Below are 144,179 nucleotides of genomic sequence, written 5' to 3'. Positions count from 1 at the left end.
AGAACTAAATGTTAACTTTCTTTTCAGATGATTTAAAAATTCCCGGAACAAGAAAATGAAATTATAATTAAATTTTATGTTTCTTTGTCTTGCTATTTTCGTACAGATTTATTAATTTTACGTATTAAAATAAAGTGTGTTTCATCTTCAAACTCAATTATATAACAATTTTCACTTTTTCTATATTATTTTTGAATCCTCTTATAGCTACCCCTTTCTTTTCCATAGCAATGGTCACTTACTCTCATTTTACATACAATTTTCGATTTTCAAAATTATTTTAAGAATGTACCATGTATTTGTATATTTCATATTTGACTTAATTTTACTGTTATAAGGTCATTTCACTTTATTATCATCTTCATAAGTTGATATTTAATTTGATTTTGAAGAAAATATATTTTATGGTATGTAACAATAAGAATTCGAATTATACATAAAATAAATGCGATTTTTTTTTTTTTTAATTTGAAATTTTAAAGTATTTTCATACATGACATTACTATTAAATTAATTTATTTCCGATTGAAGAAAGTATGTTAAAAGTGATTGACATTAAGCTGACATCTTTGTTGTTTACTAATTGAGAGCTTAAGAGAGAGAATTAATTAACATTGCTTAATTAATAAAATTAAGAAGATGTGGTATAATTGCCAAGGAAACTACTCTAGCGTATATATTGGAAAAAACAGCAAGATAATATTGAAAATTTACTAACTTCAAATAGTCAACAGTTTTGGAAAGAAATTGGCAAAATTGGTGTTGGTCAAGAAAGACGTAAACGCATTCCGATGGAAGTGGTCAGGGTGGATGGTACAACAAGTAATGATATGACATATATACTTCAAATCTGGCAAGATAGTTTTCTGATTTTATTAAATCCGACGGGTTATAATAGTATAAGTGAAACACAAAACGAAATAAACGAAAGCGATGGGTCATATTTAAATGAACACATTAGCCTAGAGGAACTTATTCAAGCTATCCGTTTTCTTAAAAACAACAAAGCGTCAGGATTCGACGATATACCTAGAGAAGTATTGAAAAATCCTAAATTAGTGAAGTTTTTATTTACTTTATTCAATAAATGTTTTGAGACTGGGATGGTGCCAAACATATGGAGTAAAACTATTATCAATCCGATTCCAAAGTCTTCTACTGCTGACAGGCGCGATCCATCGAATTACCGTGGTATAGCCCTTGGTACCAGTTATATACAAAATTTACTGCAACATTCTAAATAATCGACTAGTATTTTGGGAAGAAGAAAATAGCGTTTTGAATGACGAACAGAACGGTTTTCGTAAGGGCCGTTTTCGTAAGAGCCGAAGCACGATTGACCATATTTCAACAATGACTTCAATCATCGAGTGCAGAAAATTAAAACGAATGTCTACGTACGCCGCGTTTGTAGACTCTAGGAAAGCGTATGATTCTATCAACAGGCAACTTTTATTCACTAAATTAAAAGACCTTGGTATAAACGGGACTACATTGTATGTTAAACGCTCTACGATCTTTATACAGTGATGTTCGAAACTGAGTGCGTGTAAATGGATTTTCTACAGACTGGTTTTCAGTAAATTGCAGATTAAAACAATGATGTTTATTATCTCCCTTGATGTTCAATTTCTATATTAACGATTTCGTAAACTTAGTCAAAACTCTTGATGTTGGAGAAACAATAGGAATTATGTTATATGCAGATGATATGGTTCTTCTAGCTAGTTCCCCTCAGAACCTTCAGTTACTCTAAAACATTGAATTTCTTTCTTCTTGGTGTGCTAATAATCATATGATTGTAAACGCTGAAAACTCTTAAATACCTTTCAGGCCGTTATCCATTGAAAGAACTGAGTTTTGTTTCCGATGTGTATATGCACACTATTTTTTTGTTTTTGTTGTCAATGTTAGCAGTACTACACTTGGATGATAAGCAGCTGGTCGGTAAGAATTTTATAGATTCATATAAGATTCCTAAGATAAAAAAAATCATGGGTAATGTTAACCATTATATTGGTTCCATTTGTAACTGTCCTGTTATGTCAACCACATCAATAATGACCAGTTATGAGAATGAAAGGTAATTAAACATCGTAAGCGCTTTTAAACACTCATTTTTAACTCTACATTTATCTCCAACTCTGATACGAACTCAACGTTTGAAATGAAATGTGACTCGATCTCGAATTGTAACTTGAAACACAATCAAAAATCGAACTCCAACTTCAAAGCAATCTTGCTCAAACCATATGCTCCCTGTCCTGGTATTTGCTATTCGATGATAGTTTGATAACTGGTGATAGCTGAAAAATGACTTTAGTTGCTTACTTCCACATAATTTAGATAACTTTGATAACTGTTTCCACATAATTTGGAGGATATTTCTCTTATAGGAAATAATACTTTTATCTTCGGATTCTATTTCGATCGTTAACCCAAACTGTAACCCGGATTATAGCTCGGAATTTTACTCTTACGTTAACTCAAACATTGCCGAACTCTCATTCCCTGTTTAGCCAAACTGCAGCTGAGTAAAGTTGTCGCCATTTATTTCTAAGGTAAATAAAATATAAAAATATTTCCTTTGTAAACTATAAGAATTCTGGTGCAAATTATTGGAAATACTTACATGTACGCGCAAAATAGCACCATCTTACTTTCTATTTCATAAATACATTTGCATATGTATAGTGTCTCAGGTAAATAGTACTATTTTCTATTTCCTACATGTCCTATGGGGAAAAAAATGTATTATTTTGGGCTTTTTGACGATATTGATAAATGACCAGACATCCTATTTCATCTCCTTGTATGCATATTAAAATATTAAATGCTCTATAACAGTTTTTGGAAATCTTCTGCAAGCCATTGATTGAACGAACACTAAATATTGAAAAGAAAACCAAAATTTGCTGTACTGTGTTATTTAACACTTAATAACTTTCTTCTGACAATGTGTGGCTATTATTCCGGGTTAAAGATTGGCTCTTGTACTCAGAAAGAGTGCAACATTTGGAAATATGTTGGAAGGTACAATGTTTATGTTTAGAAGAATGGCCGAGTTTCACATGTGTAGCAAAGTAGACAAAGACGATGGATAGAGCTTACAAAGGTTGTTGTTCACGTGACATCTGATTAAGAGAGAGGTCAAATTTCCTGAGGTACTTGGTACATGTTGTTCTCTGGCCATTGGTCAGAATATGCGAAGAATATTGTTAAACAGGGTAATCGTCAGATGTTATTTAAATTTCCTTAAAACAAAGCATTTAACATCTTCTTTTAATAACACAGATCATTGTTGCAATATGCCAGTAATAAACTTTCACATTATTATTTTTTTTAATGATCGTGGATACTTGATACTGATGTTCACATGTCCTTAATGAAGACATTTATAACATGGATATACGTTTTTGTTGCTATCCTGATTATCCTAACTTTGATTATCACATGTAAAAAATGATTCGCTCGTTGGAAAATCAGGAAAATAAGTACTATTCTTTTTATATATATTAGACCGTTGTTTTTCCTGTTTAAATAATTTTACATTATTAATTGTTGGGGCCCTTTATAGCTTCCTCTTCGGGGTGAGCCTAAGCTCCGTGGTGAAGACCGTACCTTAACCTATAATGGTTTACCTTTATAATTGTGACTTGGATAGAGAGTTGTCTCATTGACACTCATACCACATTTTCCTATATATATTTTAGGAAATATTTTTATGTGTGTTGTTCATGTTGTTGTATAAAAAGATATATATAACAACCAATTGATTAATGATTGCTTATCTGCATCACTTAAAGATACATTTTAATATTGTTATATACTTTTATTCTACAAGGAAGAGAATCGTAATACAAAAGCACTGATATATATACAATTATTCGTAACATATACGATAAAAAAAAAACATCCAAATATATATACAAGACACATAAGTTAAAAATAAAAGATTGGGTGATTTTTTTAATCTTAAATGATTTTTTTTCACTTCATGTTCAAACTCTTGATTCATTTATATCTGACACATATGTGTTTGTAAGACATGTATCGGTTTGATCTTTAAGCCACATGTTGATTTTTATATTCTAAACATTTTACAAATTTGAATCTTTCACATACTTACATGACACATTATATTTAATCTTTTACTCACCCATGACACATATGATTTTCATATTTTACTCACATATGACACATATGATTTTGATATTTTACATACATATGACACATTTGAATTTCATATTTTACTCACATAGGACACATTTGATTTTAATATTTTATTCACATAAGACCCATTTGGTTGAAATCGTTTACAAAAAGGCCACTTGATTGCAATTCTTTGATGCTGCTAGCTTTTCATAGTACATGATTGAATGTCCTTTTGTACACATATTATCTGATATATCTATTTACTCTGTTATGAGTAATATATATGATTTCTGGTAGATTCACATTCCTATCTTTAAAGAATAAATGTGCATGATTAACGAAAAAAAGTGAATAATTCCATAATATTATTTATAATATGAACAATAAATTGATGAAGAATAGTGCTAAAATCTGCCACTTTTTTCTACATTGATATAGATAAAATCTGGCAAGTATCCGTAAAATGATAGTGCTATAATATATCAATTTTATTTTATTCAATACAATAATTATATATAATAGTGCTAACATCGGTATATGATCTGTCAAATAACAAATAAACAAATAGTGCTCACCTTTGCTAATTAAATATATAACAGGTACAGTGATAGTTCTTACTTTTGTAAGTGATAAATTTTATACAAATAGAATATAAACTATAATTATAATGATACCATTCGTTATCGATGGAAGCTTACATCATAATATATCTAAACAGTGAAGCCATGAACATATCACTGTATCACTTGGTACATGTGGTATGAACTAACTTATAAGATTTTTTTAGGGTAAAAATAAAACAAGTTTATTCAGCAAATACGACATGATTCTATTTCATGTTAATGATCCTTAATAGTGGAAATTTAAAAGAAAACCAAAACGTAGGAAATACATTCATTTATCTATCTTATGGTTATAACTCTTGGGAGAAGAAAGCTTATAGCATAATAAATCCATTTTCACAGGAATATGACTTGCATGTATGTAATTTTGATAGTACAATTAAAATGTGGAAAATTAAATGACAATACTGTAGCAGTTAAAGTATTCAAAACATTCAAAGTCAACGAACCTTGACAGAAAGTTCAGGACCCAATGATCTCCATGAAAAACAGACGTGCAACTTGATACAAAATAGCTATGACGTACGATTAGTGATACATCTTAAAATGGCCTAACCGAAATTTTAACACATACATTTGCAAAGATTTAGTAAAAAAACATGACCGACAGGACGAGGCTAAATAATTCCGATGTACATGAGATGTGTCAATGCAAAAAGACTGCATACCAAATATCTGTATCATCAGTCTACCAATAATATCGTTTTTCCAAATTTGTCCAGTCTAGTCACAAAATAAAAGATAACAATTCATTTGATGGCAGTTCAAAACAAAACCATACAATATGACCTTGTAAGAAAATATTCTCTTTATGTTTTTCAGAAACCAAAGTTTATATTTGAACTATCCAATTGCTGTAAAGTTATGCATACATCATCGAAAATCATCAAATATTGATCAACCCTTTACGGCAAACCACTCTGATCACCAAGATTTAAAAAAAAATACATATGGGTGTCATATTTATCAGCACATACAATAGTGTATGTCTACAACAACCCTTTCAATATTAATAGTACTCAGTGTGATTCTCTGACTATACTTAGCATATCTTGGTTTTTAGAAATGCGTGTGATAACATACTTTATAGTTATATCTCTCTTAATTCAGGCGGCTAGTTTTACAAGCTATTTAAATGACAACCTATCACCATAGACATTTTTTAACAGAATGGTTTCATTTAATTAGTTATAGAATCAAGTTGAACAGATAAAAGGTATTTTAGGTACCACTATGTTTAATCATTTAGTTTTGGTTTTTTTTCCTTTGCAATGTCCGAAAAAATAATACATGTTCTAAAAAAAAAATATCTATTCAACTAACTAACATAAAGCCTTCAATTCTGAAAAGTATATATAGTTTTTAGGATACAGGCCATAAAGGGATTGATTGTCATTTCCATCCCAAATAGTGCTAATGTACATTACAAGAAGCATTTCTTTGTTAATGCAGACTTCATCTTTGATGTCAATGTTGCTTTTGGAAAATATTCTAATGCACGTGTATATCTTGAACGTGTATCTAAATTTCTTATCACATCACTCAATATATCTTCGATATGCTCATCTCTGTATTTATGTTTGGCTACAGATACAAATTCTCTTATGAACGGTGACGCGCCAACTGATTTTAACTTGTATATTTCTGTAATAAATAAATAGTTGTAAATTGTATCAATACCAATATTTTTCGAGATGCTGTAATTTTTTTTTTTTTTTTTTTTAGATAGATACCATTCCTTTTGACTCGTTCGACCATAACAGTCTAATGTTATCAAGATTATAGAAGTAAGCATGTGTTACTTCATGTGAAAAAGTATTTTCTACAGGGATAAAACTTTATATTGCATTACAAATCTGCAAACTGAATCAACAACCACTTCCTATACCATTTGTCACTCGAAACTACATTAATCTTCGAGACATGCAGTCGTATTGTATATAATACATTGAGACCAGGAGACGGAAAATAAGATACTCGGAATCATCTGTTAGGGTACGACCATTTAATTTTGGGATAGGGGCCTGACATATCTGATGAGGATAGAATATTTATTTTCTACTTAAAGCCTGTCAGATTACTCATTTTCATTCAGAGCTACATGTGTGTAGTATAGCTGAAGTACCTTAGCTCTAATGTCCACTATTTAGATCAGGGCCAGACTAGTGTTGTGACACACTAATTGTCCCCGTCAGAATCAAATGGTCCTAGAAAAAGGGGTTGTTATTGTCCAAAATGTAAAACAGACCTATTTTCACAATCAGAATGAGAGGAGGTATTAATTGATAAGGGTAAGATATTTAGTGTAATCATTAGTTTAGTATAGATTTATATGGATTACGAATGTGAGAGACGGCCAAAAACAGTTGGACGAGTTGAACTATGCCATTTTTTGTCTTCATGATTCGAGACGTGTGCATATAAGACAACAGATGATATTTCTCCAGTCAAAAGGTGTTGATAATACTTATATTTATAAAATAAGGAGATACGGAAGAATTGCCAATGATTTAACTGTATACAAGAGTTCAAATGAAGTAGATGTTAGCCATTATAGGCAATCGTACGCCCTTTAAAAGTGAAAAACCCCATATCCGTATAGTCAGGCACAAACAAAAAGGTGGTGGAGTTTAGCATTGATGTAAATGCTCAACCCTAATCCTTACTGAAACATTGGTGTAACAGTATAACATAAAAACAAACCTTAAAGATCAGGAACAATTGACTTTATTTTAAGTTCATATGCGGAATTAAACAGCTAACATAAAACAAAAGACAAAAAGCACCAACATAAGACTACCCGAAATTGCTGAAAGCTAGATCATAGGGAAGCTATAAAAAAAAGAGTTCCAAATGGTGAAGTTGAAATCATCCCTTCATAAATTTTACGGACGCTTTCACGATTTGGTTGACCGTTATGGAATAACTGTTTCACAGATGATATAGAACTACAAGCCCGGTCCCTTTCATGAATTTGACCTACCGAATAAGACTGTTTACCGGGTTTGTACTCAATTTAGCAACTTAGTTTTCAGCTGTTTTCTATGTTGTGGCATGTGTACTTTTTTTTTTGTTTGTTGTCTTTTTCTTTTTTATTCATGGCGTTGTCAGTTTATTTTCGATCTATGTGCCTCTGATATCTTTTGCCGCTCTTGCAAAGTCCATGATTGAATTACAGTATCTACGCCTAATGTTTTGCTTTGAATTTTAGCACTCGTATTGTCAACTGATAAATTCTTGCTGAATATAATGTCCACATTTTTTTCTGCTGTCAAACTCTTACAGATTAAACCCGTCCTGGTTTTGTTAACTTGTTTTTAAACACAATTTAGCATTTTATATATTTTTAGGATAAGCGAATCAGGTGATTGCATGGTCGTATGTTCAATAGTATTGTACTTATTGTTTTTGGGGAAGGGTAACATCAGGTAAAAAGACAAGTCATGGTCAGGCTGGGAAACTGGTTAGTCAAATGTTCACATTAAATCTGTACCGATACAGTGTGTTAAATGTCCTCTTCAACCCTATACCCAATTAAGGCGGTGCTCATATCAAAGGTGGAAAATACATAAAATACATACATATGACAACCGGAAACTGCATGTGACATATACTATTGGTATATGTATCGAATTCAACCCGGAACTTGTTAATTATTGGTAATACTAATTATGTGGGAAACGAAAGAGTCTGGAATGATGTAATTGTTAATCTACACTATTTTCCTATATTACTTATAAATGAAGTTGAATTATTATCTATCTATCTATCTATCTATCTATCTATCTATCTATCTATCTATCTATCTATCTATCTATCTATCTATCTATCTATCTATCTATCTATCTATCTATCTATCTATCTATCTATCTATCTATCTATCTATCTATCTATCTATCTATCTATCTATCTATCTATCTATCTATCTATCTATCTATCTATCTATCTATCTATCTATCTATCTATCTATCTATCTATCTATCTATCTATCTATCTATCTATCTATCTATCTATCTATCTATCTATCTATCTATCTATCTATCTATCTATCTATCTATCTATCTATCTATCTAATCTATTCAGGGTATGCATGTGCATACCTCAATAAATGAATAAAAAGATGCATGTAATAAACGGTAACGCTGGTTGCAGCAACGTCTGATGTTCTTTTTTTATAGTTTCTTTTGACATTTTTACGTTTTATTCTACTATGTACCCTTTATTAAGCCTCTAAACTAAACATTTTCAATCTTGTTATTTTGTCCTATTTAGGCTTTTCATCATCATTATCAATTGTCGCAATGTTCTTTTAGGAATAAGTTGACCTCGGTTTTTTTAGAAGATGCTGACAGAATATTCTTTTGACTGCACTTTACACGCACATTCACCAAGTACCTTATTTCCAACGCAAACAAAATTCATTATTTACATACATTACATTTCTTTAAAGATATTGTTGGTCAAGAATCCGTTAAGTTATAGTTAAGTTAAGTTATAGTTAATTAATGATTTCTAAAAACAAATATCCACCCATTCGAAATGTTGAACCAAGTTATAGAAAAAAACATATTTTTGCAGACTATAACAGGACATGATTAATTCTTATATATACACATCGTATACATTATACCAACGATCTTCGCCAAATGATACGATTTATGCTTAGTTCGTTTCTGTGTGTGCTATATTTTAATGTTGTGTCGTCATTCTCCTCTTATATTTAATGCGTTTCCCACGGTTTTGGTTTGTGACCCGGATTTGTTTTTTTCTATCGATTTCTGAGTTTTGAACATCGATATACTACTGTTGCCTTAATTTACGATACGATGTACGTTAAGCAAAACAATGCGAAATACGCTGAACGAACTTTTATGGTATCGTTTATCGTACTGTTTATGGAATATGGTTTTCTTCGTACATCATTCGTTCTGCGTTTCTACGACGTTCGGGAAGCGTTTCATTTTCATTCGTACAGCGTTTGTGAAGCGAACATACGTCATTCTGACATCGTTCGTACGTGATTTGGTTATCAGGTGCAAAGATTTACGTTATACATGTTATAGATACTTTATCTGTTCTCGTACACATTTTTTCCTGTTTCACTATAATCGTATATTTGTATCTTAGCGATAGAGAATAATTTTATATCCCAATTCATCAAAAGCAGAATATATATAACGAAGAAAAGAAAATATAAAACATAAATCATAAACGTAAGATGAATCTTATTTACCTGGTTTTGATGACCATGCTACTAAACTGTCAGTATCTATTTCTGAAGAAAAACTTAGCACATCAGAGTTATCTTTTGATGCGCCTAATGCATTAAATATATGTGGGCTTCTTGTTTGGCCAAAAGGATATTTTGGTCCGAACATGTTTTGAATAAGAAATAATTTTGGTTTACCTGAAATTAAATTGAAAAGTCATCAATATTTAACCAATTATGTTGACATGGAAATACGGAGAACTGCAAATACAAGAAAGATTTAACAGATAGAAAGGGACAGAAAAAGACGTTTACAAATAACAAGCACGTATGACTTAAGTTTTTACAATACAACATCCAACATGACACAATGTAAACATTTGTTAAAAGACATTTATTAAGGAGAGTTGCATCTGGTGTAGTAAATCGGATGCGTTCTTTTTATCTTATTGCATTGAATGGAAAGTTGGTTTACATACAACCATCCCCATAAGACCAATTTAATGAATAAAACAGCTCATCTCAATAACGTTCATCTACATTGTTCATGATTAAGTACATTGATATAACGGAAATTATTCATATTTGATCTAATACTTTCTAGCACTTCTAACTAAATGCTCACTAGGTTGTATTTGTGTGATTTTTTAATCGTAACTATGCGGTGAACGTTCATATGTTGTCAGTATGTCTTTCCATCTAGTTTGACTAATATACTATTAAAAGCATCTATAACGACTAATAATATGAATATGATTTTTAAAAAGCACACTCAGGTAAAATAAGATGTGTGTGTATTATTTTTTTTACCGTGTTTGATATTAATTGATATGCCACACACCTTTTTTTTTAGGAAAGGTATGTTAATCCACATAATTTTCATAATAGCCTTAATCACCGGTAATGGCAAAATGTGTTGTAAGAACCAGTTATGTTAGTACATGTAAAACCACAGATATTATCACTGTATACTAACTATATATATTACTTTAAGTTATTAACATGAAGCAAATAATAATAGAAATTTCGTCAAATTATCTGAAATATAATGGGAGTATATCCTAACAGGTTCATATTTCACAAGCTCAAAAAACGCGAAAAACTCAAAATGGGAAAACACTCAGTATATCATGGACTGTAGAGGGTGTGAGACTATTTTCACTATGAAATGTAAGCGGAAATCATTTCCAAGAGCAAGTGAGATAATACTGTACAAGGAATGATGTCAGGTTCTTATTTAAAAAAAACGTACATTACATGTACGTTTCATTAAAATACGTTATTTTGATGGGCCAACAGCAATTTCACGTCAGTATGAAATTAACCTTCATTTCAAAATATTTAACATACATGATGACACATTCATACATCGAAATGTAACATTCATGATGACACGCGTTTCAACAACAAAGTGCACAGGTAAATAAAAAAAACCAATTGATATAAATCGTGTTTTCATGATCCTAGTAAAAAATGAGATTATAAGTATTAAATGCTTCTATTAGTAATTTTGTAGGGTTGTAAACGCGTTGACCGTGCACACATTTTTAGAATGAAGCGCATCCGCGTTTCATACAAAATGTACTTCGGTGAACGCTTTTACAACCCAATAATATACAAAAAGAAACATTCAATACTGAATGAAAATATAAAAACAAGTATAAACTAGCCATTGAATTTTCCTCCAGGCTTGCTTTTGAATATTTGGTGTATTTCTTCAATAGTGATGGGTATATCTGTTGTCTGAATTCCGCCCTGAAATAATAATGACATGTTTTTACTAGAATGTTCAAATTTGTATATATATATAATCTAAGTAGACTGATATATGATTCATTAACCATACCGATGAAGGATATCTGTTATCCGAAATATTTGTTAATAATTAAATTTTATAGTTTCCTTTTTTGTTATTGGTGTTGTTGTATACACGTTTAGGCGCTTATATATATATATATAAATACATGTTCATAAACTTACGCAAAAGGTATTACAAATATAATAAAGTTTCCATTGAGCCTTTAAACAAATAACATGTATACAGTTCACATTTATACATAAAAATTCAACGCAAACATATAGATATATAAATCATTCGTTCATCAAAATGGCGACACTTAATAAAGCTTCTAATTCTAACTATACACGAGAAATTATTCAATTTCCATAGAATTTCCAAGAAAAATTATTGTAACAATTAATGTTTCTTGGATATCTATACATTATGATAATTTGTTATTGTGAATGGTTAGTCATTCCATATCTTGGTTGCAGAATAATGAAAAGATAAGTCTTTGGTCTTATACACATCGATCTTTATAAGAGACAGATCGTAAGTTGTATTTATGAAATACATGTATGATCGATAAGTAATCAAGAATTAGTACATTCACAATTTTATACTTAAGAATTGATTGTTAGTATTTTACTCTTTCTGTAAAGATGAAAATTTGGAAGAAGACACCTTTGATGGAACATAAACATCACATACAAATATACTTCTAACCACTTTTGTTTTTTTAGGTTTAACGATTATATCTGAATCTTTTTGTGATAAATGTTCCCAAACTGAAATACAATAGTCTTGAATAGTAGAATTTATGCATTATAACATACATTGAAGTTGTCGTATGTGTTTAGGCAAACATATTATTCAAGTTTATACCAAAGAGATGTTTGTGATGAAATCCTCGTACAACTACGACTAACATTTTCTTCCCAGCTTAAATGTTCATCAATGTCACGTCTATGAAATTTAAAAAAATTGACATTATCAATAGAAATTGAGCTAATGGAAAAACATATTTCAGATAGTTGTGTAAGTTTATTTGTTATCATGAATGTCATACACTTTATTTGCTGTGCATTAATTTTCATACTGTTATTAGTACACCAGAATTATACATCATTTCAATATTTTTTTAATATGTCGTTTACTTTCTCGGTTGTCTTCAAATGCAATGTTGAATTATCAGTATATGTACCTATGTTTAATAGTTTTAATCATTGGTATTAATTTAAAGAAATAGAGTACATAACATAAAAGATTGAGGCACATCGCATTTTACAAACGTTTTATTAAAACTGAAATTTGCGTTCTGAACTTCTTGTTGTCATTTAGACACATATGTTGTTATCTAATTTAACGTATGTTCACCGATATTATAACATTTAGCCTTTCTTGTATTATGGCATAGTTAATGCGACCAAAAGTCTTATTGAATAAAAAAAAACGCAGTACCACCTATTACCCTTCTAGTATTTAAATATTTTAACCATTCGTCAATTAGATTAGTCAGGATGGTGTGACATGTATGCCTTGTCTAAAACTTTACGGAACTATTTGTAATATTTTCTTAACTGTTCAAGATCTAAAGTTCATAAAAGCGTGTAAATGTACATACATGTCTTTCGAATATTCTTTTGTACAATATCATAGTTTAACCATTTACATATATAGAGTAAATATATATTTTTTTAATGAATATCCGCGTCAGGATGGAGGAAATCATTATCTTATGCATACTAATGTTGTTGTAAGCATGGCAAAATATCTGATGATTACACCTCAAAACACTCGCGAACATGAAATAGAAAGACTTTTGTAAGAAAACCATGCCAAGAAAAAATGAAGCAAATGATTCAATCTTTCGTAAGAAAATATGGATAATGCACACCATATGAAAAGTTGCATACACCTGTCCATTACTCTAAGACAATTTTAAAAAAGGAAGGAAAACAACACTCCGCATAACATTACACAGAAACAAAAAGCTAGAATAAAAGGAACATTACAAGAAGATCATGGAATTTTGAATGTGTAAGTGTGATTATGTTTTTCTTTCAATCTTTCGAAAAGATTACTGACTTGAAAGATAGTATCATCAATACAATTTTCCTCATAAAAAGTACTCTTCACTAGAATGAATGATTGCATCATTTGGGAGGCACAAGGTACTAGAATTATATAGGCAGGTGCAATTAGAATAATAATATACAAACATCGAAAGTTAAACCGTTGGAAAATTGAAACAATGTGCATACCATAACAACTACTTGTACAGTTACATTTCCTGTTTTAGGTTTTAGTATATAAACCATATCAATTAATACAATAAAACAGAACAAACTGTTTTGTAGTAGAATCGATTATGCCTATATCATAAATAAAAAAATGCCTGATAGCTATGGGGATAAGTATTTGTTTATAAAATAAAGTACCTCATATTCAAAACCTATGATAACACAGACAAAGGAATGATAATCCTGTGAGTTCTCTACCAAGTATGTTCTGTCAAATTCCATGAAATAGTTCTGTAGCTCAGTCTTTGTCATGGGGTATCCCGCAATGTTCACCTGATATTTAAGTTCTTCGTTGAAGAAATTTAAAAGATTCCGCAGATCCTCGTCAGAAACTGTATAAACTAGAAATAACAAAACAATTACAAATCATGATAAAAAATAAAGCAAACGACAATGATATCATTCTTGATGTAAAAACACAAAACGATGAGCACCAGAACCATTTGGGTTCCACATAACAACCAAAAACACAACATATATCATCTCGTCATTCAATCAAGAATATGAGATCAAGTTCAGAAAAATCATATAAGAAAACCATGCTCATCATGTATACAATTATTCTAAAAAACCAAAAAATTCCATCTACTACTTGATCATACATAATTGAACATCTGTAAATGTTGATTACTGAACTAAAAAAACATATCAAGATTACATGACTCTTAACAAACCAACATGATAGTTGATATTTAACTTGCATAATACTTTCAGCACATTTTTATATGAAAAAAGAATCTGACAAAAATTCCAGAAGCTAATTTTTATCCCTGAAGTTTCGCTTCATTTTGGTCATCCATAGTTGTTTTACTTTACGTTGATTTTATTTCTGACAGGACACAGACTTGTGCTTCTAATGATCCTCTGTCATTTTTGAAATTTCGTCTTCCAGGAAGGTCTTTATACCTATTTTTCTGATGACGGTTAATCAAGAAAAGTACCTGACACTCCAAATTCATAAAGTGTAATTTCCATCATCATTTTATACTACCATTTGCGATATATTCATATTAAAGTTATAAAAACTAATCACCCTAGCTGTGTACTTGACAATCATTTTTGGAAATGTTGCATATATTTGGCCCTTAAATTTACATTTCGATATCATGTTGTCAAACATTCATCGCAAACTGTAGACTTTGTAGATTGTACGTTGGTATATAGTGATGAGTGATACACATTAACGGGATCGTGGGTTTCAAAAATGTTGATATTGAAGAAAAAAACACCAAATGTTTGGGTAAAGAATGTCATGGGCCATGTGTTATCAGGTAAGATATAGGAATTACAATGATCTGGTCGACGATAAAATGTATTCGGGTGTGACACCAAATGTATTGAAAACAGTGGACTGTTGTCCAATTTGCCAAAGGGGAGCCTATGAATAAAGAAGGAGCAATTGTGAGGAAATAGGCCATCTAAGATAGAATGTCCATAACTATATATATTGCGGTACACCTTCCTCAGATCAAACGGCCATAAGGTTACATGGGCTCTGCAATTTCATGTTCTGAACGGATGCTCCATTCTAATGAGAAGTGTTCAATTCTTTGCAAGTAGTATTTAAGTCTCAGAACTTTAAGCCTATCTCGAAGTCCTGTTTGCGTCATACGCATTCTGGCTCCCAAGGCATCCTGTTTAAGAACAAAAAGGGAAGCAGCTGTATCAGATACATACTTGTGTTAGTACAAAACAGCAAGAACCTAATCACTTATCAGGGAAGGGGGTTCCCCATAGCAGAAGATCACAATATATTCGTTTTTTTTGAAAGGCCCCTCTTAGCAATTTGGCATCTTTAGACCAAATATCTTTTTAACGGGAACAAACCAAAAAGACTACAAAGAGGTTACATCAACCACGGACAAGGAGGTTTCAGTCTATATTTGAATATATAGTTTGACATATGGCTCTTTCTAAACAAATCTAACTAGTTAGAATGTACAATAAAATAATATAACAATGTATCATTCAACTTTGTTATGCAATTGATAGGTTAACAAGATAAAAAAACTTTCGAAAATATGGGCAAACGATTTCCGATTAGATTGGTTAACCATAAGCTTCTAAAATTGGTAAAACAATGGTTCAAAAATGGTTTTACTTTTGTGCTAAAACGTAATATATAGCTTGCACAATTCACTACAATATCTTCCTGCAGGATTTATATTTTTATCACTTAAGCACATTATAATATACACTAATAATTTAATTCAATTGGTTTCAAACTGAACACTGTTTTCCCCTTAGAATCTTCCATTGATATATTTAGGATATGTTTACCCAAGATAGCTCATAAAATATAAATGCATGCCAGTAAAATTTTTGGTACGTGAATGTCCCTGTAAAAAACCCGCTGCATAGACAAACTATAGTCTTATTAGTCAAAAATTATTATAAATTACTAAGATACGGATTACTGAATACTAAGCTTGTCTATCATGATAATAATTTTCAAATTACACAGTACGGTTTGTTTTCTATCAAAGAATAACGCCAATTTCAATAGTGTGGTTCCTTAGAAGATCGATAACCAGATGATATATTTTTAATTTTATAATTTTATAGTAAATGTTAGATATTACCTTTTATTGGATTTCCTTTTGGAGCAAGGAACCGAAGGTTAACTATCAAGACCAGTCCTTTTTGGTCTGGTTTCTTGTAATACCTATCCTGAAAAATGTCATATTACCATTAGCGATGTGTTGACCAGAATCGACGTACAAAATGTACACATGTTCTTTGAATACATTTAGGTTGTCATATTTTCTGTCTCAGTACAACTGAAAGCCTGTGTTTCATGGCGAAATATGATCATCTTCTGTACAATTTAGATTTCGAGGTTTTTGTTATTTCAAAAAATACGACTGATTGAATATTTCCGATTTTCACTTTCATTGAATCAATTACAATTCGCACAATTGTTTTATTTTTCATTTTTGACTCATCAATCAGACTTCTACAGAATATTACAGATACATGATTTTTCTCTAATATACATTGGATGGTAATGATTATGACTACATTTTTTGTAAATTTTAACCTTGTTGCCCTTTTTTTACAGAGTAGTCATATAAAACTGTTTTCCAAGTCTCCGAAGAAGAAGCCAGGTAATTTAGGATGTAAAGGGGCTAGCGGGTCAAACTTTTGTCGCACCAGATCCACAACGTGTCTACTTTACTCTCAATTAGAATTAATTAAGTAACTGAAGCCATTATTTTTCTAAGTTCTTGCCTCCTCGATTAAGAAATCAGGAACAATATAAGAGGATAGGTATTTAAAACTAATAAGTCGCAACCCTTTTGTTGATTGCTGACTATAAAGATAGGTCATGTTGGAATCTTGGGAGAAATTTGCTGTTTATTTCTTTTACAAGTAACCAGCTTGTATATGTATACTTTAACATATGACAAAGACAAAATTTCTTTGTTCTCGCAATACTATAATCTAGATAATGTATATCTTTGTCCATCTGTATTAATTCATAAACATCCAAATAAATAGATTGTCAAGTATGTTAATCTTTTTTTTTAATCGATTTTAGATTAATGGTAGCCTTTTCTCTCCGAAGAATTTTGTCAGAGAAAGATAAATCAAACAGGGTTTTGACTTAAAATTTACATAACATTAATGTTCCCAGCTTATCAGCCACTCTCTTTTTACAATCAGAATGGGATGTTTAATTTCACATTCGCATATAAAACAATGGAAACATAATTTTGATTCTACAATGCATTTTACCGGCAGTAAACACAAGAAACCAGCAAAAATTGAAAAAAAGCTTAACAGATCAATTTCAGGTAAAAGATGTATAGGATTCAAATTAACATGATTACTTGATTGTGATTAGTTTTATGTATGATAAACAGGTTCACTGGATGTCATCTCAATATAATCGCGATATGTAAAGCGAACAGAGGAAACAAAGAACGAAGAAGACTAGTTACTTGGATGGAGAATTGTCTCATTGGCACTCATACCACATCTTCCTATATCTAGTTTCGTAACGGCATTACTCTTGCGGATAACATATGTCCGCCTCAATATATCACACCTTTAGTTTAAAGACAAAATCTTATTACGTGAACCTTCAATTTGAACTTCCATATTTTTGAAAGGTTAATAACTACTCTTCGAATTAGTTCTAGCGTCTTTTCACAGCAGTCAAAATAGTGTATCATAAAACAGTTTAGCTTTTATCTAGAACATTTTTACATTAGTACAATACTAAGTTAACTTAGTACGTTAATTATGTGCATAACTGTCGCAATAAGTCCTAGAGTAGAACTTTCGAAATCCGTTCTAGGGTAGAACTGTCCAAATCTGTATCAAGGTAGAACTGTATGATACTATTTTATAGTATAACCATGATAGCTGTCATTTCATTATCTAAGAACATGGCATTTAGTTTGATTTTCCATATTGAGTCATACTTTTGATTGCAAAATTACATGAAAGAAGAAATTACAGTTTTAGTTTTGATATTTATTCTTGTTTGATATTTATGTAAATAAAAAATGTGCTTTGTTGCATACGAAAATGGTTAAGGAGTGGGGAAATGAGAAAACATGCTAATTGTAATAATCTGTATCACCAATATAAATTTATCTCATTGCTGCGCTCACTTGACAAAAGGCTTCATATTTTGCAATATCAACATGCAGACAACCTGATACTGTGGATTCATCATTATTACTTGGATACTAATTTTCATGGATTTCGTGGGTACAGTTAAATCACGAAATTAAATGTTTAACGAATGATGAATTTTCTATAGGTTTGTATGCAGACTACCTTAAACCAACGAAATCAAATATCCACGAACATGCAAGTTTTCCTTAATTCACGAAAATTGGTACACACTAAAATAAATGAATCCACAATGATCGGTACGTAACAACTTCACAAATAATATACGATAGTATTGATGTATACATTCTTTGTAATTTCGTTATTCATAACCTAAACTACGTGTTATCTTTTGATGTTTAGTCTCTTTGTGTTATACATCCCGTCATTGTTTTATTCTGCTATGGTAATTTTCTGTATTCTAGTTTTTATTTTCATTTTGACATACATGACATGCAAATTTCTTTGTTTGTATCATAATTAAGATTATAACACAATGATGACTGAGGTAGTCCTATTTTTCAAATTTATTCTCCAATAAGTTTCCATGCGTTGTTGTCAATATAATGCATTTTTATGCGACACTCATTAAGCTAGTTATAAAACTAAGTATACTCAACCATTTTCTTCATAAGGAGTTTCCTCTAACAAGTTAGGTATATGACAGTTTTTTTCCATGCGTGTAACTTGTTTGAGCTGTTGGTTTTGACATTTTATAAGGAACTTTTGAATGTTCCTTATAGTCCGTTTTTTTTAAATTTTACTTGAAAATGAAGGCAGTAACTTGTATATTGTATAAGATTGCAACTGTAATGATTTCGATGTGTTTGTTCTTAATTCTTCATGAAAAGAGTACGACATACTTAATGACATACTTAATGAATTATTTATAGGAAATATACAGTCCTATTATTGACTTGTTCTCATTCTGTATTAACCGAAAGGATTGACTGAGGAGTAGACAAGTAAAAGCCTTCAATTTTTAACATCCTAGGGTTAAACTATTGTATTTGTCTGTATAGTTTTAGAAATTGATTGATCAAAATAAGTCAAAAGTATCTTCTTATCTTTAAAATTATACCCTTAATCGATTAATTAGACATACAATGAGAACAGCTGGTAAAAATAGAATGTCTTCTAACGCAGTAGGACCTGCCAAACAAATTAACATATAATGCATATCCATTTTTTGTGTATTGCAACCTGAGCCATTTAATATGTATAGGGGGATTCATCTGGTATTGATGAGACACAATATAGATTATTAAAATCAAATCTCTAAAAATTTGAAGATACTCACATGATGTTTAAACCAGCTATTTCTTATGTCATCCATGCTGTGTGGGATACAATGTTCATCACAAAAATATACCTCTCTGTCATTGACATCTTTTAGGGGGATTCTATCTTCACTTTTAGAGAAATCTCCGGTTCTACATTTTACTTTAATACTGTATGATATAGTATGCCTTAATTTTCCTTGTATAGTTTCAATGATATCACACAATTCATTCAAAACGGTCTGATATACATTATCCTCCAAAACATCCATATTTGCACGGATACAGCATTATGTGAAAAGCAGATGATAAATTTACTGAGTTCGTCTAAATAGAACACTGCTTTCCCTCGGTATAAAGCTTTTACTTTACAAACTTCATATTTTCTAATATAATAGAACAAAATGTGATTGAAATAGGCAAGAGGAAGAAATTCGAATTCAAAAACCAACCAAGGTGTAATTGAAACATCAGAACTCTTTGGAATAAATGTATCCAAAATAGATTTGTATGATGATGAATTTTCAATCATGCACGGCAAATAGTAAGTATCTGACTTCTGGCATTTGTCGGTGCTGGTATCTTTAAATTGAGGTTTTATTACAATGTCAAACTTTTCCATGACATTAAGCAAATGCGTTTTATGGTCTGCAAACTTCAATTCGGGTTCTTTTTGAAATAACTGATTGATTAATGTTTCTGGTAATTCCCCTGAAACCTTCAGTTGATTCCAAGTAGTTGGAGAAATCAAGTTATAATTCCTCTTCTCGATGTTGCAATCACATACAAGACATCTGAAACACTTTACTAGCCACTCTGGACGTAGAATGATATATTCTCTGATGTCGTCGAAAAATATTATGTTTCCAATTTTGTGTTGATAATTAAGGAAAGCAAGTAGTTCTCCCTCTTCTACCAGATTTTTATGAGATATTTTCAGCAGATTATCCCAAGAATAAACATGTATGGGTACATTTTTTAATACTTCAAGTAATTGTTCTAGTTGAATCCATTTTGTCGGAAGTTTTTCAGCAAAGTAATTCATCTCAAATGCAATGTTGGAAATGTGTTTTTTTAATCTATTGATTTCGTCAATATCATCTTTTTTAAAGTGTGTATTAGAAAGAAAGTAGATGCCTCTTCTGTGATTGAATTTTGTATGTTTGCCAACAGTGTCAAGAAATTTGTCTTCATATTTTGTTTGCCTATCTTTAACCTGTTAATATAGTGTTAAACATTTTCATTTGCGGACACAATGACCATTTGATAAGATACCTCAAATAAGCAGTCTTAAGATACTGTATTAGTAATTTGAAAAAATTAAAACCAGGATTAATTCATATAAACCATTTTTTATCCATTTTTGCTATGAAGTTGTCAGATATGGTATTCCTTGCAGATATTTGTAACAGAAATATCAATGCGTTATGTCTCAAATGAATGTAGTTTGTACTTGTTGAATATACATGTACAGTCCTTTGATGGTGTAAACTCCCCCCTAACACCATACACCATTACACCATACCCCATTACACCATACACCTTGTACCATTACACCATACACGTTACACGTTTTCTTGATAGAGGGTTGCTGCTTACAAGGAAGCTATTAAACCAAGAGTTCCAAATGGTGAAGTTGAAATCATCCCTTCGTAAATTTTATGGACGCCATCACGAGTTGGTTGACCGTTATGGAATAATCATTTCACAAATGATATCGGATATGTTCCTTACGTCGTAACTACAATCCCCTTCCCTTTCATGAATGTGACCTACCGAATTAGACTATTTACCGGATTCGTAATCACATAAGCAACACGACGGGTGCCACATGTGGAGCAGGATCTGCTTACCCTTCCGGAGCACCTGAGATCACCCCTAGTTTTTGGAGGGGTTCGTGTTGTATATTCTTTAGTTTTCTATGTTGTGTCATGTGTACTATTGTTTTTCTGTTTGTCTTTTTCATTTTTAGCCATGGCGTTGTCAGTTTGTTTTAGATTTATGAGTTTGACTATCCCTTTGGTATCTTCCGTCCCTCTTTTACACCTTTGCACTATACACCTTACACTTTACACCATACACCATTCCCCATTCTATCTAAACGATCCGAAATTACCCATAATGCAATTAAATTTTAAATATTAAGATTATTATTATTTTCACGTTTACAATCCGAAAAAATGAAATAAAAAAAAATTCGTTTGCAACCAATGAAATGTCCTACATCATCATTCACACCATTCCTGATCGCAAGTTACACAATCACACCATTCCTCATACACCATTCCCCTTACACCATACGCCATACATTGTAGCACCATACACCTTACACCATTGCACTATATGCCATACACCATTACACCATACACGTTTTTTTTGGAAGTTTACACCATCCAAGGGCGTATTAATTAAAACAACTGTATTAAAACGGATAAAATATTATGGATTATCTAGTAAAATGAAACAAAATGAAACAATATGTTTCCGAATTAAAGTTTTAAACAAAATTAGTACACCTTCACATTCACTACTGGATTAACATACCAACTATTTTAAATCCTGCGATATTCGTTGTCATCGAGACAACATAGTAGTGTCACTTCTTGAAGGGAAACCACTCAGTAATATCAGTTTAATACATAGTTGTGTCAAAAATATTTACATATTATGTTATTTTTCATTAAATTTACCTTTTCAAACTTGTCAGTACCAGTACAAACCATTATAACAGGTGGACTCAATTTTTCTGCTGAATGATCTTTACAAAAACAATGAACACTGTCAAACCAAAAGTCAACGTAATCTGAAAGGAAATACAATATATTTGATGTTTTCTCTTTAAAAGTGAGGTTGTGGAGTGACACTTGCGCAATACACTATAACGACAATTAGAAATGATCTTCAAAGCGTTAGCAAACACCTTTCAAACGCCGTATATATACATGTTATCAAAAATAAAAAACTGTGATTAAGGTTAATACTCTTCGTTTTATGTAGGTAACTTGTGACCGTGATGGATTGATTTCGTTTAAATCCATTCGAATATTTGTCATTCAAATCAACAATGCAACTTGTTAATTAAAATTTGGGGGACACAGATAATCAAAATGTCCTTACTTAATATGATTATATCGAAAATTGGTTAGATTTACATTACTGACCAGTTAAGATGTTGATAGGTTCTAACATTCTGTATCTATAAGAATGTATCATACAAGTATTAAGTTAGGAAGGATAGTCGTAATAATAAAAAATAATGTTTCCATACACTTCCATCAACTTCATATAAACAGTTATGTATTTTGGTCCATTATAAATTACAAATTAAATTTTATACAACTTTTTGACATTTTTCAACAAGACACACAGGAAGATATTTCTGTACGCGTTACTGGTACCCTGTATATTCATGTACCATTGTATTTAATCTTTTGACATAGCTTGCAATACGTCATACCAGTTTTTAACAGTTTTGAAAAAAATATATACCAGCTAGTTATATTTGAAAAGAAATTCATGTTTTACAACTGTATTGTTTGTTGTTTTTGTGAATATGCAACGAAAAAAACAATTTCTGTGTATCTTATTTAATTTTATTTGTTAAAAATAACAGACAATAGTTAAGGAGGCTACATAAAATGCTTATTAACTTCTTAGTCATGCTATAAGTATGCCTATTACTTATGCCTTGCATGCGGCAACTGTGAATGCTATTCATCGTCTGTAAAGTAAGAATTGTTAATTCTTATGGACTGCTTAAGAACTGCTGTCTTCACTCAAATATGTTTTTTTTTGCCAAATAGCAGCTGGAACCATATAGAAAATTCAATCTCCATACGATACACAAACTGGAACATTACACCATGAAGCATTGAGTTGATCTGTCCATTTATTGTTTAGTATGTACTTAAACAAATAATGTTGACCACGTTCATATTTTCTTAAAGATCATTGATTTTTTTATATGAATATTTTCTTTTAAACATACGACAAGCTTACCTCCAATGCAAGTACAATCATCTTCATCATGTGTGATTGGTTTAATATCGTCTTCAATATCTACAACTAGAAGATATATTGCATATGGTGTAAAGAATGTCTGGTGTGTGGCATAGTAGTCTTTTTGGCCAGCAAAATCCCAAATACCACATTCTACTAAATCTCCGGATTCCTTTTTTTCTTTATCCATCTTGGAACTCGATATAATTTCATCCATTTTTTTAATCATCAAGTCCGTTATTTGGTCAGCAGTAATGCCATGATTATCAGTTGATTCTGGATTTTTTAAATCAATATGTGTTTGTGACATCATTTTGTCATATTTGCTTAATTCATTTTCATCTTCGTTGTTGGTTGTTACAGCTGGGGTATTACCTGCATATGTTGTATCATCATATATTGTAGGTACAATATTTAGCGTTTCTGTTTCCATGTTCTTTTGTCTGGATAGAAGCGGTTCTTGGTCAGTCAGTTTATTTTCTGTTTCCTGAAAAATGTCCTTTGTAGATGCAATTTCTCTGTTTATCTGTTTATTTTGGGTCGTTTCCGTATCTTCTACAAGATGAGTAACTGTTTTTGCTTGTTTGCTATCAACAGCCAGTCCTATCCGTCTCATCATTTCTTTTTTCTGTGTGTCAACTACAGTGTATTAATATGAAGACTTAAACAGTATGATAAGTAAATGCCTAACAGCATTTTGTTTTAAAAAGATTGACGATACATATTTAAATAGAATGTTGATAATTCTAAAATAAGCATACACTTCTTTGATACCCTTATATTTAAACATTTATATATAGTATTGCTAAACTCTAATCAAAATAACAACAATAAATCTTGAAGCATGTCAACAAATATTGTTAGCTACACTTATATGGTAAACACATGTTTTTGATTAATCTGATTTAAAAAAGTTAATACAACAGCGACACCAACACATTCGCATACGACATCTATATATTAAACAACGTTAGAACCTCGAATCTATACTTCAACACCATCATGTATTATTTGTTAAGTTGATGCATAATATCTATTAACAAGGTCTCTCGAAAAAGGACGAAAGTTCTTTGCCAAAACCCTGGTCCGTCAACTTACTGTTCAGGCACCGGTGATGTTTAACAGGTCTGAGTAGCAGATGTGAGATCTTTAACACAGAATACGTTTGGAAATGTATATCCCATATGCAGGTACAATAGGTATATTACTATTAAGGTGGGTGATATTCATAATTTCAAAACTGATAATGAAAACAATATCCTCAATTTATCAAAAAATAAAATTAAATGAATAAAATCTTTTTGATTCTTCTCTTTTGAAGTGTCTGACTGGTAAATAAGAAGAGTCGGAGAAGGAAAGACGCACATTTCGTTACCATAACTATGCAGACAATATTTTTTTTTTAATCTACCCCCAAGTACAACACATATGTTGTCAATAAGAAACTGCAGCATACTGATCAATTGTTCTCAGTGTGTCATGCAATACCTTTACACTATGAACACAACATGCTGTGTGGTATCACAAAGTAATAAATTTACAGTGTATAAGACAACACATATTTGTTTATATTAAATAGCGTTCGGGAGTATTTCTTTTCGACGATTTTTTAATTTCACATGGGGGATGATGGTATTCAGGGTTGTAAACTCACAAGTTTTGAAAGAATTCAATTCAGAGAAAGTCTGAGATATAAAATTCCAGAATTTCCTTTAATTTAAAAAAATCCATCAATGTTTAATACCACTACGGGAGTAAACAGTTTCACAGTATTTCTGGATAGTTTCTATTATTACGGACATATTGTTTTGTCAATCTAATGGACAATTCTTATGATGAACATTCATGTGATGAAATAATTCCGGAAAATTTAAGATATAAAAACAAAGACAAGAATTTTTTTAACAAAGATCTGTATGTGTATTCACAATATTTATTTAATATATTTGTGAAATCAATTATACTATAGATACTAATATTATGAATAAGTTATATCTTACCAAATAGTGTTTCCCTAAACTATTAGGTACACTAACATGAGGGATACTAAGTTACAAGCTGTAAACTTGGTAAATTGTAACAGCAAATTTGAAATAAAGATATTTATTACGTTTAAAAAAACAAAACATTCATGTGATCCGTCAATGAACAGTTGTGTGTACGGACTTTTGGGGAGCTTCGGTACTAAATACAAAATTTCAGGATTGCTGTACAAGAAAATGTTCATTGGAGCTATGAAAAACTTACGATTTGCTAAAATCTCCTTCTTGTTGAATAGTATATTTCGTATATGAGATTACCTTAGTGCTTATTGATTTCTCATTACGATACATGATACTCATTGTAGTACAATTTCCATTAAACAGACAACTTATTTGATTCTTTGACCGCAACTACAACAACATCAGATTTGTGTGAAGAGATTGCAGATATTTCACAGTTTGTTCGTCTCTGAAAACTAATTTTGGTCGATCGTTCACGCAGTTTTATAATTTATGAATTCGACATTTCACAGCTTTTCGTCACCTATGTTTTGACTTTTTTTTTAAAGTTTGGTCATATATTTGGTATACAAAAAGTACACATATGTTGAAAGTTTATAACTTTTGGTCTTAGTCATAAATTATTTGTATTATGTGTTAAAAGGGAAAAGATTTTTTGAGAACATCAAATAGGCCAAGGTAGAATACTAATTTGTACAAGTTATTACCTTATAAGCTTACAATCGCAATTTATCAAGACTAAAAGTGTTGTTATTGTTGACATTATTACCTTTTATTTTCGTATATTTTGGGTACAAGTCGCTGTCAATATAAGTGAATGTTAAGCGGCTGTCATACAAATGATTGGATAGTCTAGCTAGAAAACCAAGTTTAGTCAACCATTTAGTAAATAAGAAAATTCCCTTACCAAGTCAGGAATATGACAGTTGCTGTCAATTTGATTGATATGTTTGAGCTTTTGATTTTGCCATTTGATTACATGGACTTTCCGTTTAGAATTTTTCTTAGAGTTCGTTATTTTTGCTAATTTACTTCTTACCTTCACCAACAAACCAAGCTCCATCATATTTTCTAATCTGACATTTTCTATTAATTTCAATTCCATCCGTGCTTTTTCCATCATATTTGCCGTCTTCTAGATAAAGTAGTCTACGCACAAGACTTGTCTTTCCAACACGATCTTTGCCAATGACCTGAACTCTTACATATTGTCTGATCTCTATTCCGGATTCTATTGCCTCCATATAAGTGTTTCTTTCGTCCTTGCTTATCTCCATTTGAAGTTCTATAGTCAAAAAGGTAACCAATAAACAAACAAGCATACCAACTGAGGGTTCAGGTAGAGATAAGTTGTTTTTGTCAACGCAAATAAATAAACAATGACAAATCAAAGTATTTTTTTAGCAACTAAATGTGTATACGCTGATAGTTATTGACCTAATCAAACATAAGCATAAAACATTGAAACCTAATTTACTAATGACCCTATTTGGTTTCATATACATCGACTCTGAATGTAATTTATTTGTCAAATATTTTTCAAGTCAATTACTTATGCTTTTATATTATTCAATGGCAGAAACATTGTCAATATAAAAAAAAATCAACAAAAATTTGTTTTTCTAAATTTTCAAAGTCCTTATCTCCACTGCAAGTCAGATTGAGGTTTATAAGTTATTTTGAATTGATCAACAATAATACTATAATCGGATACACTGAAATTATCTATATATGCAAGGTGTCATTTATGGATAATACAACATGTGGGCAATACATTGATTGAAACAGCTTTACTTCCATTTGGTAGATCTTGTATAAATGTGTTTGTTATAATACTGTTATTCGTTGATTTTTTGACAGTTTCGAATGGTTGTCGATCATAGGTAAACCGTTGAAAATGTGAAATGGTAAGTCATCAATTAGTTGCAGCAGATAAACTCTATGAAGTTATCTGGTAACTTAGGTTAACATAGATAACTTGTCGAGTTTGACACACTTTACAATTTGACCAGGTAGTTTCTTTCGATCAATAATGGTTTTCATGGTATAATTTATTGGCTTTTTCCTTAAAGTTTACCTTAAGATACATCCGTTAATTGACATGAAGAGATACATCAAAGAGCAGCTACACCAAGAAAACATGATATGTCCTTATTATATATTTTGGAAAGGTTGCTAGCATTTAAAAGGGATACTTATGCATCCGAATCATTTATCTGATAATATATGATTTTGTTATATACTTTCATTTTATGACCACTGTATTCAATTGAATATTAGTATGATGAACGTATAAATTCACATAAACAAGCACTCATTGATAGGTAATTGTCTACTAAGCCATCATTTGGTCAGCTTATAAAAAAAGAAGATGCAGTATGATTGCTAATGAGACAACTCTCCACAAGAGACCATATGACATAGAAATTAAGAACTATAGGTCACCGTACGGCCTTCAACAATAATCAAAGCCCATACCACATTGTCATCTATAAAAGGCCCCGAAATGACAAATGTGAAACAATTCAAACGAGAAAACTAACGGCCTATTTCATATACAAAAAAATAATGAAAAACAAATTTTTAAACACATTAAAAACGACAATCACCGAATTACATGTTCCTGACTGGGGACAAGCACATACATACAGATTGCTGTGGGGTTTAACGTGTTAACCTGGGACAGTTGTGTAACAGTGCAACATAAGAACGTACTATGCAAATCAGTTAAAAAAGGCTAATGTGATGTTTGTCTTCTGTGCATTTTATGTATTATCTCAAAATCGTTCCTTCTGATCATATCTAAATTGATATTGAATTATGTTTTTTAGCTGAATATAACTGTTGCCTAGGGCATACGAATCTTTTGTGCTACAAGAACTGCAAGTCTTTCAGTATTGCAAAGAATAAAAATATTTAAACAGTGTTCTGGACTCTTATTGTAAAAAAAACAAACTATGTTATTGATATATCATGGATATGAAAAAGATTTATTTAATCTAGATACTTTAATATGGAAAAGTCACAGAAGATGTTTCTATTTGATGTGTGACAACATATACATGTTAAAACTGATAATATGATTAAGACTTACCATTTTATGAAAATATTTTGGAGAAAAAAAGATGAACCAAAGGTAAAACCCAAAATTATATCTTAAAATTATCACACATCTTTTTTTTAGATTTTCAATTTTTTTATTGTATTTCCATTTATTAATTATGTTCTCAGAACACTACATTAAAAACGAAAGACTAAAATAATTGAATGGTTTAACTTGATTGCTCAAATATGTTTGAATTAAATGCTTCGCATCAATCAATCTTAATTTTCATCAATCAAATAGTGCTCTAAAATTGCTAACAGATATTTATTAAATGTATATTTTTAATAGTTGTCAACTTGTCTCTTAATATGAGTTGTTTCTAGCAATTATCAAATATCTTCTTTTTGAGAGGTCACATTTTCATATTTTATGTGCATCTATCAATAATGATTCTTTTAAGTATTAAACCTACAGATGCAATTTCTGCAGGCAAAAAAAAGGAATATAATAAAGTATTACAGAAAGAACATGCATAAGTTGAAAAGAAAAACACAAATGAAAAAAGTAGTAGAGACGACAAAATATTCAATCATGTTCTCAAAACACTACATTGATAAACTAAAGACTGAACTAATTGAACGCTTTAACTTGATCGCTGAAATATGTTTGAATTAAATGCTTCGCATCAATCTATCTTAATTTTCATCAATCAAATAGTGTTCTAAAATTGCTAACAGATATTTATAAAATGTATACTTTTTAATAATATATAGTTGCGGGTCATGATCTCAGCAGAAAAAAAACCCAACTATAGGTTATTTTCACTTTTGAGTTAGATATTTATATTAGTGGTCCTCAGATGACGCTAACGCTGAGGGTAAAATTATCGAATATAAATGCCCAACCCATGAAGAAATGAAAACAAATCTACTGCTACCATGCATTATTTCTTTATGGTCTTACTTTCTTTGTTCATGGTTAAGATGATCAGTCTAATTTATTTTAATTCTGTCGTGCATTTTATGTATTATTTCGAAATGGTTTTAATCATATCTGATGCAATGAACTCTAATTCTATATTGAATAATGTCAATGTGCTATTTGATGAGTACTGTTGCCCTGGTGATAATAGTCTTTTACCCACACAAATCGTACGATTTTCAGTATTGTCATGATAAAATTTTAAATAACGTCTTGATATTTATAAAAAAATGTTATTGATGTGTCATGTGATTCACAAAAGTTATATAAAATTGATATGTTACCAACAATTGAAGTTTTACATAATCGATTGAGTAGTAAAATATCTGCTTTGCTTTGCTAAACCTTGTTTTAACTCTTTATCTATATTAAAAGATCGAGATCTCTAATTTTTGCAGTTTTGCACTACATTCAAAAATTCTTTAACAGAAATGCTATTTTGTTAAGCAAAATGTAAATTTAAAACTATCAATGTTGCTGTGTGTCAAAAACACAATGATCAATAACTTCAGTATATTAAGATCATTTCATTTCAGTTGCCAGCGCAACTATTGCGGAATTGAGTTAAAACTCAAATCTTAGTTTTATAAATAGTTTATTTACCTGTAATATTGAGTTGTATTTTTTTGGAAAATTTTCCAACTTGCACATAATAGTCTCCACTGTCACTTTCTGTGGTGTTCTTTATTGTAAGTGTGTGTTGTGTATCGACCGTTGACATAAAACACCTTTCAATCTGAGATATTTCTTTGCCATTTCTCAACCATTTAAGTGTTGGCATGTTCGGCCGAAGTTTGCATGTTAAAATTGCATCTTCACCTTCTATGCATTGACTATCAATGGGTTCTTCCAGAAAAGGATCTATAACAAAATTGTTTAAAAACTATAACATACATGGAAAGAACGAAAGTAAAAAGCATAACAAATTTACAGCTGTTTAGTTTAAATGGTTCTATATTTTTCATAGCGGGCCCTTTTATAGCTGATTAAGAGGTATGGGCTTTGGTGATTGTTCAAGGCCGTTTGATTCATTGTAGCTGTTTATTTCTTTGTCATTTTGTATCTTGTTAAGAGTTGTTTCTTGCAATTATCAAATATCTTCTTTTTGAGATATCACATTTTCATATTTTATGTGCATCTATCAATAATGATTCTTTTAAGTATTAAACCTACAGATGCAATTTCTTCAGGCAAAAAAAAAGAATATAATAAAGTATTACAGAAAGAACATGCATAAGTTGAAAAGAAAAACACAAATGAAAAAAGAAGTAGAGACGACAAAATATTCAATCATGTTCTCAAAACACTACATTGAGAAACTAAAGACTGAACTAATTGAACGCTTTAACTTGATCGCTGAAATATGTTTGAATTAAGTGCTTCGCATCAATCTATCTTAATTTTCATCAATCAAATAGTGTTCTAAAATTGCTAACAGATATTTATAAAATGTATACTTTTTAATAATATATAGTTGCGGGTCATGATCTCAGCAGAAAAAAAACCCAACTATAGGTTATTTTCACTTTTGAGTTAGATATTTATATTAGTGGTCCTCAGATGACGCTAACGCTGAGGGTAAAATTATCGAATATAAATGCCCAACCCATGAAGAAATGAAAACAGATCTACTGCTACCATGCATTATTTCTTTATGGTCTTACTTTCTTTGTTCATGGTTAAGATGATCAGTCTAATTTATTTTAATTCTGTCGTGCATTTTATGTATTATTTCGAAATGGTTTTAATCATATCTGATGCAATGAACTCTAATTCTATATTGAATAATGTCAATGTGCTATTTGATGAGTACTGTTGCCCTGGTGATAATAGTCTTTTACCCACACAAATCGTACGATTTTCAGTATTGTCATGATAAAATTTTAAATAACGTCTTGATATTTATAAAAAAATGTTATTGATGTGTCATGTGATTCACAAAAGTTATATAAAATTGATATGTTACCAACAATTGAAGTTTTACATAATCGATTGAGTAGTAAAATATCTGCTTTGCTTTGCTAAACCTTGTTTTAACTCTTTATCTATATTAAAAGATCGAGATCTCTAATTTTTGCAGTTTTGCACTACATTCAAAAATTCTTTAACAGAAATGCTATTTTGTTAAGCAAAATGTAAATTTAAAACTATCAATGTTGCTGTGTGTCAAAAACACAATGATCAATAACTTCAGTATATTAAGATCATTTCATTTCAGTTGCCAGCGCAACTATTGCGGAATTGAGTTAAAACTCAAATCTTAGTTTTATAAATAGTTTATTTACCTGTAATATTGAGTTGTATTTTTTTGGAAAATTTTCCAACTTGCACATAATAGTCTCCACTGTCACTTTCTGTGGTGTTCTTTATTGTAAGTGTGTGTTGTGTATCGACCGTTGACATAAAACACCTTTCAATCTGAGATATTTCTTTGCCATTTCTCAACCATTTAAGTGTTGGCATGTTCGGCCGAAGTTTGCATGTTAAAATTGCATCTTCACCTTCTATGCATTGACTATCAATGGGTTCTTCCAGAAAAGGATCTATAACAAAATTGTTTAAAAACTATAACATACATGGAAAGAACGAAAGTAAAAAGCATAACAAATTTACAGCTGTTTAGTTTAAATGGTTCTATATTTTTCATAGCGGGCCCTTTTATAGCTGATTAAGAGGTATGGGCTTTGGTGATTGTTCAAGGCCGTTTGATTCATTGTAGCTGTTTATTTCTTTGTCATTTTGTATCTTGTTAAGAGTTGTTTCTTGCAATTATCAAATATCTTCTTTTTGAGATATCACATTTTCATATTTTATGTGCATCTATCAATAATGATTCTTTTAAGTATTAAACCTACAGATGCAATTTCTTCAGGCAAAAAAAAAGAATATAATAAAGTATTACAGAAAGAACATGCATAAGTTGAAAAGAAAAACACAAATGAAAAAAGAAGTAGAGACGACAAAATATTCAATCATGTTCTCAAAACACTACATTGAGAAACTAAAGACTGAACTAATTGAACGCTTTAACTTGATCGCTGAAATATGTTTGAATTAAGTGCTTCGCATCAATCTATCTTAATTTTCATCAATCAAATAGTGTTCTAAAATTGCTAACAGATATTTATAAAATGTATACTTTTTAATAATATATAGTTGCGGGTCATGATCTCAGCAGAAAAAAAACCCAACTATAGGTTATTTTCACTTTTGAGTTAGATATTTATATTAGTGGTCCTCAGATGACGCTAACGCTGAGGGTAAAATTATCGAATATAAATGCCCAACCCATGAAGAAATGAAAACAAATCTACTGCTACCATGCATTATTTCTTTATGGTCTTACTTTCTTTGTTCATGGTTAAGATGATCAGTCTAATTTATTTTAATTCTGTCGTGCATTTTATGTATTATTTCGAAATGGTTTTAATCATATCTGATGCAATGAACTCTAATTCTATATTGAATAATGTCAATGTGCTATTTGATGAGTACTGTTGCCCTGGTGATAATAGTCTTTTACCCACACAAATCGTACGATTTTCAGTATTGTCATGATAAAATTTTAAATAACGTCTTGATATTTATAAAAAAATGTTATTGATGTGTCATGTGATTCACAAAAGTTATATAAAATTGATATGTTACCAACAATTGAAGTTTTACATAATCGATTGAGTAGTAAAATATCTGCTTTGCTTTGCTAAACCTTGTTTTAACTCTTTATCTATATTAAAAGATCGAGATCTCTAATTTTTGCAGTTTTGCACTACATTCAAAAATTCTTTAACAGAAATGCTATTTTGTTAAGCAAAATGTAAATTTAAAACTATCAATGTTGCTGTGTGTCAAAAACACAATGATCAATAACTTCAGTATATTAAGATCATTTCATTTCAGTTGCCAGCGCAACTATTGCGGAATTGAGTTAAAACTCAAATCTTAGTTTTATAAATAGTTTATTTACCTGTAATATTGAGTTGTATTTTTTTGGAAAATTTTCCAACTTGCACATAATAGTCTCCACTGTCACTTTCTGTGGTGTTCTTTATTGTAAGTGTGTGTTGTGTATCGACCGTTGACATAAAACACCTTTCAATCTGAGATATTTCTTTGCCATTTCTCAACCATTTAAGTGTTGGCATGTTCGGCCGAAGTTTGCATGTTAAAATTGCATCTTCACCTTCTATGCATTGACTATCAATGGGTTCTTCCAGAAAAGGATCTATAACAAAATTGTTTAAAAACTATAACATACATGGAAAGAACGAAAGTAAAAAGCATAACAAATTTACAGCTGTTTAGTTTAAATGGTTCTATATTTTTCATAGCGGGCCCTTTTATAGCTGATTAAGAGGTATGGGCTTTGGTGATTGTTCAAGGCCGTTTGATTCATTGTAGCTGTTTATTTCTTTGTCATTTTGTATCTTGTTAAGAGTTGTTTCTTGCAATTATCAAATATCTTCTTTTTGAGATATCACATTTTCATATTTTATGTGCATCTATCAATAATGATTCTTTTAAGTATTAAACCTACAGATGCAATTTCTTCAGGCAAAAAAAAAGAATATAATAAAGTATTACAGAAAGAACATGCATAAGTTGAAAAGAAAAACACAAATGAAAAAAGAAGTAGAGACGACAAAATATTCAATCATGTTCTCAAAACACTACATTGAGAAACTAAAGACTGAACTAATTGAACGCTTTAACTTGATCGCTGAAATATGTTTGAATTAAGTGCTTCGCATCAATCTATCTTAATTTTCATCAATCAAATAGTGTTCTAAAATTGCTAACAGATATTTATAAAATGTATACTTTTTAATAATATATAGTTGCGGGTCATGATCTCAGCAGAAAAAAAACCCAACTATAGGTTATTTTCACTTTTGAGTTAGATATTTATATTAGTGGTCCTCAGATGACGCTAACGCTGAGGGTAAAATTATCGAATATAAATGCCCAACCCATGAAGAAATGAAAACAAATCTACTGCTACCATGCATTATTTCTTTATGGTCTTACTTTCTTTGTTCATGGTTAAGATGATCAGTCTAATTTATTTTAATTCTGTCGTGCATTTTATGTATTATTTCGAAATGGTTTTAATCATATCTGATGCAATGAACTCTAATTCTATATTGAATAATGTCAATGTGCTATTTGATGAGTACTGTTGCCCTGGTGATAATAGTCTTTTACCCACACAAATCGTACGATTTTCAGTATTGTCATGATAAAATTTTAAATAACGTCTTGATATTTATAAAAAAATGTTATGGATGTGTCATGTGATTCACAAAAGTTATATAAAATTGATATGTTACCAACAATTGAAGTTTTACATAATCGATTGAGTAGTAAAATATCTGCTTTGCTTTGCTAAACCTTGTTTTAACTCTTTATCTATATTAAAAGATCGAGATCTCTAATTTTTGCAGTTTTGCACTACATTCAAAAATTCTTTAACAGAAATGCTATTTTGTTAAGCAAAATGTAAATTTAAAACTATCAATGTTGCTGTGTGTCAAAAACACAATGATCAATAACTTCAGTATATTAAGATCATTTCATTTCAGTTGCCAGCGCAACTATTGCGGAATTGAGTTAAAACTCAAATCTTAGTTTTATAAATAGTTTATTTACCTGTAATATTGAGTTGTATTTTTTTGGAAAATTTTCCAACTTGCACATAATAGTCTCCACTGTCACTTTCTGTGGTGTTCTTTATTGTAAGTGTGTGTTGTGTATCGACCGTTGACATAAAACACCTTTCAATCTGAGATATTTCTTTGCCATTTCTCAACCATTTAAGTGTTGGCATGTTCGGCCGAAGTTTGCATGTTAAAATTGCATCTTCACCTTCTATGCATTGACTATCAATGGGTTCTTCCAGAAAAGGATCTATAACAAAATTGTTTAAAAACTATAACATACATGGAAAGAACGAAAGTAAAAAGCATAACAAATTTACAGCTGTTTAGTTTAAATGGTTCTATATTTTTCATAGCGGGCCCTTTTATAGCTGATTAAGAGGTATGGGCTTTGGTGATTGTTCAAGGCCGTTTGATTCATTGTAGCTGTTTATTTCTTTGTCATTTTGTATCTTGTTAAGAGTTGTTTCTTGCAATTATCAAATATCTTCTTTTTGAGATATCACATTTTCATATTTTATGTGCATCTATCAATAATGATTCTTTTAAGTATTAAACCTACAGATGCAATTTCTTCAGGCAAAAAAAAAGGAATATAATAAAGTATTACAGAAAGAACATGCATAAGTTGAAAAGAAAAACACAAATGAAAAAAGTAGTAGAGACGACAAAATATTCAATCATGTTCTCAAAACACTACATTGAGAAACTAAAGACTGAACTAATTGAACGCTTTAACTTGATCGCTGAAATATGTTTGAATTAAGTGCTTCGCATCAATCTATCTTAATTTTCATCAATCAAATAGTGTTCTAAAATTGCTAACAGATATTTATAAAATGTATACTTTTTAATAATATATAGTTGCGGGTCATGATCTCAGCAGAAAAAAAACCCAACTATAGGTTATTTTCACTTTTGAGTTAGATATTTATATTAGTGGTCCTCAGATGACGCTAACGCTGAGGGTAAAATTATCGAATATAAATGCCCAACTCATGAAGAAATGAAAACAAATCTACTGCTACCATGCATTATTTCTTTATGGTCTTACTTTCTTTGTTCATGGTTAAGATGATCAGTCTTTATTTTAATTCTGTCGTGCATTTTATGTATTATTTCGAAATGGTTTTAATCATATCTGATGCAATGAACTCTAATTCTATATTGAATAATGTCAATGTGCTATTTGATGAGTACTGTTGCCCTGGTGATAATAGTCTTTTACCCACACAAATCGTACGATTTTCAGTATTGTCATGATAAAATTTTAAATAACGTCTTGATATTTATAAAAAAATGTTATTGATGTGTCATGTGATTCACAAAAGTTATATAAAATTGATATGTTACCAACAATTGAAGTTTACATAATCGATTGAGTAGTAAAATATCTGCTTTGCTTTGCTAAACCTTGTTTTAACTCTTTATCTATATTAAAAGATCGAGATCTCTAATTTTTGCAGTTTTGCACTACATTCAAAAATTCTTTAACAGAAATGCTATTTTGTTAAGCAAAATGTAAATTTAAAACTATCAATGTTGCTGTGTGTCAAAAACACAATGATCAATAACTTCAGTATATTAAGATCATTTCATTTCAGTTGCCAGCGCAACTATTGCGGAATTGAGTTAAAACTCAAATCTTAGTTTTATAAATAGTTTATTTACCTGTAATATTGAGTTGTATTTTTTTGGAAAATTTTCCAACTTGCACATAATAGTCTCCACTGTCACTTTCTGTGGTGTTCTTTATTGTAAGTGTGTGTTGTGTATCGACCGTTGACATAAAACACCTTTCAATCTGAGATATTTCTTTGCCATTTCTCAACCATTTAAGTGTTGGCATGTTCGGCCGAAGTTTGCATGTTAAAATTGCATCTTCACCTTCTATGCATTGACTATCAATGGGTTCTTCCAGAAAAGGATCTATAACAAAATTGTTTAAAAACTATAACATACATGGAAAGAACGAAAGTAAAAAGCATAACAAATTTACAGCTGTTTAGTTTAAATGGTTCTATATTTTTCATAGCGGGCCCTTTTATAGCTGATTAAGAGGTATGGGCTTTGGTGATTGTTCAAGGCCGTTTGATTCATTGTAGCTGTTTATTTCTTTGTCATTTTGTATCTTGTTAAGAGTTGTTTCTTGCAATTATCAAATATCTTCTTTTTGAGATATCACATTTTCATATTTTATGTGCATCTATCAATAATGATTCTTTTAAGTATTAAACCTACAGATGCAATTTCTTCAGGCAAAAAAAAAGAATATAATAAAGTATTACAGAAAGAACATGCATAAGTTGAAAAGAAAAACACAAATGAAAAAAGAAGTAGAGACGACAAAATATTCAATCATGTTCTCAAAACACTACATTGAGAAACTAAAGACTGAACTAATTGAACGCTTTAACTTGATCGCTGAAATATGTTTGAATTAAGTGCTTCGCATCAATCTATCTTAATTTTCATCAATCAAATAGTGTTCTAAAATTGCTAACAGATATTTATAAAATGTATACTTTTTAATAATATATAGTTGCGGGTCATGATCTCAGCAGAAAAAAAACCCAACTATAGGTTATTTTCACTTTTGAGTTAGATATTTATATTAGTGGTCCTCAGATGACGCTAACGCTGAGGGTAAAATTATCGAATATAAATGCCCAACCCATGAAGAAATGAAAACAAATCTACTGCTACCATGCATTATTTCTTTATGGTCTTACTTTCTTTGTTCATGGTTAAGATGATCAGTCTAATTTATTTTAATTCTGTCGTGCATTTTATGTATTATTTCGAAATGGTTTTAATCATATCTGATGCAATGAACTCTAATTCTATATTGAATAATGTCAATGTGCTATTTGATGAGTACTGTTGCCCTGGTGATAATAGTCTTTTACCCACACAAATCGTACGATTTTCAGTATTGTCATGATAAAATTTTAAATAACGTCTTGATATTTATAAAAAAATGTTATGGATGTGTCATGTGATTCACAAAAGTTATATAAAATTGATATGTTACCAACAATTGAAGTTTTACATAATCGATTGAGTAGTAAAATATCTGCTTTGCTTTGCTAAACCTTGTTTTAACTCTTTATCTATATTAAAAGATCGAGATCTCTAATTTTTGCAGTTTTGCACTACATTCAAAAATTCTTTAACAGAAATGCTATTTTGTTAAGCAAAATGTAAATTTAAAACTATCAATGTTGCTGTGTGTCAAAAACACAATGATCAATAACTTCAGTATATTAAGATCATTTCATTTCAGTTGCCAGCGCAACTATTGCGGAATTGAGTTAAAACTCAAATCTTAGTTTTATAAATAGTTTATTTACCTGTAATATTGAGTTGTATTTTTTTGGAAAATTTTCCAACTTGCACATAATAGTCTCCACTGTCACTTTCTGTGGTGTTCTTTATTGTAAGTGTGTGTTGTGTATCGACCGTTGACATAAAACACCTTTCAATCTGAGATATTTCTTTGCCATTTCTCAACCATTTAAGTGTTGGCATGTTCGGCCGAAGTTTGCATGTTAAAATTGCATCTTCACCTTCTATGCATTGACTATCAATGGGTTCTTCCAGAAAAGGATCTATAACAAAATTGTTTAAAAACTATAACATACATGGAAAGAACGAAAGTAAAAAGCATAACAAATTTACAGCTGTTTAGTTTAAATGGTTCTATATTTTTCATAGCGGGCCCTTTTATAGCTGATTAAGAGGTATGGGCTTTGGTGATTGTTCAAGGCCGTTTGATTCATTGTAGCTGTTTATTTCTTTGTCATTTTGTATCTTGTTAAGAGTTGTTTCTTGCAATTATCAAATATCTTCTTTTTGAGATATCACATTTTCATATTTTATGTGCATCTATCAATAATGATTCTTTTAAGTATTAAACCTACAGATGCAATTTCTTCAGGCAAAAAAAAAGAATATAATAAAGTATTACAGAAAGAACATGCATAAGTTGAAAAGAAAAACACAAATGAAAAAAGAAGTAGAGACGACAAAATATTCAATCATGTTCTCAAAACACTACATTGAGAAACTAAAGACTGAACTAATTGAACGCTTTAACTTGATCGCTGAAATATGTTTGAATTAAGTGCTTCGCATCAATCTATCTTAATTTTCATCAATCAAATAGTGTTCTAAAATTGCTAACAGATATTTATAAAATGTATACTTTTTAATAATATATAGTTGCGGGTCATGATCTCAGCAGAAAAAAAACCCAACTATAGGTTATTTTCACTTTTGAGTTAGATATTTATATTAGTGGTCCTCAGATGACGCTAACGCTGAGGGTAAAATTATCGAATATAAATGCCCAACCCATGAAGAAATGAAAACAAATCTACTGCTACCATGCATTATTTCTTTATGGTCTTACTTTCTTTGTTCATGGTTAAGATGATCAGTCTAATTTATTTTAATTCTGTCGTGCATTTTATGTATTATTTCGAAATGGTTTTAATCATATCTGATGCAATGAACTCTAATTCTATATTGAATAATGTCAATGTGCTATTTGATGAGTACTGTTGCCCTGGTGATAATAGTCTTTTACCCACACAAATCGTACGATTTTCAGTATTGTCATGATAAAATTTTAAATAACGTCTTGATATTTATAAAAAAATGTTATTGATGTGTCATGTGATTCACAAAAGTTATATAAAATTGATATGTTACCAACAATTGAAGTTTTACATAATCGATTGAGTAGTAAAATATCTGCTTTGCTTTGCTAAACCTTGTTTTAACTCTTTATCTATATTAAAAGATCGAGATCTCTAATTTTTGCAGTTTTGCACTACATTCAAAAATTCTTTAACAGAAATGCTATTTTGTTAAGCAAAATGTAAATTTAAAACTATCAATGTTGCTGTGTGTCAAAAACGCAATGATCAATAACTTCAGTATATTAAGATCATTTCATTTCAGTTGCCAGCGCAACTATTGCGGAATTGAGTTAAAACTCAAATCTTAGTTTTATAAATAGTTTATTTACCTGTAATATTGAGTTGTATTTTTTTGGAAAATTTTCCAACTTGCACATAATAGTCTCCACTGTCACTTTCTGTGGTGTTCTTTATTGTAAGTGTGTGTTGTGTATCGACCGTTGACATAAAACACCTTTCAATCTGAGATATTTCTTTGCCATTTCTCAACCATTTAAGTGTTGGCATGTTCGGCCGAAGTTTGCATGTTAAAATTGCATCTTCACCTTCTATGCATTGAATATCAATGGGTTCTTCCAGAAAAGGATCTATAACAAAATTGTTTAAAAACTATAACATACATGGAAAGAACGAAAGTAAAAAGCATAACAAATTTACAGCTGTTTAGTTTAAATGGTTCTATATTTTTCATAGCGGGCCCTTTTATAGCTGATTAAGAGGTATGGGCTTTGGTGATTGTTCAAGGCCGTTTGATTCATTGTAGCTGTTTATTTCTTTGTCATTTTGTATCTTGTTAAGAGTTGTTTCTTGCAATTATCAAATATCTTCTTTTTGAGATATCACATTTTCATATTTTATGTGCATCTATCAATAATGATTCTTTTAAGTATTAAACCTACAGATGCAATTTCTTCAGGCAAAAAAAAAGAATATAATAAAGTATTACAGAAAGAACATGCATAAGTTGAAAAGAAAAACACAAATGAAAAAAGTAGTAGAGACGACAAAATATTCAATCATGTTCTCAAAACACTACATTGATAAACTAAAGACTGAACTAATTGAACGCTTTAACTTGATCGCTGAAATATGTTTGAATTAAGTGCTTCGCATCAATCTATCTTAATTTTCATCAATCAAATAGTGTTCTAAAATTGCTAACAGATATTTATAAAATGTATAGTTTTTAATAATATATAGTTGCGGGTCATGATCTCAGCAGAAAAAAACCCAACTATAGGTTATTTTCACTTTTGAGTTAGATATTTATATTAGTGGTCCTCAGATGACGCTAACGCTGAGGGTAAAATTATCGAATATAAATGCCCAACCCATGAAGAAATGAAAACAAATCTACTGCTACCATGCATTATTTCGTTGTGGTCTTACTTTCTTTGTTCATGGTTAAGATGATCAGTCTAATTTATTTTAATTCTGTCGTGCATTTTATGTATTATTTCGAAATGGTTTTAATCATATCTGATGCAATGAACTCTAATTCTATATTGAATAATGTCAATGTGCTATTTGATGAGTACTGTTGCCCTGGTGATAATAGTCTTTTACCCACACAAATCGTACGATTTTCAGTATTGTCATGATAAAATTTTAAATAACGTCTTGATATTTATAAAAAAATGTTATTGATGTGTCATGTGATTCACAAAAGTTATATAAAATTGATATGTTACCAACAATTGAAGTTTTACATAATCGATTGAGTAGTAAAATATCTGCTTTGCTTTGCTAAACCTTGTTTTAACTCTTTATCTATATTAAAAGATCGAGATCTCTAATTTTTGCAGTTTTGCACTACATTCAAAAATTCTTTAACAGAAATGCTATTTTGTTAAGCAAATTGTAAATTTAAAACTATCAATGTTGCTGTGTGTCAAAAACACAATGATCAATAACTTCAGTATATAAAGATCATTTCATTTCAGTTGCCAGCGCAACTATTGCGGAATTGAGTTAAAACTCAAATCTTAGTTTTATAAATAGTTTATTTACCTGTAATATTGAGTTGTATTTTTTTGGAAAATTTTCCAACTTGCACATAATAGTCTCCACTGTCACTTTCTGTGGTGTTCTTTATTGTAAGTGTGTGTTGTGTATCGACCGTTGACATAAAACACCTTTCAATCTGAGATATTTCTTTGCCATTTCTCAACCATTTAAGTGTTGGCATGTTCGGCCGAAGTTTGCATGTTAAAATTGCATCTTCACCTTCTATGCATTGAATATCAATGGGTTCTTCCAGAAAAGGATCTATAACAAAATTGTTTAAAAACTATAACATACATGGAAAGAACGAAAGTAAAAAGCATAACAAATTTACAGCTGTTTAGTTTAAATGGTTCTATATTTTTCATAGCGGGCCCTTTTATAGCTGATTAAGAGGTATGGGCTTTGGTGATTGTTCAAGGCCGTTTGATTCATTGTAGCTGTTTATTTCTTTGTCATTTTGTATCTTGTTAAGAGTTGTTTCTTGCAATTATCAAATATCTTCTTTTTGAGATATCACATTTTCATATTTTATGTGCATCTATCAATAATGATTCTTTTAAGTATTAAACCTACAGATGCAATTTCTTCAGGCAAAAAAAAAGAATATAATAAAGTATTACAGAAAGAACATGCATAAGTTGAAAAGAAAAACACAAATGAAAAAAGTAGTAGAGACGACAAAATATTCAATCATGTTCTCAAAACACTACATTGATAAACTAAAGACTGAACTAATTGAACGCTTTAACTTGATCGCTGAAATATGTTTGAATTAAGTGCTTCGCATCAATCTATCTTAATTTTCATCAATCAAATAGTGTTCTAAAATTGCTAACAGATATTTATAAAATGTATAGTTTTTAATAATATATAGTTGCGGGTCATGATCTCAGCAGAAAAAAACCCAACTATAGGTTATTTTCACTTTTGAGTTAGATATTTATATTAGTGGTCCTCAGATGACGCTAACGCTGAGGGTAAAATTATCGAATATAAATGCCCAACCCATGAAGAAATGAAAACAAATCTACTGCTACCATGCATTATTTCTTTGTGGTCTTACTTTCTTTGTTCATGGTTAAGATGATCAGTCTAATTTATTTTAATTCTGTCGTGCATTTTATGTATAATTTCGAAATGGTTTTAATCATATCTGATGCAATGAACTCTAATTCTATATTGAATAATGTCAATGTGCTATTTGATGAGTACTGTTGCCCTGGTGATAATAGTCTTTTACCCACACAAATCGTACGATTTTCAGTATTGTCATGATAAAATTTTAAATAACGTCTTGATATTTATAAAAAAATGTTATTGATGTGTCATGTGATTCACAAAAGTTATATAAAATTGATATGTTACCAACAATTGAAGTTTTACATAATCGATTGAGTAGTAAAATATCTGCTTTGCTTTGCTAAACCTTGTTTTAACTCTTTATCTATATTAAAAGATCGAGATCTCTAATTTTTGCAGTTTTGCACTACATTCAAAAATTCTTTAACAGAAATGCTATTTTGTTAAGCAAATTGTAAATTTAAAACTATCAATGTTGCTGTGTGTCAAAAACACAATGATCAATAACTTCAGTATATAAAGATCATTTCATTTCAGTTGCCAGCGCAACTATTGCGGAATTGAGTTAAAACTCAAATCTTAGTTTTATAAATAGTTTATTTACCTGTAATATTGAGTTGTATTTTTTTGGAAAATTTTCCAACTTGCACATAATAGTCTCCACTGTCACTTTCTGTGGTGTTCTTTATTGTAAGTGTGTGTTGTGTATCGACCGTTGACATAAAACACCTTTCAATCTGAGATATTTCTTTGCCATTTCTCAACCATTTAAGTGTTGGCATGTTCGGCCGAAGTTTGCATGTTAAAATTGCATCTTCACCTTCTATGCATTTAATATCAATGGGTTCTTCCAGAAAAGGATCTATAACAAAATTGTTTAAAAACTATAACATACATGGAAAGAACGAAAGTAAAAAGCATAACAAATTTACAGCTGTTTAGTTCAAATGGTTCTATATTTTTCATAGCGGGCCCTTTTATAGCTGATTAAGAGGTATGGGCTTTGGTGATTGTTCAAGGCCGTTTGATTCATTGTAGCTGTTTATTTCTTTGTCATTTTGTATCTTGTTCAGAGTTGTTTCTTGCAATTATCAAATATCTTCTTTTTAAGAGGGCATTTTTGATATTTTATGTGCATTTATCAATAATGTCTCTGTAAAGTATCGAACCTACAGATGCAATTTCTTCAGGCAAAAAAAAAAGAATATAAAGTATTACAGAAAGAACATGCATAAGTTGAAAAGAAAAACACAAATGAAAAAAGTAGTAGAGACGACAAAATATTCAATCATGTTTTCAAAACACTACATTGATAAATAAAGACTGAACTAATTGAATGGTTAAACTTGATTGCTAAAATACGTTTGAATTAAATGCTTCGCATCAATCTATCTTAATTTTCATCAATCAAATAGTGTTCTAAAACTGCTAACAGATATTTATAAAATGTATATTTTTTAATAATATATAGTAGCGGGTCATGATCTCAGCAGAAAAAAACCCAACTATAGGTTATTTTCACTTTTGAGTTAGATATTTATATTGGTCATCCTGAGATGACACTAACGCTCAGGGTAAAATTATCAAATATAAATGCCCAACCCATGATGAAATGAAAACAAATATACTGCTACCTTGCATTAATTCTTTATGGTCTTACTTTTTTTGTTCATGGTTTAGACGATCAGTATAATTTATTTCCATTATGTCGTGCATTTTATGTATTATTTCGAAATAGTTGGTTTTAATCATATCTGACAATTTCTGATGCAATGGATTCCAATTCTATATTGATTAATGTCAATGTGCTATTTGATGAGTACTGTTGCCCTGGTGATACTAGTCTTTTATCCACACGAACCGTAAGATTTTGAGTATTGTCATGAAACAAATTATATTAACATCTGGACTTTTATAAACAAAAATGTTATTGATGTGTCATGTGATTCACAAAAGTTATATAAAATTGATATGTTACCAACAATTGAAGTTTTACAGAATCGATTGAGTAGTAAAATATCTGCATTGCTTTGCTTAGTCTTGTTTTAACTCTTAATATATATTAGAAAATCTGGATCTGCATTTTTTGTAGATTTGCCCTATATTTAGGTGTCTCAAATCGACATGTTATTTTAATAGGTAAAATGTAAATTCAAAAATATTAATGTTGGTGTGTGTCAAAAACACAATGATCAATAACTTCAGTTAAATTGTTATACGATGATGACTGATGTTCCCATATTTTGACTATTTTATTGATTGTGACTGTTTATTTAACGCATCATGTAAATGTAACGGAATTTGATGAGACTGTTATTAAAGTGAGAGGGTTAGCGCTATAGAACCAGGTTTAATCCACCATTTTCTACATTTGAAAATGCCTGTACCAAGTCAGGAATATGACAGTTCTTGTCCATTCGTTTTTGATGCGTTTTGTTTTTTGATTTTGCCGTGTGATTATGGACTTTCCAAATTGATTTTCCTCTGAGTTCAGTATTTTTGTGATTTTTATTTTTTTTCAGTATATTAAGATCATTTCATTTCAGTTGCCAGCGCAACTATTGTGGAATTGAGTTAAAGCTCAAATCTTAGTTTTAGAAATAGTTTATCTACCTGTAATATTGAGTTGTATTTTTTTGGAAAATTTTCCAACTTGCACATAATAGTCTCCACTGTCACTTTCTGTGGTGTTCTGTATTGTAAGTGTGTGTTGTGTATCGACCGTTGACATTATACACCTTTCAATTTGAGTTATTTCTTTGCCATTTTTCAACCATTTAAGTGTTGGAATGTTCTGCCGAAGTTTGCATGTTAAAATTGCATCTTCACCTTCTATGCAGTGAATATCATTAGGTTCTTCCAGAAAAGGAGCTGTTAAAGAAATGACAAGTTAAAAAAAAAAACACTACATTGAAAATGTTTTAACAACTTGAATGCTTCTATTTGTTTTGTTATGCTCGTTTACATTAAATCCTTAGCATCATATTATATAGTTGACATGGCAATTCAAACCTTATTAGTCGCATACACATATTTATGAAATGCATATTATCAAATACATTTTAATCATAATAAGTTACAATGTATAGTTCTGGCTCAAGATATTCACTAGAAAGATCAAAATGCTTCTTTTATCTTAAAAGTACGCTATTATAGCATTCATTATGATATATACAGATTCAAAGATTTATAAAGCTGATAGCAGTCTATTAATAGCTATTGTGACATGAGTCACAACGACCGTACATGTATGTATTTATTTTCATACCAAGCATTAGCAAACAATATTCAGAACACATTTAATTCATGGTTTATTTGTTTATCAATATATAGTTTCTTCTGAAGTAAAATAAAACAATGATTAAAGAATAATCGAAGCAATAGAAGTATAACATAGTAATTCACCATAGATATAGGAAGATGTGGTGTGAGTGCCAATGAGACAACTCTCCATCCAAATAACAATTTAAAAATTAAACCATTATAGGTTAAAGTACGGCCTTCAACACGGAGCCTTGGCTCACACCGAACAACAAGCTATAAAGGGCCCCAAAATTACTAGTGTAAAACCATTCAAACGGGAAAACCAACGGTCTAATCTATATAAACAAAACGAGAAACGAGAAACCATGTATATTTGCAAAGGAAATTACTTACTTATTAATGGCACCTCTTCATCTGAATCTGAAAATTTAGATGAAAACTTCTGTATTTTATGATAACACTACCATACACTAGTACGAGACATCTACCAAAAATGTCTGGAACTCAAAACCTGGGCTTATACGCATCTATTGATTCAACTTACATATCTTGAGTGATTTCTTAATTTAAATCACAAAACCTAGGAAGGTGAAACTGTCAACATATAATCGTTCTATTTTTTCAATAACATTTTCATTTTAGTAGATCTATCATTACCGATAACCGTTTGATGTTGTGTTTCCAAAACAAATACAATTATAATCTTGTTATTCTTTTTGTTCCATAAAATTTCATCTTACTTGTATGATTTTAACGCTATTTGAGACTAATACTGTTTCAGTCTGTATAATTATCTTATGCCGATGATTTGCAGGATTTTATTATGACTGTTTTTCGTTGTTTGACCCTTATATATTTAAAACTATATAACGGTTTTAAACATAACTGAACAATCGTACCAGAAAGAATAACATTATGAATTAATAATTTAATTTTGGATGTTACGCGTCTTTTGATTGGCTGACAGTTTTTTGTCTATCAGGTCATATACATAATTCTGTCATGTGAACGTGACGTCAATAAAGTTATTTCATGATTAACCCAAGCTTAATTGAAATTTAGAATTAAATTATAAAGAACAACTGTTATATGTTTTATGTCTCTTCGAAATGACACACAAATGTGGTGCACACTAAAACAAAATCAGCTACACTGGGCATTCAGGGTGCACCACATTGTTGATGTTATCTCTTCATAGACAAAAAAAATATTACAGTCATTTCTTAATTATTTTTTTTACTGAAATGATAAAGTGAGCCAAAACCTTTTGAAACCCAGATTGTATTGAATATCAAAATACCTTTTATGCTGATTCTGAAGTTTTTGGGTCTTTTTTTCCTACGTTTCCAAAAACAAACAATGACAATACCAAATAATACTAATGCAGAAACTCCAAGTATGATACCAGCACTGAAATCAGTAAAACATACAATAACAATACATTATGAGTCGACAATGCTTAAAAATTGAATAACGTGTATAGTTAATCGATTTTGCTGGTAGTACTCAATATTTAATAGAGAAAGTTGACAGTTATTGTCTAAACTTTTAATTCTACAAATTGATGCATGGTTCTTGACTAACTTATTTATATCAAAAAAGAAAAAAAGTTAGTCAAGAACAAAAAATCATAGTTATATATAAACGAAACTATTCAATTCGTTTTAGATCAATCGTACACTTATATTGACACACTCCTAAGTCACGTTTTATATTGTTCTGATGGACACACACCAATACTAAGTTCCTAAAAGCTGACCATTACCAAATGGAATAGAAAGCTCATTCATACCAACGTATTGTAAAAAAAAATGACAAGGAATACTATTTTGCCAAAAAAGATCTCTTGCTGTTATAATACATGTATTTAATTGTGACGAGTGAATCAACAAAACGTGTTTGTTTAGCAGAATACTTTTGAGACAAAATCGGATGTCTTGTCAATAACTCGTAGCAAAATGATTAATAATTCTTATTGTTTGTCATTAATTTCATAAACATGTTGGTCTTATAGATTTGTTTGAAATTGTTGTCTTATATTTGACCGTCCAAGCTACAATGAAGTATCACTATGAAATGTTTTCTGATTTTTCATGAGAACAATTATTTGTCGATTTATGTTTTTTTTACCAGCTACACTTTATTAGTGTTGTAAAGATTCTCAAACATTAGGTTCAGGTGATGTTCAAAAGAATTAATGACAGCGACGTCAAGGATTTGCTATTTTTGTTAAGCTGACATGTCCTTTCGTAATACAATGCGGCAACGTGAGGTAGAAGGTATAGATGAAAACAGTGGTTATTTGAATAATATAAAATCGATATAGGAACGGAAAAAAGTTAATGTAAAGATTACAGTATACAGACAGAAGTTACTTTAAGCTTTTGAATTTAAGTATATAAAAAAACTTACATTTTTCCAGCAGAAAAGGTTGTGTCATCAACTGGACTATTTTGTTGAGTAGTACTTATGTCTTAATAGAATAAATAATAACATGTAGAATGAATAAACATAAGTCGAAGTTTTAAAGACTACAAATTTTTCATTTGGTGTCAATATGCAACTTCAAAATGATATTTAACAGCATCAGCCATTTGTTATTTTTAATTTGAATTCATTGATGAAATCATTTTAATTAGATAAGGTATCTACCTCGTGTAAAGGTCTATGATCTTTTCCTGGTTTTTTTAGTACTTTCTCCTAAAATACGTAAAACTGAATTACAAAAGCCTAACAAATGGTAGACCATTATCGTTGTGTGGCAGAAACACCAATACGGAGTCAACTGATTAATTCTGATTTATTGTCTTATGTAAACATCGTGCTGCTCATTTGATGTTCAGTTTCTCACCTTCTAATATTAGTAAACATGATCATAAAAAGTAAAAGTAGAAATATGTAAAACAATACTTTAAGGATAATTAAACTAAAATGCATAGCCGTCGATTGATGATATGTTTCAAAATCTTGTCTCGCTGAATTTCTTTTACAGTACACATCCATTCTTAATGTTTTACTGTCCAAGAAACTGTGATGCATCCTTGTGAAATACTTTCTGATATCTCATATTGTAATTTTGCTAGTGAAGTTCTTGTTATCTTTTTAACCACATCACCGTCTATAAATAATCAATTTGTCCATGAAACATTTTTGATTCATCACGAATATGTCTTTTGAAATTGAAACACGCGTTTTGCGTACCAAATACACGATTTGTATAACCATATGCCGTGTATTATTAAGATGTAACGGGCGACTATTGTAAAACAACTGTTAAAGAAATAACTTACGAAAACTTCCATAACAGTTATTTCTCAATTCACGTATCAAATAAATCTAAAAAAAAGATGTGGTATGTTTGCCAATGAGACAACTCTCCACAGGAAACCAAATGATTAAACAAAACTAGAGGTCACTGTACAACTTTCAACAATGAGCAGAATACATACCAGTACCATATAGTTAGATAGAAAAGACCCGGAAATAACAAATGTAAAACAATATCAGCGTGTAAAACTAACGACCTGATTTATGTACAGAATAAAGAACGAAAAACAAATATGATATGCAGCAACGACCAACAACAACATTTAAATATTGGCTCATAACTTGGGATAGACAGTATATATGATATACAATGTGGCTGTTTGGGAAAGAAATATGAGGGGTAAAACACACCAATCAGACAGTTACTGTTGCTTTTACAAAAAAAAACATATCTACGTTTGTTCAATTCTATTTCAACCCAAACGACATTCTTATATATTGATATTACATTACGTTTATCAAATTACATGTACATATTCACTCAGTGGTAGCTAGTACTTACAATTAAAAACATTCTCTTCCAACAGAGTTCGTTGGTCGCCAAATATGGAGCCATACACACAAGCATATGACACATTCAAATCTTCATTTGTCAGATTTTGTATAACTAATGTGTATCCATCCTTTAAAACCTTTCCATCATATTTTTTAGAAGGTGTCCATGTTTTAACATCTATCAATATTATCGTTTCGTTTGGAGTGTACTTATTCCATCCTGCAAATTGTGGACAGCAGTTTGACACATTGCAAAATAATGTCACATTTTGTCCATAATCTGTTATTGTTTTAATAACTTTCCATTCTAAAATACCTACAATATATTTGTTTTCCTATCTTGAGAAAATCGCTACAATGTTGGGTATATGAAAGGTATTCAAACAATAATGACTTTAACAAACTACTTATCTTCAACAGCTTACGTAATGTAAACAAGACCAACAAACTTGTGTGTATGTCAAAACTAGAATCAATTTATTTATTTTCATGTGAAAATTCTGATTTATAATGTGTTCTGCAAACTATTCTACGCTTTTTTTTATTTCTGAAAGACTCCTATATATCATTTGCCTCATTTCAATGAAGAAACTAGTCAGGAAGTAAAGCATAACAATGCTTATTTTGCGTTAATAAACTCATCGTCAAAAAATCACTAGTATGTTCTTAATACAAACATGACGAACAAATCGAACTCCTCTTCGATGCTCTTTACGGCAATATGATATCATTGTATATGTATTGGCCTGAATAATTGATGTAAGCTAAAGACCTAACAAACCCTTCAGTCGCAGCAAACGTGTTATTGTTGTTCGTCTTGATTCGTATATTTTGCTCTTTGTAGGTTTCTTATCTCATTGTTATTCTCTTCTCTGCTTATTAACAATATTTTGTTTTGGTAATTTACTTTAAATCGGTATTCAATTGAGTTTACAATATGTAAATATTAGTTTCATGTACTCACCTTGTACTAGTAGAAATCTAGTTAGAATTATAAATGCCACCAGATACGTCATATCTGTAATGCTAAAAAATCCAAAAAAATAAATTATTGCTTCTACTATTATTAACCTACAAAAAATGAAATTATTTTGAGTGCTTCTTCTAAAATAAAAAGGATATAACAATACGGGATTAGTAGAAAACCAATGATGTGTATTTGTCATTCGATTGAAAGCAAATGAGTATTATATCCATCCTCGGTCATTACAGTTTTTCCTCTGACAAAATGAACAAATGAATATAAATGCATCACACATTTTCTATTGACACAACAATGTAAATAATTGTTGAGCAGTAAGTAAATATACAGACCGACTGCTGTTATACATTTGCAGTAGTGTCAAATCCCTTCCTGTTTCACATTCTTCTCAAATAAAACAAAGAATCATAATATTTGTAAGTAAAACTTTCATAGTTAAGTTTATAGTGTATTGTTTGAAGACATGCACATACAGAAAGCCCCTATGATTTGAAAAAAAAATGATTTACTATAATTTGCAAACATGGTGATGTAGAGGACTCTGGAACTGCTACATGTACATGCGTAAAATGAAATTCAATCATGATCCCATAAAGCTTAAGGTGGTACCTAACACTACAGGGAGATAACTCTATAAAATCAGCTAAACGTTTTAATTACGTTGCGTTGTGAAGGCAATATTAAGCTCCTCAAAATTAGTGTTTGTCAAACTGCTATATAACCAGTGTATTTTTTCTGACAAAATATTTGGTTCAAATTTTTTTGAATTATTTATATTTTAGTTAAAGGATCAAAGTAAATACTTTGTCAAAATTTTATGAAAATTAAACGAGCCAAATTAATATTTAAGTGAAAGTGTTGGGTACCACCTTAAAATCAATTTAGGAAATTAGCATGTAAATCAGGTAGTTGCTATTTCTTTTTATACAGTGATACAATAACTAGAGCTTTCATAATGCAGACGCATAGATAGTTGCCCTGTTTTCGTCCTGCAAGAGAACGTGTACTGAGTAGTCTGGTGTATCCGTGAATTTAAACTACACAACCGCTACAAAATGATATATATGTGCTTTTTATTTATCATACATTATTGGAGTTGTCTTTCCGTTATATTTTACAAAAGACACTCTATTAAATTATCGAATGACATTTTCCATATATACTCATCTATACTTGCTTTTATAATCACTTAATTGTTTTATCAAATGCAACATATTTTGATTATCATATATTGACGCCATGCTACTGATTTTGAAAACACGACTTGTACCTGTTAAAACGTCTTTTAAACGGTCCGCCTTTTATAGAAGTACACGCTTATAAGAATTATTTTCTGCAAAATACCTTAGACATTCAGTTTTTGCTACAAGCTCTTCTTTTGTCGGGAGGTACACATCATTTATTTATCATAACTTCATGCTTTACAAACACACTATCGCGGCCATTTTGGAAGGATTTTAAACCTCAATAACCAGGTAATATGTGTATGTATCCTGACCTTAATAACCAATTAAGTAAAACAGTAAAGAATACACATATTTATAAGATCAAATTTTAAACATGTTTTTGTTAGTTTGGTCATTTAAATGATTTTAGTTGACAAAGTATTTGACATCAAAATCTAATGTATCAAATGTCATGATATGCATTCAAATCAAAGAAAGAAAGAAACACATTTGAATTGTTTCAATTTTACTGTCGTTGACTAAGACTTTTATAATAATAGCCACTTTGTATGACATACTAACAAACAAAAGTTTAAATAAAGTAAGTCATACAAAAAAAAAAAAAATTGTGTTGTTATTTGTAAAAATAGACAGTAGAGAAAATGAGTTACCTTCCTTAAATTTAGAAAATATGTTATTTTAAATCTACTGTAAAGATAGTAACCCCTTTGTAACCACTGACAACTTAATCTTTCAATGTTTGTTTTTTTATTTAGCGAGGACTTCAATGTATTTTTAAACTGGCTGTTTAAGTTATGCATGGTATTTGTGTATATATGCAGCTAGATGAGATGTTCCAAAGGAATCGATTATTATGTAGCAAGAATTTGACAGCAAATTAAGGTACAAAAATAAATATAAATTATAAAAAATCGCATGCACTGTTCGTGAATTCAGTTATTTAAAGGAAAAGAATGTCAACATTTAAAGTTAAACAAAGGTCATCATTCGATTTGGAATTGGTCCAATCCACAAAAAAATCATTCTCATACAGGTAAAACGATAATTATCATTCTATAGTATGAAATTAAACAGACCAAGACAAATATCTAAATTTATTTGTTACCGCTTATAGGACCATTGGAGTTGAACGCGATAGTTAATAAGTTGTCATCTTAAATTAAATACACACGAAAAAAAACTACATATTAACAAGCATACGCTCTATAAATTGTTTGATTTATACTTTTTTTATAATTTGGATGAACGTTTTACATTGTAATAAAAATCAAATATGAGAGTTTGGGAAAAAAATCGGTGAACATGAATTTGACAGCTAGTGCCCCTTTAACAAACATTCTGGATGCAATATTAGTAATCATATTGTAGCGGGCAGGGGCTTGAAATGCTTGACCCAAATGCTTTACTCAAATTTTATGAGTAGTTTATAATTTGCAAAGTCAGTATGACAAGATTTGATCGGGTCAGTACAATATAGGCATTTGCTAAAAGTCACATAAATAAGTTTCTATATTTTATTCATTTCAAGAATCATATATTTTCATTTAGATTCAAGATAAACAACAACAATTTCAAATAGTAATATACTTGAATTATAGACTTTTATATTATATGACAAGAATCTATTCAGTATAATACATGTAATAATTTATCTCTACACTCAACAATGCTCAAGAGATATTTATTAATTTATCTCTACACTCAAGAGATGATTTTAATGATTGCAGGATAACTTTGTCCGTGCAATTCTATCAAAAATAACATTTGCTATTACCAATATAATTGTATGTTGGTGTGTCAGAAGATACATAAAAGGCTGAGTCCTGCTATCTTAATAAGAAAATAAATTACCTCAAGAGAAAATACTAATTTCAATTGAATTTAGTCAGAATACCTCTTTCTGACAGTTTTGTAAATAGTAATAACTGATACCTCACCAGTTACTTAAAAACATGTTTATTATTATTAGTTATATATTCAGAACCTTTCCTGAATAACTAACAATGAAATACAGTTTATACCTTACATAAACTGTTTTGTTTATTATAATTTACAGACCTTAAGGAAATCATCCCTTAATTGCCAAAGGTTTTCCTATATAATTCTATTTATTAGAGAAAAAAAAGGCAAGCGTTAACAGTAAACATGAACTACAATAAACAATTTCAATAATTCTTACTTTAAAAGATAGACCAGAAATAAAGCTTTGCAAGCAATAATACGATAATTAACCCAAAAGATATACTAAAACAATTTTAAGAACTTTACTGATTTTACCAAAAGAATAATTTAAAAACACTTTAAGCAAATGATCAAAATTATAGGAGACCGGCTCCAAAGAGTCCGCTAAAATTGAATAATCCTTTTTAACCTTGAAAACGCTAAAAAAAAAGTAAAATCACAAAAATACTGAACTGAAAAGAGGAAAATCAATTCGGAAAGTCCATAATCACATGGCAAAATCAAAAAACAAAACGCGTCAAAAACGAATGGACAACAACTGTCATATTCCTGACTTGGTACAGGCATTTTCAAATGTAGAAAATGGTGGATTAAACCAGGTTTTTTAGCGCTTACCCTCTCACTTTGATGACAGTCTCATCAAATCCCGTTATATTTACATTGATGCGATAAATTTACTATCTTCCTTTACATTTTAACCTTTAAAATAAAGTTTATAAGAAAAATTAACCATTTTGACTAAAATTAATAACGAGCAAACACAAATATTAACTGTAATAACCAAATGTTTTAGCAGAACTGACAAACAAGCGTCGAAATTACGTCAATGTTGGATTGCTGGCAAAGTTGGAAAATTGTAGGATCGCGCGCTTGCCGTCCAACTGAATATTTGAATTCTCAAATAAATTACAAAAATCATAATTTTGTATAATTTTAGTAACAGTTATATAATAAACACATTTTGCATGGTACATGTACTAAACAAATTTCTATGGTAGCTAAAAATACACCAATAAAACTTCACCGGATGTCACAATACGTAAACAACATTGCAAAAAGTTATGTGTGTCACCGGCGAAACAAAATGACAAATATCAAAGATAGTGAGCATTAACATCTACAAAACATTGGAGACGTTGACTACAAATACTAAAAGGAATTACAAGAAGTATGTGAAAACAGTTGCCACAATGTAAAAATAGTGTTTTTACTGAAAAATCTTCCCAAGTGACACATGGGAGTGCGCATGTCAATACATTTCATTCATTAAATTCAAGCAGAGGTGCGTGGATTTACTACGATTTACTACGGTGGTTAATATCGGATCTTCACAAAAATACAAGACATAGTTGTGGATTATTCAGTTGATTATTACTATGAACTGGTAAATTTTAAACATGAACTTCAGCTAGTTTATCAAATTTTCAAATGACAGTAATTCAATATTTCTAGAAAAATCATATTATTGTACTTGTTCTAACTTTACTCAATTAAATGTTAATTAAAACTTATTTGATTCAATTATGAATATGTTTCAGACTATAAGCATTACAAGTTGTATATAACAATTGATTTCACACAGTTGCTGATATCTACATAATAAAAAATACAGAATATTAAACAATATGCTTTATTATTACCAATTAAAACATGGCTAAAACATACATCAAAAATATCATATCCATGTATATGTAGACTTACATGTATATCACACATGTCACTATAAAATACATGTACCCTGTCTATGAACTCTACACATATGGCAAAATCTTTTTGGTTGTGTATTATTTATTATAAATTAACTCTTACTGTCACACAGTCCCACGACAAACCAGCAAAACAGTGCAAAATATGTTATCCAAACTAACATACAAATAAAAAGAAAGAATATTTTCACATTTCAGATTACTAAGTATGTGAGTTACATGACACTGTGTTAATCACTCTGCCTGACACATTTGTAAAAGAACAAAAGCGAAATCCGAAAGAGTTTAATAAATTGGTCAAGGCATTCACCAGAACTTATTTCCGTGTAAACTTTTTTTTCCGAACAATACATCACGTGACCATTACGACAGTTATCTTGGTTTCTGAGACAGTGAACTAAGTGTAACGGGCTTTCTGTATGTTCTAGTTTCATATTCTTTTTTAGACTTATAAACACAACAATATCAGATGTATTTCCGATTGAAATAGTCATGATACTAGTCCTAGTGTGTAATGTTTCCGGTGTATGCTTCCGTTCGTCTTTTAATGTACTTAGTCGTCGTCATATTCGTATAAACGTAACGTATTATAATATAAACTTTAAGTTTAGGGTTTACATTTCATTATAGTATTTAATTTTGTTTGTTTCTGTCTAAAGGACTGAGTGTTATTTGCTTAATTGACGTTACACACGATTTTAATATTATATTAAGCTTAACACGACGTTCCACATGATAACGCAACTTTGACAATTTTAAAGAACGTATCAATCATTCATGCAGATATTTGATGAGATCGATTAACTGTAATGAATTTGTTATCCAGATTTCGGTTTGTCGAAAATGCAGAGCTTTAAAATGTTATAAAAGTGGTCGTATATGTATTTATTTTTTTAAATAGATCGAAATTGTAAATCAATTATAGCATGTATAGGTTGTGCTTATACCACCCTGTCCGTCGGTAGATTTTGATTAAAGATATTACTGTAGATAAATCTAACTAGAGGCTCTAAAGAGCCTGTGTCGCTCACCTTGGTCTATGTGAATATTAAACAAAGGAAGCAGATGGATTCATGACAAAATTGGGTTTTGGTGATGGTGAAGTGTTTGTACATCTTACTTTACTTAAGTCTTGCTGCTTACAATTATCTCTATCTATAATGAACTTGGCCCAGTAGTTTCAGTGGAATATGTAAATAAAAATTTACAAATTTTATGAAAATTGTTAAAACTTAACTATAAAGGACAATAACTCCTTAGGGGGTCAATTGACCATTTCGGTCATGTTGACTTATTGTAAATTCTACTTTGCTGAACATTATTGCTGTTTACAGTTTATCTTTATCTATAATAATATTCAAAATAACCAAAAACAGCAAAATTTCCTTAAAATTACAAATTCAAGGGCAGCAACCCAACAACGGGTTGTTCGATTCGTCTGAAAATTTCAGGGCAGATAGATCTTGACCTTATGAACGATTTACCCAATGTCAAATTTGCTCTAAATGCTTTGGTTTTTGAGTCTAAGACAAAAACTGCATTTTACCCCTATGTTCTATTTTTAACCGTGGCGGCCATCTTGGTTGGTTGACGGGGTCACTTCACACATTTTTAAAACTAGATACCCAAATGATGATTGTGGCCAAGTTTGGTTAAATTTGGCCCAGTAGTTTCAGAGGAGAAGATTTTTCTAAAAGCTAACGACGACGGACGACGGACGACAGACGACGGACGCCAAGTGATGGGAAAAGCTCACTTTGCCCTTTGGGCCAGGTGAGCTAAAAAGTAAGAACCAAACGTGATTGACAACGCTGGTAAAATACACCTCATCACAATAATTATTTGATTGATTGGTTTTTTTTTATTGGTGTAGGAAGCCAGAGTACAAGGAGAAAACAACCAAGCTTCGATAGGAAAACTGACAATCCTTGTCAACTACGATGCACCGAGGCCCATTTCATCACAATACATGCGATAAATATGATGGCCAATTTTTACTTTCAAAATTGTAGAATTTGAAATATGAATTTACAATAAAAAAGAAATACCTGAATACGTAAGAAGTATGAAGATGAAAAGACTACAGGACACACATGACAGAATCAAGGTTATTAGAATTTGAGGTGTCCATTTGTAGCAAATTGAAAAATATTTCGAAATGGTTACCGGTACAACAACTAAAGATGACATTCTCGAAATGGCAAATGTAATTATAGCTTCAAATTAACACTTTGAAACTATGGTTCAGAAACTTCTTCTAGATGTATACAGCAACATTCTAGCAAAATAATGATGGTAAAATACGAAAGATGTTGAGAATCGTATTAACTAGGATATTTACATTCAAAATGCATCTTTCATCACAGCAAAAAAAAATTAAAAAAATAGAAGTCCAAAAAGTATTTCTCGTCTTAATGTTCTGTTCTTAACAGAACTGAAGTCGAAATGAAAACGAGGATCGAAAGATGCAAAGTTCTGCACTAAACGAAAGAAAAAGAAGAAAGAAGAAGAAAAAAACCGAAGTACAAGGAAATTAATGATTTGATTCGTATTTCACTACATCAAATAAAAAAACGGTTCCACTTTTGGCTTTGAATTGTCATGGCAAAATTTAATCATAATCAGAACTAATTTAAACTCTATCAACAACAGTACATAACTTTGTTTGTCAATCAAAAAAAATTTAGACGACTATTTAAAAAAAAAAATAATATGCCCCAGTTTGTCGATCCGTAGCTGCGGTACTGACATATGGTCCAGTCAGCATTGTTTCACAAGTAAAACATGTTTAAGCTAAGTTATACAAAGTATGCATTACATGAATTGTATGAAGATTGGAGCATCTGGGGAAATAATCTGAACATTAGTAGACAAAAGCCGATGTATTAGTGTGAGGGAGTATGGGTATTAAATTTTCAACGTCCTCTCTTTTCGTTTACAATGCATACTAAGTGAATTTAAAAAATGCACGGACTTTTACTGGCAAACTCAAATAAGCATACCAACCAGAGTAAAGGACGACTCGATTTGTCGAGTAGTTTCTGTTTTCGTATATGTTATGTGTTAATTCAATAAACAATTGTAATTTCAATTCAAATAATTTCCATTATTTCGGTTACACGCCTGTCTGCAGCAAAGATTATTGGAAAACTATATTAAACATGTCATTGAATTGGTATTTTAGGTTTCTCATTCAAACTCATCATGTACACAAACAAGATGTTTTCTTTATAAAATGCCATTTTTGTTTACAGACGTGCAATTCTGAAAAAAAGCTTTCAACTAAGAAAGGCATTTTCAATTATAACTCTATCTTGAAAGATAGAAAAAATGTGAATGTTTATAAACACTGTACATATTTATGCATGTTTTTCTTGTTTTGGTCGTTAATAATATATTTACTTAGAAAGTGTCACTTATTTTCCCTACCATCACTCAATTTCCTGCAATCGCTTGTTTCCATTGTTTCCTTTTACTCCGGCTTCCTTTACGAGGTTCTATTCATTTGGGACAAGACCCCTTAAGGACCTTGAGATGAGGAACACAGATGTTTGACTCTCATTAAGAAATTAGTCCGCCATGCATATGTGGGAGCTGTGATTTTAAAAATTGACATAAATGAACTAGGACTGGTGTTTTATAGAGCTGATGTGATATGAAAAAAAGTAAACTAAAATAAACCTGATCAAAAAATTACAAAGGACATATTTTTTAATGATTTTTATGATCAGAATTTTGGGATTATTTCCTGTGGAGAGTGACATTTTTCACTATCTTTCGGGGTTGGGCACTTGACGGGAAAACGAATCACACTTGCCACCCCGAAAATCGCACCACATATGTCCAAGTGTCTCAGCTTCAAAACGAGCTATCATGCATATCCAAGTTCACGATATGGCCTGTGCAACAGCAAAAACGTTAACATTATGTCCTATGGAGAATCTAATGCGCATATATTGACCCATCTTGTCACCTTTAATTTCAAAGGTGATGGAGTGTTTCATGGCTCAGTGACTACAATATTAGGATGAAAGCTGCTGAAATCAAGGTCAGTTACACTCTTTTAGTGCTAATTAATCAAAACAATACAAAATGGCTTCACAAACTTTAGATTTTTATCAAAAATATACCAATATTCTGTTGTTAAATTGCATAGATGGGTCGTGTAAAATCTGGACAGGGGCCATTCAGAGGAAAAGAAATTATATGTGAGGGATGCTAAATATGGCTTATCCAAATGGAAAAAGGACAAAAATGAATGTTGCACGCTTGTCAAAAATGTTACAGCTAAAAACAATTGATATTGATAGAAATTTAGATGCCTCCCATCTCTTTCATAATGCCTTGTGTGTTAATGCTGACCATATTATTTTTGGGCCCCATGATTTAAATAACCACCGTAAGGTCTGTGTAGTTTCACAAAAATGCACCACTCATGAACTGCATGGCACAACATATCCTAACTGCATGCTGCATCTTAAACTGTGGTTTGTTATATTTTTAATTCTAAAATTTAAGTCTCCCCGAGGTGACAACTGCAAATTTCATTATGCACGAATCATTTACTCAAATACAAGTTTCTTACACTGCTAAAAAAAAATGAAAATGGGATAAAAGCCCTCCCTTTTACCCTCCAAGACATTGAAACAAACATGCATATTTATTAACCTGAGGTAAAACATTTACGGCTGGTTTCACAAGTGTTTACATTTTACTGTACATAGAAGGGGGAGTAACTCTTGTTGTTTACAAATGTATTTTTAACTGTGTCAGGAAATTGGGACAATCAAACCACATGAACCAACTGAAGTAAGCACGAGTTAAAAGAAATCCTCAATATAAAAACCAAACAAATCAAACAAAAACTACAAAATTATAAAATTAGGATATCAAAAAGTAAAAGAAAAAGCCTACAGAACTAAAATAGTTGCAAAACAGAATGGAAGTAAATATGGACATGATTTTATTTTATTTTATTTTATTTTATTTCCTTGTATGTTCAGTTTCAACTAATATGTGCAGTATAGGAAACACACATGTTTATGCAATATATACATGTGTCTAAATTTGCCTTTGTTAGTCTTGTATTATTTAAATTTTAGTTTCTTGTGTACAATTTGGAAATTAGTATGGCGTTCATTATCACTGAACTAGTATATATTTGTTTAGGGGCCAGCTGAAGGACGCCTCCGGGTGCGGGAATTTCTCGCTACATTGAAGACCTGTTGGTGACCTTCTGCTGTTGTGTTTTTTTATTTTGGTCGGGTTGTTGTCTCTTTGACACATTCCCCATTTCCATTCTCAATTTTATGATGCTGTGTGTGGTATGTTTCAATGTCTCGGACCTTTATCCCATTTTCAAAACAGTTAAAATGAAACAAACTCTTTATTATAGAAATAAAAATAACTCAACTCAAAATAACATGCACATGCATATTACTGAAAAAGATTTTGATTTATCATCACAATAATTTATATAACATTTATTAGTCCCTGTTATCATAAAAAATAAATAAAAAGCTAAATAAATTAATACATTTGTACATGTACTATTTCCTGAAATAGCTGAAAGAGAAATGGGAATTATGACCTTGTTAATCTGGCCAAAAACTACAACCAGGCTGCGGAACAAACGCTTTGCAGTTAGTTAACTGAGTAAGCTTTAGTTCCAACTGATGTTTTTTGTACCCGTCATTTCGGTTACTTTTGTGAAGCAGAAAATTAATCGCCTGCCTTTTACGAGCCTGTAACCTTCGATATTTTACTTTTGAACTTTTTTGATATGCACTATCATATCTTTCAAGTTTACGTATTTTTTTCAGAGCTACTGCAGCACGAGACTTTTTACCCATTGTGCAGCCAACAGCTTTTAGAGTTTTAACCACGGCAACATCTCTAATATTATTTACTTTCAAGACTGCTGCAGAAGCACGACCTATGGCATTGCGGGAGAAATTCTTTTTTTTGGGTAGGTATGTGGAAATAGTCCTATTTACAGACTCACACTTGTTAGTGTTACTGAAAAATTTCATTTGATCTAACGCACTCTGCGAGAGTATTATCTCTAGCAATGATTCTATTAATAATTTGTCTCTGTCAGTTGGTATCAGAGACCCATTTTGTAAGCCATAGCTATTTAGGTTTATTGATTTATATCATCAGCTTGTTTTTTTACCACCATTACAAAGTGTTATGCTGTAGCAATTACCACTGTAGCAGTTTACCACAGACCGAACAATACCAGGCAATCATTTTTAAATTAGTTGTCGGTCACCATTGTACTTCATAAATAATGATTTCATTATACCATGAGACCTTAGTTTTATATCATTTGCAAAAGCTGTTTTTATATCATTTTTCTGAGCTTTTGTTACACCAGGGAACATACCGATTTTTATCAACAAAAAAAGATGATTTGTAGAAAGTCTGTATACATAAGGTAAAAGAGGCTTATGAATTGCAGTTATACCAAAAAAAGTTCATACAAATGTTTAAAATGAAAATTTATAACATATGCTTATTGTGTTTTTTTCTTTCTTAAAAATGATATTAAACAGTTATAAACATTGCTACCTAAAAGTAGTATTAAAATGACCTTATTTTATTTCAGATATGGCTAAAACTTCACAGAATTGTTCAGAAATGTGTACTGAAGGGATACAAACTGCAAAAAAGGTGTAATCTGACATTAGCTGATCTAATATGGGACAAGACCCCTTAAGAACCTTGAGATGAGGAACACAGATTTTTGACTCTCATTAAAAAATTAGTCAGTCATGCATATGTGGGAGCTGTGATTTTAAAAATTGACATAAATGAACTAGGACTGGTGTTTTATAGAGCTGATGTGATATGAAAAAAAGTAAACTAAAATAAACCTGATCAAAAAATTACAAAGGACATATTTTTTAATGATTTTTATGATCAGAATTTTGGGATTATTTCCTGTGGAGAGTGACATTTTTCACTATCTTTCGGGGTTGGGCACTTGACGGGAAAACGAATCACACTTGCCACCCCGAAAATCGCACCACATATGTCCAAGTGTCTCAGCTTCAAAACGAGCTATCATGCATATCCAAGTTCACGATATGGCCTGAGCAACAGCAAAAACGTTAACATTATGTCCTATGGAGAATCTAATGCGCATATATTGACCCATCTTGTCACCTTTAATTTCAAAGGTGATGGAGTGTTTCATGGCTCAGTGACTACAATATTAGGATGAAAGCTGCTGAAATCAAGGTCAGTTACACTCTTTTAGTGCTAATTAATCAAAACAATACAAAATGGCTTCACAAACTTTAGATTTTTATCAAAAATATACCAATATTCTGTTGTTAAATTGCATAGATGGGTCGTGTAAAATCTGGACAGGGGCCATTCAGAGGAAAAGAAATTATATGTGAGGGATGCTAAATATGGCTTATCCAAATGGAAAAAGGACAAAAATGAATGTTGCACGCTTGTCAAAAATGTTACAGCTAAAAACAATTGATATTGATAGAAATTTAGATGCCTCCCATCTCTTTCATAATGCCTTGTGTGTTAATGCTGACCATATTATTTTTGGGCCCCATGATTTAAATAACCACCGTAAGGTCTGTGTAGTTTCACAAAAATGCACCACTCATGAACTGCATGGCACAACATATCCTAACTGCATGCTGCATCTTAAACTGTGGTTTGTTATATTTTTAATTCTAAAATTTAAGTCTCCCCGAGGTGACAACTGCAAATTTCATTATGCACGAATCATTTACTCAAATACAAGTTTCTTACACTGCTAAAAAAAAATGAAAATGGGATAAAAGCCCTCCCTTTTACCCTCCAAGACATTGAAACAAACATGCATATTTATTAACCTGAGGTACCGTAAAACATTTACGGCTGGTTTCACAAGTGTTTACATTTTACTGTACATAGAAGGGGGAGTAACTCTTGTTGTTTACAAATGTATTTTTAACTGTGTCAGGAAATTGGGACAATCAAACCACATGAACCAACTGAAGTAAGCACGAGTTAAAAGAAATCCTCAATATAAAAACCAAACAAATCAAACAAAAACTACAAAATTATAAAATTAGGATATCAAAAAGTAAAAGAAAAAGCCTACAGAACTAAAATAGTTGCAAAACAGAATGGAAGTAAATATGGACATGATTTTATTTTATTTTATTTTATTTTATTTCCTTGTATGTTCAGTTTCAACTAATATGTGCAGTATAGGAAACACACATGTTTATGCAATATATACATGTGTCTAAATTTGCATGTATGATGCTGTGTGTGGTATGTTTCAATGTCTCGGACCTTTATCCCATTTTCAAAACAGTTAAAATGAAACAAACTCTTTATTATAGAAATAAAAATAACTCAACTCAAAATAACATGCACATGCATATTACTGAAAAAGATTTTGATTTATCATCACAATAATTTATATAACATTTATTAGTCCCTGTTATCATAAAAAATAAATAAAAAGCTAAATAAATTAATACATTTGTACATGTACTATTTCCTGAAATAGCTGAAAGAGAAATGGGAATTATGACCTTGTTAATCTGGCCAAAAACTACAACCAGGCTGCGGAACAAACGCTTTGCAGTTAGTTAACTGAGTAAGCTTTAGTTCCAACTGATGTTTTTTGTACCCGTCATTTCGGTTACTTTTGTGAAGCAGAAAATTAATCGCCTGCCTTTTACGAGCCTGTAACCTTCGATATTTTACTTTTGAACTTTTTTGATATGCACTATCATATCTTTCAAGTTTACGTATTTTTTTCAGAGCTACTGCAGCACGAGACTTTTTACCCATTGTGCAGCCAACAGCTTTTAGAGTTTTAACCACGGCAACATCTCTAATATTATTTACTTTCAAGACTGCTGCAGAAGCACGACCTATGGCATTGCGGGAGAAATTCTTTTTTTTTGGTAGGTATGTGGAAATAGTCCTATTTACAGACTCACACTTGTTAGTGTTACTGAAAAATTTCATTTGATCTAACGCACTCTGCGAGAGTATTATCTCTAGCAATGATTCTATTAATAATTTGTCTCTGTCAGTTGGTATCAGAGACCCATTTTGTAAGCCATAGCTATTTAGGTTTATTGATTTATATCATCAGCTTGTTTTTTTACCACCATTACAAAGTGTTATGCTGTAGCAATTACCACTGTAGCAGTTTACCACAGACCGAACAATACCAGGCAATCATTTTTAAATTAGTTGTCGGTCACCATTGTACTTCATAAATAATGATTTCATTATACCATGAGACCTTAGTTTTATATCATTTGCAAAAGCTGTTTTTATATCATTTTTCTGAGCTTTTGTTACACCAGGGAACATACCGATTTTTATCAACAAAAAAAGATGATTTGTAGAAAGTCTGTATACATAAGGTAAAAGAGGCTTATGAATTGCAGTTATACCAAAAAAAGTTCATACAAATGTTTAAAATGAAAATTTATAACATATGCTTATTGTGTTTTTTTCTTTCTTAAAAATGATATTAAACAGTTATAAACATTGCTACCTAAAAGTAGTATTAAAATGACCTTATTTTATTTCAGATATGGCTAAAACTTCACAGAATTGTTCAGAAATGTGTACTGAAGGGATACAAACTGCAAAAAAGGTGTAATCTGACATTAGCTGATCTAATATGGGACAAGACCCCTTAAGAACCTTGAGATGAGGAACACAGATTTTTGACTCTCATTAAAAAATTAGTCAGTCATGCATATGTGGGAGCTGTGATTTTAAAAATTGACATAAATGAACTAGGACTGGTGTTTTATAGAGCTGATGTGATATGAAAAAAAGTGAACTAAAATAAACCTGATCAAAAAATTACAAAGGACATATTTTTTAATGATTTTTATGATCAGAATTTTGGGATTATTTCCTGTGGAGAGTGACATTTTTCACTATCTTTCGGGGTTGGGCACTTGACGGGAAAACGAATCACACTTGCCACCCCGAAAATCGCACCACATATGTCCAAGTGTCTCAGCTTCAAAACGAGCTATCATGCATATCCAAGTTCACGATATGGCCTGAGCAACAGCAAAAACGTTAACATTATGTCCTATGGAGAATCTAATGCGCATATATTGACCCATCTTGTAACCTTTAATTTCAAAGGTGATGGAGTGTTTCATGGCTCAGTGACTACAATATTAGGATGAAAGCTGCTGAAATCAAGGTCAGTTACACTCTTTTAGTGCTAATTAATCAAAACAATACAAAATGGCTTCACAAACTTTAGATTTTTATCAAAAATATACCAATATTCTGTTGTTAAATTGCATAGATGGGTCGTGTAAAATCTGGACAGGGGCCATTCAGAGGAAAAGAAATTATATGTGAGGGATGCTAAATATGGCTTATCCAAATGGAAAAAGGACAAAAATGAATGTTGCACGCTTGTCAAAAATGTTACAGCTAAAAACAATTGATATTGATAGAAATTTAGATGCCTCCCATCTCTTTCATAATGCCTTGTGTGTTAATGCTGACCATATTATTTTTGGGCCCCATGATTTAAATAACCACCGTAAGGTCTGTGTAGTTTCACAAAAATGCACCACTCATGAACTGCATGGCACAACATATCCTAACTGCATGCTGCATCTTAAACTGTGGTTTGTTATATTTTTAATTCTAAAATTTAAGTCTCCCCGAGGTGACAACTGCAAATTTCATTATGCACGAATCATTTACTCAAATACAAGTTTCTTACACTGCTAAAAAAAAATGAAAATGGGATAAAAGCCCTCCCTTTTACCCTCCAAGACATTGAAACAAACATGCATATTTATTAACCTGAGGTAAAACATTTACGGCTGGTTTCACAAGTGTTTACATTTTACTGTACATAGAAGGGGGAGTAACTCTTGTTGTTTACAAATGTATTTTTAACTGTGTCAGGAAATTGGGACAATCAAACCACATGAACCAACTGAAGTAAGCACGAGTTAAAAGAAATCCTCAATATAAAAACCAAACAAATCAAACAAAAACTACAAAATTATAAAATTAGGATATCAAAAAGTAAAAGAAAAAGCCTACAGAACTAAAATAGTTGCAAAACAGAATGGAAGTAAATATGGACATGATTTTATTTTATTTTATTTTATTTTATTTCCTTGTATGTTCAGTTTCAACTAATATGTGCAGTATAGGAAACACACATGTTTATGCAATATATACATGTGTCTAAATTTGCATGTATGATGCTGTGTGTGGTATGTTTCAATGTCTCGGACCTTTATCCCATTTTCAAAACAGTTAAAATGAAACAAACTCTTTATTATAGAAATAAAAATAACTCAACTCAAAATAACATGCACATGCATATTACTGAAAAAGATTTTGATTTATCATCACAATAATTTATATAACATTTATTAGTCCCTGTTATCATAAAAAATAAATAAAAAGCTAAATAAATTAATACATTTGTACATGTACTATTTCCTGAAATAGCTGAAAGAGAAATGGGAATTATGACCTTGTTAATCTGGCCAAAAACTACAACCAGGCTGCGGAACAAACGCTTTGCAGTTAGTTAACTGAGTAAGCTTTGGTTCCAACTGATGTTTTTTGTACCCGTCATTTCGGTTACTTTTGTGAAGCAGAAAATTAATCGCCTGCCTTTTACGAGCCTGTAACCTTCGATATTTTACTTTTGAACTTTTTTGATATGCACTATCATATCTTTCAAGTTTACGTATTTTTTTCAGAGCTACTGCAGCACGAGACTTTTTACCCATTGTGCAGCCAACAGCTTTTAGAGTTTTAACCACGGCAACATCTCTAATATTATTTACTTTCAAGACTGCTGCAGAAGCACGACCTATGGCATTGCGGGAGAAATTCTTTTTTTTTGGTAGGTATGTGGAAATAGTCCTATTTACAGACTCACACTTGTTAGTGTTACTGAAAAATTTCATTTGATCTAACGCACTCTGCGAGAGTATTATCTCTAGCAATGATTCTATTAATAATTTGTCTCTGTCAGTTGGTATCAGAGACCCATTTTGTAAGCCATAGCTATTTAGGTTTATTGATTTATATCATCAGCTTGTTTTTTTACCACCATTACAAAGTGTTATGCTGTAGCAATTACCACTGTAGCAGTTTACCACAGACCGAACAATACCAGGCAATCATTTTTAAATTAGTTGTCGGTCACCATTGTACTTCATAAATAATGATTTCATTATACCATGAGACCTTAGTTTTATATCATTTGCAAAAGCTGTTTTTATATCATTTTTTCTGAGCTTTTGTTACACCAGGGAACATACCGATTTTTATCAACAAAAAAAGATGATTTGTAGAAAGTCTGTATACATAAGGTAAAAGAGGCTTATGAATTGCAGTTATACCAAAAAAAGTTCATACAAATGTTTAAAATGAAAATTTATAACATATGCTTATTGTGTTTTTTTCTTTCTTAAAAATGATATTAAACAGTTATAAACATTGCTACCTAAAAGTAGTATTAAAATGACCTTATTTTATTTCAGATATGGCTAAAACTTCACAGAATTGTTCAGAAATGTGTACTGAAGGGATACAAACTGCAAAAAAGGTGTAATCTGACATTAGCTGATCTAATATGGGACAAGACCCCTTAAGAACCTTGAGATGAGGAACACAGATTTTTGACTCTCATTAAAAAATTAGTCAGTCATGCATATGTGGGAGCTGTGATTTTAAAAATTGACATAAATGAACTAGGACTGGTGTTTTATAGAGCTGATGTGATATGAAAAAAAGTAAACTAAAATAAACCTGATCAAAAAATTACAAAGGACATATTTTTTAATGATTTTTATGATCAGAATTTTGGGATTATTTCCTGTGGAGAGTGACATTTTTCACTATCTTTCGGGGTTGGGCACTTGACGGGAAAACGAATCACACTTGCCACCCCGAAAATCGCACCACATATGTCCAAGTGTCTCAGCTTCAAAACGAGCTATCATGCATATCCAAGTTCACGATATGGCCTGAGCAACAGCAAAAACGTTAACATTATGTCCTATGGAGAATCTAATGCGCATATATTGACCCATCTTGTAACCTTTAATTTCAAAGGTGATGGAGTGTTTCATGGCTCAGTGACTACAATATTAGGATGAAAGCTGCTGAAATCAAGGTCAGTTACACTCTTTTAGTGCTAATTAATCAAAACAATACAAAATGGCTTCACAAACTTTAGATTTTTATCAAAAATATACCAATATTCTGTTGTTAAATTGCATAGATGGGTCGTGTAAAATCTGGACAGGGGCCATTCAGAGGAAAAGAAATTATATGTGAGGGATGCTAAATATGGCTTATCCAAATGGAAAAAGGACAAAAATGAATGTTGCACGCTTGTCAAAAATGTTACAGCTAAAAACAATTGATATTGATAGAAATTTAGATGCCTCCCATCTCTTTCATAATGCCTTGTGTGTTAATGCTGACCATATTATTTTTGGGCCCCATGATTTAAATAACCACCGTAAGGTCTGTGTAGTTTCACAAAAATGCACCACTCATGAACTGCATGGCACAACATATCCTAACTGCATGCTGCATCTTAAACTGTGGTTTGTTATATTTTTAATTCTAAAATTTAAGTCTCCCCGAGGTGACAACTGCAAATTTCATTATGCACGAATCATTTACTCAAATACAAGTTTCTTACACTGCTAAAAAAAAATGAAAATGGGATAAAAGCCCTCCCTTTTACCCTCCAAGACATTGAAACAAACATGCATATTTATTAACCTGAGGTAAAACATTTACGGCTGGTTTCACAAGTGTTTACATTTTACTGTACATAGAAGGGGGAGTAACTCTTGTTGTTTACAAATGTATTTTTAACTGTGTCAGGAAATTGGGACAATCAAACCACATGAACCAACTGAAGTAAGCACGAGTTAAAAGAAATCCTCAATATAAAAACCAAACAAATCAAACAAAAACTACAAAATTATAAAATTAGGATATCAAAAAGTAAAAGAAAAAGCCTACAGAACTAAAACAGTTGCAACACAGAATGGAAGTAAATATGGACATGATTTTATTTTATTTTATTTTATTTTATTTCCTTGTATGTTCAGTTTCAACTAATATGTGCAGTATAGGAAACACACATGTTTATGCAATATATACATGTGTCTAAATTTGCATGTATGATGCTGTGTGTGGTATGTTTCAATGTCTCGGACCTTTATCCCATTTTCAAAACAGTTAAAATGAAACAAACTCTTTATTATAGAAATAAAAATAACTCAACTCAAAATAACATGCACATGCATATTACTGAAAAAGATTTTGATTTATCATCACAATAATTTATATAACATTTATTAGTCCCTGTTATCATAAAAAATAAATAAAAAGCTAAATAAATTAATACATTTGTACATGTACTATTTCCTGAAATAGCTGAAAGAGAAATGGGAATTATGACCTTGTTAATCTGGCCAAAAACTACAACCAGGCTGCGGAACAAACGCTTTGCAGTTAGTTAACTGAGTAAGCTTTAGTTCCAACTGATGTTTTTTGTACCCGTCATTTCGGTTACTTTTGTGAAGCAGAAAATTAATCGCCTGCCTTTTACGAGCCTGTAACCTTCGATATTTTACTTTTGAACTTTTTTGATATGCACTATCATATCTTTCAAGTTTACGTATTTTTTTCAGAGCTACTGCAGCACGAGACTTTTTACCCATTGTGCAGCCAACAGCTTTTAGAGTTTTAACCACGGCAACATCTCTAATATTATTTACTTTCAAGACTGCTGCAGAAGCACGACCTATGGCATTGCGGGAGAAATTCTTTTTTTTTGGTAGGTATGTGGAAATAGTCCTATTTACAGACTCACACTTGTTAGTGTTACTGAAAAATTTCATTTGATCTAACGCACTCTGCGAGAGTATTATCTCTAGCAATGATTCTATTAATAATTTGTCTCTGTCAGTTGGTATCAGAGACCCATTTTGTAAGCCATAGCTATTTAGGTTTATTGATTTATATCATCAGCTTGTTTTTTTACCACCATTACAAAGTGTTATGCTGTAGCAATTACCACTGTAGCAGTTTACCACAGACCGAACAATACCAGGCAATCATTTTTAAATTAGTTGTCGGTCACCATTGTACTTCATAAATAATGATTTCATTATACCATGAGACCTTAGTTTTATATCATTTGCAAAAGCTGTTTTTATATCATTTTTTCTGAGCTTTTGTTACACCAGGGAACATACCGATTTTTATCAACAAAAAAAGATGATTTGTAGAAAGTCTGTATACATAAGGTAAAAGAGGCTTATGAATTGCAGTTATACCAAAAAAAGTTCATACAAATGTTTAAAATGAAAATTTATAACATATGCTTATTGTGTTTTTTTCTTTCTTAAAAATGATATTAAACAGTTATAAACATTGCTACCTAAAAGTAGTATTAAAATGACCTTATTTTATTTCAGATATGGCTAAAACTTCACAGAATTGTTCAGAAATGTGTACTGAAGGGATACAAACTGCAAAAAAGGTGTAATCTGACATTAGCTGATCTAATATGGGACAAGACCCCTTAAGAACCTTGAGATGAGGAACACAGATTTTTGACTCTCATTAAAAAATTAGTCAGTCATGCATATGTGGGAGCTGTGATTTTAAAAATTGACATAAATGAACTAGGACTGGTGTTTTATAGAGCTGATGTGATATGAAAAAAAGTAAACTAAAATAAACCTGATCAAAAAATTACAAAGGACATATTTTTTAATGATTTTTATGATCAGAATTTTGGGATTATTTCCTGTGGAGAGTGACATTTTTCACTATCTTTCGGGGTTGGGCACTTGACGGGAAAACGAATCACACTTGCCACCCCGAAAATCGCACCACATATGTCCAAGTGTCTCAGCTTCAAAACGAGCTATCATGCATATCCAAGTTCACGATATGGCCTGAGCAACAGCAAAAACGTTAACATTATGTCCTATGGAGAATCTAATGCGCATATATTGACCCATCTTGTAACCTTTAATTTCAAAGGTGATGGAGTGTTTCATGGCTCAGTGACTACAATATTAGGATGAAAGCTGCTGAAATCAAGGTCAGTTACACTCTTTTAGTGCTAATTAATCAAAACAATACAAAATGGCTTCACAAACTTTAGATTTTTATCAAAAATATACCAATATTCTGTTGTTAAATTGCATAGATGGGTCGTGTAAAATCTGGACAGGGGCCATTCAGAGGAAAAGAAATTATATGTGAGGGATGCTAAATATGGCTTATCCAAATGGAAAAAGGACAAAAATGAATGTTGCACGCTTGTCAAAAATGTTACAGCTAAAAACAATTGATATTGATAGAAATTTAGATGCCTCCCATCTCTTTCATAATGCCTTGTGTGTTAATGCTGACCATATTATTTTTGGGCTCCATGATTTAAATAACCACCGTAAGGTCTGTGTAGTTTCACAAAAATGCACCACTCATGAACTGCATGGCACAACATATCCTAACTGCATGCTGCATCTTAAACTGTGGTTTGTTATATTTTTAATTCTAAAATTTAAGTCTCCCCGAGGTGACAACTGCAAATTTCATTATGCACGAATCATTTACTCAAATACAAGTTTCTTACACTGCTAAAAAAAAATGAAAATGGGATAAAAGCCCTCCCTTTTACCCTCCAAGACATTGAAACAAACATGCATATTTATTAACCTGAGGTAAAACATTTACGGCTGGTTTCACAAGTGTTTACATTTTACTGTACATAGAAGGGGGAGTAACTCTTGTTGTTTACAAATGTATTTTTAACTGTGTCAGGAAATTGGGACAATCAAACCACATGAACCAACTGAAGTAAGCACGAGTTAAAAGAAATCCTCAATATAAAAACCAAACAAATCAAACAAAAACTACAAAATTATAAAATTAGGATATCAAAAAGTAAAAGAAAAAGCCTACAGAACTAAAATAGTTGCAAAACAGAATGGAAGTAAATATGGACATGATTTTATTTTATTTTATTTTATTTTATTTCCTTGTATGTTCAGTTTCAACTAATATGTGCAGTATAGGAAACACACATGTTTATGCAATATATACATGTGTCTAAATTTGCATGTATGATGCTGTGTGTGGTATGTTTCAATGTCTCGGACCTTTATCCCATTTTCAAAACAGTTAAAATGAAACAAACTCTTTATTATAGAAATAAAAATAACTCAACTCAAAATAACATGCACATGCATATTACTGAAAAAGATTTTGATTTATCATCACAATAATTTATATAACATTTATTAGTCCCTGTTATCATAAAAAATAAATAAAAAGCTAAATAAATTAATACATTTGTACATGTACTATTTCCTGAAATAGCTGAAAGAGAAATGGGAATTATGACCTTGTTAATCTGGCCAAAAACTACAACCAGGCTGCGGAACAAACGCTTTGCAGTTAGTTAACTGAGTAAGCTTTGGTTCCAACTGATGTTTTTTGTACCCGTCATTTCGGTTACTTTTGTGAAGCAGAAAATTAATCGCCTGCCTTTTACGAGCCTGTAACCTTCGATATTTTACTTTTGAACTTTTTTGATATGCACTATCATATCTTTCAAGTTTACGTATTTTTTTCAGAGCTACTGCAGCACGAGACTTTTTACCCATTGTGCAGCCAACAGCTTTTAGAGTTTTAACCACGGCAACATCTCTAATATTATTTACTTTCAAGACTGCTGCAGAAGCACGACCTATGGCATTGCGGGAGAAATTCTTTTTTTTTGGTAGGTATGTGGAAATAGTCCTATTTACAGACTCACACTTGTTAGTGTTACTGAAAAATTTCATTTGATCTAACGCACTCTGCGAGAGTATTATCTCTAGCAATGATTCTATTAATAATTTGTCTCTGTCAGTTGGTATCAGAGACCCATTTTGTAAGCCATAGCTATTTAGGTTTATTGATTTATATCATCAGCTTGTTTTTTTACCACCATTACAAAGTGTTATGCTGTAGCAATTACCACTGTAGCAGTTTACCACAGACCGAACAATACCAGGCAATCATTTTTAAATTAGTTGTCGGTCACCATTGTACTTCATAAATAATGATTTCATTATACCATGAGACCTTAGTTTTATATCATTTGCAAAAGCTGTTTTTATATCATTTTTTCTGAGCTTTTGTTACACCAGGGAACATACCGATTTTTATCAACAAAAAAAGATGATTTGTAGAAAGTCTGTATACATAAGGTAAAAGAGGCTTATGAATTGCAGTTATACCAAAAAAAGTTCATACAAATGTTTAAAATGAAAATTTATAACATATGCTTATTGTGTTTTTTTCTTTCTTAAAAATGATATTAAACAGTTATAAACATTGCTACCTAAAAGTAGTATTAAAATGACCTTATTTTATTTCAGATATGGCTAAAACTTCACAGAATTGTTCAGAAATGTGTACTGAAGGGATACAAACTGCAAAAAAGGTGTAATCTGACATTAGCTGATCTAATATGGGACAAGACCCCTTAAGAACCTTGAGATGAGGAACACAGATTTTTGACTCTCATTAAAAAATTAGTCAGTCATGCATATGTGGGAGCTGTGATTTTAAAAATTGACATAAATGAACTAGGACTGGTGTTTTATAGAGCTGATGTGATATGAAAAAAAGTAAACTAAAATAAACCTGATCAAAAAATTACAAAGGACATATTTTTTAATGATTTTTATGATCAGAATTTTGGGATTATTTCCTGTGGAGAGTGACATTTTTCACTATCTTTCGGGGTTGGGCACTTGACGGGAAAACGAATCACACTTGCCACCCCGAAAATCGCACCACATATGTCCAAGTGTCTCAGCTTCAAAACGAGCTATCATGCATATCCAAGTTCACGATATGGCCTGAGCAACAGCAAAAACGTTAACATTATGTCCTATGGAGAATCTAATGCGCATATATTGACCCATCTTGTAACCTTTAATTTCAAAGGTGATGGAGTGTTTCATGGCTCAGTGACTACAATATTAGGATGAAAGCTGCTGAAATCAAGGTCAGTTACACTCTTTTAGTGCTAATTAATCAAAACAATACAAAATGGCTTCACAAACTTTAGATTTTTATCAAAAATATACCAATATTCTGTTGTTAAATTGCATAGATGGGTCGTGTAAAATCTGGACAGGGGCCATTCAGAGGAAAAGAAATTATATGTGAGGGATGCTAAATATGGCTTATCCAAATGGAAAAAGGACAAAAATGAATGTTGCACGCTTGTCAAAAATGTTACAGCTAAAAACAATTGATATTGATAGAAATTTAGATGCCTCCCATCTCTTTCATAATGCCTTGTGTGTTAATGCTGACCATATTATTTTTGGGCCCCATGATTTAAATAACCACCGTAAGGTCTGTGTAGTTTCACAAAAATGCACCACTCATGAACTGCATGGCACAACATATCCTAACTGCATGCTGCATCTTAAACTGTGGTTTGTTATATTTTTAATTCTAAAATTTAAGTCTCCCCGAGGTGACAACTGCAAATTTCATTATGCACGAATCATTTACTCAAATACAAGTTTCTTACACTGCTAAAAAAAAATGAAAATGGGATAAAAGCCCTCCCTTTTACCCTCCAAGACATTGAAACAAACATGCATATTTATTAACCTGAGGTAAAACATTTACGGCTGGTTTCACAAGTGTTTACATTTTACTGTACATAGAAGGGGGAGTAACTCTTGTTGTTTACAAATGTATTTTTAACTGTGTCAGGAAATTGGGACAATCAAACCACATGAACCAACTGAAGTAAGCACGAGTTAAAAGAAATCCTCAATATAAAAACCAAACAAATCAAACAAAAACTACAAAATTATAAAATTAGGATATCAAAAAGTAAAAGAAAAAGCCTACAGAACTAAAATAGTTGCAAAACAGAATGGAAGTAAATATGGACATGATTTTATTTTATTTTATTTTATTTTATTTCCTTGTATGTTCAGTTTCAACTAATATGTGCAGTATAGGAAACACACATGTTTATGCAATATATACATGTGTCTAAATTTGCATGTATGATGCTGTGTGTGGTATGTTTCAATGTCTCGGACCTTTATCCCATTTTCAAAACAGTTAAAATGAAACAAACTCTTTATTATAGAAATAAAAATAACTCAACTCAAAATAACATGCACATGCATATTACTGAAAAAGATTTTGATTTATCATCACAATAATTTATATAACATTTATTAGTCCCTGTTATCATAAAAAATAAATAAAAAGCTAAATAAATTAATACATTTGTACATGTACTATTTCCTGAAATAGCTGAAAGAGAAATGGGAATTATGACCTTGTTAATCTGGCCAAAAACTACAACCAGGCTGCGGAACAAACGCTTTGCAGTTAGTTAACTGAGTAAGCTTTGGTTCCAACTGATGTTTTTTGTACCCGTCATTTCGGTTACTTTTGTGAAGCAGAAAATTAATCGCCTGCCTTTTACGAGCCTGTAACCTTCGATATTTTACTTTTGAACTTTTTTGATATGCACTATCATATCTTTCAAGTTTACGTATTTTTTTCAGAGCTACTGCAGCACGAGACTTTTTACCCATTGTGCAGCCAACAGCTTTTAGAGTTTTAACCACGGCAACATCTCTAATATTATTTACTTTCAAGACTGCTGCAGAAGCACGACCTATGGCATTGCGGGAGAAATTCTTTTTTTTTGGTAGGTATGTGGAAATAGTCCTATTTACAGACTCACACTTGTTAGTGTTACTGAAAAATTTCATTTGATCTAACGCACTCTGCGAGAGTATTATCTCTAGCAATGATTCTATTAATAATTTGTCTCTGTCAGTTGGTATCAGAGACCCATTTTGTAAGCCATAGCTATTTAGGTTTATTGATTTATATCATCAGCTTGTTTTTTTACCACCATTACAAAGTGTTATGCTGTAGCAATTACCACTGTAGCAGTTTACCACAGACCGAACAATACCAGGCAATCATTTTTAAATTAGTTGTCGGTCACCATTGTACTTCATAAATAATGATTTCATTATACCATGAGACCTTAGTTTTATATCATTTGCAAAAGCTGTTTTTATATCATTTTTTCTGAGCTTTTGTTACACCAGGGAACATACCGATTTTTATCAACAAAAAAAGATGATTTGTAGAAAGTCTGTATACATAAGGTAAAAGAGGCTTATGAATTGCAGTTATACCAAAAAAAGTTCATACAAATGTTTAAAATGAAAATTTATAACATATGCTTATTGTGTTTTTTTCTTTCTTAAAAATGATATTAAACAGTTATAAACATTGCTACCTAAAAGTAGTATTAAAATGACCTTATTTTATTTCAGATATGGCTAAAACTTCACAGAATTGTTCAGAAATGTGTACTGAAGGGATACAAACTGCAAAAAAGGTGTAATCTGACATTAGCTGATCTAATATGGGACAAGACCCCTTAAGAACCTTGAGATGAGGAACACAGATTTTTGACTCTCATTAAAAAATTAGTCAGTCATGCATATGTGGGAGCTGTGATTTTAAAAATTGACATAAATGAACTAGGACTGGTGTTTTATAGAGCTGATGTGATATGAAAAAAAGTAAACTAAAATAAACCTGATCAAAAAATTACAAAGGACATATTTTTTAATGATTTTTATGATCAGAATTTTGGGATTATTTCCTGTGGAGAGTGACATTTTTCACTATCTTTCGGGGTTGGGCACTTGACGGGAAAACGAATCACACTTGCCACCCCGAAAATCGCACCACATATGTCCAAGTGTCTCAGCTTCAAAACGAGCTATCATGCATATCCAAGTTCACGATATGGCCTGAGCAACAGCAAAAACGTTAACATTATGTCCTATGGAGAATCTAATGCGCATATATTGACCCATCTTGTAACCTTTAATTTCAAAGGTGATGGAGTGTTTCATGGCTCAGTGACTACAATATTAGGATGAAAGCTGCTGAAATCAAGGTCAGTTACACTCTTTTAGTGCTAATTAATCAAAACAATACAAAATGGCTTCACAAACTTTAGATTTTTATCAAAAATATACCAATATTCTGTTGTTAAATTGCATAGATGGGTCGTGTAAAATCTGGACAGGGGCCATTCAGAGGAAAAGAAATTATATGTGAGGGATGCTAAATATGGCTTATCCAAATGGAAAAAGGACAAAAATGAATGTTGCACGCTTGTCAAAAATGTTACAGCTAAAAACAATTGATATTGATAGAAATTTAGATGCCTCCCATCTCTTTCATAATGCCTTGTGTGTTAATGCTGACCATATTATTTTTGGGCCCCATGATTTAAATAACCACCGTAAGGTCTGTGTAGTTTCACAAAAATGCACCACTCATGAACTGCATGGCACAACATATCCTAACTGCATGCTGCATCTTAAACTGTGGTTTGTTATATTTTTAATTCTAAAATTTAAGTCTCCCCGAGGTGACAACTGCAAATTTCATTATGCACGAATCATTTACTCAAATACAAGTTTCTTACACTGCTAAAAAAAAAATGAAAATGGGATAAAAGCCCTCCCTTTTACCCTCCAAGACATTGAAACAAACATGCATATTTATTAACCTGAGGTAAAACATTTACGGCTGGTTTCACAAGTGTTTACATTTTACTGTACATAGAAGGGGGAGTAACTCTTGTTGTTTACAAATGTATTTTTAACTGTGTCAGGAAATTGGGACAATCAAACCACATGAACCAACTGAAGTAAGCACGAGTTAAAAGAAATCCTCAATATAAAAACCAAACAAATCAAACAAAAACTACAAAATTATAAAATTAGGATATCAAAAAGTAAAAGAAAAAGCCTACAGAACTAAAATAGTTGCAAAACAGAATGGAAGTAAATATGGACATGATTTTATTTTATTTTATTTTATTTTATTTCCTTGTATGTTCAGTTTCAACTAATATGTGCAGTATAGGAAACACACATGTTTATGCAATATATACATGTGTCTAAATTTGCATGTATGATGCTGTGTGTGGTATGTTTCAATGTCTCGGACCTTTATCCCATTTTCAAAACAGTTAAAATGAAACAAACTCTTTATTATAGAAATAAAAATAACTCAACTCAAAATAACATGCACATGCATATTACTGAAAAAGATTTTGATTTATCATCACAATAATTTATATAACATTTATTAGTCCCTGTTATCATAAAAAATAAATAAAAAGCTAAATAAATTAATACATTTGTACATGTACTATTTCCTGAAATAGCTGAAAGAGAAATGGGAATTATGACCTTGTTAATCTGGCCAAAAACTACAACCAGGCTGCGGAACAAACGCTTTGCAGTTAGTTAACTGAGTAAGCTTTGGTTCCAACTGATGTTTTTTGTACCCGTCATTTCGGTTACTTTTGTGAAGCAGAAAATTAATCGCCTGCCTTTTACGAGCCTGTAACCTTCGATATTTTACTTTTGAACTTTTTTGATATGCACTATCATATCTTTCAAGTTTACGTATTTTTTTCAGAGCTACTGCAGCACGAGACTTTTTACCCATTGTGCAGCCAACAGCTTTTAGAGTTTTAACCACGGCAACATCTCTAATATTATTTACTTTCAAGACTGCTGCAGAAGCACGACCTATGGCATTGCGGGAGAAATTCTTTTTTTTTGGTAGGTATGTGGAAATAGTCCTATTTACAGACTCACACTTGTTAGTGTTACTGAAAAATTTCATTTGATCTAACGCACTCTGCGAGAGTATTATCTCTAGCAATGATTCTATTAATAATTTGTCTCTGTCAGTTGGTATCAGAGACCCATTTTGTAAGCCATAGCTATTTAGGTTTATTGATTTATATCATCAGCTTGTTTTTTTACCACCATTACAAAGTGTTATGCTGTAGCAATTACCACTGTAGCAGTTTACCACAGACCGAACAATACCAGGCAATCATTTTTAAATTAGTTGTCGGTCACCATTGTACTTCATAAATAATGATTTCATTATACCATGAGACCTTAGTTTTATATCATTTGCAAAAGCTGTTTTTATATCATTTTTTCTGAGCTTTTGTTACACCAGGGAACATACCGATTTTTATCAACAAAAAAAGATGATTTGTAGAAAGTCTGTATACATAAGGTAAAAGAGGCTTATGAATTGCAGTTATACCAAAAAAAGTTCATACAAATGTTTAAAATGAAAATTTATAACATATGCTTATTGTGTTTTTTTCTTTCTTAAAAATGATATTAAACAGTTATAAACATTGCTACCTAAAAGTAGTATTAAAATGACCTTATTTTATTTCAGATATGGCTAAAACTTCACAGAATTGTTCAGAAATGTGTACTGAAGGGATACAAACTGCAAAAAAGGTGTAATCTGACATTAGCTGATCTAATATGGGACAAGACCCCTTAAGAACCTTGAGATGAGGAACACAGATTTTTGACTCTCATTAAAAAATTAGTCAGTCATGCATATGTGGGAGCTGTGATTTTAAAAATTGACATAAATGAACTAGGACTGGTGTTTTATAGAGCTGATGTGAAGTGAAAAAAGTATACAAAAATAAACCTTATCAAAAAATTACAAAGGACATATTTTTTAATGATTTTTATGGTCAGAATTTTGGGATTATTTCCTGTGGAGAGTGACATTTTTCACTATTCTTCGGGGTTGGGCACTTGACGGGAAAACGAATCACACTTGCCACACCGAAAATCGCACCACATATGTCCAAGTGTATCAGCTTCAAAACGAGCTATCATACATATCCAAGTTTACGATATGGCCTGAGCAACAGAAGAAAACGTTAACATTATGGCCTATGGAGAATCTAATGCGCATATTGACCCATTTGCTAGGAATGCACAAGTACACTGTCACGTTCATTTAGTGAACCTTTAATTTGTCAAAATTAAATATTACTTTTCTAATCATTATCAAACTGCTATTCGTTTTTGGATGTTTAAATACGTTGCATCTGTTTTAATTACTCTACACTTGTCAAAGTTATAATATTGACAAGCTTTGATCCATCAGTGCTATTTATTCGGAATGTTTTTTTCACGCAGTTGTTGTAACATCTCAAATGACGTCATCAAATTAAGATTTTAAGAGTCGTGCCAGTTTTTATCGCAAATTACTTTTTTTTATTTTCAGATATATCTTTGCTTCGTACTTTGGAAAATTTTAGGATTATCCTAGCTAAACTGATTTACCTTTTTTACTGTATAGAATTCAGGATTGTTGTATTTTTATATTCAGAATAGTTTGATATGATTTATTTAACATGGTGATCATGCTTAAAAAAATGTGTAATCCGAAATATTTATTTTTAAAAATGTTTAGTTTATTGTTATTTTTTGGTGATGTTGTACCCTTTTAGACTGGTTATATATATGTATATATATATATACAACTCGTCTAAACATCAACCCAACAATGTTAGATCTGTAAATTTGCTTTCGCAAATTTTTGGTTCATCCCTCGCCGGGATTCAAACCCATGCTACTGTGATATATATATATATGTATATAACTATTAATAACTATATTTTAGAAAACGCATTAGGTTGGTGGTGAGTGGTTATCGGTTTCCGTTTATAACCTTGACTATAATATCATATTTCCGAAACAATCGACAGGTTGGCATGCATGTTATTGTTTGTTATTTTTACGTTAATACAATCTTCATAAACTGCATACGTATAAATACCCATAAAGAAAGAACACAGCAACAACAACACAAAAAAACCAAAAAAAACCAATTATATAAAAGTAGTATTTAATCCAGCAATACTAAAATGAAATAATTATATTTTGTTAATTTAGAAATTATATTGGTATCATTTTTCGTAAAAATATTTGTTTTGTTATTTTAAATTAATCCGATTTAAATGGTTTGTGTTATACACGATGCGATATATGAAATTATTTGTTCATTTGGTTTCCTTGTACAGTTCCAAAAAGGTATTTACTTGCAAAATATGGTTAAAATTTAAAAAAAAAACAATCGTTACTCTTCCGGGAAGTAAAGAAATACGTAACTTAATATTATACAAAATATACTGATGCACATAAGTTCCATCTACAGCTAATTCAAACGCAATAAATATATGAACGGATAGTTATTTTGTCCAACTATACTTGACTGCAGTGGCAAATTAAGACATTTAAGACACAGTAAGTACTCACTGTTTTTTTAACATCAGGGACTATAATGGTACACTAACTTTAATTAACTGTTTTTGTTTTTGTTCTTATTTCTTATTTCATATCTTTAAGTGAAATACTTCAGCGTCGTCTATCGTCCCAAACGAACATATGCGCACGCGGCATTAGTAAAACGACAAATAATATTAATAATAAAAACAAAATAGCATAAAAAGCTTTTTTGACGGACGTTGCTGTTTTTTTTCAACTAAACTTTATTTGGAGGCACCAGTGTTAAATAAGTCAGACATATTGTCGGTTGAGGGCTGATTATCATACTACTTTATGTTGTTAGACATTTGATGTGTATTAAACATATTCTGTGTTATCTCTGATATGCTGTTTTGATTGGGGTTGGAGCGGGTTATCAGTCAGGTGTATTGCATAGACAAATATCCTTCTCTCCGTATTCACAATGTAAATACGATTTAACAGTTATGATGTATGTAGAACTTTTGTATGTTGACTACACATGGTGGAAATTCATAACACATGCACATCTATTTTTGTTTTTATATTAATTCATTTTCGACCATTTGAAATCATTTGAATTCGATATTGTATAGATGCCTTATACTTTGTACCTATACCTTTTCGAGGTTTGATTTATGTTTTAAAAAAAATCAGATATCGACAGCGGCCATTTTACTATATTGCATTTTGAATTCCTGACTGCAAATACATGTCTCCATAAAATTAGATGACAACATTGATAAAAGCAGTCATTTCAGGGTGGGGCTTTTTCTAAGTATCCGTTTTTGGCAGGATGCAAAACATATTAATTTGGCTTATACCATTTTACCAACAACTTTTACAAACAGTTGTTCATTATAAAACAAATGCAACGTAAAGCTGATATTTTTAAGTGAGTGCAGTTTTAATTTTACTTAAAATTCTCAGAAAATTCTTTTAAACTATAGGACAGATAATTTTATTGAATATGATAGGAAGTCATGTTTTTTTGTCTTTTTTCTCCCTTAAAAATGAGGCAATCGACTCCTTATTTTACGCATGATTGGTGTAATCAATTATAGGTCTGGTACCTTTAATAGCTATTTCCACCACTGAGTCGATGCCACTGCCTGTGGACGTTTCCATCCCGAGGGTATCACCAGCCCAGTTGTCAACACATGGATATCAATGATATGGTCATTTGTATAAATTTCATGTTTACAAAAGTATAAATTTATCGAAATATCAAGGGTTTTCTTATCTCAGGCATATATTACCTTAACTGTATTTGGCAAAACTTTCCTGGAATTTTGGGTCCTCAACGCTCTTCAACTTTGTACTTGCTTGACTTTATAAATGGTTAGATCTGAGCGTCACTGATGAGTCGTATGTAGACGAAACGCGCGTTTGACTTATTTTTTAATCATAATCCTAGAACCTGTGATAGCTATTTGAACGAATAGATCAATGCCATTGCTGATGGACGTATCTTTCCCGATTGTAACATCAGCTCCAAGAGTCAGCACTTCGTTATTGACATGAATATCAATTAGTTTGTCATTTTGATAATTTCCTGTTTACAAAAGAATAAATAATCGAAATATTAAGGATTTTCTTATCCCATAAATAACCTTATCTGTATTTGACTTACATTTTTGGAATTTGGGATCCTCAATGCTCTTCATTTTTGGACTTGTTTAACTTTATAACTACTTTGATCTGAGCGTCACTGATGAGTCTTATGTAGACGAAACGCCCGTCTGGCGTGTTAAATCATACGCCTGGTACCTTTAATAGCTATTAACACCACTAAGTCGATGCCAATGCTGGTGGACGTTTTGTCCCCGATGGTATCACCAGCCCAAGAGTCAGTACTTGTGTTGACATGAATATCAATTACTTGGTCATTTATATAATTTCCTGTTTACAAAAGTATAAATTATCAAAATATTAAGGATTTTCTTATCCCAGGCAAAAATAACCTAAGCTGTATTTGGCTTTTTTTTGGAATTTGGTGTCCTCAATGCTCTTCATTTTTGTACTTTTTTGTAACTATTTTGATCTGAGCGTCACTGATGGGTTTTATGTGAACGAAACGCGCGTCTGGTGTATTAAAGTATAAGACTGATTACTTTAATAGCTTTTTCAACAACGAGTTAAGCCTATACTATACATTAACATATATAATTACCTCAGTATGCAAAGACAAAATATAGTATAGGTTGCACTTTGTAAATACAGTTGTTCTTGAAAACCCGCCTCTTTTGGGGAGAAATTGAATATTCATAGAAAATTCATTTTGTTAACATACTGGTTCCCAGTTATGCTCTCTGTGTTCCATATCGCAGAGACAGAACTTGGGAATGTTACCAGTAAATAAACACGTGCATATTGTTTACATTGAAATAGGTGGTAACCCTTCATTCGAGGTAGGGGTAGTTAAGAAAATTAGTGTAAGTTTAAACTCTGAGAAGTTCAGGGCATATAAACGTTGACAACATGCTGCACAGCCCTATATTTTGACCTTTGAAAAAAATTGTGGTGCAAATGAACTTTTAATTCTAGGATAACATTTTTTTCAAAACTTCATAGTAAAAGTGGTACAGTTTTATCCGTAAAAGACGTTCCTATGGGAAATTGCATTGTCAATATTTACAGAAATGCAACCTAGATAGGGTGAAACAGAGGGACATTCAGAATTTCTGGCCCCACCCCCAAATTTCATTTAATTTGTCATGATGTAAGTCTATACCATAGACCTTCTGAAAATAATTGAATTTTGGGTCTAGCTTGTTTATTCTGTTGCCTAGCAACCAATATAATGGGGGAGTTAAACTCATCAAATATGATTATTATACAGCTTTAATATATCTATATTTGAAATTAAACCTGTTTTAAGCATGTAGTGAACTTTACACTTTTACACTATTTAAATATTACATAATTAAATGCACATTTTTGCCAAATTCACTGTTGTTTCTCCCTAGCAACACATCTGTGCCCATGGCAACTGCAATTGTTTTACTATTTTACCAGATTTAATTTCAAATATATTGCAACAGACAGGCAATTTAAGATGCAAATTGTAAAAGTCCAAAGTAAATGTTAAGGATAAATACAATATTGAAATATCAAAAAACAAAACAAAACACTGGGTATTGCTGATATATACAGATTGTGCATCTAGTGCCGGGTGGATATTCATTATCTTAAATAAATAGATACAGACACATGCATTAAAGGGTGTTTTTAAATGTCCATGTATTTCCATTACAGTAGTTATGTTTCAGGTAGGGGTTTGGGTTGAAAAGGTGGGGACTTTTATTTACAAGGTGATAGGACGTGCCTGTGGAATAGTTGACCTTTTAAAACTTGAAATAAGTAAAAAGTTTAGAAAACTATCAGATATATATGATAAGGACACTAAAGTTCCCATAACTTCTTTGACTGTCAACTTGTTTGGTGTTCCCGCTGTGTTTTTATCAACTAATATTTTTCTTTTGATACTGAAGTATTTCTCTTTTACATTAAACCACATGAAACCAAATTGTTATGGGAAAAGGATTTTTTTTCCTACGCAATATATGAAAAGGTACCGGTATATATTTTGAAAATGTAAAACAGGGCGATGTAACAAAACAGCGGCACCCCTATCAATTAAGTATTGAAGTAAATCCCAACCCCACACTTCTAGACATAGGCAGAGGATTGTTAGGGTTGACTTTTCGAAATTCATCTTATTTTTATTGTCTATTTCAGACGTCCAGATTTATAACCATATCATTCTATAGCATTAAAAAAACTGGTAAATGCTACTATCTCCAATAAATCTGTATTCTTAAAAAATTTCTATATTCATTATATATATTATTTGTTTTATGGTAGTTCTTTTCAAGTTTACTAGTTTACCTTTCGCCTTCACTAATCTTAGTGTCGTATGACTTGGTCTGTGATTAATATCATGACAATATCTATTTTATATACATCAAAATAGTTGAAAACAAGAATGTGTCTTTAGTACATGGATGCCCAAATCACAAGACTAACAAAGATAATCCTGAATTGGGACAGGCGCAAAAATCGGCGGCTTACACATGTTATTTTAAGATCTTAAACCCCCTCTCCCTTTACCTGTAGACAAAGAAGAAAAATCAAACACACAGCAATACACACAGTAAAACTTAGTTCAAAAGAAGTCTAAGTCTGATGTCAGATTAAACAACCTTGACCGAAAACTTAAACCTGAAGTGGGACACAAGGACTATCGGATAAACAGACAAATGGACCACAGACCAAAATTAAAACATAATGCCCACAAATTGGACGTAACAACAAAACTGGGTCCATTTTTAAAATTACACTTTATTTTTACACATGATTATAAAACTATTCAAAACATAACCTTTAAAAAGGTAACAGACATATCAGTTGCCTACCGACTTCAGGCACTTGTTTCTATGCATGGGAAGGTCAAATAACCATACATAAGTTACATGTATGCATGTATGTACGGATATATGGATAGTCTACAATGTCCCGTTTCTGTTCTCTTACCATCAAATTTTCTAGAACTTGTTCTCTATTCTCATTACCAACAAAGACACATGCAATTGGAATAAAGGTAATTTTATTTTCAAAATAAATTTCGTGTTTCTTGCCAATTATGTTAATTTAAGCAAAATAATCTTTTAAATTTGACCCCCCCCCCCCTTTTCCTAACATAATCATGGATCCGACCCTACTACCAGAGAGAGAAGATTGCCCCATTCAAACAACAGATTATGAATTGATAATAAGCAGAAACATAAGAAATATCAAAAATTTCACAAAAAAAAAATGTTCTCAAAGTTGTTATTGACTCCCTTACACATGTAGTTTATTGCTTTCAGAATGTTTAAAGACATTTACTGAGATATACTTATGGAAATAATATTAGGATGTTACATTCATAACCAAAAAAAAAGTTCCTACATGTATAGGCATAAGAATGTATAAACTAAACTTTGTCAGATGAATATGTCCAATTTGAACGACATATTTTAGCTTTTTATTGGTCCGATTGGCTTTGAAAAATATACAATAAACTATCGCACCAACCTTGCACCAAAAAAATATTTTATCCGAAGTTTGATATGTATGAACTTGTCAAAATGTTAAAATTTCTAATTGGTGCCAGCATGGTGCGGTGGTCAAAATTTAGAAAAAAACATCCAAATTTCTGTATTTTGCTTATTTTCCCAGTTATGACGTCATTTGCACCTACCATTGTGACGTCATTGAACATTTTTTTGTCAGATAAAAACATTTTTTTAAATCATTGACTCATATTCTAAAAATTAATGGAGAAAAATCTGCTCTAATCGAATTTTCATTATCTTGTAAATCTGGGGCCATTTGAGGCCATTATAGCCCCTACTCCTTTGCTTTATTTCACAGATTTTAAAGAAATTAACTCAAATATGAAGTTTTATAAATATCTAATGAAGATTGATAGAATCCTCGGCCTAAGATATGATGACTCAGCATAAATTCACAGTTTACAGTATGCATAGTTTACTTAAAGTCCTGGATACAAAATTAATTCATAACATTTGCATATTTGTAAGTTAAATTGTTAAGAAGTGCTTATATTTACTCTTCGCACACATTGAAACTCATAGATCCTTCCTGAATATTATTTAAGGAGTATGTGTGTCCTTTCGATAACCCAAAATTAATCCGCAACACCTAAATCTGCTATTTTGTCACCACGGCATAATAAATACAAGCTAGAAAAAAAAATATCTCAAGAAAACTTACATGAGGGTGTTCTTTCCTGAATATGTACTAAATATTCCAAATTGCTAGATACAACAGAATGATTTAGGAAATTTGAGGCCCCAGGGGCAAAAACATAGAAAATTGCCTACCCCCTGGGTCATAAAACAGAACTTGGAAATGTTACCAGTAAATAAACACGTGAATATTGTTTACATTGAAATCTGTGATAACCTTTCATTCGAGGTAGGGGTAGTTAAGAAAATTAGTGTAAGTTTAAACTGTAAGAAGTTCAGGGCATATAAACGTTGAAAATATGCCGCACAGCCCTATATTTTGACCTTTGAACAAAATTATGGTGCAAATGAACTTTTCAAAACTTCATAGTAAAAGTGGTACAGTAGTAGCCGTAAAAGGAGTTCCTATAGTCAATATTTACAGAAATGCAACCTAAAGGATCTTTACACTTATCAATTGATTATTAACCATCAACATGAAGACAAAACATGGAAGATGATGAGAACACAAACAAGTCTCCCTAAATCTATTAAACATAATAATAACTAAAACGCTTGGGGCGAATTCAGCTGTTGCTGAAGGGTAGGCAGGTCATGATCCACTAGTGGTACCCATCATTTTGTTCATTGGAGATACAAATTTATCGATAAATCTCATTTATTCAATGGTATATAGTAAAAAAAGACGATATAAGGGTACGACAACTTACACATATCAATTGGCATCTGTAATATATATATTCTGTAATGATCAATGACGTCCAATACACATTGAAGCAGATGACTTTCTATTTACTATTTTTTTTACCTTAGATTAAAATAGTCAATTTAAACGTTGTGGTCTGCATCCCTTTACAACGAAATGCATGATAGGGAAATAATTCATTTTACCAATTTAGAGGTATGTACTCCATACAAATGCACTGATCTATGATCTACCTAGGATTTTTTAAGTTCACAATAATTATTTGAAATTGCTTACACAGCGATGTTCGACATCAATCAAATGGGGTGTGATCATGTTTTTGAGCCCTCTTTGCTATCTTTAACCTGGAAAAATTGTGTAACATCATTGGAACATAGTAAAAGCAAAGTAACAAAAATATTTGATATTATCAGATCGTATTTATTTAGTACCAAAACCATTATCAACAAGGTTCAATAAACGAAACTCATGACCTTCTGCAACAACAAAATATATGTATCGACAAGATTCAGGACTCAAAGGCATGCACACATTTTATGTTGTAATTTATAAAAAAAAATCCGTATTCGTACCGATTAAGAAATTTAAAAACAAGAATGTGTCCAAAGTACACGGATGCCCCACTCGCACTATTCTTTTGCATGTTCCATGGACTGTAAAATTGGGTAATAATCTAATTTGGCATTAAAATTAGAAAGATTATACTATAGGGAACATATGTACTAAGTTTCAAGTTGATTGGACTTCAATTTCATCAAAAACTACAATGACCAAAAACTTTAACCTGAACGAACAGATTCACAGATGAACGGACGCACAGACGAACGAACGGAGCCACAGACCAGAAAACATAATGCCCCTCTACTATCGTAGGTAAAATAGGTCTCTGCCAGTAAAATACTCATTACAACAAAATCATGAATGGCCAATGACCACATGTGGCCAGTTCCAAGGCAACATTTCTGTGTGTATCCAGCACACGCTCTTATAGGGGCTGTTGTAGTAGACGTCCAAATAGTTATCTTTATCCTAACATTCATTTCATTACTTTTATAATATTATATCGATTTAAATACACATAACTGTGAAATAACATGTGACAATCTAACAACCAGTAGCGTCCTACATTTTCGTTTAAATATTTTTTATTATTTTTTTGTTTGCGGTTAGCAGCAGATTTATGGTAAAGTTTACTCTTTTGGCTTAACATTACAAGCAAGAAGATCGTTAACATGCATACACTGATAATAGTTTAATTCCCAAGTCAACCCTTTGTGGTTTTGTACGAATGAGACTCCCTCCATTATATTATAGCTATAGCGTTATATGTTCGGCTTATGTGTTTGAATGTCCTCTGTTATATTTCGCCTGTATTTTAAAATGTATTTACATAAATATAAATATTGTCATTTGTTTGCAGTGTTTTATTGTTTAAACGATTACTCGTTCTCATCTTAAAAATTATTGAACTGTGTGCCACTAGATATTAAGCAAATAATTATGTTATGATAATCACTTTGCTCCGGAAAGTAGATGTGTTAATTTTTCCCACTGATTAGAATATCAATAAATCAGAAAACAGTTACCATAAGTCTACATGTAGCCTAATATTAAGCGATGTGATGTTTTTCCTAATTTTATTTAGATCGGGAACTAAAAGTTTTCTTGAATGAAAATAAAATATAGCTCTGTGATACCGATGCTCATGATAGTAACAATTACAAAATGTACACGAATTTTGAATGATATAAATTGAACATTATCAAGGTTTTTAAATCTATCTTTTTGACACTATGCTTACAATATGAAATTTTTTAAACGAAGTATGCAATTATTTAAACAATACACTGTCCTCGTGAATTTCTACTATTTTTTTTTCGAAAAAAAAACCGGGTAAAGGTCGATTTTGACTCTTTCGGGAATATGTGTTTATACCAATGAAAAAACATATATGTTTTTACGATTTCTACTTTTGACATCAAGATATTGCTAAGCTCAACATTTCTTCATATCTGTCTCCCTTTTCGTACATTGCAGTGTGGCTTTACTTATCGCAACTTTCAAGAGATAAATATAAATAAATGTGAATAACAATCACTTCAACAAGAAAATGCATAAACTGCAGAGACATTGAGACAATGATTTTCATACACGATAAATGCTTATTCACGGGTAAGTAGAATTACAGAAACGTATGTAAATTTATGTTAAGGAGAGGCAGTATATAACATAGCTCACAAATCGAAAACAAAAGGACAATACCATGGCACAAAAAGAAAAAAAAGAAAGTCCGCAAGACATAACGTATACAACTTAAGACTGCTCAACACGAATCCAACAAAAATAATACCCCAGTAGGGTAAGTAGAACCGACCCAATATGTGGCACCCGACAACATATGAAGTGTTTCCCTTATTATTTGATTACTTGTTGTGGTGAATCTGAATAAATCAACCTCATGATCAGTATGATATAATTTTCAGTTTTGTTATAAAATATTTCATTTCATACATCATGTATACGTACCTAAAAAAAACAAGTTTTTAATCAATTCTATTTCACGAAATACTTACACAATTCATACATACAAAAATACGATTGCAACTTATTAAGTACTAACCAATAAAATAAATCTTTATATTAAACATGTTCCAAAATCTATAGGCTTACACATGAAATGTCTCAGTGCTGTTTTGACTGTTCATTTTTTCAGGATATCGGGTATCGTCAAAATAACTGCAATTGTTCACATAATCAATTGTAATCCGGATAAACATGTAAATTGTACGGACACATTAAAACTCAGTTCTCCCTCGTCTTCTATTTTTTTCTTTAGGATATCAGCATTGTCATAACTATTAAAACTGTTGCATTTTACTACATGTATATCATTTCTTGAATTATACATTCCTTTGATTCAAATTGTTATGAAGGTTATTCATATCTGCTGGCAACCTCATACGAAGAAGGCGAATCCAGTAAATAAAACATCAGAATGGGAGGCTGGTCATTTCTGCCGGTCCCCTAATACAAGGGAATGTTGGTAAACAACCCATGGAATGGATGTGATCTCCTCATATGATAGATGCATAGCTAGTAAACAAATGTCAAGAACACATATGAAGAAGACTGGTACATGTGGTAATACCTGCAGACTTATATGAAGGGAACGTAGCTAGTAAACAAAACGTCAGGAAGGCTGGTAATGTCTGCAGACCTCCTGATATGAAGGAAACGTAGGTAGTAAACAAAACGTCAGGAAGGCTGGTAATGTCTGCAGACCTCCTGATATGAAGGAAACGTAGCTAGTAAACAAAACGTCAGGAAGGCTGGTAATGTCTGCAGACCTCCTGATATGAAGGATACGTAGCTAGTAAACAAAACGTTAGGAAGGCTCGTAATGTCTGCAGACCTTCTCGTATGAAGGAAACGTAGCTAGTAAACAAAACGTCAGGACGCCTGTTAATACCTTCAGAACTAATATGAAGGATACGTAGCTAGTAAACAAAACGTCAGGAAGGCTGGTAATGTCTGCAGACCTCCTCATATAAAGTGTACGTAGCTAGTAAACAAAGCGTCAGGAAGGCTGTTAATGTCTGCAGACCTCCTTATATGAAGGAAACGTAGGTAGTAAACAAAGCGTCAGGAAGACTGGTAATGTCTGCAGACCTCCTGATATGAAGGATACGTAGCTAGTAAACAAAACGTTAGGAAGGCTCGTAATGTCTGCAGACCTTCTCGTATGAAGGAAACGTAGCTAGTAAACAAAACGTCAGGACGCCTGTTAATACCTTCAGAACTAATATGAAGGATACGTAGCTAGTAAACAAAACGTCAGGAAGGCTGGTAATGTCTGCAGACCTCCTCATATAAAGTGTACGTAGCTAGTAAACAAAGCGTCAGGAAGGCTGTTAATGTCTGCAGACCTCCTTATATGAAGGAAACGTAGGTAGTAAACAAAGCGTCAGGAAGACTGGTAATGTCTGCAGACTTCCTGATATGAAGGAAACGTAGCTAGTAAACAAAACGTCAGGAAGGCTGGTAATGTCTGCAGACTTCCTGATATGAAGGAAACGTAGCTAGTAAACAAAACGTTAGGAAGGCTGGTAATGTCTGCAGACTTCCTGATATGAAGGAAACGTAGCTAGTAAACAAAACGTTAGGAAGACTGGTAATGTCTGCAGACCTCCTTATATGAAGGAAACATAGCTCGTAAACAAAACGTTAGGAAGGCTGGTAATGTCTGCAGACCTCCTCATATGAAGGATGCGTAGCTAGTAAAATCAAAGCGCGAAAGCGCTGTAAAGGCAGTTAATTACAGGTTGTGTGTATTTCTAGTCCAGTTATACCATTATCTTCCATAGAACAGAGGTGGTTTGTAGAATTTAAGATTCAGAGTTCTTTTGTACCTAGTTCACCTATATCTATAGTCTATGTTTACAGTATATTTTATGTGCCTCCCATGAAATGCATTTTTAGCCATGGCCTTGTCAGTTTGCTTTAAATTTATGAGTTTGACTGTCCCTTTGGTGTCTTTCGTCCCTCTTCTTTAGACATATAAGAACTTTTCCTTTTCAATATAAATAGACTATTCTTAATTATTGATTGTATACACATATTCTATGACTCTCATAAAAAATAGTTCACAAAGATTGACTAGTCTCTGTACTGTGTTTATAGCAAGAACATCAAGTAACATAATGGTAAATGTACATAGTAACATGTCAACTTTTTTGATGACCATACCTGGCAACTGTCAGTATTTGCAGAGTATTTCCCCCATCGAGCTCAAGGCTCCCAAATGGAAATTTTGTAAGAGCAATTTTGTCGACTATTTTAAAGAAAACAATTAATTCAACAATGGCTATGAGCTTGTTAATGCACGAAGAAGCCAAAAACCACATTAGAATATATTTGAAGGGAATCCATGACAAATCGTCCCACTTTAAAAACAAGAGTGCACACACTGAAATGTCTCGCCTTCTTTACTAATCATTGATATTATGTTGATAATCCTAATAATAAAGCTTTATTACAACTGTCACATAATCTTAACATAAACCAAGAAATCTAAACATTGACAATTGAACCATGAAAATGAGGTCAAGGTTAGATAAACCATGCCAGGTAGGCAAGTACAGCTAACAATTCTTCCATACAACAAATAAAATTGACTTATTGCTTATAGTTTAAGAAAAACAGACCAAAACACAAAAGCTTAACACTGAGCAATGAATTGTAAAAAATGAGATCAAGGTCAAATAAAACCTGCGCGACTGACATGTAGATCATGAAATATTTCCATACACCAAATATAGTTGACCTATTGCATATAGTATTAGAAAAAAAGGCCAAAACTCAAAAACTTAACTTTGACCACTGAACCATGAAAATGAGGTCAAGGTCATATAAAACCTGCCAGGTAGACCTGTACACCTTACAACCATTCTATACACAAAATATAGAAGACCTATTGCAAACAGTATAAGAAAAACAGACCAAAACACAAAACTTAACTATAACCACAAAACCATGAAAATGAGGTCAAGGTCAGATGACACCTGCCAGTTGGACATGTACACCTTACAGTGCTTCCATACACCGAATTTACTAGACCTATTGCTTATAGTATCTCAGATATGGACTTGACCACCAAAACTTAACCTTGTTCGCTGATCCATGAAATGAGGTCGAGGTCAAGTGAAAAATTTCTGACGGGCAAGAGGACCTTGCAAGCTACGCACATACCAAATATAGTTATCCTATTACTTATAATAAGAGAGAATTTAACATTACAAAAAATTTAACTTTTTTTCAAGTAGTCACTGAACCATGACCCCTTACAACCATTCTATACACAAAATATAGAAGACCTATTGCAAACAGTATAAGAAAAACAGACCAAAACACAAAACTTAACTATAACCACTAAACCATGAAAATGAGGTCAAGGTCAGATGACACCTGCCAGTTGGACATGTACACCTTACAGTGCTTCCATACACCGAATTTACTAGACCTATTGCTTATAGTATCTCAGATATGGACTTGACCACCAAAACTTAACCTTGTTCGCTGATCCATGAAATGAGGTCGAGGTCAAGTGAAAACTGTCTGACGGGCAAGAGGACCTTGCAAGCTACGTACATACCAAATATAGTTATCCTATTACTTATAATAAGAGAGAATTTAACATTACAAAAAATTTTACTTTTTTTTTCAAGTAGTCACTGAACCATGAAAATGTGGTCAAGGACATTGGACATGTGACTGACGGAAACTTCGTAACATGAGGCAACCATATACAAAGTATGAAGCATCCAGGTCTCCCACCTTCTAAAATATAAAGCTTTTAAGAACTGAGCTAACATCGCCGCCGCCCCCGGATCACTATCCCTATGTCGAGCTTTCTGCGACAAAAGTTGCAGGCTCGACAAAAAAACTGCCCCAACCTGGATTACCAAATCACCCCCCCCCCCCACTTGTGAACCGTGTTAAATCCTGTTAATATTACCCCTGCCAACTGGTCCCACCTAATGGAAATCGGTGAAATCTAGATAAATATATTAATAACCAGGATGAATTTAGTAATGCCAACTCACCCCACTTATGGAAAAAGATGTTATCCCATGGAATATAAGTTCAATTCCATATATTGCATTATGATACATTTAACAGGTTTCTTTTCAATTGTTATGCAAATAACTTAGAGCTTCAAAACTTAGTTATTCTTTAACAATCAGGGTTTTTTTAGAATTATAATTTCAGTATATATCAATAATAGTAAGTAAATTAATTTTCGGTTTGTTTGTATTCTGTGTACATTAGTTTTCATTAAAGTGGTGCGAGTTTTTATTTTTAATTATATATATATTATTAATCTAAATATTACCGTTTTTTTATAAGTAGGGCAAGTTGGCAGGAGTAATATTAAACATGATTTAACCAATTTCACATGTGGGGCGATTTGATAAATCAGTTTGTGGCGTTTTTTCAAAAAGTGGGGCGATTAGCCAGTGGGGCGACTTGTCCTGCTTCCATTTGAAGGCCCCCTTGGAGGTTTTGTATGACTATATGAACCATCTTTCATGTAAAACCCCCATGTGCATTTTGAAAAGTTGGCAGATATGTTTCTAACTCCAGGCAAAATCTACTGGTATGAATGAAAAAGAAGTTTTCAATTAAGGCTCTGTGGCCATAACAGCTGTCTCATTAGCATTTTAACCACTTCCAATATTTGCAATTAAAACAATAGAAGAAAATTATTCAACGCAAAAACAAAACTTACTTGTAAGTAAATATGAAATTCTCTTTACGGTATGAGTTTTTCTCATTGTTTGAGATTGTACAGTAGTACATGTACCTGTAACTGCTTATACCAATTTCTTATTCACTTTTGCTTGATTAACTCACTAAATATCATATACATTGTACCACATCTCCTTATTTTTATAAGCATTCCAATAACATGAACAATTGTAATTCAATTCTATATACCACAGCAAAATGATCTGCACCACTTTCATTCACTAGTATGCATCTTTTGGCAAAATACAAGTTCTTAAATGACACAATATATATTTATTGATAAAAAAAATAAAATTTAGTATACAACTCTATAAACAGGTATAAAAAAACACAGCTGTGTCATAACTTGTGAAATCTGTGCTGAAAACACAAACGTTGATGGTATTTGATTAATTCCATATGTGAAGCTCAACATTAGCTCGTCAGTTGGTGGTGGACAGTTATAGTTCCTTTCTGCAGGCTAGGATGAATGGCTTTTCAGGAAAACCAATTTCACAAATCAAAACTTTCCTCTAGATTTCTCCTACAATATTCATCCAGTTTAGTTCTTTTGTTTTAATTGGACACCGTCCTGATTTTTAATTTTGCAAACCATTCAGTCTCTTGCTTGCAAATGGTGCATGAAATTAGGATGGGTATGGCAGTAGACAAGTGTCTTTAAAGTGGGTTTGTGCCTGAAAAAAAGTTTTATAACTTAATTTTTTTGAAACTTGTGCAACACACATACCTAAATAACTATAACATAGAAGAGAGCAGCATTCGTGTCAATGTTTTGTTCCTGTTTACATTGTCATTGATATTTTTTTCAGAAAGCCTGAGCTCATGAATTCCTGTCATTACATCCTAAATTAACATAATTACTGCTAGCTAGCTAGAATAATTATCAGTATGCAATACGTACACTATCATTGTACAGCCCAAGTCTTCAGTATATATAATTGTTGCATTCATTCACTCCTGTGTTCAGTCGTTCAAAAATATTTAAACATCAACAAATGAACTTTAGTAAGGACAAGAAAACACTAGAAAAGATACGTACATACAACCCGTGTTTAAGTGTATTTGAGAGAAATATATCGGGTTAAACGATTTATAAAGGAGAAATATATCTGGTTAAACGATGTATAAAGGAGGAAAAATTGTAGATATTGCATTACGATGCTTTCTACCTAATAGCACGTGGATATGTTTACATATTTAGACTTGACCCAGTATGACCCGTACCTTGTAGGTCACCGCCGTCGACTAGACTACAGTCGTGTATAAGACAACAAAAAGCTTAAGCCTGTACTATTTGTGTGAAGTAAATGTGTTTGTTCTGTACATTTAAATTGTTTTACCTGATAGCAAGGACGTAAATCTATCCGTTTCCTTCTCAATTCACTTTGTCAAATTCTTCGAGCTTCTTCGAAACATACGTATTACTGCGCCGGAAGTGAGAAAAATATGAGAAATCCTCGTAAAATAATGCTATTTTCAATTTTGTGGAATCCATTTTGTTATATTTATTATACAAAGATAAAAAAAAAGTTACGATTAATTATGAATTTGATATCATTATACGGAACGTTTGTGGACTATTTTTTCCATAGCTGTTAAACGGTCATTTTGGCGGGAAATCATGTACACATACACACGTAGATTGGCTGGTACCCGATCGTAATGTTACACATCACATACACAAAAAGCTAATACCCGGAACGTAGTACCGGGAACCAGGATAATACGTAGACAACATACATAACTAATACCGAAATTGAAAACGCTTTACAGTTTCTCGTTCATAAACCGAATTCCGCTTTGAATTATAGAAGATGCAATATTAATCATGTTCAGTCGACTTTTCATTGTTATATCAACGTCTGAACTAATTAAAGAATCTTTAGATGTCAGATAACACTCGAAATTGACCCGACCTCTTTCCGCACGGAATACACATAATGATAGTTTGTAGTCAGGTTGACTGCTTATAATGCAAAATACACACTCATAACAAGTTCTATAAAACAAACAAAACACACTGATCGTTTCTTTAGTCCCCAATGTAAATGAAAGAAATAAAAACCATATCATACCATAAAAAGAAGAGGAGAAATTCGAACATTTCCGGATCTATTTCTGGCCAAAAGACCCCCTGCAAAGATTGCGTATGAAAAGATGAACCTCATGACTTAAAAGTCAGGCCTTAAAGCACTGCCTTTAAAAACGTCAAGAAGGCTGGTAATGTCTGCAGACTTCCTCGTATGAAGGAGGAGGATCTCTTTCGTGATCATCAATGTTTTCTGACAATGATGCTTGTGGATGTGAGTCTAAGTCAGAGTTATCTTGCATTGTTTCCTGTAATTGCTGGTCATGAACTGTTTCTGAATTGTCATTTGCAAATGATGCGGCCCATGTTTCAATGTCGGGAAAACGACGAACGTCTCTGAAGTTTTCTGAAATGTCCGGACCTTCGTCGCTTGATTCAGACGCTGTCGGTTGATCTGCCTTTCTTTGATATATACTGTTCTGCATGTAGTGCATATTTATAACTACAATAAGAGGAAAATGAGATTCTTATATGGTATCATTTTTCAATTGTTTATAACTGTTGAAATTTAATATGATATTTAAAAGGGCTAGTATACATATTTGACTGAGAAATAAACAATTCTATCAAAATCGACTTTGTGTACGAGTAAATCTTCGATTGAAAATGTTTTCAAAATCATACTAGCAGCTTCTTAAAAAAAAATCCCTTTTTTAAGATAGATCTCTCCACTACATTAGCATTGTTGTTAGAATTCATGGTTATATTTCTGTCGGGGTTGGACCAAGTTTTGTTTCAACTGTTTTCAATATTTCAAATTCTGAACTTGACGTGATTTGGTAATACATTGTAATTTCTCATAGCCTTTGTTTAAATCATTCGAACAGTTAACATATAGTACTTCTAAGATAAGTTATATCGCAATTAGTTTACTGCAAAAATAACTCATAAATAGGGGACTTACAACCATATAAAAATGTTTGTCACTGAACTAACCAGATGCATAAATTATAAAAATCCAATTAGAGTGCAGAGACTGAAGAGTGGCCTGTACTTAAATTGTGTAGAAATCTCGTGTTATCAGATTATAGTTGCATAGAATGATGCACTTTTGCACTTGGTATCAATTATACAGCTATCTCCATTTCTATCAAAAGTGGACTTATAACATGAACAAATGTATAACACCGCGGTATGTGGATTTACAAAGACAAGTTTGAATCGAAAGTGTACATGTTGTTTGTACATTTTTTTTTTAATACTGTGGATTCATTTATTTTCGTGGGTACTAATTTTCGTGGATTAAGGAAACCTGACACTTTCGTGTATATTTTGTTTCGTCGTTTTGCCAAAGTCTTTAAACAAGCCAATGGAAAATTTACAATATGTTGAACATTTAAATTCGTGGTTATCCTGTACCCCCGAAATCCACGAAAACTGATATACAACGACTATCAATGAATCCACAGAAAGGTATATACACCACTCCAATAACTAAACCGAATATATTACTTCATCAACATGTGTAACCCCAATGCGATCTATATATGCATACCCAAGTCAGCAACCAGTCATTCACTATTTATCGTTGGAAGTTGTCTGTAATATTTGATTTGTGTTTGTTGATCTTTATATGTTTAATACACAAGGCCGTTGGTACATATATTTTAGTTTGAACTTTTGTACTTGTCCGTGTCTTTTGCAACTGACAATGAGGAATGCGTTTTGCTTATTGTCGAAGGCCATGCGTTACAAATCATTGCTCAATTCTACATTATATGTATACATGTATGAAAAAAAATCAATCATCGTTATCGTCAGCATCGTCAATATCGTCGTATACATCATTATCAGCATCGTCAGTATCGTTGTCATCATCATTATCAGCATTATCATAGAAGTCGTCATTAATATCGTCAAATTCGTCGTTGTTTTTATTATAATCATCATTATCGCCATCTGCATTGTCATCGTCATCGTCATCATTGCAATTGTCTTCGTCATTATCGTTTTCATCATCATCATCATCATCATCATCATCATCATCATCATCATCATCATCATCATCATCATCATCATCATCATCATCATCATCATAACATAAAATTCAAAATTTCAATAAATCTTTAACCGGCCATGTTAATATCAATAGGACAAAGTGTAATTACCTTGCCTCGGCTCACTATCCTCGCTATTTCTAGATCTTTTACATTTATATTTACAAAAACATCCACACATCATTATTAAAGTACAGGAAACTATAAGGGCAATAATCAATGTTTGGTTTTCACTATCATTGTCATCATCATCAGATGGCGAGTTCCAATCCGTATCATCAAAGTCATCAGTCCATGACGACCATTCTGCAATTAAATGTAACAAAGCGTTTGAAAATACTAACTAAAATATTCATTTGGAAATAGATAATAATTTGTACCACTCGTTAATTTTCTTTTTGATTTGGCATTCACACTGTCGTAATTCGAACAGCACTAGTGAGTTTTGTATTTAAAAAGAAGCATGCATTTGGCGTATCAAATTATAAGCTTGGAGTCGGTTTTACGACTAGGATTGATCGTAAGTCAGGAACAACATGAACAATCACTGGGGTTAAGCTGATGACCGTAACTGCATTCACGGTCATCCCAATATGTCGGATGAAAAATTAGGTCAGTATCTGTATTGTCTGTTAAAGTGTTTTTATATCATTTTCTTTACAAAACATACATTGATACGATGTAAATTTATAAAAGATTCATACGGAAATCACGTATTACTACCGAGAAATGTGCATCAAACAGGAATTTCGATTTGAAAAAATCGCTCAGATGACTGTAAATCACAATCGAGATGACCGTAACAGAATCAGCGATTCATAACAAGGGGGACCGTAATTTGAAAATGATGACCGTAACTTTTAAAGAATGACCGTCAATTCTAAGAAATATCCGTATTTATATAACTACTTTTTTGTATCAAATGATTAGTCGTGTTGGTATAAATGTATTTATATGAGAGTATTATCCTATAGGTAGAAGAAAATAAGACGTGCTTCAAATACATAGTTCAACATATGTATCTTTTTTTTTTACAGTGGAGGGCTTAATTTTTAAAATGAATTTGCAACAAGACATTCACATGAACAAGTTGGGAAAACATGCAACAAAAAAGCAATAAAATGACACCTTACAAGTAAAATATAAAAAAGAGGTGCACAGCCTCCAACTACAAGTCAAAAGATTTTTTTTTTATTTCTGGGATTCCTTTTAATGACATATAATAAATACACCTTTTTAAAAATGCCAATCCATGTACACCCATTGATATTATATCGTCTTTGATTGGTCTTCCATTTTGTCTTGCAAATAAAATAATAGAAAATGTTTTTTTTAAAATAATACGACCAAACAAGTGAAGGTGAGCTCCAGTAAAATAGATCCTTAAAATAGTCTTGTAAGAATAGCGTATAACAATGGGGAATCTTGTCAATTTGTATATTATATATATATACAGAAGTGTGACTGTCATTCATATATCAAGACAAATTAAGATTTTAATCTGCTTCCTCTAGAACCATACACATGGGCTCGTTTAATTAAAGTTTTTTTTATGCTCCATTTTTTTATGGGCATTATGTTTTCTGGTTTGTGCGTCCGTTCGTCCGTTCGTCTGTTCGTTTGTCCGTCTGTCCAGCTTCAGGTTAAAGTTTTTGGTCGAGGAAGTTTTTGATAACGTTGAAGTCCAATCAACTTGAAACTTAGTACACATTTTCCCTATGATATAATCTTTCTAATTCTAATGCCAAATTACAGTTTTATCCCATTTTCACGGTCCACTTAACATAGACAATGATAGTTTAGATGAAGCATCCGTGTACTCTGACCTTGACAATATGAGAAAATTTTAAGCGACAGATTGAGAAACAAATATGTATCGCAAGAAAAAAATAATAATAATCAGAACAAATACAATAGATCTTTCCATAGAAAAGTGGAAAGACTTAATATTAATGTCCTAACTCAAGTTATTCCGTAATTCAAAATAGCGTCATTTTTTATACAAATAAGGTCAGTTTGTTTTCTCGTTTGAATTGTTTTACATTGTCATATCGGGGCCTTTTATAGCTGACTATGCAGTATGGGCTTTCCTCATTGTTGAAGGCCATACGGTGACCTAAAGTTGTTAATGTCTGTGTCATTTTAGTCTTTTGTGGACAGTTGTCTCATTGGCAATCATACCACATCTTCTTTTTTATATCAAACTAAATTTCAATACCGGTTCATGAACATATAATTCACTGTTTCAAATTATGTACGAATAATTGTTGACGACCAATGGAAAACGTTTTATTACTAGAATAACTGTTCTGGTCAGGTATAAAACAACTAATTAGTAGCCACATTGTTAAAATATACCTTATCCTGATTTGTGCTGAAATAATCAGCATACCTTTTATTGCAAATTAGAGCGTACTGCTTCCTGGAAGTTTGATAGTACAAAAAATGGTATTTCTGATCTCAACAACAGGACAAATATGCCCTCCTATTAAAACGTTATATTCTTCTTTATCATTTATAGGAAACTTTAAACAATGGTCCTACAGTGATTTCAGTTGTTACCAAAATTACCCAAATATTTCACCTATTGACAAAGATACGAATATGCGTAGGAACTATTTTGTTTAATATATGTACTACTTTTCGACCGGGCCTACAATTAAGGTTCCTATTTGATAATTTTCTGCAACTGATATTTTCTTATTTCTAAAGAATAAAATGATTGGTTAGTTTAGTTTAAACATATTTATTTATAGTGGATTGGGAAACAAGTTTTGCAACTTATATTAAACCTTTCCACTTTGCGGGTGCGAGTGCTGCCTTGTAGTGGCATTAGCCTTGTATTTTTCGAAATCTACAAGAGTGTCTTTAACATGTTTAACGTGCAAGATATATGGCTCTCTCTTAACACGGGTCCGCCATGTATCGTCCCCTTCCGACGGACTATCAATATTTCTCAAGACCATACTCGCAAATGGTGTCAAGGGAGAGTCGAAAATTCAGTTCCTGAAATTTTCATCCCGTAACGGGAATTAAACAAGGAACCTTTTGTGTTAGTAGCCCGACGCACTAACCACTACACCACGGCTCTCATGATTGATTGCTTATGGAGTCGAGCTTTGTTCCGTTCAATTGCATACATAATGGACATTACCTTTTGGTTTAGGTGTTGAAATTGGACATATATATGTATTTTTATTTTCAGGAATGACTTGAATTTCCACATTGCATCTGACTGTAGCTCTACAACCCCAACTGGAATCGTCACCAAAGGTAAATTCAACTCTTTTGTCTTTTAAATTCCAAGGAAGACACCATTTTCTCTGCAAACTGTCTTTTAATATCTAAAAGAAAGTGAGACGAGTTTTGTTTAATTAAAATATACAACGAGGTACACAATGATTGCGTTATTTTAAAGTGATATCTGACCCCTTTTGTCGGTTAATATCACCATCAGAGTGGTCATTGCTCCTTTGCCGACATGAAAATCATTGAAATAGCTAGGGTATTTTATATAAAATTGACCCATTGGTATTTTCCATCCCTAAGTAAATTGGTAAAAAATAATTGAATAAGCTTGTTTTATTGAAAACTCTAAACTGGTGAAAAAGAAAAATCTTGAAGTGAGGTTCCCAAAATTCATAAACCCGCTGTCGTAAGAGGAAGTAAACACATTGATTGATGATGCCGTTGATGTTCGTACTATTGTATAATAAACTTAAACTAATGAACAAATTAAATCATATATCATCTAGAAAAAAACCTACTTGCATGACTATTTTCTTTCTGCTAATTGACAATTGCCTTACAAAATGATATAGGAAGATGTGGTATGAGTGCCAATCAGACATCTCTCCATCTAAGTAAAAATTTATAAAAGTAAACCATTATAGGTCAATGTACGGCTTTTAACACGAATATTTTATTAAAGAACCTTGTCATTGTTGACCTGAATAATTTGCTCTAGGTTTTCAGACGTACACGTAAATGTAGATTTGTGTTTGCTACGTATATTCCACACACCTATTATTATTAATATGGTCATCTACAATTACATTGAAATGTTAAGGCAGCAACCATTTGATTTTCTGGGGGGGGGGGGGGCTATGGTTTTTTTTGGAAAAAAAGTTTGTTTCCAGTTTTTGGAGACAAAAATTTGTTTTGAATTCTGAAAAAAAAAATTGTTTGTTACACCCTCAGCTGCCACTATATGTAATGCTAAAATTGAAAAAGAAAAAAATTGTTTTCGACTTGTCGTGAAAAAAATAGATTGTTTTTCGTCACAGGCGAAAAAAAAAAGTTTGTACAGAAAAAAAAACCAGAGCCTCCCCCCCCCCCAGAAAATCAAACGGTTGCTGCCTAAGCAATCAATGTCTTAATTATATATAACTCTCATACCAATACAGAGTTGTTGTCAATTTTCACTTTGGCATTGCATAAATTTGTTCCCCAAACAAACATGTACCGCGTGTACTGGTGTGTTTTAAAACATATCTGAGCGGAATCCTTGACATCAAAAGATATAGAACGACATGGTGGACACCGTTCATAAGTGATATAGTTTGGAAACGTATATAAATATTCTGTATCTCTACCACCGGCACAAACGTCACGTCCACAGTAATCTGTTACTACAATAAAAATATGTAATTGTAAAGTATTTACATTAATAAACATCAGTTACATGTTTCCAGATAAATTAACAATTTATCATAAACCATGACAATTGTTTTTAAATAACTGTACCATGTCTAACATGTAACTAAAGCATGACCATTAAGCTATTCACGTGCTTTGGTATTTAAAATCCTTCAAACTCATAGATAAAATTCAAGTTGCTGACTTTAAACATTTGCTTAAAGCATGACTCCCTTAAAACAACACGTAGGATCCAAAATATTAACAATAATTTGGGTTTACTTTTCTTGTGTTCTTTATTCTACCGAAACTACCTGCTTTTTATCATATGTAAAAGGCTTGTTACACAAAAAAATATTATAAGTATATCACCATGATCATATGTTTATTGATGAATACAATTTAAAAGCTTGGGATCAATAACTTATGACTAAATAATGAAACAGTCACTTTATAAAACCAGCTGGTATGAACTAACTATCCCAGCATCACGAGCAAACAGTCGGAAAAAATCAAGAAAAAAATAACATTTTGAAAGACGATTTAAAAAATAAGGCATTCATTTCGACAAAGAACTACATTTTTCTACCATATACTTACGCTTCTTTTTTGGTATTCCATAAAATGTAGGCGTTCGGTAGCATGACCAGCAGGTACCAAATGTGATATTAGTCATTATCTTGTCAAATCTGGTATTGATGTTATCAATGTATGTTGTAGTATTCACAACAGAACGAACATACCGCAGAAATATGGCTCTGGTTGGAAAATGACCTGTCCATGAAGGATTAGAGTCACAGTCTAGAGTCTGTGGAAATAATTAATGTATCTTGTAATATCACGATTAACAAGTTGAGAAGTCATTAACGATTAATTAGTTATCAAAGGTACCAGGATTTTAATTTAGTACGCCTGACGCGCGTTTCGTCCACATAAGACTCATCAGCGACGCTAATATCAAAATATTTATCAAGCCAAACAAGTACAAAGTTGAAGACTAATCTGACCCTTATTTTTTTTAAAGTGGGTGTATTAACAACACATTTATTGAGTCAGTCAGTTGAAATCAACCCTTCGTAAATTGTATGGACGCTATTGCGACTCGATTGCAAATTGACCGGTACGGAATACCCGTTTCACAGATGATATTGGATATGTTCCTTATGTTGTAACTACATTCCCCGTCCCATTCCACGAATGAGGGTACAGAATAAGAGTATTTACCGGGTTTGTAATAATATGAGCAATACGACGGGTGCCACATGTGGAGAAGGATATGCCTGCCCTTCCGGAGACCCTGATATCATCCCCCGTCTTTTTGGTTCGGGTTCGTGTTGGTTTTTTTTTTTTTTTTTTTTTTTTTTTTTTTTTTTTTACTATTGTTCGTCTACAATGTATCTGTTTCCTTTTTGGTCATTTGTCATGAGAGTAACCCAACAAAATAAATTACAATATACACCTGCATTGATTCGTATTATGGTTTGTTCACCTAAGTAAACAGTTTCTGTAAATAAGACCTGCCAATACCTAATTATGACTGTGTAATTAAAACCAGCAATACAAGCGCTGTTCCGTTGCGTTTTGAGATTTTCGCTGTTCATGTACTGATATTGTGTCATGGGGAGATGTCCTATATTCTTTCTGTTATATTGGTTCACCATATTTATGAACAGATGTTGAGTTACAAAAATAAAAATTGGTCAAAATTAGAACTGATCAGAATGAGATGAAGTGAAATTGTTTTAAAATATCTAACAACATGAGTTCCTCAGTTTGGATAAATGTGAAATAGAATAAATCTTCAAAAAAATGCATAATAACACGTTTATGACTTCTGAATGTATGTCCAATCTCCCTAACTAGTTAGATACGCACAGCCACTTGTCCTACCGACATCACCATACAGCAGCCGGCTTATTCAAACCCGGCCAGAAATAAACTTCTAATGTTAACATGAAATAAAATAATGCATTTTTCTACACTTCAGTTTATTGAATATTCTCGAGCTAGAAAACAAATAATGGAAGAGAAGAACACTTCTTAAGCGGAGAATGAAGACAGGCTGACAAGACAGTCGTCTGCGGAGGAATATTGTGTTTCCCCTACATTTTGCTTGTTTACTGCTGATTGACACAACTTAAGTGCGGAGGAAACTTGTTTCTAGAATGACTGTGCATTTTTATCAAAATGTGTTGATGAATCATAAACGTACTGGTACAGTTTTTAAATTAACCGAAGAAAGCTGTGACATTATTGTAAAAAAAAATACAGTTTACCTCAATGTTTCTATTAATTATAGGATCTCCTGGATAAATTTCTACTTTATATTCACAATCAAGGATGCTCTCCAAAGAAACTGTCACTTCTATTCTGTTACGCATGTAGGTACTATATTCCAGTTTAACTATATAATAGCAGCCGTCAATGTCAGAAACGTTACCAGTTCCATTCCTACCTAGTATGAGCTGAACGTCTTTATTTTGCCTGGTTGACAGAACATCAGTATTGCAGTTTTCACTGGTTAGATCAACAACTGTTAAACATTAAATGTATAACTGTATGCAACATACATGTAACTATGAAATCGTCGCTGTACAAATGATGCTGGTAATTTAAACTGTGACATGTTGAGGATTGTGTCAAGATTCTATATGGACAGCATCATTGACATTGCCAAAAAAATCAAAACACTGATGAAACACCATAAAAAGTTGTGCTCAGCTCTAACCTCCGGATGGCCTATCATAGCACAGTTGGATCAGGTGTCCAATATACACAGATCTTTAGTTTAATGCATTAAGGAGCTACCATTCAATGTTTATTGGGGAGGCAGGACAGGAGTGTTGGGTAAAAAAATAGGCAGGATGAGCAACTTGATAAAAAAGGCAGGATGACAACTTACATTTACGTAAAAAAGACCAGTCAGGATAAACTAATAAAAAAAGGGCAGGATAAAATAGAGTAACAAATAAAAAGACAGGACAGATATTACATTTACATGTACAACTAAAATAAAATGCAGGACAACATTTTTCATCCTAGAGTACATTTTTTGTGTGTTTCCCTTCCTAACTCTTCACAAGAGACCAAATACACAGAAATTAACATTTAGGTCACCGTACGGCCTTAATGAATGAGCAAAGCCCATACCATAGTCGGCCCCGACATCAGAAATGAAAAATAATTCAAACGAGAAAACTAACGGCCTAGTGTACCAAAAAAATGAACGGAATAGAAATAAGTAAGACAGAAACAAACGCCAAGCACTTAATTATAGGCTTTTGACATGTGACAGACACATACATACAGAATGTGGGTTAAACATGTTAGCGGGATCCCAACCCTCCACCTAACTTAGGAAAGTGGTTTAACAGTAAAACATACGAAAAAACAAAACAAATCAGTTGAAAAAGGTCATCAGATACAAATAGAAGTACATCTTACATAAACACTGATAGGACGTGGCCGGGTACTTGTAAATCCTAACAACAAAATGTAAAATCGCAAAAATATTGAACACCGAGGAAAATTAAAATCGGAAAGTTCCTAATCAAATTGCAAAATCAAACGATAAAACACTTCAAACGAATGGAAAACTGTCATATTCCTGACTTGGTACAGGCATTTTCAAATGTAGAAAATGGTGATTTGAACCTGGTTTTATGGCGCTAAATGTCTGACTTGAATGACAGTCGCACAAAATTACATTATATTTACAACGATGCGTGAACAAAACATACATAATAGGTAAAATTGTCAAAATAGGGGTACAGCAATAATACACAGAGTACAAATCTAAGAGTAATGCCCGGGCCATGCCAACTTGTTTGCATCGGTTTTAAATACATGTAATTCAAAATTACACTGGTTGTTACTGTTGCAATCTGACTCCAAACTGCTGCATATATGTCGTGTTGTTAAGTCTTTAGTTGTATATGTTGTATTTTCTAAACTACTGTTTAGATTACTGTTTGTCTTTCATCGCGGTGAGATTGCATTTGACTTTAGTACTACTTTAGAAGTATAATAATTCATTGGTAGTATAAAAAAGAAAGAACAGTTCCTTATTGGTCGTAATGAAAGTATACTTTTTGGATGAAGTTTAAGGAACACTTGACTGAAATCAATGCAATTAGTATATGTACATGTACCTCACTAAAACGGTTAAATCCCTTAGAACATTATGTTACAAAAACCTAAACGCGTCTAAACTGGCGTTTCAAAAACAAGAAAATAATGTTCTTAATACTGAGATTGATTTTATGATATTCACGTGATTGTTAGAGTGCATTATGAGGCCAACAAAATGTTCACTATATTTGATATTAACAAACTTGTCGTTTTCAAATCGTTACTCTAACATGAATTAATATATTTGTAGACGACTGCATGAGCAAGAGTTAGGTTTATCATTGGCTCCTTAACGTCCAGTGGCAAATATGTCATGCATGTTCAGGACGAGAATTTTCAACACCAAATGCAATAAAAAGGTCCTGTCATAGAGACAGTTCTGGATGAAGGTCGAGGACATTGGAACTGCCACTTTGTATTCTCTTATCACGAGGCATCGGATTTAACGTCCCCATTCTGACTGGTTTAATGTTTGACATACTGATGAACTGGTATATATATTTGTTTAGGGGCCAGCTGAAGGACGCCTCCGAGTGCGGGAATTTCTCGCTGCATTGAAGACCTGTTGGCGACCTTCTGCTGTTGTCTTCTCTATGGTCGGGTTGTTGTCTCTTTGACACATTCCCCATTTCCATTCTCAATTTCTATGAACAACTACTAATTATTGAACACTGTATACCGTCATTTACATGTAATTTCTTTCGTTATTATTTTTTTTTTGGGGGTGGGGGGATGGGGGCGTCGTATATGCATGTTGTCTCGTTTGCATATATGCATGTCCCTAATCCCTTTTAATTCACTTTCAATTTTTATGCATACCTGTTCACATTTTAATTCCAGGCAGATTAAATGAGCCTTGTCTGCTAGTTAACTCAACACCATTTCAGTTAGTCCGAGATTACTCTGACGTCCAACGGCTGTTTTGCCAGACAAGCTGGGGCCGTGGGACGTCAGAGCTCGTCCCATATCAAACAGTGGATATTTGCCCACCCAAAATAGATGCGCTGCTTCGTCGCTTCTGGTGCCGACTGACAGCTTTGGAACTATATAAATCGGGCATCAATCTGTTCAATTTTCATTTATCTCTTCATTTATGTAAGTTTCACCTACCTGCCAACCTTTATTTTTCCATATTTTAACAGTTTTCACAGAGACCCATCGATTTCGACATTTTGACTTTCACTTTCAAATGGACGAGAGAGTTCGTAGTCTCGAGACTCAAAATATGCAAATATTTATATTTTTTCACCTCCTTTTTAGGAGATCGATGTTTAACATTTAGTAGCCAACCACGATTTTTCACCTCCTTTGCAGGAGATAGGTATGAAGCATTTAGTTCCGACCACGTTACAGTCGGAAGCTCTCGGACATTTAGATAACTTGTATTGTAAATGAACGAGGTGTTACATTATGGTCATTTGCATAAATCATCACTGTTTTCTCGTAGTCACGTGATAATCTTTGAAAATGAAAGGCAAAATGCCGAAATCGATGGGTTACTGTGAATACTGTTAAAATATGGAAAAATAAAGGTTGGCAGGTAGGTGAAACTTACATAAATGAAGAGATAAATGAAAAATGAACAGATTGATGCCCGATTTTTATAGTTCCAAGGCCGTCAGTCGGCACCAGAAGCGACGAAGCAGCGCATCTATTTTGGGTGGGCAAATATCCACTTTTTGATATGGGACGAGCTCTGACGTCCCACGGCCCCAGCTTGTCTGGCAAAACAGCCGTTGGACGTCAGAGTAATCTCGGACTACATTTCAGTTAAATCTTGTAATTATCGTTTTGTAAGTCTCTTCTGTCAAAAGATTTAGTATAACTATATGTGTTTTTTTTAATTCATTACGATTATTCTATACATACCTTTTTGTACAGTAATAGATGCCGTCAATATTAGCAAGAGTAAGGACACGGAGACATAATGGATCTACAATTAATAGAATAAATAATATATTTACTTTATTGTATGAAAGAAATATTCAGATTTGTTCTACAATTAGTTGTCCTTAGACGTTGTCCAAACATCAATCGTAAAGGCATGATATTCAAAGATTGTAGGTTAAGGTTAGGGAGCTTCCTTTTTCAGTGGGAAGGGGGTCTAGGATGAAAATTGTTTCCTGTATTTGATTTAAAGTTGTAATCTCTGTCCTGCCTTTTATTTTTCACTCTATTCGGTCCTGCCTTTTTTATTAGTTTGTCCTATCTATTTTACATAAATTATCATCCTTCCTGTTTATTTGCAAGTTGCTCATATGGTAGATACATGTACAAAATGTATCTTACATAATCCAGCTTCATACACTGCAATGGACTGCGGTAGGACATTTCCCCACGGAGCAAAGCTCATAATACAACTGAAGTATTAGTTGTCCGAGATTAATAGCTGTTCTGCTTCTACAGGAATTGTATAGGAAAATGGGTTGTGAAGTTATTATGTGTTTTCTATTTTTAGGGGACCGTGGGTCTTTTAAATTTCTCTCTACTAATTTACCAAATGTCATTGGAGTCCAAACTCGTTTTATTAGTGGTAGCTGATGTTTCTTTATGTATTTGTTTTCTATTTGAGAAAATATCATCAGTATACTTTGAACTCAGAGAATATCAGCTTTTCAACAGTTAATTCAACTACATATTTTATTTACTCACATAAAGACAGAATTTGTATAATAATTATTCTAGAAAACATAAACAAATAATTATATGTTCATTCATCAATTAATTTAAAATGAGGGGACCTTGTATTGTGTCTCTCTTCTGTCTTCAAGCTCAAATCAATCAATATGGAGCTCTTGCGTAAACGTAGTATACAAACTGTATGTTTTTACAATGTGCAATTGCATTCCACAAATTGCATTATGTTTACGTTACAAACTTGAAAATGGGAAACAAATTGATTTCCAGATGTCCTTCCAGTCTTTTAATGTTTTAACCACAGTGAAATTTGTCAATTGAAAACAAAGAAAGAACCGATATATAACGCGTAAAACAATACCAATGGAATAAAACAAACAAGTTATGTGTTGTTGATAAATACAAACCTTTATGTGATCGATCTAACTATTTCAAATAATTAACATCGGATTCAATGAATCATGCATGATAATCAAAATGTGTAATTTCTCCGTTTGATATTCATTTCCTCAGTCAAAGGTAGTTCAATGCCATTACACTATTCATGATCATACTTGAGTGACCCAACGCTGAGGAAAATTAAGGTCGATACACAATATCTAAATATATATAGTATATATGTGTGTTATCTATTGATTAAAGAATTTTCTTGATAAAATGTACAACGATTTGTTGAATCTTTATATGAAACAAATATTGACTTACGAGTGAAGAAATCATGTTGTTGTTCCAATAACATAATGAATTATCGTCATATATCGATCAATATAATCGATAACTGCCAGGAACAAGTGATTATAATCCTCAGTTATCATACGGAATGGTGTAGTTGGCTACACACGGAATCGACATTAACAAGTAAAGATTGAAAAATGTAGGGAGTAAGAATGTATGTTATTGGAATAAAGGAATCTGGTGGCCTTTGCGATTAATCAAAATATATATGAATACATAGTTATAGAGTTATAGTTATATTCTGAGTTATACTAATTGCCATATTAGCCCACGTTAATCCTACTGGCATAACTGTATAAAAAATTATATATATATCGGAAAGTATAACATGTATTTGTACGTACGAGCTTTTGAAACAGAACGAAAAGCGAGGTTCGCCGAGCTATTCTACTGTTTCGTAGAGAGTACAATAAAATTTTATATTATTTGACAATATTCGTATATTGTTTTTATCCTGCAATTTTCATCTCGCACTTGCAACTTTACTTGTTAAAATTGTTTGCATTTTTCACAGAAAAGAGGACCCCACATTTCCACTTGCTGGGTAACAGAAAATTTTCTTTGTATAAATAAAGCACACACTTATAACTGTACATGTATGTGCACATGCTATTTGTATAATGGTCGGCTGATTGAAGGATAAAACGCGGTCTGTATTTACCCTGATGATAGAAGTGTTATTTTTTATCATTCTATTCGGTCCTGCCTTTTTTAGTTCTCCCATAAAAATTAAATGGTAGCTTCCTATACTTTTGATGTAGTCTTTCTTTATATTGTCCCGTATCGCCTCGACGTGTTAGTGTGTTAGGTATGAGTTTGGGAGGTCGTGTGTTCGAATACTGCCCGGGTCAAACCAAAAACTTTGAAATTGGTATATATATATATGTTGCTGTTTCTCAATTACGCAACTGACATTAAGACTTAAGTCAGAGCAAAGACTGTTCGGCTCGGTATTCAGGTAAGGTAATACTAACAAGCACGTTAAAGTCCAGCTCAGCGTGTATGTCTGAACATTTGTAATTTCGAGTTCTTTTACAGCTAACAATGCGGTATGGGTTTTGATCTTTGTTGAATGCCGTATGATGATCTATAGTCCCCGTTCATTTCTGTGTCATTTGGTCTCTGGTGAATAGTTGTCTCAATGACAATTTTATCACATCTATTTATGTTTATATTTCCGAAAATAATTTGGGTTTACAGTAAAATCAGGTTCAAAATAAAACGTATACTACAACAAGGTACGTACTCTCCGCATCAGGGTAATGTGCATGTGAAAATGATGTAAAAAAGGTAACGATTTTGAATTCACTTGTATATTGATTTTGAAATAAAATGTTCATTTTAATTGATAGTCTTACTGTTATAAAGGATTGCTCACAATATCTAATAATATTTTGTTTAAAGTACAGTCTTCAAACTCTCTAATATTGGCAGCTGGACTTGAAAAATTGGATGTTTTAAACCATCTTCCACATGACGACACGATTGCGTGCAGTTTCAAATGTACATGTATATGCACGACTGTGTACATAATTTTAATACTGTAACAGGAAGTATATGAAGAAGCATCTGTATTGGTCGTCTATGGAACGCCACAGCTGCCTTATGTTGAACTCTGTTATTACATTATGTTGTTTTATCTTTACTTGATGCGACTTTGTCTTAACGAAACCAAATCGAGTAATGACAAAATCGTATTAAGTAATGAAAAGACTATATTAAGTAATGAAAAGACTATATTAAGTAATGAAAAGACTATATTAAGTAATGAAAAGACTATATTAAGTAATGAAAAGACTATATTAAGTAATGAAAAGACTATATCAAGTCAGTACAAAACCATATCGTGTAATAGAGAAACATCATTAAGTAATGACTATTCCACATTAAGTTATATCAAAAAATCATTACGCAATGTCATACCTATATTATATAAAGACACAATAACATTAAGTTATGATAAAACAACGTAATGCAATATCAGAGTTCCACATAAAAAAGCTGTGGGGTTTTATAGTCGTCGTTCAAATTAAAACAAAGTGGATCTTGTGTGCCCAATGCTAGGTCTGTAAAGGATGTTCAAACCCCTTGTGTTTTACTTTTTGTCAGATTTTCGGAACCCTTTTAATAGTACTATGTAGTACTAGTGCAAATAACAAAATTGCCTGCTGACCATCATTAATTTTCTCATATTTTATTACGTATGACTTACTGTAAATGACAATTTTTTTAAATCTTATAAAAATCCTTGCTATTGTAACGTGGATTATTGGTTCGTGTCAGATTAACTCCTAAACAGGTATTGGTATGCAAAAGCGCATTTGTCCGTTCCTATATTCAAAGCGCTTTACTTTATTTAATTAGAGCGTATATTTATGTATCTATGATAGTTATTAAATGTGATAGTATTATTTAGGTAATAAAACACGGTAAACTGGTGATGCGCAGGAGCTACCATACTCGCCTTCAACACAAGTGCATCCGCCAAAGGAAACTTCTAAACCTTTTATATATGTTTAATATACAACCCTCAAGTAGGTCACCTTCAGAGGAAATTAAATTATTTCTTTTTTATTAAAAGTGGTATTCTATTAATGTTTGCTTCCGTTTGATCCATTCATACATAAGTGAAGTTTCTACTCATCAATTATAACTATATGACACAGAAATCAGGAATTCAAAAGGTACTGACATGCATACCTGCCAACTGTCACTATTTGAGGGGGATTTCCCCCATGGAGGCTCCCAAATTGAATTTTTTAAAGAGCAATTATGTCCACAATTTTAACAAAACAATTAATTTTACAATGAATTGAGGCTTATAAAAGTATTAAGAAGCCAAAAAAACAACATAACACTGTATTTGAAGGCCTCCTTGAAGGTTTTCTAGGAGTATGGCATCCATCTTGCACGCAAAACCCCCATGGGCATTTTGAAAACTTGGCAGGTATGGACATGGCATTTTTGTTTTTATCAATCATAATCATAAGAGAAACAGATTCATACAAAGTAACTTGTGGATTATCGGATTTGTCCAATCTAGTTTAAGACTTTATAAAAATTTCAAAATCTTTCACCACAGAGTGAAAAGTGAGGATTAAAATTACAGTTAATGGCTGTCAGTCTAATAAATGTCACCTTATTTTTCATATGATGCGAATGAGAAATAAATATGTAATCTTTATACCTTATGACGGCTCATGATTTCTGTTCAAATAAAGAACATATTGCACTCTTTATCAACGCAAGCAAACATTTAACTATTTTTATCCTTGTATTATGTATACAAATAAAGAGATATGGTGGGTCTCCCAATATTTTTCATCCACTGTGTATATCGATATTCCTATGGTTTCGCCTTATTCTAAAGGTTGGTGGCCTTGGGCTGTTTTCTGCTCTTTGGTCGGGTTGTTGTCTCTTTTCTCCATTATTAATTGAGTTTTTAACTATAGACTTTACCGTACAGTGTGTTGTTGTGATATTTACACCTCTGCAAGAATAGTTGGTCTCACAACATATAGACAAAACGTAAACTTTTACGTCTAACACTTGCAAATTAAGTTTGCTTGTTCACAATCTAAAGGACTGTAGGCCTTTTTATTACAAAATAATGGACAAAAACAAAACTGGTATACAGCAAAAAACAAACAACGACTGAGTTATAGGCTACTGACTTGAGAAAGGTACATAAATAAGTTGGCGGGGTTAAACTCGTTTGAAGGCGCCAACCATTATTTCCCTTACCATGAACAGTGCAACATTAGAGCAAACTACCAAAATCAGTTAATAAAAGTCTTAGCTAATAAGATGGCAACAAATAGAAATAAATCTAGCAAAAATACAGCGTGGACGTGGACTGGTACTTATACATCCAAACAACAAAAGCATTTGTACAGATCTGAGAGTTACTCAGTACTTTAAGTCACTAACACCTAGTAATAAGCATACCAAGCTGACTGAATTGCCAAATGAACATTAAATGATATATATTCTGGTTGAACATATGTAACCATGCAGTACCTGTGTTGCAAAAAGCAAAAGAGAAGACAATAGAATGATAGAAAACCAAAGAAGTTAACTTATTTATTAAAACTAAACCTTGCTTTTCTGCTAGTAATCGATTGTCCTCAAATATAAGTCCTCCTTATGTATGTTATATATTATTGTGTCTTATCGTACAAATTATATATTGCTTAAAATTCTATGTTACATTTTTGCCGTCATAGTGAAGCATATCACGATGTTTATATATCATGGTGACATTGTGCAACTTCCAAAATGTCTATGTTGAAATTGTATGAGTCTCAGAGTAAACTGTAAAAAAGACTTCAACATAGACATTATGTCTATTTTAGGATCTGTCCTTCTTTGCAATTAAAACAAATAGTTCTAGAAAATCCTAGATTGGTTAAAAAGTGCAACTTTCCTTAAATGACTATTAAAAATGACTTCATCGTATGTCTGCACGCAGTTCAGCATCAGTCACATGTAAATGTGAAGATGTACTTCAGATTGCATTCTTTTTTTCATTCTGCAAACTTTGTTTGTTAATAGTGTGAGCGTGAAAAATAAAAATAATGTCTTCACTGGGAACTCTAGAGCTGAAACCTGATGACTTAAGGTTAGCAGGGGCGTAACTCTAAAGCTGTTTTTGTCATATTTGCAAAAAACATCTTAAGTCTCTGTCATTGTAGAAACATTGTGCTTACCAATAAAGACTAAAAGATGCATTCAAATAGTGACTAGGCGGAACATAACAGGTATTTGGCAATTATTGAACAAAGAAATCACCATTTTCATATAGAAATGAATATCCTAAATACTAATGGGTCGTGGTAAAGGTTTAACAACGAGCTTATCATATAACCTTTGCATAACATTACAAATTGAAATGGCTGAAGTAAATGGTAAATCTACACACAAAGCATTCGTACCTACAAACGCAAGCCCCATCCAATCTGTTTTATCGCTTTAATCCCTTGTTAACCTTATCATTAGGTAAATAGACTTCCCTCCTTGTGGATAGGTAGATAGATATATAAATTCGATCATTCTGTAACAACTACAGTAATTTAGATCGATAAAGATGCACCATGTGCAGCGGCAAATATTACAACACTATCACAGATAACTGGATATTACATCAACAAACCAACATTATTGGAAACAAAAAATGTTATTGTTACATGTATTTGCGAATTTCATTCAGTTATTCATTCGTTCAAGACCTCAAAACTAGCAGTCAAATTCTTCGAAAGAATTAAAAAAAAAATATTGGGGAAAAAAAGCAACCGTCTACCATTTGTTGTCACGGAAAAATGACAGACACAAACTATTATTGCATATCTTTGCTTCAATAAAGAGAATTGTATCATGTTAAAACTATTAGAAAAAAAGCTGGATTTTGGGAAATATTTTTTCCTTTCCAGACCGTATAGTAGAGCTTTATACTTTAGTGTACAAAGCGTCGGCAATTGTTTCTGTGGGTCAGCTGTATGATGACAACAAAATGATCCCTTGTTCGCGACTCACTAAAACTAGAGGCACTAAAGAGTCTGTGTCGCTCACCTTGGTCTATGTGCATATTAAACAAAGGACACAGATGGATTCATGACAAAATTATGTTTTGCTGATGGTTATGTGTTTGTAGATCTTACTTTACTGAACATTCTTGGTACTTACAATTTTCTCTATCTATAAAAAACTTGGCCCTTTAGATGTAAAAATTTACAAAAATGTACCAAATTAGTGAAAATTGTTAAAAATTGACTATAATGGGCAATAACTCCTTAAGGGGTCAACTGACCATTTTGGACATGTTGACTTATTTGTAGATCTTACTTTGCTGAACATTATTTCTGTTTACAGTTTATCTCTATCTATAATAGTATTCAAGATAATAACCAAAAACGACAAAATTTCTTTATAAATTACTAATTTGGGGGCAGCAACCCAACAAGCAGTTGTCCAATTCATCTGAAAATTTCAGAGCAGATAGATATTGACTTGATAAACAATTTAATACCTGTCAGATTTGATCTAAATGCTTTGGTTTCAGAGTTTTAAGCCAAAATCTACATTTTACCCCTATGTTCTATTTTTAGCCATGGCGGCCGTCTTGGTTGGTTGGCTAGGTCACCGCACACATTTTTGAAGTAAGATACCCTAATAATGATTGTGGCTAAGTTTGGTTAAATTTGACCCAAGAGTTTCAGAGGGGAAGATTTTTGAAAAGATTGCAAAAATTTACGAAAAATTGGTAAAAAATGACTATAAAGGGCAATTACTCCTTAGGTAGCAATACACAGTTAGGAAAAAAACTTAAAATTGACACTCATAATTTTTAAACACCCTCTTTCACCTCCTGTCTAACAAAGAAGGCTTTATATGTGTGTTATGCATGTATGTACTTTTAGAAAGAAAATCTTCCATAGATTTGATTTCTAATGGTCATAAGGGTGAAATATAATCCCTTTTGGGTGTAACCATGGCAACAATCTGCATTTCTTAGATACAAAATATAGCAAAAAAGGGGGGTGAACATGTCACAAAAGTCTCAAAAATTTGGTCTAAAGGAAAATTTCAATGAATTACAGTGATACCTTTCCTGAATCCATAGGTTTATTTCTATCAATTGGTCCTGCTCGTTTTTCCATAAAATTGAATTGAAAAGATCGAGCGCAAAACTTGTTGATAAACACTACAATAATTTAGGGACCTATGAACGGTACGGATAGGAAAATACGGACTGTCAATCATAGAAATGGCCTATAAAACATGTTAAAATCAATCTAAATGTTCATATAAACCCACTAAGAAGGCTATATTATTTTTCAATTATCTAAAAATCAATTTTATTGTACAAAAACTTTCATATTTAAAAAATTCACAGGGGCCATAATGCGAAACTAAACTTCTAACTGTGTATTGCTACCTTAAGGGGTCAACTGACCATTTTGGTAATGTTGACTTATTTGTAGATCTTACTATGCTGAACATTATTGCTGTTCACAGTTTATCTCTATCTATAATTATATTCAAGATTATCCCCAAAAACGGCAAAATTTCATTAAAATAACCAATTCAGGGGCAGCAACTCAACAACTGGTTGTCTGATTCATCTTAAAATTTCAGGGCAGATAGATCTTGACTTGATAAACAATTTTACTCCATGTAAGATTTACTCTAAATGCTTTGGTTTCAGAGTTATAAGCCAAAATCTACATTTTACCCCCATGTTATATTTTTAGCAATGGCAGCCATCTTGGTTGGTTGGCCGGGTCACCGGACACATTTTTAAAACTAGATACCCTAGTGATGATTGTGGCCAAGTTTGGTTAAATTTGGCCCAGTAGTTTCAGAGGAGAAGATTTTTGTAAAAGTTAACGACGACGGACGCCAAGTGATGGGAAAAGCTCACTTGGCCCTTTGGGCCAGGTGAGCTAAAAAGGTTTTACCATATTCAATGTAACTTAACTTAACGGATTTAATTTCAATTTCAAAAAGGTAACTTCATGTAAATGACTGCAAGTACAACAATATAGATATATGTCTGTGCATAATCGCACTACTGTTTTGTAACCTTGCCGTCAAACGTGAATATAGAATTCCTTTGTATATTTTTGATGGTGGGATTGCGGTCACTTTGACTTAAATCTTATTTCTCATCTTACTGTACAACTTGTACATACAAGTTTTTTAGCTATTTTGTTTCTCTGACAGTTGTCTAATTGACGTTTACCCTAAAAACTTTTTTATTGAACATGATAATACATGTCTTGTTGTGATTTCTGTCACTAGGTTGATGTTTTATATTGACACAAACCCCACATCTTTTTTCAGATCCATGTAAGCACATACATGCCTTTTAAAGATTAATATGCTCATTACGGTGACCTATAGTTTAATTTCTGTGCCATTTGGTCTCATGTGGAGAAATGTCTAATTGGCAATCCTACCTCATCTTCTTTTTTATATGAATCCATTCTTTTATTCAAATAGCTTAGCTTGGAAAACTTTTTAAAACATAATTTTGTCTTTGATGACGTAGATTATAAAAGGCTTTGTTTGCATTCATGTACTATCATAAAATATGAATGCCTACTTGTCACTACCTTCTGTTTGAAATACTATTTTGCTAAAACAATACTGTATCCCATTGTATTAGTCTAAAGAAAGATTCAAATCTGTGACGTCAGCAATGATGTATACATATTGTTAAAGGGTTTTTTAAGTTTACCTGTCCAATATTGATTATTGCCCCTCCTTCGTTGAATGTTCATGTAAAGTCCAATCAAGCCAAGCAAGTTGTCTGACTTAGTAACTTTTACAATGATACATGACTTGTCTCTTGCATATTTTAGGTTGCAACATATGGACATTTTATGAGGTTTCTCGCGCATTCAACAGAAATGGTATTCTAGTCGTAATATAAGAGTCTTTAAAGTGACTAAGTAAAAAAAAAAGTAGGCAACATATAACGTTTTGAATTAACAAAAATATATATGTATAAATAATACGAATACATAGCATTGCAAATAACTTGTCCGACTATATGTGTTTTCAGGAATCGTAAAGTCGATAAGACAATGTACAGAATAGCAGTCAATTCATAGTCACACCTAGAACGTTCTCTTTTGTAGATACATTTTCCTAGTCAATGATGATGTTGTATATGCCACTTTTGAACCTGTCTCCTTAAGCTTTCTATTGATCTTGATCAGAAGACTCTGGATTTCAGTTACTGGTATCGGATTGATACCACGGTTTGTGTACCATGTGTTTTGTTCGTCTTCTAATGTTTTCACTAATGAATTTAGGAATTTATTGTCCGATAAATAACCTGCAAGAAACACAAAATTAATAATAAAAAAAAGCATGGTGTTAATCATTATATGAATTTTGATTGATGATTTGGTGTATGCTATACTGAATAAACATAATATATTTTAAGGCAAAAATATATTCGTACGCTTTGATTCACATGCAACTAACGGAACTTTGATATATTAAATGTATCACAGTTGATGAATTTGGTTAGAACAAAACTTACCACTTTCTAACCTTCGCCAACAGGCTAGAGCTCACTTTACTTCTTTATCAATGTCTGCTGCCATCTTTGTTTTGCAAAGATAGATTTTCCCTAGTTATTAAGGATAGATAATTTTTATCACGGAATGCAACTTTTTCTATACCACCTTTACCCGTGGGTCGTCTTTGACTTTTGGCCAAATTTTAGTATTAACCTTTACAAGGTTGAGTTGTCGATTAGCTGTGCAAGTGTATATCACAGCCACGTCTATCGTAAAACACAAGCTCGAGTAAGGAGAGAGAAACAAACTTTCACCTAAATCAAAACCATTGCAATAACGTTAAATCTCTGCGGGGTCGAAGGCAAAACAATTTTCCTATCAAACATGCATTAATTTCTCGCACTCCATTACAATCTACGAAGCAAGAGTCTGCCTGTTGTTTAAATAATTAGTTTGATCTTGTTTAGAATATGCAAGCATGGCAAAACGTGAAGATTGAGTGGTAGGTCAAATTGAATACTATCCATACTTCATTATCGCAATTGAAATATAGTTTACCGTATATGAAGTATGAAAATATCGTAATAAGTTAACTAGAATAATACTGATTGACTTATTTTTGCAATCGGTCTTCGTACTTTAATTGGCCTTTTTAACTTTTTTTGGATTCGAGCGTCACTGATGAGTCTTTTGTGATGAAACACACGTCTGTCGTAAATGCAAAAATTTATCCTGGTATCTGTGATGAGTTTATTAAGAACGAGACTCACATGGTTCGTCAGAAGTATACGTAAGGAAATCACTTTCCCGTGGTATTCTCTGCTGTTTTCTCTCGTTAACGTCATCGGGCATCCCGCTAGCGTCTGCTTGATTCGGATCCTTGGGTTCCATTGTCTATAAAAATGTTATAAAAAAACTGTAAAACGAATCAATGCAACACAGACATAAATGATTATCAACAATGTATTGCTTTGCGATTGTTTTTTTAAATTGACCAGAGGTATAGAGAGAGGGTCGAGATGTTAACAGCAACTCGTTGATGGGTTCGTATGTAGCCTGATTCAATGTTAAATGTCTGCGCCGTACTTCTTTTCTAGTCGTCTTTTTTCTAGTAGGAGTCTCACACAGTCAAAGTACTGTAGTCTGTTTCTTTTTTTTCTCTCGGCCTGATAGTGCATGAAAAACTGCCATGTGATATTTAGCAACAAGCATCAATAAATTGGAGAATAACAAAAAAAGTGTGAGCAATTGGTTTTTTGCGCAATTATTTTTATACAATTTGGCCAAACAATTATATGTCATGAAGATCATGGACGAGTGTGTAGATGCCGATTTATAAAAAAAAATGGGTCCTGAGTTTTTATACTAAAATCTTCTTTTTGAATTCTAAATTGCAACATTGATTTTTACATGTAGATAAGATATTTTTGCGAAAAAGTAACATCATATCCATTGCAGAATAAAAGATTTACAAGCCTTAGTTATTCAATACTAAACCTGCACTATGAAGACTTTAGGTTTCAATGCCAATGCCGCACAGTTCTGAGGTTGAAAAGACTCCATTATCTTTGATAGCTCAGCATACTCTGTGTTTCCTGTAATTGTCTTGCACTTGATAATTCCTGATGATCCATGACCAAGGATAACAAATAACAGACAGTAATAATAGCTGTACTCATTGTTGTCAATTTCCTTTGCAACTGTAAAATGTATAAAATGTACTGTAAACAGCTATGCTAGTTAATTTATTTCACTTTTTATTGTTGTTTTTTTTTTTTTTTAACTAGGGATATTCCTTCAAATACACACTACTGTACACTTTGTTGGAATGTTGGCGCCTTCAACATATGTTAAATCCCGCCACATGTATAGGTGCCTGCCCTATGTCAGTAGCCTGTAATTCAGTGGTTTTTGTTTGTTGCAGTATGCATAATGTTGATTGTTTTGTTCATATATCAGACCGTTTTATCGTTTCAATTGTTTTACATTTGTCATTTTCTACCCAACTATTCGGTCTAGGTTTAGCTCAATGTTTATGGTAGTACAGCGACATACAGTTGTAAATTTCTGTTTTATTTGGTCTCTGGTGGATAATATTTTGGTGAAATATTTTTCATATATTCATGTCATTTTTTGAATGAATACAATGCTTAGCCGTTCAATTAAAAAAACGCGCATGTTTTTAATTTGTAATATGGATAACACAATCGCACAAAATTTAATACAGTTACAATGTACTGTACTCAAGGTCTTTTATTGTCGAATACAAGGTATAATTATCTTAATGAGTTGTTTGTCATGTGTACAAGTTTAAACAGATAGCAGATATATGAAAAAATAAGAGTCTGTCAGAAAGACAGCAAACCGAATTTTCCTGCATAGGCCAAACCATAAACAGTTCAGTAATGATATGAACATCTAAGCTTAAAACATCTCTAAATTGAGATTGTGATTGAATATTTTTTGTGACACAAAATAAATGTGGTAAAAGAATTGAAAAATTTGAAACTGAACATTTACCTATCATGGTCCAATGTCCAAAATCTAAGTTCAGTGCTAGAATCATATCAAAGAACCCCAATTATTATTATATGCTAAGATATTTCCATATCGAATTAATAATGAAAATCATACTTGCAAATCTGAAGGGTTATTTCCATTTGAACAGAAATATGGTTTAACATAGTACTCTAACATTACAATGTACAAAAATGTACATATATAAACATTAGTAAATAATGTAATTAACTTCAAAATGTCTAATGGTATAGCTTATAATCATCAGAACTTCTATAGGAAAACAAATCAAATAAATTGTCTCTCCAGTTATAATTGTTAAAAAAGACATTAACCATATGCTTGACCTTATTCATAATATGATAACAAGAGAAAACATATTTTAAAATACCACATTTGGATATTAAAATGGCGATCACTCAAAAAGAAGAAATACTAAAATCGTGAAAATTAAACTTGACCTTCATTTCATCACATGACACAACATTATTTAAATATGAAATAAAAGATGGGTCAAAGCGTTTTCATGTTATTGTGGAGACAATGTTTGGCAGGTGTCCGTCTTTCTGCCCGCCCGCCTGCCCGTCATACATCCCAAAATCAATAACTGATATGTCCTTCGAAAATGCGGTTAAAATGTATTTGTACTAGCTTTAGAAACAGAGAGCGAGAACACATACATTTCACGTTGACCTTCAATACATTACTATTGGGGTTTTCCTGAATTTTAACATTTTTACTTCCCAGCCGTCCGTTTTGTTTCATAATGAAATCAATTTGCAAAAAAGCCAACATTGAACTGTGATGCAAACAGTTATTTCAATATAACCGATCGCTGACAACAGAGCCGAGATACCAGGCGACTTTAAAAGTTTACTATACGAGCACTGATTCATGTTATATATGTCTAACTGTATATTTGCATACAAAAAAGGGAGAATGTATAATTAAATCAGTCTCGTTTGTCTAAATTGAATATTGAACATCATACCCTTATTTTCTCGAGCAGATTATATCTTCAGCCCTCCAGAAAAAGTAAGTCTAGCATAAAGATCTTACCTATTCTGATAATGCATTAACTACTGGACGAAGATATAGCAACATTCAATCTTAATTCCCATATGTACTCACCGCTAGAACACAAGGTGTATAGATCATCTTTTGACAAACTTTTATGAATTTGTTTTCCGTCTTTTTCGAAAACTTCAAAACCATATTCATAACTTTCAAGAAGCTCCATTAGTTTGCTAAACTGGACATTTAACTTTTCTATGTCTGCGCATTGTTGATCAAAATTATGTACGAGAACTGCCAAACCTCTTTTCGTGCAATTTTCGTCGTAATCTGGAGACAAAAAAGCAGATTCTGAAACTTCAATAGTCTTCTTCCCTGATCTGGTCTCTTTTATGTTATCACTATGATATATATTAAATAAGATATAACTAATCAATGTAAAACAATGTGTTTTAATATGATATACAATATTTCGATACGCAATTCTAATAATCTATAGTATTCATTTGTATAATTGTACATACGGCTTTCAATAAAATGAGACGCTATTTAGTGGCACAATTCAACAACATATAGATCAGAAACTAGCATAGAAGGCAGCGTATTCATACTGTCATCAACACATAGAATGGAAACGTACCCTAAAAAACAGAGTACTGTTGATCAACTTTTCTTCGCGGATACTTAATTTCAAATTCGCGTTTTACCCTTTTAGTTCACTTTGCGGTTATTCAATTTCGCGATTTACTAAGGCTGCATTTCTTTCTAACCAAAATTTTGTAAACGTTGTGTGACGTTTGATGTTGTTTTCTAAACGCTACGAAAGTAGAAACAAATATAAGGTTTAATAAGTCTTTACTGACACTGTTTGAACTTTCAATTATACATGTTGTTTGTAAGCAGGTTTTTTTACAACGTCGAAAACAGTGTGGCTGTGGCCATTGATTGACGTCCTTAATTCATCCAATGACTGGTACAAATTATATGTGAACGTTTGTCTGTAACGACACTGCTCACTACTTACTTATAATAGAATTTAAACTGTAGGGTCACCAAAAGTTCTTAACGCCTTTAATAATGAAATAATCCGAAAAATTAATCAGGAATAACCTTTATGTTTTGATTTATATTATTGATATAAATCATATAACATCGTGTTATTCATGATTAATTTTTCGAATTACTTTATTTAGGTATTGAGAACCTTTGGTAACCCCACAGTTTAAGTACAGCTCTTCGTAAGAACCAGGCAGGGTGCCATATACATGTGATTTATGAGGGTTTCAGATTTTATCTATAAATGGCCTAGAAGAAGCAGTAACTGAATACTGCTAAAAAAATAAATATGAGTGGGAAAATACAAGTGGTTGCCTTGGTAACGGACACTCTATTTTTTGGTTGTGGAGCATGGTAAAATCTTCCAAAAATCAGCTAAATCACTACAATTCAGAGCCTGATTAGGAATAGAATCAAGCATTTTTCATTATTTTTCATATGTAACATTGATACAACTTGGTTTGAGCATCATTTTAGTTTAGATTGCATGGAAACCAAATTTGTAATTTTTTTGAAAAAATTTGCCAAAAAATGCATATTTTCAACTTTTCTGAATTTGGGACTTTTGCGAAATTATAAAATTTTCTGTGGTGATTTTGAGAAAAGAGCAACTGTGTATACATGTAGCATAGTTAGCACTTTAGTAATGAAGTTTTGATACTACTTTACCAAATTAAATAGAAAAAAGCTTGGGACTTTTCTTAGTTTTATCTCCATAGCAACCGAATTTTTCCTTGGAAACGGAGTTATTTTTTCCAGAATATTGCAGTTTTAGAGCTTTAATGTACTGAGTTGGTCCATACTTGATAAAAAAAAATACATTTAAGCATAAGCTTACTCTAAATTATCATCGTTAATAGTTGCTGACCTAAATAGTTACCATGAAAATACATATTACCCATAGTAACATCTATTTTAAAATGTATCAATAGAAATTTATGTGAAAAAAATACATATATTATATATAGACGGTATTTATATTCAAATTGGAATATGACTGCATGCTATGCTTCACTCACAGTCTTGTCTGTATATAATATATAATGAAACATTGAGGTAAGAACCGAAGGTTAGGGAAAAAAAGGGGGGGGGGGGGTAGGTTTATTTTGAAAAAAAAATCATACATGTAGATTCTTGAAAAGATAACGTTTGGTCGGAGAGTCTGATTATGGATAGAATAATGATAATGAATAGAATCAATTTTATTTTCAGAAATTTCATAGACATGTATAACATCGATATAACTTGGTTTTAGCTTCAGAGCTTAGTTAGTATTGCAGTTCAACCCCGACGTTTATATTTTTGTTAAAAAATACTTAAAAAGACTTTTTTTTTTTCGAAATCATGAAGTATTGTGAAATAATCAAATTTTCTCCTGTGTTTTTCCAAAAATTGAGAATATGTAAATCTTTCTAGCATTGTAGTATCAAAGTATGAATACTACCTGACAAAAATAAATAAAACATTGCGTGCGGCTCTCATGAATTTTATCACCATGTTAACGTATTTTTCCCTTGGAAACAGAGTTATTATTAATTTGAATTCTGCGGTATGGGGAATTCAATGTTCTCAATTAATTCCAAACCCTTATGAAAAGACATGCATTGAAGCATATATATGAGCTTTAAACTGCAATCGTGCTGTATTATTACAACAGTTGCCATGGTGACAAATATCACCCATAACAGTCAATCACATGATGTATAATATAGTTTATGTAAAAAAATACATATAATTATGTTAGTAATTTTCATTTTTTCTAATGGGAATATAACTGCATGCTTTGCTTTGTTTCACTCTCAGTACTGTCATGACTGTCTTTGCTCATTTAAAAGACTTAACAAATTTTAATATATACACTGTTGCATTTTGGGGGAGGAGTGGAGGTTGGGTATTTTTTGTTTGAATCTTTCATAAATCAGGATCATGCACAGCTAAGGTGTGCATTAACTACCTCAGATATACTGCAAAGTTCAAATGTGCTCTTAACCGATCCTAGACTTTGAAAGGGTATAATTCCATAAAATAAAAATAATTAGCTGCGCCATGAGCACATGTTACGCCCGTCGCTTTTTCAAAGAATATTAAGAAATAATATTTTCTCAATGTCATATCACAAATTCATGAAAAACTAATGGGAGGTTATGTTGAAAGATATAAACCTGGCGTCACCAAAGTTTCATAACTACTCAAAGCATTGTCTGAAAACTGGCATATTCCCCCTTTTTATGATTAAAATAACATTTATTCGTGACCCAAAACGTATACAAATTAAAAGTGAACTCCCGTTAATAAATATAAACAATTTATTGAACGAAAAATGGAAAAAAATGGGGAGAGTTTAAGATTGCAAAGTGAATTTTTTTTTTCAGTTTATTTAACTTTCTAAATTGAGGTACCTTTCTCATTAATTCATCTTTATCTAAGCATATAACCTAAGGGACGAAAAGCAATACATCTATATTTGGTTATGATTTTGCATACACCTTTTTGTAAGTACACCAAAATGGAACTAAAACTGTAGGAGATGTAGGTTGTACGTCAATTACACAGCAATCAAACGAAAAAAAAACCCAACTAATGAAATTTAGCAGGCAACATAAAGATTTCAACAATACTAGTAGTTATAGGTGTCTACACATTATGTCAAATTCTTAATTATTACTGATTTATCTGTATAAAGATTTTCATGAGGATAAATTTATATATAGTTGGGATCCTGCTAACATATTTAACCCTGCCACCTTCTCTTTGTATGTGCCTGTCCAAAGTCAGGAGCCTGTAATTCAGTGGATTTTGTTGGTTTATGTGTTACATATTTGTTTTTCATTCCTTATTTGTTAATAAATAGGTTTTCTTGTTTGAATTGATTTACATTGTCATTTCGGGACCTTTCATAGCTGACTGTGCGGCATGGGCTTTGCCCAATGTTGAAGGCCGTATGATAACCTATAGTTGTTAATTTCTGTGTCATTTTGGTCTCTTGTGAAGATTTGTTTCAATTTGGCAATTATACCACATCTTTTTATTTTATTTGAACCGAAATAATAAAAAAATAAATACATGAAAGTCGAAAAAATATTATATGGTATGTATGTATGGAAACCAACTTCGTGACGACTAAATAACTGACGTGACTGGGTGAAACTCATGATATGAGACAAATCTTCACAAGAAACGAATTGAAACAGAAATAAATAAACATATGTCACCCTACGGCCTTCAACAATAAATAAATCACATACCACATAGTACCATATGCTTTGTAAACAGATATCAAACTAGTTGGAAAAAATACTTAAAATAAAAAGATCATGATTGTTTCATCAGAAACTGTTATGTTATTTGGCATATGATATTTCGGTTCATTGATTTTTTTCGGCATATCAAAGAAAAACGGGCACTTGTCTAAATGGTGTATTCCTCCTATTCACACTTTTAAAAATCACTATTCCTTCAATAGGTTTTATTAATTATAAATTGGTTTTATATAACAATCAAGGTTAATTAAAAATTAACCTGAGATTTACCTGTATTTTTTAAAAGGTAATATAGTTGATACACTGTTCAATGGCGGATCCAGAAAGAAAAGGGTTGGTGTTGGTTGGGGGTGGGGGTTGGGGCTCCGGAGGTTGGAAACCCCCTTTTTTGACGATCAAAGCATTTGAATGAGAGCATATAGTTGGACCCCCCTCCCCCCCATTTTACTCTGGATTGGGCCCCCTTTTTAAGATGACTGGAACAGCCATTGCTGTTAAAGTGTATTATTTTGATAAAAAATTGATACACAGTTTATTTGCAAACTGTTTTTTTTTTCTATAAAGCGTACCTTAAAATAAAGAACAAGTCAGATAGACAGAGATATACGTAATATATGATTAAAAAATCATTGCATTTGTTAATCTAAAATTAGAAATGCAGCATATATAATAATTTATCAACACAAACCACTGTTGTTTACAATACACACCAAGTATCTGGAGAAAAGAACAAGGAACAGGAATTTGGATTCTGGTATATGTCACTGTACTGCCTTCAACAATGAGCAAATTACATACTGCATAGTCAGCTACAAAGGGCCCCGAAATCACAAATGATCAAACAAATCAATGTGACAAATATATTGTTTTGATGTAACACAACAACAAATGACAACCACTGTATTTCAGGCTCCTGACTTGGGAAATGTACACACATATGGAATGTGGCAAGGTGAAACATGTAAGTGGGATTCCAATCCTCCCTGTCAAACATAAACACAAAGTGGAAATGGCCGGCTACTTGTATATACCAACAACAAAAAGACACTAAGAACATATCTGGAGTACTTCAGTTACTGAAAGCTAATTTAAAGCCAAAACAACAAATAAAACAATTACACAACTAATTAGACTGCATGCTCTTTACTGACTATGAAACAAAATACTGATGGGATCATTTTGAAATACTGGGGCTGAGACTACACATCATCTAAAGGAATGGCAAAGCACGTCAACGAAACATTCCAGCACTTGCGACCAAACATTTAAACAAATAAAACAACTGAAACATGAGGAATCTAGGCGTGAATCATGGTTGAGGCCTAGATTCCCCATTAATGCCCCACCAAGAAGTAACAACAGTACAGTTTGGCGTTGCAGCCACCCACCTTATTCACATTGAATAGATAAATAAACTTTAATAGGCTAATATACTGTGGATTTCTGTGTGTGTGCTACAATGTGTGATTTGCTGTAGTGCTGTTTCTTGTATTGTTTGTTTCATATTATAATGCTTGCGTGACTTTACTTTTGAATTTGTGTTATAAAAGAAATATTAGATAATTTGCTTTATTTCTTTATTTCGATTGTTTAATGCTATATGATCATGTTTTTGTCTCTTTCACTTATTCAGAATTTCCTTCTATTTCTTTCATTTTTATTTGAATTAAAAACAAAAAATTCAGACATATAGAAAAATAACCTATTTCCTATCCCAAAAAACATTGGCCAATTAAAAGTTGATTAAGTATAATCCTTTGTTTAGATAAGTTTTCCTCCTATTCCCACATGCATTTTTCACTTTCCTAACCAGATTTATAAAAAAAACAGTGGGAATAGGAAGAACGAACCGTTTAAACAATGTTGAATATCTATTTATTTAAGATTATTGTTTCTATAAAATTTGATTTTTTTGCATTAAATATCTATCTCTGCCATAATATGTAAAAATAATATACATAACAGCACTCCTTCTAGTCCTAAGTGGCATTGTGTAGGTCTTTAGTGCACAAAGGAGTCCTTAGCAGTGTTTAGACGTACCGTTAACTTTTACAATTCTAGACCAAAATAAAATTTGAATTTGGAGATATTGAGAAAAATCCAGGAATACAATTTTTTGAGGAAACCATGTACCAAATTCAGCAGTCCTATATTATTAACTCTGTCTCTCCATCTAAAATTTCTATGCCGTACTTTCTTATTACAATAAACAAATGACCCTTTCATGAAATCAAGAGATATGAGTTGTAAATATAGAGAAATATGATTTTTGTTGATTATGGTTGAAAGAAGTCCGATTACAGGGCTGCAAAACAGATATTATAAGGTACATAATGGTTTGTATCAAATCTGAACTTTTTTGTTCCCATGGTAACCAAAAGCAGATCAAGTGTAAATTAACTATCTAACTGTTTAGTATTATTATTCAAACTCCATTATTTATATGTATCCAATACCTAGAAAACCATGTATTTGATGCTGATTCTGAATTAATTTAGCAATTTCAGACCGGTTGCTAGGGCTTTCTTTTGGTTATATGGTCTTTCAGCCTTTTATATTAAAGCTTATATATTTTTTTTATCATTTTCAAACAAATCATAAGTTTTATTGTCTGTTAAATTACATTAATACAAACAAAACAGCAAAAAGTTTGATAATGAACAAGTATTATGTTTTATCATTTTTATGAATTTTAGCAATTTTTGTTGCCATGGTAACAAAAAATTTCAAAAAAACCCAGATGTTTTTTTCCTGTTTTTAATAATTCAATGTACAAACTTTAAGATGCAACCATAGTTTATAATGACTTTGTCTGCTCAATGTTAATTTTTCTTCATTTAAAGTATGATACTTAAGCTATTTTCAGAAAATGTCAAAATACAGATTTTTGCACCTTTTTAAATACCATTTTAGCCTAATATCACAAAAAAAATTCACAAACTCAACATCAAAATATAAACTTCATATAATGCCTAATTATATGTTGAAATTATTTCTTTTCTTGAAATTGTCATTATCATGAAATTGCTGCAACCAAAAAGTAGACATTTTCCAATTTTCATGCCTGATTTCATCATAAATTCCTCAAAAAAATGGCTGCATGTTTCCATAGCAACCGTTCAAGAAAATGTAAAAAAAAAACTTGCAAACTTTATTTCAATCTTAACTGCCTATTATATAAAAGAATTAAGCAGTTCTGAGACATATGATTAATCACCCCCTGCCTGGATCTTACAAATAGCTGTACTTAAGTGTCTTTAACAAGTACATAGTGAGCAGCGGTCGTTACAGACAAAAGTTCACATAATCTGTCTCAGTCAATGGGATAATTTAGGACGTCAATCAATGGCCACACTGTTTTGCATATGATTCTATCGTTTGATCAAGTTCAAGTTAGAAACAAATATAGCTTTTGAACTAACAAACGACGGACGACAAACTGTAGACGCATCGTAAGCGATTGCATAGTTTGTCAAAGTTTGTGTAAACTTTGCAAACGTATGTTAGAAACAAATTATCGAAACATGTGCGCGCTTAGTCGTTTGCATCTTTTGTGTAAGAAAGAAATGCACCCTCATTTACTTGATGTATTCTAATTTCTAATGAGGTATGAGCCAAGATTTACATATTCGCGACGATTTATATTCGCGTTTATTTTCTACATGCAAAAGACGCGAAAATAAGTTGGTTTACAGTATAGGTTTCGTAATCAACACATACATGTAGAATGAAATGAACGTCTAAAACTCAATGAATACAAATGACAAACGTACGGTCAACAACACATTGAGTTGAAAATATATCCCAAACTAAACGTATACGTACGGTCAACAACTAAATCTAAAAGTATATTTGTACATGTACGTTCGTTCAACAACATAAAGAGTAGACTAAACATAAAGTAGACATCAGATGATACGTACAAAATGTACGATATGCAACCCATAGTAGAACAGACCTCTAAATATCAGAACAGACACATATACGTGTACGCAAAGTCACTCATCAACTCTATTCGTGATATAGTATAAGTGGAACCCAACATACAAGAGCAGATGCAGGGAGTCACAACTATTCAAAAATGAAAATACTGAATACTGAAAATGCTGAATACTGAAAATGCTGAATTCTTTTAACTCGAAAAAGGCAAACAATATACATGTTACCAAATGTGGATGAGGATATTCATTCATGAATGCATAATTATTTCCAAAATGGTGTAACAGCAACAACTGAATTCCAAAACGTTATAACAAGTAGGTACACTTACACAATATTGTCTAGTCATGCCACGTATTCAAACAATAACAATTATATATTTTTTTTTTGTATTTTCATCTATTTTATTTCGTTTTCTTTTGAGTTTCACCCCTTTTTTCTACAATAATAGAGTTATATCATACTCCTTTGAAATTGAAAAAAGCAACGTGCTCGTTGCTTGATTCCATTTGTTTTAATGTATTATCTCATATGGTACTTAACTTTGTATTGGATACATCATTGTTTTCTTCAAACCAAATATTATTTAAAATATTCAGATCTATGATAAAAATTGCGTGAAGTAATATACTTCCCAAAGGAGTTCGCATAAACAACAAAACATATTTTTTTAATTTTTATTCAACATCTTATAGCTTGCCTATAACAATGAATTTAGGAGTCAAAAATGTTGTTTATTGTTCTTTTTTGTATACTGAACAAACAAAGCCCTATATGGTCGATGTACGTCCGGCACAAAACAATATATATACTATATACATGTAGGTCCCCGACGGTACACCCAGGGGCGGATCCAGGTATTTAAATAAAGGGGTGGTCCTAACTCCAGGACAAAAGTGTGTGTGTGGGGGGGGGGGGGGGGGGGGGGGAGTGGGGTCCAACTTAATGTCCCCTTTCAAGATCATTGATCGTCCGAAAAAAAGGGTTCCCATCCCTGGAAACGCCCCCCCCCCACCCTCTTTCCCTGAATCCGCGCCTGTACCGCACAAAAAGCTTGATGAGATTAACAAAGATAAAGAGTCAATCGATTTTACTCTTTTTTCTTTTAACTTCAACTCTTTAGCTTTGAAAATAAACACTTAGACCTTACATGTACGGTTCACATACTTAACATGCTGCTGATCTTGTGCCGTATGCATTACTATTCTTCTCAAATAATGTATTCATTAGATCAACCTAAAAAAAAATATATATATAAAAAATAAACACAAAATAAATAATATTAAATACATGTAATATTACACGTATACACAGGAACGAATGTTTTAGTCAATTAGCTTTAATGACACCGGATATATATTCCGGAAAGTGACGTTCCAAAAAGTATATGCATTTGTTTGCCGTATATTAAACCATGTATAATAAGTAGACGAGGAAATCGTAACATTAAAAATTTAATTGTGTAAAATATCATGTTAAGTAACTGTCATGACTATCCACCACCCTCACCACCCTCACCACCCGACACAGTAAGAAAAGAAACCTCACTAACGCGAAGGGTTCATTATCGGAACGGCACTACTCCAAGGATTCCGTATTGCTTTACCAAAAAACTTCAAACCCTAATTGTTGTCCTTCCAATAGGATAACTCGTTGTATATATAATAGATGACCAACGTATCTCATGTGTTCTTACTTTTTGAAATTTCCAGCAACCCTACATTAATTCAAGATTTTCGCAAGGTGTTGACTATAACATTTGATTTTTAAAGGTAACTTTTGATATCTATATTATCAATTTTAACTATTGTCATTAGTGCCAATTAAAGTTTAAATAAACAATGAAGAACCAAATAAAACACAAAACAATATATTGACGTATAGATGTGCATGGTGTGACGTGTGTCTGTTGTATTTCCGGGTTTTTGTTTCATTGAAGTTTCTTAATATTTATACATGTACATACACCCATGGAAGTATTATATTGTCAATATAAAATGAATACTTCCATGATACACCTAACAATATTTATATTTTTTAGATCAATTTTCTCATTTTAAACTGTTATCAAGTTACAAAAATGTATTCAGTAAATTCATGAAATTATTGTCCTACCTTTTATAGATTTTCATGACATATTTTCGTCAATAAAGTCTTTAGGCTAGCTGTTCACACGAAACAGTACGTACCCTATTCCAGGTACACATTTAAATATTCAACTGATTTATATTTCTAAATACTTTTCCGATATCTTTGGTGCATGACGATCACGTCAAATTGTGCTAAATTTAGATAACTTTATTTTTAAATGACACATAATTATGTCAGCATATATATGTAAGTTATTTATACTCGTTCTACAAAAACAACCAGTGCAAACACAAATATTAAGTGTATATTTATTATTATGAATGAATTAAAAAAAAATGTGATATATAAAATTGAGAATGGAAATGGGGAATTTATCAAAGAGACAACAACCCGACCATAGAAAAAAAAACCAGCAGAAGGTCACCAACAGGTTTTCAATGTAACGAGAAATTCCCGCACCCGGAGGCGTCCTTCAGCTGGCCCCTAAACAAATATATACTAGTTGTATCTGTTTATACGGCAATGCTCATTGCAAGCAACTTAATTATTTAAATATGTTGAAAAAGTAAAATTTGACATACAAACACCTATGCTGGCTTATCTAAGTATTTAATTTGTGTTTGTTTATTTCTGTGACTGTATTCTTGTAAGATCTTTTAAGGATTATCTGGAGTAATCGTAAATTAAATCTTATTAGAATATATTAGATTGTAATGATGTGAAGCATATAATTATATGATATTGATGGATTATTTAAATGTATAGTGGCAACTATTTCATGCATATTCCGGAAGAGTACAACTAAAAGTGAGTTTTACAATGGAAGCCGATACAGATTTGTTTGCTAATGCAAAATGAGTTAAGTTGGTTAGAAGCATATATAGTTTGCGTAGAGAAAGAAAACGTGCATTGTACGAGCATCAAAGAAAGTTGTTGAAAGGATATTTTAACATGCATAACGTTGCGGCGATATCTTATCATACAGATATCATGCTTCTGGCCTTACACAGGGCATTGGATTTAACAATCATTATCTTAACGAACTTCAACATTCCATTTTATATCTTTTTTTTCATGATTCCGATAATGGCCAAGGTCGACATCGAGAATTGATGCTTGTTTAATGTCCAGTGGCAAATACTCAATGCAAGTTCAGGACCAGAACAAAGAAACAGTGGATAAAATAAGTTTAGGTCCTGAAATAGCTAGAAATCGTTCGGGATGAAATAATGGGAACCCACATTGGAAAATAAAGATATACATATGTAGCAGGAACAATTCTGCTAGAGATTCGGGGATTCGGGCCACATGAACAGCTTATTCTAGTTTGTGAACTGATTAGTATGGAGGTGATGGATGCCAAATGTAAAAGCGCTTTAAAATATCTAAATAAATGAAACCAAAAACAGTGGAAACCGCAGTTTATATTTCAATCAACAAAATACATCTTTTATCATGATAAGCAAAACGTTAGTAGATATGGAGCATTGAGTGACTACAAATAAGCCGTAATAAGAAGGCATGTAGCAGATAATGATGCACAAATCAAAAGATTGTTGGACTTGGACTAAATGTCTGTCATCAGAGATTGCTATATGCGAATCTATAACTAGTTCTATAAAACATGTATGTTTTTTACAGAAGGTAACCAAAGATTTTGCGACGATGCAAATATTATACTTTACAATATAAATGTTTTTTCTCTTTAACCAATGTTTTCAAAAAGCAAACGCTATGTAATTTAACTATATACTTAACAAGCTTCATGTAAATCAATTAACAATGAAAATTTGGAGTTTAACCAAAGGGAGCTAATAATGACATACCAATCCTAACTGCCACATATTTATTAGACAGATACTGACATAAAGGTGACATCCCATTAGTCCGACAACCATTATTCGACAGCCCATTACTCCGACAGCCCATTATTCCGACAGCCCTTTACTTCGATAGCCCGCTATTCCGAAAGCCCACTATTCCGATCACTTATTACTCTGACAGCCCATTACTCTGACAATGCATCTGTATTGTGTTTGGATAAATTTTCTTTAAAACGACCAACTCTGTTCTCTTTAATATTTGGGGTTGTCCCTTTTGATTCCAATTATTCTTTCCATGCCGGATATGTGTCTCGTTATATTGGAGTTGATACACATGCTAATTGCAACTGCTCAGTCCTTACCCTTGTCCCTCTTTAGTTTTACGCGTCTGGGTATTTTATTTGTTTATATTTCGTCGTTTGTGTGTCAACTGTCAGTCTGTGCTGTTCTAGTTCGCTTGGTTTTTATGAATACGGTATCATGTTCGTGAATGTGACTCCACGAAATACGGAGACAACTACAAGTCACTTCCAATAGCTATAGATCAGACATAGTCTGAGAGATGATACTCAATATATTTGTAGGGATACTAATTTTATAACCCAAACTTATTTCAAAATCTAGAAAAGTATGCCTCTTTTATAATGGTTGGGGGAGGTGCAGGACTTATGATATACAACAAAACTTATTACGAAAAACAAATATGACGGACATGAACATTTCGGCAACTTCTATTTAAATATTCATGAGGAAATATGATATCAGGTCAGAGACTGTATATGACAAAGAAACAAACAGTCAACGCAATTTGACTCCTTAGGTAGCACTCCACAGTTAGGTGTGTAGTTTCGCATTTTGGCCTCTGTGGATTTTTCAAATATGAGAGCTAGTGTACAATAAAATTCATTTTTGGATAGCTGAGTATTAAAATAGCCTTTGTATTGGGTTTATTTGAACATCAAGGTTATGTAATGCATGTAATATAGGCTGTTTTCTGTATGACAGTCAGTATTTGAATGTCCCTACCATACATTGGTCCGGCAATTATTGCAATGTTTTTTTCCAACTTTTTATCGCACGAACTTTGTGATTGGATTTTACGGAAAAATGAGGCGAAAGACACCCAATTTTTATTTGATCATTAGGAAGATTTAGGAAAACAGTTTCTAAAAAGGTATCACTCAAAGGCATTGAAATTCTAGTTTAATCCAAATTTTGGGGGAAAATGTGACATGTTCACCCCCCTTTTTGCAAAATTTTATGGGAAATAAATGCAGAATGTTGCCATGGATACACATAAAAGGAATTAGTTTTCACCTTTTTAACTTTTGAAAATCAAATCTATGGAAAATACTGATTACATACATATGCACATGTACAACACAAACAGTTAGGTTAATGTATTAGAAATCCAGAAATTGGAGATGATAAAACATTTTGTGGCTCATTTTTAATTTTATTTTCTAACTGTGGAGTGCTACCTTAAATAGAACGAGTAGCCACGTGCATTGTGAGGTGCAAGTAACGAACAAATTTCTAAATGTCGTAATTTAACCTTAAGATAAAATCATCTACTTTGTGGTCGATTCTGTTAATTAGAATACCAGTGGGAAATTTGTAACCAATGTTTTCTTCTAACAGAACATTTGAATGGATTGATTCCAAACATGGTATTTATTGGTTATTTCTGTAATCTTTACAAAAGTTTTCTGCTTTTGCCTAAATTACGAGTGAATATTAACCAATCATTACTAGTGGTATCTGTTATGATTTTATTCTTTATATACATGATTTCCAAAACAAAAGTAGAATAAGGTGAGCAACACAAGCTATTGAAATCCTCTAGTTTCATACTCAAACATTTCTTGAATTTTTAGGGAATTTAGGAATCAGTAGGACATTAATGCTTTATATTTGATTCAACAACGGTAGTACGTTCTACTTTCTTTTTAAAGTTGTAACACTTATTTTTCAACTTTTCCTTTTTTTGCATTTCTAATTTGGAATAGTTGGAAAGCAACGTATTATATGCATACATGTAGGTCCTCACTTATATATTAAACTTTCATTTTTTCATTCGTTTTGAGTTCTTGGTATACAGTGGATACATCCATTTTGCTGCATGTACCATTACAAAAATATGTCATTATCAACCTTAAAGTTTACAAAAAATTAAGAAGATTTTCTTTCGTTTTTAGTGACTTGGTTTTTAATGTTTTTGCTATTTTCATCTAAGTGCGGAGTAGAAAAAAACACGTCACTGCGAAACTTTTCGACAAAGAGACGATTAAAAACTCTATCATTCCTGAAATTCGTCCCTCCTTCTAACGTTTTCGTCTCGTCCAATACACATGCGTTTCTGTTATGTTCGACACGGTTATTGTGCTGTATTTGCATAGAATTTCGACCAGTATACTGTTCACACCAATCAGTGCATTTCCTTATTGTACTTGTAACTTCTGTCCATTGAGTATCAAGTGATTGTGAAGTATCTTCTTTGTAGTCACGTGGTTCTGCATTGAGTACAGAAAGGCTGAATGTGTGTTCTGTTATTTCGATTGTTGGTAAAGCATATAAGTGGTTATCAGACACCGCTTTGATCTGTGTATAGGCATTTCCATACTCAGGTATGCTATAATGGTCTTCCGAAGAATGTTCTGACGACTGATCCGAGGTTCTTGTATATCGTCTCATTTGCACAATTTCAAAATAGTCCGGAATCATTACACTTTCGTCAATTCTGGTGTACAAAGATACCGGTCGGCTGTCAACGTCAATTTCATTTGTTTGTACAACGTCGTTACTGTTTGTACTTTGTTGAAATTGGTAATTCCCACTTTTTGACGTTTTATGCTTTCGAAAATAAGTAAAAATACAAACGAAAGTAATACTAAATATAACGCTTATGCCAAACACAGACGATACAACCAGTACGTACCGTTCAGCAAATTCTGTAAAATATTATCATATGATTGTGTACGTATGTTTTAAATTTCTCTGTCCCAACAGCAAGAAGTGCATAATTTACAATAAAACTAGAATGCAAATCAACGGCACAAAGAATGCAGAACAAAAATAAATAAAACAAAACAAAACTAAAACAGCACCGTAACAAATCTTTAAAGGGTACAAACAAAGGACAGCCGCTAAATCAATATAACGAGCTTAAAATCAATGTGAAGAAATTGAATACGTCAGCAACATTTTATTGAGTCCATGCATTGCTAATTTTTTATTGTAAACTGTTTGTGATTTGGATATACTTTGCTGTACATTATGAATCAGATAAGAGAATTTGAGTCAAATTGGAGAATATGAACTTGACAGCTAATGTTTCCATTAAATTCTACCCCATACACTATTTGAATTACAATCTTGAATTGTCAAAATTAAACTACATGCATACTACTATACGTTATGTTTGTCATCATTAATTAAAAGACAAGTAGAATTTAAACAATTGTTTTGCTGAAGAAATATAGTTTAATCTTAATTTAATAATTCTAAAAGTGGTGGTCATTCTTACCTTGAATTTCGTTGCGTGACAGGTTTCTAGAATTATCTGTGTCTAAGATTAAAAAAACAAAATATAAATACCTCTACCGAATACACTTTAATGATATCAAACGTATCATATATTTCGTGTTCTGACTACATTTTACTAAAGTTATTTCCATCAAGCTGTCTTGTGTTGCTCTTTACAGGAATGTATTTACATTGTATATCAAACAAGTAGTCATTGCTAGATTCTGATTGGCTAGTACGAGGACGACTTTTAAGTCTGCCACAGATTCCTTTTCGTGAATGTTACCGTAACGCGCAAAACAATAAATGAATTAAACGCTAATTTAAAATTCTACGTTTCGTCAATTGCTTAAAAACATGACTTTGTATTCATGACATTTTTTTTTATTTCAAACCAACAACTTTGTTTTGTTAGTTGTTTAATAAACAGTTTGCTCAATTTAACGACATACAGTAAATAGAAGGAAAAGTGGAAGAATTTGGAGCATGTTACATTTGCATAGCTTTGCTTGCACAAAAACAGGCGTTCATTGACAATGTGCTGTTCATTGTTTGTCTTAGTGTGTATGCATATTTTGAGACAGGTTGAGGTTTTGCATTTAAAAATGACATATCATTTTGTATAACTGAGTTTTCCTCTTAACTTTTATACAGCAAACGAATGAGTACATGTTTGTGCTTTTTCTTATCTTTTAATGTTGTATTTACTTTTTGTAAAATTATCACTTACGTAGAACATTCAGGTAAAAATCCGCGAAAACATATCCATATGAATTAGAGACATTACATTGGAGAACCATTCTATCCATTACATTCACATTAAAAATAACGACTTTGTTGGGATAAGGTATTCTGATCTTTCCTAATTTCACAGCGGGATGCCTGGATACTGCAAAGAAATTTTAAAAGCGTTGTTTTACTTTTTTATCTATTGTCCGAATAATCTTTTGTTGCAAAAAACATAATCTTTGTTTGAAAAATTGAACATGTATCTACATGTTACCGTTTGATATTTGACATGTAAACAGGTATGCGTATTATCACTCAAGTTTACATAAAACATAACACTGGGTGGACATGAACTGCTATTTTTTGGCAACGCTCTACATGGAAATCACTCCAACTGAATGGTTCATGTAGCTTTACATCAAGTAATTTCAAGTGTTCAACGTAGTGTTTTTAGACTCCTATTTTACTTTTGTTTATTCTTACCCCTTTTGTTTGATTTGGTGTCTCACAATATTCCACTGATTATATCAATCTTTGTGTAAATTATCTTTCTTTTTTGTACAGTACTTTCACGTTCAATGGTTTGCCACATATCGTATGTTTTTGAATGTTTTTTCATACCTTTAAATGTTTCTCCGTTAATGAACCAATCAATGTCTAGCATTGGTAATCCTGTGGCATTGCAGTAAAAAGTAACCGAGTCACCGTTATTAGCAGTTATACTTTCTGGTTTTCTTTCCATCGACCAGTGTGGTTCAGCTATAAAGACAAGAATGATCGTTGGCATGAGGTAAATATAACAAGCTTTTTCATTCAAAACAAACTAAAATGGAAAATTAAAGATATGTGTCGTAAAAATTATTTTGAAATTTTGAATTGCATTGTTAGTGTTTAATATACATTTACACCATTTGACGTTTAACTTATTTGTACACACTGTTTCGATCTGTGTATTTCTTAGTTTTACGTTTGTACATATCCCCATTTTATATCACAGAAATTTAAAAACTTTAAGATCTTAAACATGCCATGAAACGATTGATAAATATATGATGTCAAATCTAATCAATGCCATAACAGTGAACTATTGATGAAAACTTATAATTGATAGACTGTGCACAGTTATGCATATCAAATTCCGTATTGTATTTATAATGCCCATAAACATAAGGAGTTGTGGTATGAGAACCAATGAGACAACTTTCAATCCAATTCACAAATTACAAAATTAAACCATTCAGCACAGAACCTTTGTTTCTGTTATCTAAGCAACTGATATCTTCTTTTCAATTCCTTAATATTTTGCCTCGAAGGTACTTGTAATGGCTATCTATACTGTATTATTATTGTTCATAGTTTATATTACCATTATGTTGTAATTTGTGGATAGTGTTCTGTTTGGCAAATAATACGACATTTCGTTTTATACAGATACGTTTAATTGAGATTAGCAAAATATTGACAAAGAATACATATAAAATAATCCCGCAAAAACAAAATCCAAATACACGACAAAAATAAACATTAATCTAAGCTTAGCAATAAAATGCACCAGGTCTAGAATACCTTGAAGACCAAGAAACGTTAATGAAAACAACCGTTTTAAGGTTATTAAATACTATAATAACTTGCATTTTATATCAACATTTATAACCTTCTCCAGATTGAGGTCAACTGAGTTTTCTGCAGAACACTTGTAAGTACCGACGTGTTCGTCAATATGTAGTTTTGGTATGATGTGTACTTGTCCCTCATGGAGATACTCCCATCCGAAACTGTGCTTATCTTCGTTTCGAAACTGCCAAGTTATTTTGGGAATCGGACTTTTAAAAAATCGATATAGAATATGTATAAGATATTTATGTGAATAATAACATAATGTTTGTCTCCCTAATGTTTGATAATATGGCTTACTGTGATGTGTGGCACATATACACTTAACCTGAATAGCATTGATTGCTGAAATGTGGGCACATATGACAATGGATTAAAGTTCCTCGTGTAACTTTTCTGTTTTGTTTTTTACTTAAATACAAAATGTTATTGCTTGTATCTATCATGAGTTTATTGTCATTGTTACGAATGTTATGAATCAACACTAGAGTCCAAGTAAGCATGCAAACAGGGTTCGAGTGGTTTGTCTTACATATACGTTTTAAAATACCACTGTCAATTAACTGATCTAAACATTACTGATACGCTCACAAAGATAATAGGATACACACTTTAAATACTGCAATCGGTTGTCATCTACATAGGAAACAAAATTGACTTTCAAATCAAAAACATTAAAAAGGCAAAACAAAGTAAGATGTTGACGAGCATTGAGGACCGAAGTTCCTAAAAACTATGACCAATAGAGCTTCGCTTATAGGTAATGTTTGAACTCATGGTACTATTTTTAACAAATATATATACCTGAACTGGTATTAACTTAATATCGATATATGCTCCATGTATATACATTAAGTATGTGAATGTATACCATACACAATACTGGATGCAGTACAAATGTACACTTACTTTCCACCAAATATACACT

At 31.9% G+C, this 144,179-nt stretch overlaps 4 protein-coding genes and 2 long non-coding RNA genes across 9 annotated transcripts; 1 reads left to right on the top strand and 5 right to left on the bottom strand.

Moving 5' to 3' along the window:
- Positions 1-6,201: 6,201 nt before the first annotated feature.
- LOC134684820 (caspase-3-like) lies at positions 6,202-20,248 on the bottom strand. The gene is made up of 6 exons (XM_063544129.1): positions 19,997-20,248; positions 16,653-16,740; positions 14,209-14,411; positions 11,658-11,742; positions 10,012-10,185; positions 6,202-6,422 (listed from the first exon to the last, which is right to left on the bottom strand). The coding sequence occupies exons 1-6, from the start codon at positions 20,246-20,248 to the stop codon at positions 6,202-6,204; spliced, it is 1,023 nt and encodes a 340-aa protein (XP_063400199.1).
- Positions 20,249-22,204: 1,956 nt separating this feature from the next.
- LOC134684819 (obscurin-like) lies at positions 22,205-51,557 on the bottom strand. Its single transcript, XM_063544127.1, has 20 exons — positions 51,506-51,557; positions 50,549-50,857; positions 49,772-49,837; positions 49,132-49,192; positions 48,020-48,129; positions 47,113-47,139; positions 46,069-46,326; positions 44,060-44,317; positions 42,379-42,636; positions 40,698-40,955; positions 39,016-39,273; positions 37,334-37,591; positions 35,655-35,912; positions 33,973-34,230; positions 32,291-32,548; positions 30,609-30,866; positions 27,018-27,263; positions 23,976-24,614; positions 22,667-22,779; positions 22,205-22,315 (listed from the first exon to the last, which is right to left on the bottom strand). The coding sequence occupies exons 1-20, from the start codon at positions 51,555-51,557 to the stop codon at positions 22,205-22,207; spliced, it is 4,314 nt and encodes a 1,437-aa protein (XP_063400197.1).
- Positions 51,558-62,988: 11,431 nt separating this feature from the next.
- LOC134683193 (uncharacterized) lies at positions 62,989-81,004 on the top strand. The gene is made up of 13 exons (XR_010100975.1): positions 62,989-63,623; positions 65,169-65,314; positions 65,957-66,591; positions 68,132-68,277; positions 68,921-69,555; positions 71,096-71,241; positions 71,885-72,519; positions 74,060-74,205; positions 74,849-75,483; positions 77,024-77,169; positions 77,813-78,447; positions 79,989-80,134; positions 80,778-81,004. It is a non-coding gene; the product is annotated as an uncharacterized LOC134683193 (long non-coding RNA).
- Positions 81,005-96,682: 15,678 nt separating this feature from the next.
- LOC134683192 (uncharacterized) lies at positions 96,683-98,627 on the bottom strand. The gene is made up of 2 exons (XR_010100974.1): positions 97,765-98,627; positions 96,683-96,947 (listed from the first exon to the last, which is right to left on the bottom strand). It is a non-coding gene; the product is annotated as an uncharacterized LOC134683192 (long non-coding RNA).
- A 4-nt stretch (positions 98,628-98,631) lies between these two features.
- Positions 98,632-112,723, bottom strand: LOC134683191 (uncharacterized). Of its 2 annotated transcripts, none has more exons than XM_063542336.1 (8): positions 112,622-112,723; positions 111,149-111,212; positions 107,425-107,681; positions 105,749-105,956; positions 104,909-105,141; positions 103,665-103,854; positions 100,622-100,816; positions 98,632-98,955 (listed from the first exon to the last, which is right to left on the bottom strand). In XM_063542336.1, the coding sequence occupies exons 1-8, from the start codon at positions 112,634-112,636 to the stop codon at positions 98,633-98,635; spliced, it is 1,485 nt and encodes a 494-aa protein (XP_063398406.1). In that variant the 5' UTR covers positions 112,637-112,723; the 3' UTR covers position 98,632. The 2 variants fall into 2 exon arrangements, with proteins under 2 accessions (XP_063398406.1, XP_063398407.1); XM_063542337.1 differs by lacking the exon at positions 112,622-112,723 and adding an exon at positions 112,324-112,437.
- Positions 112,724-120,986: 8,263 nt separating this feature from the next.
- On the bottom strand, positions 120,987-135,786 carry LOC134683190 (caspase-14-like). 3 transcript variants are annotated; one of them, XM_063542333.1, is made up of 6 exons: positions 135,585-135,786; positions 134,637-134,705; positions 125,332-125,544; positions 123,181-123,383; positions 122,454-122,577; positions 120,987-121,493 (listed from the first exon to the last, which is right to left on the bottom strand). In XM_063542333.1, the coding sequence occupies exons 2-6, from the start codon at positions 134,641-134,643 to the stop codon at positions 121,273-121,275; spliced, it is 768 nt and encodes a 255-aa protein (XP_063398403.1). In that variant the 5' UTR covers positions 134,644-134,705; positions 135,585-135,786; the 3' UTR covers positions 120,987-121,272. The 3 variants fall into 3 exon arrangements, with proteins under 3 accessions (XP_063398403.1, XP_063398402.1, XP_063398404.1); XM_063542332.1 differs by having other exon boundaries at positions 120,988-121,493; positions 125,332-125,615; positions 135,585-135,785; XM_063542334.1 differs by having other exon boundaries at positions 120,989-121,493; positions 125,332-125,615; positions 134,615-134,705; positions 135,585-135,783.
- Positions 135,787-144,179: the final 8,393 nt, after the last annotated feature.

Source organism: Mytilus trossulus, chromosome 9, assembly GCF_036588685.1.
Source record: "Mytilus trossulus isolate FHL-02 chromosome 9, PNRI_Mtr1.1.1.hap1, whole genome shotgun sequence".
NCBI lineage: Eukaryota > Metazoa > Mollusca > Bivalvia > Mytilida > Mytilidae > Mytilus > Mytilus trossulus.
Note: the sequence above shows the minus strand (reverse complement) of the source record. Positions and strands in the feature narration are given on the sequence as shown.

What these genes read in the sequence shown, in the direction of transcription:
- LOC134684820 (XM_063544129.1), bottom strand. Translation starts at nt 20,248, where the DNA reads ATGGATGTTTTGGAGGATAATGTATATCAGACCGTTTTGAATGAATTG. An exon ending in AAAAGGAAATCCAATAAAAG is followed by an intron (nt 14,412 to 16,652) that starts GTAATATCTAAC and finishes TGTTATTTCTAG; the next exon opens with TTTATACAGTTTCTGACGAG. An exon ending in GCCTGGAGGAAAATTCAATG is followed by an intron (nt 10,186 to 11,657) that starts GCTAGTTTATAC and finishes ATTTAATTTCAG; the next exon opens with GTAAACCAAAATTATTTCTT.
- LOC134684819 (XM_063544127.1), bottom strand. Translation starts at nt 51,557, where the DNA reads ATGACGTATCTGGTGGCATTTATAATTCTAACTAGATTTCTACTAGTA. An exon ending in ACAATATGAGATATCAGAAA is followed by an intron (nt 49,193 to 49,771) that starts GTATTTCACAAG and finishes TATTCTATTAAG; the next exon opens with ACATAAGTACTACTCAACAA. An exon ending in AATACAACTCAATATTACAG is followed by an intron (nt 39,274 to 40,697) that starts GTAAATAAACTA and finishes ATTTTGTTATAG; the next exon opens with ATCCTTTTCTGGAAGAACCC.
- LOC134683191 (XM_063542336.1), bottom strand. An exon ending in TGGAATACCAAAAAAGAAGC is followed by an intron (nt 105,142 to 105,748) that starts GTAAGTATATGG and finishes TTTTTATTGTAG; the next exon opens with TAACAGATTACTGTGGACGT. An exon ending in GGATAGTGAGCCGAGGCAAG is followed by an intron (nt 98,956 to 100,621) that starts GTAATTACACTT and finishes CTCTTATTGTAG; the next exon opens with TTATAAATATGCACTACATG.
- LOC134683190 (XM_063542332.1), bottom strand. Translation starts at nt 134,668, where the DNA reads ATGCATACGGCACAAGATCAGCAGCATGTTAA. An exon ending in ATACACCTTGTGTTCTAGCG is followed by an intron (nt 123,384 to 125,331) that starts GTGAGTACATAT and finishes TACATTTTACAG; the next exon opens with TTGCAAAGGAAATTGACAAC. An exon ending in CTAAAGTCTTCATAGTGCAG is followed by an intron (nt 122,578 to 123,180) that starts GTTTAGTATTGA and finishes ACATTTTTATAG; the next exon opens with ACAATGGAACCCAAGGATCC.